This window comes from Rhea pennata, unplaced genomic scaffold, assembly GCF_028389875.1.
Source record: "Rhea pennata isolate bPtePen1 unplaced genomic scaffold, bPtePen1.pri scaffold_33, whole genome shotgun sequence".
Lineage (NCBI taxonomy): Eukaryota > Metazoa > Chordata > Aves > Rheiformes > Rheidae > Rhea > Rhea pennata.
Genome location: NW_026907680.1, coordinates 3652497 through 3794068, shown reverse-complemented (window position 1 = coordinate 3794068; position 141572 = coordinate 3652497). Strand labels below are relative to the sequence as shown.

Sequence of the window (141572 nt, the reverse complement as noted above, 5' to 3'; positions counted from 1 at the left end):
CTTCTCCTGGATGTAGTTGGAGACACCCTCCCAGATGGGCACGGCCACTGCAAAGCAAGGCAGACACGTCATGTCCCCTGCACCACAAGGCACCATCAGCGGAGGTCCCTTGGGGCACCCCCAGCCTGCCCAGGCCCCCCGCAGCCCCCGAGCATCTACAGCCCATCTTGGCGCTCAGCCTCTCGACAGCGATCCTGGGCAAGGAGGTCGCGAAGGCCTTACCCAGTGGGGGGATGGTGGGCACCCGCTGCTCACGCTGCATGGCGCGGCCAGCGTCCCGGAGCTCCATGTCCGTGCCGGGCGCTCAGGCTTCGCCGCACAGCGGGAGGGGCCTGGCAAAGGCCTCCTGGCCGCTCGGCTGCTCCTGCTGCGCCCTTCAGCGCAGCCCCGTGCTGCCCCGGGCTCCTGTCGCCGGCTCCCGCTGGGGCTCGTTGGCTCCTGGCAGCACAGCAGTGCCCAGAGCAGCCCCAGCGCCTGCGCTGCGGCGGGCTGTGCGAGACGAGTGGGGAGGGTTCGTGGGCGGGCGGGAGAGGGCAGCGGTGGCTGTGACCTGGCAGGGATGTCCCCTGTGACACCAGCCTGTGTCACAGAGCGGACTGGGACACCCGCAGCCCCTGGCCAGGGCTGGCACTGCAGTGGGGAGGGGCTGCACAGGGCACTTGTGGGGCTGTCCTGACCCCTGCGGTGTGAGGTCGTGGGGCAGGGATAACCCCACCGGGGACCGGCTCGTCTGGGCGCTGCAGCAGCAAAGACCCATCTCAGTGCCAAAGGAGAAGTTTCTTCCTGCCAGGCGTGGGCAGCTGGTGCATCCTGCACAGCCAGGGAATGTCCCCCAGAGCCCCCAGATGATGCCACACGTGGATCTGTGTCTCTGCGCATTTCCCAGGGAGAGCTCGCAGGCACTTGCGCATGCCCTGGATCACCTCTGGCACCTCCGGTGTCACCCAGTGTTTCCACCGCAGCAGCTGACTCCCACCTTCCACCACCTTGGACTGGAATGGGAGTGGGGACAAGGAGCTCGCACACTTCTGTGCACCTCTTTTAGGCACACGGCAGCTTAGGCAGGATGAATCCCACAACCGTCCTGGGGGTTAGTGGCGTGCATGGGATGGAGGTGTCTGTCCCGCCACCTGGAGGGCTTCTCCCCAAAGAAATGAGGGGCCCAGGCTGACTCAGCTCACTCACTGGCTGAAGCCTGGGGAAATGACTTCCCTGCTGGATGCAGGAGCAGCTCCTCTGCCAGGAGTCACAGTGCTGAGGGCACTGCCTGCCCATGCTGAGCTGAGCTGAGACAAAACGGAGGGAAGCTCCGGACGCTCAGGAGGGAGGCAGCAGCTGAGCGCTTCTTGCGGCAGAAATGGGCAGAGCCCTTCCAGTGGGAAGTCTCTGGCTGCAGGGCAGTGCTGCTGGGCTGCTCGCGGGATCCTGGAGACCTCGCGCAGGCGATGGTTGAGGCCATCTTCCCAGAGAGCTCTCTCGGTGGAGCAGCTGGTGCTTTAGGGCAGGGACTTGCTGCCACAGTGTCCGAGGGACAGGGCGGCACGGCTCCCTTCTGCCGGGGAGGGTGTAGGGCTGTGCGAGCAGGGCGTGCGTGCAGCCAGGTGTGCCCAGGGCTGTGCCTGAGAGCAGTGTCCTGGGAGGTCAGGGTGCCCAGGGCCATGCCTCTGCCACCTGCGATGGTCAGCACTCAGCCTGCCTGGGCAACTGCCTGCAGGGCTGCGGGGAGAAGTTGTCGAGGGAAGGAGCAGCCCACAGAAGGGCAGGATCTTGCTGTCCCAGATCAGAGGCTGTGTGGGGCAAGGCTGCTCAGAGCTGCTGCTCAGTCCCAGGAGCTTGCCCGGAGGAAAGTCAAGGCAGGGACCACTCCACAGGGAAGGAGGTTTCCTGAGTGTTGGCTTTCTGTTCCACGCTGTTGTTTTGGGGGAAGAGAAAAGGAGGTGCCAAGGCTGGAGAAGAGCTGGAGACTGGGAGGCTGCTGAGGGGTCAGCAGGTCTGTGGGGAAGCTCAGAAAGTGCTTTTGCCCCTGCTCTGCCCACGCACAGCAGTAGCAGCAGCTCTGCTGGCCCCAGGAGCCTTTGTGGCAGCTGCTCCTTGGCACCTGCCAAGAGGTGGGTGCCCCAAGGCAGTGCCCTGCTGCCGGGAGGGCTCTCTGGGGCACAGCCAAGTGCCCCAGAAGTGTGCTGGTGTGTGTTGGCTAAGGCAGGCAATAGACATGGGAGAGGGCATTTGGTGCTGGCAGGAAAAGCAGCAGGCGGTGGAGCCATGGTGCGAGAAGGGGAGGAAGGCAGAACAGAAGTGCGGTGGGAGGGAGAATTAGGGAATTTAGCTCTCTTCTCCTCCAGTGCAGATGTTTTCCTCCCAGAAAACCCCACATGGCCTCTGCCAGCCCGCAGAGCCTCTTCCCCACAGGCCCCTGGGCCAGGGCAGGCACTGCCTTCTCTGCAGACAGACCTCTGGCTTAGGAGAGAGTCCGATTCCAATGAGATGTTACTCCAGCCTAGGCCTCTCTTGCAAAGGCTGGAGCAGCAGCAAGTACACGGAGGTTCTGCTTGCAAACTGCAGCTCACTAAGTGCTTGAGGTCAGTGTTCCGAGAGCTGCTGGTGCTTCAGCACAGTCTTTCTAGCACAGGCTGGAACAGTAGCAAGTAGGTGCAGAACAGCCAAAAATGCAGTGATTGCCCCAACAGGGTTTTCTTCCAGCAGCCTGGGGCCTGGGAGCTTCCTCAGCCAGAGGCAGGAGCCACAAAGCCTTTGCCTGATTGGTCCTTCCAGAAGCGTACCCCCACCTTGGGCTGAAAGCACACCGTCAATGTGTGGCAGGGCCAGATGCGGCTCCTTGCTTGGCTTCTCTCTTCCTCTTCAAAGCACTTCTGCTGGGCTTCTTCTCACCTCTGCAAGGCAAGGAGATTCGGCTTTCAGCGACATTTACTCCCCAAGAGGCCTTACTCCTCCTGCAGCAAATACCCTCTGGCACTTTATTGCCCGGCCATTCCCTGTGCTTTGATCCTTCTGTAGCTCTTATTTGGGGAGCCTATAACATGGAGAGGAATGAGTGGTTCTGGTTTTGGTTTGTTTGAAAAGATTGATCCCTACCAGAAGCAAGCAAGGCAGGAAGACATCTTGGGCTGGCTTTTTCCTCCAGACCACGTTTGTCACAGCAGAGAGTCAGCTGCTTGTATGGGGCACATATGGAGCATTATTTGGATCGGAAAAGGGCGCGGGAACTCCTCATCACAAAGGCCTTAAGCCATACTGGGGAGCCAAAGCCCTCAGGGAAAGCCCACAATTTTCTCAGCCCGGTCTTCAAGTATGGCCTCAGAACACAAATGGGCCTCTTGGCATGCTGGGCTGCCACCTTCAGCAGGAGCTCTCCTTGGGGAGCAGAGTTCTTGCTTTTCTCTTTACTCATACAATTTCAAGAAGAAAACAAGAACTCCCCGGCAGTGTCCCCTGCCACACTGAGACGACTGTGGCTCCTAAGGGCACCATTTGCAGAAGGGCCCAGGAAGAGTCTGCATAGGTATTGTCAGAGAAGGAAAGCTCCTCAGATCCACTGGAGATGTGGGCCTTCCACTCGTGTATGCAGTGTGCTTCCCAGGCTCCGACAAAGGAAAGGTATGGGCGGAGGAGGAGGGCAAACTGGTTCCTCTGCAGTCCTGCTTTGTGACAGGACCTATTTCAAAGCACAGAGATCATCAGAGAGGTCTTTTTTGCTCCAGGATCTTTTCCTCACCCAGCACTGTGAGTTGTTTCTCTACAGCTTTCAACATTTGCTGGCGTGTCCACAAACCTATTGCCTAACACTAGCATTTTTGAATGTCATCCCATGCTGACTGGGAGCAATGTCATTTATTGGCTTTTGAGACTTTATCTGATTGTGCTCGATGCCGGAAGACAGTGAGGGTGTTCAGTCATCCCATGGTGACTGGGAGCAATGTCATTTATTGGCTTTTGAGACTTTATCTGATTGTGCTCGATGCAGGAAGACAGTGAGGGTCTTCTTGGTTGGTTTACATAGTCCTGTAGAGGAGCTTCCCTGGAAAAAAGGAAGTTTCGACAGGGCAAGTGGTACCCGTGTGTGTGTTTGTGTATGCATATACATCTCCATCGAGAAGGCTCAGCAGAAAGCAGCTAAAAGATTTGTCCTCCATAAAACTGCCTTTCTGAGCTGTGAAGGAAGATGGGACGCTTGGAGACAGAGAGACCTGCAGGGGTCCAGGTTGGCCAATGGTGTAAGTAGATATGGTCGGTGGGTTTTCTGAAAACGTGTGGTGCATATCACAGAATCACAGAATGGGTAAGGTTGGAAGGGACCTCAGGAGATCATCTAGTCCTACCTCCCTGCTCAGGCAGGGTCACCTAGATCATGTTAGACAGGGTTGCATCCGGGCAGAGTCTGAATCTCTCCAGAGAAGGAGACTCGACAATGTCTCTGGGAAACCTCTCCCAGTGCTTGGTCACTCTCACAGGAAAGAAATTCCTCCTCATATTGAGGCGGAGCTTCCGCTGGTTCAGTTTGTGCCCGTTGCCTCTTGTCCTGTTGCGTGGCACTAGTGAAAAGAGTTCGGCCCCATCCCTTTGACGGGGATATCCAGTGGAATTTCCTTCACTCTCTTTCAAGAGCCCGTTGAGTGATAATCAAACACAAAAAATCAAATGTCTTCCTCTGTGTGGGCCCCTTTCATTCTGATTTCCTCTGAGGGCTTTACATCTCTCTACATTTTTGCACCATCCAGTCCCATGTACTATTTATTTCCACAAACGCTTCGGGCTACGTGTGCTGAAAAAATAACACTGGATTTTTTTTCCCCCTGTCCCAGGTGCAGGTGAAGGTGGAAGAGCGTGTGTTGGCTTCCACGCATCTACTGAAGGATCTGCAGTAAATGTAGATGTACCCCGGGACTCCACTTTCCAGGGCAATACAGAGGCATTGTGATATTCTGAGCAAAAAGGATGTGACCGGCACAAAACACTATGCAAAGCTGGTGAAAAATATTTGCTTTACACAGCACGGTAATGGTTTCCCACTAAATGGTCTGGCTGTGAGAAATTCTTGCTGCAGGCTGAACCTAAACTCCAAGGGTATTCAAAAATTGCCAGGCACACTACACTTCCCTCTAACAAGCCTGCAGGGATACGGAGCTTGTGTGGCACCGTAAAGTCCATGTCCCTTCTCGTGCGAGTAACCAACTGGCTAACCTTTCTTCTGCAGCTTGATGGAGCTGCCTAAGTATTTTGTATGGAAGCACATGTGTGGTCTTGCTCAAGTCAGGCACTGCCTTTTAGCCAAAGCAGTCCCTCTGCTCCCTTCCATTCTCTTCCTGCTACAGACATGTAGCGTTTTCAACGTTCTCTTAGCACTGAGCACATTGCTCTTGGATCTGTTCTGTGTCCCCTACTTCAGTCCTCTTGCAGTGGAAAACCCTGTAGTGCAGCCCAGCATGGCCACTGGCAGGCACAAGGCTTTGATGCTGAGTGTGAGGGCACTTGTGCCTTGCACCTGGAAGCCTCGCGGCAGGAATAAGGTGTCAGTGCTGACAGGGAGGTGATTCCAGCCCCACGCACCTGGAAGCCAGGAGGAGGAACCTTGCTGCTGCTTCTGCTAGTGAGCTCACTTGGGCCTCAAGACCTGAGTCGCCACCAGTGGCCAAAAGGCTGCTGTTAGTGCCTGGGAGGGCACAACCAGCCTGAGGAAGCAGCAGGGGTGTTGGTGTTAGAGAAATACTGTGGGAAAAACCTTGCAAATAGTTAACAAGACTCAAGGACACGGGGGAGAGAAAAACAGTACTGCAAGGGATAACCAGCTCCGGCTAAATATGAAACCACAATGCTTTGAAGATTGCGGGGGGTAGGTAAGACAAAAACAGCAGAATAACCCAGAAGTGACCTTAGGTTCATTAGGGCTTATTAACATACTAAACTTCACACCCCTAAATGAATAATGAGATGGAAATGACATGATAATGATGTTACCGCCTCTTCTTCGCTTCCTACGCTAATTAACAAGAATGTGAAAGCGCAAGCGCAGAGCGATTACCTGAGGTAATGAAACTGTAACCAATAGGAAAACTTGCATGAAGTACTCTTTGAAAAGCGTGTATAAACAAAGAGTGAGAGGGGGAGGAGGTGTGCTAGCTCTGTGGATTTACCACCTAGCCCCCATCTCTGCGCAGAAATGAAATAAAAAAATTTCTCGACCCTGTGTGCCTATTGGTTGCTTGCACACCGGGTAACAGAACCCAGATTTTGGGACAACAGTTTGGCGACCCGGGTGGGATTTGCCAGAAGGCCTTGCCCGGATCATCTTGCCGTTCCCGACAGCGGACTGGATCGGATCAGGCTCCAGGATGCACCAACCTGTTGATCCTCCGACCTCCCTCCGAAGTTGGGACGACAACACCACCAGAGATAATTGTGCCAGGGTGAAAGGGGGGTGAATCTTTGGATTGGTGAGTATGAAATTTACTTACTTCCGCAGAAGACTATGTTGAATTATGTCTCACGTAGACGCTCGGCAAAGGTTGCCTTAAATTGACCAGAGGCGTCAGAGCAGAGTGTGCACAAAGGTACGGGAAAAAAGGTATTTCTAAGTAATAAGGTTGGTATTTCTAGGTAATTAACATGGGATCAAGCCAATCCATGATTCCTCCGTGTAGCCCTTTGGGTTATATTTGAAACACTGGAATATTTTTGGAGGAGATCGGATGACAAAAAAAAGAATGAAAAGATGTTGTAATCCGTGGTGGCCAATGTATAAGCTGGAATGTGATGAGCAATGGCCAAAAACTGGGACCTTGAACCATAATACTGTATTACAGTTACTGCTGTTTTGTTGCCGGAAGGGGAAGTGGGATGAGATACCCTATGTGGAGGCTTTTGTGTCACTATATAGGGAAGCAGAAATTCAGAGGGAATGTGAACTTATAAGTAAGGAGGAATCTGTAATGGTTGCAGTAGGAAAGAAGGAAGAGAGCGGGTATTGTGCTAACAGACAAATTCTGAATGGAGAGGAGCAGGAGGATGTACAAATACTGACAGTGCCCCCCTCTTGTGGAAACGATTCCACCGCAGTTGAAGCATCGGCCCCCCCCCCCGCTAGAAAGCCAAGAGTCCAGCCCTATTTCTGGCCGAACCAGGAGACGGAAACAACCTGTTCTACAGGCTCCTTTGAGACAAGCGGTGGGACCAGAAGGGCTGCCAGTATTTGTACATGTTCCTTTTACAACCTCGGATTTACTAAACTGGAAGCAGTCTGTTGGATCATATAGGGAAAATCATGAGAAGCTGAATCAGCTTTTGGAGACTATCATGATAACTCATAATCCTAACTGGGGTGATGTGCAGGTGCCGTTGAATACTTTCCTGACGGGAGAAGAAAGGAGGCTGGTAATTGCTAAGGCAAAAGAAGAGGGTGATGGAAGGGACAGAAAGGGGGATCCTGAGGTCTACTTACTGACCAGAAAGGATCCAGAGTGGGATCCAAATAGGAGTGGGGGTAGGGCGTTATTGAGGCAGTATCAACAGCTAATTTTATATGGGTTTCGGCACGGGGTTCTGAAACCAAAGAATGCATCCAAATTGTATGAAGTAAAGCAAGGGCCTGAAGAAAATCCCTCGGCCTTTTATGAAAGATTATGCGAAAGAGCCAGAAAATGGACAGCCCTGGATCCAAATGAGGAAGCGAATCAAAGGCTGTTTAATATGCTCTTCATATCCTGAGCCAGTCAGCTCAGGATATTAGAAAGAAGCTGCAGAAGGTAGATGGAGCTGGGGGAATGTCTATTTCACAGCTGATAGAAATAGCGTTTAAGGTATAGAATAATCGAGATGAAAAGAGAACACGAGAAACACAAAATCAAATGAAACTGCAGGCTTCTATCTTGGCAGCTGTCCAGAGCAATGAATTCCAAGGCAGGGGCAGGGGAAGCAGGAGAGGTAACAGAGGAGGAAGAGGTGGAAGGGGAGGGAGGCCAGGAGGAGGCCTCCCTAGACCCGCTTTGGGTCCAAATCAATGTGCAATTTGTAGGCAGGAAGGGCACTGGAAAGATGAATGTCCAAATCGAAGAAGGATAACAAAGCTACAGAGCCCAGCAAACACCGACCTATTTATGTTAGAGGAGTCACATATGGAGTGAAGGGGACCGGGGAAGAAAATTAGAATTTCCTCAGCTGATCCCCTGGTTCCAGTAAAGCTGGGGAATGAAACTATACATTTTTTATTAGATAGTGGAGCCACTCATTCAGTGATAACTGGTTGTAAAGGACACTTAAGTAAGACCGCTACCACCATTCTTGGGGCTACGGGAAGGAAAGCTTTGAGGCCATTTTTGCAACCAATGGAGTGTACGACTGGAGGTACTAAATTGACTCATGAATTTCTCTATATGCCAGAGTGTCCCCTCCCTTTATTAGGACGGGATTTACTATGCAAACTGAATGCGCAGGTGACCTTTTCTGAGAGTTCCGTGCAGCTCCACAGCCCTCCAGAATCGGCATGGAGAGCACAAATCTGCCTTTTGATGGGATCAGTTCCAGACGATAACAGTGCAAGTATCCCTTCAAGTGTATTGGATGCGGTGATTCCCTTGGTTTGGGCCTCAACAAAGCCAGGCAAAGCAAAAAACACGACTCCGGTCAAAATAGAGCTGCAACCAGGAGCGAAGCCAGTTAGGGTGCATCAGTACTCTATCAAGCTAGAAGCACGTAGAGGATTGGAACCCCTAATTAATGCCTTCTTGCAATATGGCTTGCTTAGAGAGTGTCAGTCTGAATTCAATACACCAATCCTGCTGGTAAGGAAACCGCGCTCCCAAGAATATCGACTGGTCCAGGACCTGAGGGCAGTGAACCAAATAACAAAAGATATCCATCCAAGCGTGCCAAACCCATATACTCTTTTAGCTTCGTTGCCTGAGACTAACAGTTGTTTTACAGTGCTAGATTTAAAAGATGCTTTTTTTTCTGTATTCCTATAGAAGAACAAAGCCAGACAATTTTCGCCTTTGAATGGGAAAGTCCCACTACGAGGAGGAAGGAGCAGTTATGCTGGACAGTCCTTCCTCAAGGATTCAAGAACAGCCCTACCCTGTTTGGTGAGACCTTGGCCAAAGAACTAGCCCAATGGCAGGAAGGTAACAAAAATGTCACTCTTTTACAGTATGTGGATGACATTTTGATTGGAGCGGATTCAGAGCAAATATGTTTAGAGGTGACAGTGAGTCTGTTCAGTTTTTTGGGACTTGCCTGGGATCGTGTTTCAAAGAAAAAGGCTCAGATTGCGAAGAAGGAAGTCCAATATCTTGTATCTGAAATGTCGAAAGGACAACATGCACTAGGAGCGGAAAGAAAAGAGGCTATATGCCGAATTGCAGGACCCCGCACAAAAAGACAGCTGAGGGGATTCTTGGGAATGGCAGGATTTTGCCGTATATGGATCCCTAATTTTGGGCTGATAACTAAACCTTAATATGCAGCCTAAAGGGTCCGGGAGAATGGTTAGAGTGGACCCCAGAATGCCGTGCTAGTTTCGATGAAATAAAAAAGAAATTGATGGAAGCTCCAGCACTGGGACTCCCAGATATGGCTAAACCCTTTCAATCGCATGTGTATGAGTGGCAGCAGGTGACCTCGGGAGTAATGACCCAAATGCTTGCGAGCTGGAAAAGACCGGTGGCATATCTTTCTAAACAATTAGACGAAGTAAGTAAAGGATGGCCGGCCTGCCTCCGGGCTATAGCAGCCACCGTCTTACTAATCCAAGAGGCCCGGAAATTGACTCTGGGACAGCCCTTAACTGTTTTTGTACCACATGCAGTATCAGCAATTTTAAATCAAAAGGGGCGTCATTAGATTTCCGCGAGCAGACTGGTAAAATATCATGCTGTGTTATTGGAACAAGGAGATATTACCTTAAAGGTGGTTTCGACCTTAAACCCCGCTAGTCTGCTACCTGGTGAAGAGCAAAAAGAGTTACAGCATGACTGTTTGGCCACTATAGAGCAAGTATATTCTAGCCGGCCTGATTTAAAGGATGAACCTTTGCAGAACCCAGATGTGGAGCTATATACAGATGGTAGCAGCTTTGCACAGAATGGAGAGAGAAAGGCTGGATATGCAGTAGTGACTCAATGGAAAGAGAAAGAAGCTAAACCATTGCCACAAAAAACCTCAGCACAAAAGGCTGAAATTATTGCCCTTATACGAGCCCTTGAAATCGGAAAGGGCCGAAGAGTAAATATAGATACTGACTCAAAGTATGCTTTTGGGGTAGTTCACACTCATGGAGCGATTTGGAAAGAACGAGGGCTCTTAAATTCTCAAGGAAGTAATATCAAGTATGGACAAGAGATATTAAGATTGTTAGAAGCAATAATGGAACCCAAAGAAGTAGCTATAATGCATTGCAAAGCCCACCAGAAGAGAAATAGTGAATATGGCAGCCAAAAAGGCAGCAATAGCAGGACAGGTGATTGGGGCTTTATTACCCAGTAGAAAAATACAAATGAGACCTCCTGAATATTCAGACAAAGAAAATCAATTGGCAGAAAGGCTAGAATGTACAAAAAATGCTGAAGGGTGGTGAGTCACCCCAAATGGACAAGTTTTAATTACACCAAAATGATGGAAGTGCTCCTCAAGAGACTGCATGAAGAAACTCACATGGGAGCAGATGCTATGATAAGCAGCGTAAAAAAGATACGCCGTGGGATCAAAGATGCTATCAAATGCTGACCTTATTGTAAGGAGATGCCCCACCTGTTGTGCAACTAACCCCAAAATTCAGAAGAAACCACCTATGGGAGAACTAAGAAGAGGATTAACCCCAGGGGAACACTGGCAGATCGATTTCTCTGAATTGCCTAAATGTGGTCGATTTAAATATTTACTTGTTTTGGTAGATACATTTTCTGGTTGGCCAGAAGCCTTCCCATGCTCCACCAATAGTGCAAAAGAGGTAATTAAAATTTTACTAAAAGAGATAATTCCTCGATTTGGGATTCCCGAAAGTATATCCTCAGATAATGGACCTCATTTTATTTCAGAGGTGGTTCAAGGAACATCCAGATTTTTACAGATGAAATGGGAATTACACACTCCATGGAGACCCCAGTCTAGCGGTAAGGTAGAAAGAATGAAGCAAACACTTAAAAGACATATTTCAAAACTGTGTCAGGAAACCCATCTTGAATGGGTAGATGTATTACCAATGGCCTTGATGAGAATAAGAATAACCCCAAGAATAAAAGAGGGAGTAAGCCCTTTTGCAACACTTTACGGGAAACCTTACCCAATTAATGAAATAGGGGGACGAAGTGATCAAATGCATGTAAGAGGGGAAGAAATGTTGAGAGAGTATTTATTGCCTTTGTCTCGGGTACTAACATCTTTACATAGGTACCTTAATCAACGTACCCCCCTTCCATTGGATTCCCCTGTGCATGACTTCAAGCCTGGGCATCTAGTTCATATTTGGACATGGAAAGAAGAACCACTAAGAGAAAAGTGGAAAGGACCTTACCTGGTGCTTCTGACAACTCATACTGCAGTAAAGGTGGAAGGAATAAGTTCCTGGACCCACTATTCCCGAATAAAGAAGGCACCTTTGAATGACTCGTGGACTGCCACACCCACAAGATAGCTCTCAAGAATACAGAAGTTACAAAAGTGATGAATTGCACTTGGAAAATTGAACTCTTTTACATGGAATTAGAGTGCTCTTAGTGTTATTAGGTGTTATTTTGCATTCTGATAGTATTGTTAATTATAGATAGAGCTGATTTACAAGAATATTGATTTGTTTAATTTAATCTGTTTGCTATAGAGTTAAGATGGAAAATGAGGACACTGTTAATTTTGTTATGCACGCTCATTGGTACAACTAACTTGATTTTGTAGCTTATACGGGCCTTCAGAAAAAGTGACTCAGATTACTGCTTCCTTCTCTGTTCCCCAAATCTCCTGGACTACCCATGCCACGGGAAATACTTAGAATTAACTTAACATCCATGTAAGAATAATTGAAGTTGTTTAAATGAGACTTGCTAGACAAGTGATAGTAACAATTCTCAGAGGGGGGAATTGTTAGAGAAATACTGTGAGAAAAAACTTTGCAAATAGTTAACAAGACTCAAGGACAAGGGGGAGAGAAAAACAGTACTGCAAAGGATAACCAGCTCCGGCTAAATAACCTTGATGAAACCACAGCGCTGTGAAGATTGTGAGGGGTAGGTAAGACAAAAACAGCAGAATAACCCAGAAGTGACCTTAGGTTCATTAAGGCTTATTAACATACTAAACTTCACACCCCTAAATGAATAATGAGATGGAAATGACATGATAATGAATAATGATGTTACCGCCTCTTCTTCGCTTCCTATGCTAATTTACAAGAATGTGAAAGCGCAAGCGCAGTTCGATTACCTGAGGTAATGAAACTGTAACTAATAGAAAGATTTGTATAAAATACTCCCTGAGAAGCGTTTATAAACAAAGAGTGAGAGGGGGAGAAGGTGTGCTAGCTTTGTGGATTTACCACCCAGCCCCCATCTCTACGCAGAAATGAAATAAACAAATATCTCGACCCTGTGTGTCTATTGGTTGCTTGCACACTGGGTAACAGAACCCAGATTTTGGGACAACAGTATCGCAGTTTTACCCCTCTGTTTAATAAAATAAACCGCATCAACTTCTAACCCCCTTTTTGATTTGCCTGAGTTTGTAATGGTTCCCCCCCTTTAAAAGCCGGGCCTGCTCTTTGAAACAAAGGCAAGTGTTTTCCCCCAAAAGCCAATTCCGCAGAAGGGGAACGGTGGCGCGTGCAGGCGCGGTGAGACGCTCGCGCAGGCGTCGTTCCACGGCGGGGACGTTCCACTGCTGCCCGAGCTTTGAGACCGCCACTGCAATGGGAACCGCAGCTTGGCCGGCGGCCCCAGAGCTTGACTCGTTCCCGAGAAGCCGGAGGCTCTGGCCAGGCGGCGGCCGCTCGCCCCCAGGGAAAAAAAAAGAGAAAAAAGCCATTTCTGGGCACGCTCTGGTGAGGCAGCAGGAACTTCGGGATGTTCCCCTAAGTTCCTGGGATGAGCCCACGCAGGTGTATTCACTCTGGTTTCATGCAGGGATGCTGAAGCCACAGGCCAGTCTGCAAGGCCCTAAAAGTAAGGAGCTGCTAGCAGAAAAGCTAACATGAGAAATAAAAGAATTTTTAAAAAATTAAAAAGCAAAAGCAGGGTAACGTTCTAGTCGTACTCAATCACCCACAACATCTTCTGTCTCGTAAGATGGTCACATTTGAATGGTATGGTTATTTTGTTTTGGTTTAAATCTATCTTATAAACACCTACTGAAAACCAGCAAGTCAAAAAGTTTTCTCTATCCCTTATATCTGCGGTGGAGACACCTGAAGCATCTAGAGAGGTCACAAAATCCAATTATTCCAATGAGCAGGGATAAAAGACAACGTCCTTTCAGATCGCATCTAATTAAATTAACCAAAAATCGGTGTAAGCGCTAACTTGGCGCCTGTTATGCCCACCTGGAATCTCTTGGATCTTGTGAATCCGGCAGTTGGCCGCATTGCAGTAACTGTCTTTTCAAGGGACTGCTCGCCAGTGAGCGGCTGGGTACAACTGCGGGAGACACGTCCCAGCTGTTGCATTCCACCCTCAAACGCGGCAAGCGCAGGTTCATTGCTGAGCCCTGCGGGCAGTTAAGCTCTTTAGAGTGCTTGAAAAGTAAATGCAACAGAAATAGCAAGGGGGGTTTAAATACAATTTGTTAAGGTGAGGAGCCAAATAAAAAAGACCTGCCTGGAGTTCCTGTTTAGATACATTTCATCAGTAAAAAACAATAAAACATTTTACAGAGTATCCTCCCCAAAATTGTACAGAAATTACAAACATTTCCCCTCTGTCCATAAAGCAGACTTTAAATTATCCCATTTCATAGTCCATATTCAAGGCAACAAGTGAAACGATGCTGCTCAGTTCGTCTTGTCGGAGAAGCAGGATCGTTCTTCTGAGCTGCAGTCCTGCTAGAGATGTTACTCTCCAAACACTCCTAGAACGTTGACTCCTGATGCACCAAAATTCACTCGCCTGCAAAAACAGCATTATAACGATAAGACACAAGTTAAAGCTCCTATTTAAAACAAATCTTCATTACAAGAAAAACTGCCAATCCCACACATCAGCATTTTAACAGTTATGTAGGTATCGTGTTTCACCTCGAATTAAATACAGCTCTTTCAGAACAAAAAAGTCCGGACATTGCTTTTATGTCAGTGCAGCTTTCACTGTGCACTCGAAACTCCTCTTGTTATGCCAAAACCAAGAGATTACAGCACTATGGCAGTGTCTGTCTCCTGTTTATAAATAGCACAGTACTTCTAGCAAGAAGGTAGCAACCTGGTTGTCTGGCCAAGGCCACTGTTCCGCAGCATGGACTCCACAGGATTTTTCAGCCAGCACAAGACCAAAGAAAAGCACAAAACATTTCCTGCACGCTCATGCACACAAAACTGAGATGATTTTGTAAAAAGGCTGCCATTACTTAAAATGAGAAGAGCATTTTAATTCCATCAGTATCGTCCTATGATAGCAACTTCAGTTACGGTATTTCAAAACAGAAAGCTCCTGCTCAGATCTCGTGCGCAGCGCAATGATACGGAATTTTTGACACTTACCCAAGCATCCCAGATTCTTTTGTCTTTATGATGTAGAGAAACATAAGCAATGTATGGAACATGTTGTTTCTGCCCTGAATACCACAGGAAGAGAAAAAAACTTGGAAATGAAATCACATGCAAACAACCATACCAATATCTTGGAATGTCCTATTTAAAACAACTGTCATCCCCTGTCCTGATCTTAGGTGGAGCAGCACAATTTTTCCTTCAAAACTTTTTGCAAGATACATATACTGCAGTGTGCGCCCTGTCGGCCTGTTATATCATCAGAGATGAGAAAAAACTATAACAGAGACCTCGCGAAATGGTATTACAGCTTAGACTGCTGGGGTTTTGCCTCAATTCTTATCTTTCAATTAGGCAAACACCAGAAAAAGACCAAGCTTGTTTTCTAGATGGATTATCACCCTCAAATATTTTTAAATGCTTTTTAAAAGAGCTTTTCTGAAATCAGAAAATCAAGTCACAATCGGGGCTCAATAATAAAATTAAAATGTACAGGAAAAGTCTAGTATTTTGATATTGAGATTAGATGTTTCTCTCCAAAAACTCTTACAGACAAGCATCAGTCTTGCTGGCACTGAGGAATAGCAACTCACCTCAGAGCTTACATAAATTAGGATTTTAGAATAAATCATCAGAAAATAAACAACAAGAGGAAGCTGCTGCCTGGGCACTGATGTACCTAAGTTAGGCACTGAAGCTATCATTCAGCAGCAGACTAAATACCACACGATGGTCAAAGATCGTGGTAACATTTGCTTTCTGCACTGAGCCAGCCTACATATTCAATAGATGTGGCTAGTTCCAAAGGAAAAGGAAGAACAAAAAAGAAACCAATGAGGTCTGCTCAAGGTTTCCTGACAGCAGAAAAAACTAACACGATCATACCTCGGGCAGATTGTAGACCTGGCGGTGGTAGATCAGCTCATAGTGGGGTGGATTGATGTTGCTTTGGTAGATGCAAAATACATTTTCATTTGTAATGTCTGTGAATTAAAGTTTTAAAATAAGATAGGGATTTTAAGAGCGCTGATGGGATCCAAGCAGGAAACAGCAGCTAAACAAGCGGTCCAAGAATGCCAATACCTGGTTTATCTGGTGTTTGAACAAAGTGTAGGGCAGTGAAGGTTTTGCCATCGGGGTATTTGGGGCTAGGGGGCAGTCTGGCATCGAGGTAAGTGCAGAATATGTGCATAAGGATCTGTGCAAACAAAAACAAATCTCATTTTAGCATCATTAAGAAGACTGACAGTACAGCAGCTTTCTTTCCATAATCTCAGACATTAGTTAGGGTATTTGAGAGTCTGTTGCTGCATCATGGACTTAATTAATCCCACTATGTTTAGAAGCCCAAGGCAGCTTAACACTTAGAGCACTGAATTCAATGGTCCAGGGCACGCCACAGACGTCAAGACAAGTTTATTCTTCCTGTAAATGAAACTCTTCCAGTCACAACACGTTAAAAAGGTGCTGCATGCGAACTGAACTCCTGACATACAAGTAACTATCTTCACATCTCACAGAATTTGCAAAGTCACAGATCTGAATAGCATATATAGGACAAACTACAAGATACCTGATTTCATGATGGTTTCTACGCTAGCTGCAAAGATTTGGCTTAGAGAGGCCAATCCGATCTAATGACAACTTTTCCAAACACTACACTTACCCAGCAAGTTGCTCCTCTCCTGTCAAAAATGGCAAAACAAAATCAATGGACAAACTTGAACTGCTCATGAATCTTACCAGCTCTCAACATTTTGGAAGAAAGTCCTAGAACAAGTATCTTCTTAGCTAACAGCGAGAAGATCGCAGTACTGCATATTGTGTTTTAACTCTTACAGTAGAGTTCTCAACATTCTTTGGGTGCAGCGTGACCAAATTACTCTGTAGTATGATACCTCCTGTGTTCAACATAGGATTTGTTTGGCAGATGAAAGAATTTCTATGGGCTAAATGCCCAAAGCCTCAAGAGGTCTAGTGGAAATTATTGCTTTAAGTTGCATGCAATGAGACTAACATTACCGTTAAAAACTCTTCATTTGGCACTTATTGTCTTAAGTTAATGCCAAAGCTTCGAGACAAGTGTTCAATATTAATTTCATCTGTTATATCAGAACTTCTTTCCCAGAATCTTTACAAGTTTAGTACATTGTCCAATACTACCTCTCTTAGCTGGTTTCATTAAAAGACAATGAATTCAGGGTGTGATGGTCTGTGTTACGGTCTTTAATACTTTCAAACTGCTCAGCTTGCTGTCTACCAAGATAGCCAGAGCTGCTTCCCAGCTTGTCAGTCCCAAATATTTAGTCATCTTCACAACTAGAAAATCAAATCTTATTTCAAGACAGATTTTGCTCAGCTTTAGCTTCCAGCAATTCAATCTTGTTGCATCTTTGTCAGCAAGGTTGTAAAACTTGCATATGAATCTTCTTTCTGCTTCTCTCCAGTAACTGAACATCTATAGAGGGAATCAAATCACCTGAACTCTCCATTCAAATACAGAGTTCAACTGAAGAGTCACACGTGAAGCTTGTTCTCCACTCCCTGGATTATCTTGTGGCCTTTCTTTTAACTATTTCAGTTGAATTTTCAAGTCACTGTATTCACTGAAGTGCTTTCTCCCGACCTTTCGCATTAATTGGCTAAGCATGACTACAAGTCTATTCTCAAGTAAGATAATGTAATGCCTGTGGATTTCTCAAGAAATATTACTGAATTAAATAAACATCAAGACACGCCACTTAATCCATTTGTTCTTCTAACCATTACGGCAAAGGAAAATTTTAAGGTTCATCTTGCATGAGAAATTATGAGGTTTGGTTAAAGCAGACTTTTTTTCTTTTTTTTCTTCTTTTTTTTTTTTTTTTTTTTTTTTTTTAATAAGGTAAGAATATTGCTCTAACAAATCCGCAACCTTCTGTCAGGTTGCTCCCAAAACAGTTACCTGACATCTGAGATGAGTCTAAATAAGAGGCTGGCTTAAGACTAAGACATGAAATCGCATTTTTGTGATCTGCACAATGTCCAATCCCATTTGCATTATTCCTTGCATAATTTCACTGACTACAATGGGATTATCAGGATAGGGAGGCAAACAGGATTTTGACCATGTTCCTCAAAAGACCTAATTGCTACCACACACAAAAATCTACCCTGAAAGACACACTTTAGGAAGTTATATTACGCCTTCTTTGAAAACTTACAGCACAGTCAGTGGGCAAGTCAGCATCTCACTTACGGCCCTTGAAATCTCCTCCTCTGTTCCATCGGAATGAGCTCATGTATCCTCCCTGAGAAAGCTCTGAAAAAACAAAATTTATTCAGCTACTGGAGGTTGAAGGTGCAAGAAGGACATATTTGACACTAGCTTCAAGAACACTGCATGTATTTTCAGTGCACAAAATAGGAAAAATTAAACTAAGGAAGATATAAAGTTAGGGGAGTGGAGTTTACAAGGTAATTTTTATTGGTAATTAATGAAGGAATTAAATAGGACACTTCATACCCCAAACTGAGAGAAGAAATAAAAACTTCCATGCCAAGTCCCACATCATTACATTGGTCTGAAAAGAGGAAGTTGGAAAAACTACCTCTGCTACTTGAAAAGCAGCTCTTCTCCCTGCTGTGACTGTAGTTCAAACCTCTTAATTGACGGGGTATCTGACACCACCGACGCTTGACCAAGCTAACGGAAACATTTTAAAGTCAGTATGGTAGACCACATACCTTTGATCCTTTCAACCAAATACTCTTGGTTCGCTGCAATATCCAAATACTGCATTATAGCGTACAGAGTTGGCATGACTGGAGCTTTAACAAGCGCTGCTTGTTTCAGATTGCTGATGCTGGCTTCTGCATGCGACAAGAGCCAGCATGACATCTGCATCCACGACAGAAATTTGAACATTCTCCCTTACAAGACGTTAACAAATGCACTGTCACAAGGAGGAACTGGTTTTTTGTCTCACTGTTTACTCAGGTAACTTACTAAGATAATTTACTAAGATTTATACAAAGTTAACAGCTTATCCAATACTCCAAATGTTTGTTTCCAATCCCAGTGAAGTACTAGCTGTCTCCCTTAAACCACAGAACATAAACGCTATGCAGCACTGTGTGGCTGCAAAAGACGACAGTCCCTTATCTGAAGGGCTTGCATTCCATAAGAAAACAGAAACATATGGTGTGAAAAAGGGAAGAAGTAACATCCATTTTAAAGAGCAGTAGGAGAGCAGCAAGGTGGAGATGAGGTCAGTAAGTGATCAGTTTTTCACAGGCACCACAACAGATGCAGATCTTGAGGACAGACTACAAACAGGCCAAAAAAAAGTAGGCTTTGTTTAAAAGAAGCATATCAAATCCTGCTCTTGATTGAGGGGGATATGCATGTGATAGGGCAATGGAAGGAGTTCCTTCAGAGTTGCACTATGAAATTTTAGCTAAAATTCTAGCTCATCAAAATGCTTAAAAGAGGGGGGACCCCAAAACAGCAAAAACCAAATGCCCCAACCAAAAGATCTTTTCTTCTAATGCCCATAGCTCTCCAAAATCCACCTGAGATTATCCTCCCCAACCCCACCTAGTGCTACACCTAGTACTTAAATAATCTTTAATGCATCTTAATCTTAAAATGATCTTAGATCTTAAATGCAAACGATTAATAGCCTATCTGATTATCACAGTCATAAGATGACTTCTCAGTTCTTAAACAATATTTGTATACAATGTATCACATCTAAGTTTTCATAAAACTTTTTGTGGCCTGTTTGCTTTCAGACAAGATAGTAGGTAACAATTTAAAGAAGTAACAGCAATAGGTTTTTCAGGAAGTAGCTGATTTTAATGAAGTTTGGAAAGACTAATGTAGACAGAGAGGGCTGACAGGCAACCATCCTTGCAACGTGTGATAGTTTTCTGACAGTTTAAGATACAAGGATGTTAATTTGAGCCTTTAACTCTCCAGCAATAAATTCAGAGGAAACAAGAGGCTTAAGAATTTTATGCTATTGGAGCATCAGCATGCCTTTATCAGTATTTCCAGAAATCCTATGAAGAATCCTTCCAGTTTAGTAAAATGCATTACATGAAGCAAAGATCACACCAATACAAACAGGAAACAGAACTGTAATTCTTAGCAGACTTGTTTTCTGTACTACCTATGCAGTGCCCTGCTATGGGGTGGCCTGCTACCAAACACCACAGGGAACCCCCCAGTTACTCTATCATCATACCTCCAGCCTGCATTTCTGGGTACCCCATTCTTCTCAGCTGACTGCTCACAGACTCAATCTCTTGTACAAGTGGCACTAAAATAGTCTCATTAATCCACTAGGAAAGAGAAATGCAAAAATTAAAAAGCTTAGAAGCAACAAGAATGTGACAAAAATGTTAGTTTACTCTCTAGTCAGCATCACTGTTACAATCACAAAGGAGTTTAACAACAGGAACTTTGAAGTCAACCATGAGGAAAAGTAATTAAGAGCATCAATTTAGATAGGGGTGATTGGCTCTAGAAAGACCCTCTAAAGTGCCAAAAATTCACTGTAGAGGACTTGGGAAAACAAATCTCCAGAAAGCAGTGATACTGATAAAGCTTTCCTGAACAATAAGAAAAGGGGTATTCTGAGGCACTGCACGTCACTCATAGTGGTAATTTAAAATTTCATGGGTCCACTCCCTCTCTAAACCCTTTCAGGAAATGAAGGGCCTGATAAACACAGTATGTGACACTTGTATGTGACACAGTTTGGGAACTGAAGCCAAGCTGCCTGTAGGTTTATGAACAGATGCTTAGGAATCTGGTACAGAACAGTCATAATCCCACATCTCATAGAAATCTTTTACTTTTCACTCGTCCCACTACTTAGAAGAACTACATACGTGATAGTTGCTGACTGAAGGGGTAATTCAAAGTTAGGCTTACAAATTATTTTGTCATAGTATGTGATTGTATTTCCTCTGCCAAAGCAATTGCCTAAGACCAAAATTTTCTTTTTGTTTTCTTATTACACTCCTCAAGGCTGTTGGAAAAAGTCAACGGGCTGGCATTTCCCATGCTTTATTTGAGTCCAGAAGGAGTTTGAAATACAGGAGAAAAAAAAACAATTCAGAAAATTGGGTCGTAGAAAGCAAAAACAAGTCTTTTCACATCCACTGTGTGTTAAGATGCATGTGTCTTCATTCAAAGGTGGGTGAACTTTACAACTGTAAAGTTTTCAGAACAGAAAACACCTAGGTCAGCAAGTGCCGAAGTTCAGGTTGAAAATGTGTCTTAATACTTCTTTGTTACAAGCAAGCTGTTCTAGTCTCCATGTCCAGGCCCACCCTAATCCTCAAACAGACTCAAATATGTAATTCTTCTCACTTCCTTAGGTATACATGGAGCACTGAGGTACTTTTTCATTCTGCTGTACCTATTCTAACAGCAAGAACAGGCAGTTCATAGGGACCGGACTTACACTTCTGAACCTAGCGGTCCAGGAATCCAGGTAATCAAGCTGTCGTCGATTCACGATCACCCTTGCCCAAACCTATGGAAAGAACATTATTACCTACATACAGCAACCTAACAGAATACTAAAGAGTTTTTAGGGCCTACGACGTTTTCTGACCGCAGCCACAGCACATAATGCAAATTGCATTTGTTCCAGAACTCTCATCTAATGGCTGTATCATGTGAATTCTACAGTAGCTTACCATACTACTCTCCTACTCTCTTTTCACAGTACACTAAATCTCCCGTGACTCCAAATGCACAGTTTTGAGTTCCCTGCTCTGTTAGGATAAAATTGGTCCAAGTTGCAGGGTAGACTAAGTTAATGTATGACATAAAGAAAACAGATCAAATTTAATTAAAAGTTACATTAATGACATTCTTTTGAATCAGACTTATTCCAGACACAAGGTAAAGGAGAACAATTTTACACACCTTCAACTATTTCACTACATTAGGTACAGGTCAGTTTCCAGTCAATTTTTATGTCACAAATTTATTTTATCCAGAGGGCAAAATGGTAAAAAAAAGTTCCACAACCACCATTCTTGAGTTGAACTCAAAGTCTGTCTGTTCTCAGATTACACAGGAATATTAAACAACTATAAATAAAATAATTCTGAACAGTTGGCCAAACCAACAGAAGTTTCCAGCTTTCCACCGTAGCCTACACGGTGAGTATTAGTTAATTACAAAGACCACAAAGCTTGAAACCTGAAATTCTCTCAGGAGTCAGTTTTCCACCTAAACACAGGTACCTTGTTCACCAAGGAAGAAATCATTTTACAATTTTACAATTTTACAGTCCAGAATTTGAAATGTATACCCCTTGTGGCAAAAAGTCTTACAAGCTGTATGAAGACGGTTAAATGCTATAGGATTTCTCCCTTTCTAGCACCGTTGACGGAGTTCACATTTGGATGGAGCCACATATTTTAGAGCCCTGTTTTTCTCTCTTGGCTCCTTTGGTGCTGAGCTTACTTCTGCAGTCAGTGGAGAGCTCAGACGAGCTTCGTCCTTGTGTGCTGATGGAGCTTGGCACATGCAAGCCACCTGATACTGGTACTTTCTCAGCACCTGTGCTTGCTCTACTAAGGAATGGCTGTAGTTCCAAAAGGTTGGGCTGCTGGAAGGAGAGCTGGAACATGAACTTGCTGAAATGACATTGAACAGTCATAAAATTATCACCAAGTAATCACAGAAGCAACACTACAGGCAATAGGTCACTATATTAAGGCTTTGAAAGGAGAGACGTGCTCGTGAATTATCATAAATACATACACCAAAATCTGTCTGCATAAACACTGATTTCATCTTTATGTTAATAAGGCACTGTCCCTATCCCAGACAAAAACTGCCTGCAGGTAATTCACCACCTTTAGCTCAACTGCGTTCTCCACAAAATATCCCTCTCATCGAGGTGATAAAGCCCTTCATCTCATTATAGTCCACTATAGACAACAAATGCTACAGAGATTATTAGTATATCTATAATATAGACTAGTACTTCAGCAGCTCTCTTTCTGTGCAGGAATCTTTTCCAACTTTTCTCACCAACTCCTCATCAATAAAACCAACATCCCCTCCTTGCCAAACTTTTCAGGTTACATAAAGTTATTTATGTACCCAATTGAAGTCTACGCTGTTTCTCTTCTTCGCTTCGAAGGTACTTTTGCAGTGACTTGCGGTCTGTGATTTCATCATCTTGACTCATACGGGAATTATACCGCATTGGTGAAAAGTGGCAACGAGACCTTAGCCCGGTGCTTTCCACTGGCCCAACACTTGAGGCAAATGGTGAACCAGTAGGAGAAGAGCTGAAGCTGGAAACCTTTGGGAAACAAAAGCAAACAGTTGTGTCACATGAGGAAAGTGAGAGTTCCATTTTGACTTTATAAACTAAATGAATAGATCAACTCAACATAAGAATTGATTACTCTGCTGATTGCTGCTATAAAATATGCTCTCGTTTTGGGGAAGTTTTTTGCTATTTTGTAGTTACATTCTAGTTTCTTATTTTTGCTTTGCTCTGAAACGAACTAGCTACTCTAAAACAAATAAATTAACACCAGGGAAAGAGGATGAATACTGACAAGACAAATTTCATCTGCTTTGCAAACAAAGCGAACACACACACAGGACCCTCCACTGCCGGCCGCACACCTCCAATGGCTTACAGCACAACACAAGGACACGATAAGCAAAGCCAAACCGTTCCCCTTGAAGCCACCTTGGTCATTACCTTACTGTAGCTGCTGCTTGGTGAATAGGTTAAAGCACTGCTATAAGAAGCACTATTGCTTGACAGAGCCTGCCGCTGAGGGCTGTACCCTGAGATACAACCAGAAGTAAACTTTGGACTGGCCCTGAAGGGCCGGGATGGGCTGTAACTCAGCACAGTTTGACCCTGGACTCTAGGAGAAGGCGTAGAAGAAGGGACTTTCTTCGCTGCCAGCTCATGTGCTGGAATTATTTGTACCGCTGCAATAAGCAAAAAAAACCACAATCAGCACTGTACATGCAGCAGCCCAGAACTCTCCTCCTCACTTTAAATACAAAACAAAACACACATACACAACTCTCTTACCTTAAGGAAATTCTATGACACTAAAAAGATTATTCTAGTCTGACCCCTACAGGATTCAGCAGTCAACCCCAAAGACATAAAAATCAGAAAACTGAGACACGTGATCATAATTCAATACAAATTCTACAATTTAAAATTTCAGTTAAATTCTACCAAGCACCTTTGCATAGCCCGAGGCAATTATTTAACTTATTTGGTCAGCTACTCTACCTGCCTGCTTCATGTGTCTTTAGCACATCTAATGTCTCATTTACCTGTGCAAATACAGATATTACACTCCTCAGCTGCGGTGATATAACCCTACTCCCGTATCTGCCACTCTTTCTCTGGAGGCAGCCTAGCAGTATGTAACACATTGTACTAGCACCTTGCTTTTGCTGTATTTTCAAACTCTGCCAAGTTTTTCTATATTTTACAACATCACTTAGACGTTCAGAACTTTTCAGAGCAACTGCTCTCTAGTCTGTCATTTTCAGACTGCACACTAAGGTCTCTTCTCTCTTTCTAATTTGGCGCTCTCCAGTCAGTACGATGATAGTAGGATATCAAATTTAAATATAATCCTATACACTCTGCCTTGTTCTCAATCCCATTTATAGGTTACAAATTCCTTGTCCAGCTTCATAAAGTTTAAGTCTCTCTCACTGCCCTTTTAACAGCCCACTCTCCTTTTGTATTGTTTGCTTCCTCTCCACTTCTCCCCTTAATTGCTCATCAATTTATCACTTTTATTTTGAATTTTTATAGGCTGCAGTTAGTTCATCTTACTGCTCTTGTCAGATGAGGTAACTGAGAACTCACTTCACTAAAGATTCATGGACTTGAGAAAGACATCATCTTTTAAAAAAGTATTTATAATTTATAACCCCTACCTGCATTCTGCATCCCTAGAAGGATCTGCTGTCTACGAGTCATGACCAAGGTAGTTGGTGCCATTGTGTACTTGAAGTACATCCAAAAATCAAATAAGGCATTCAGACTGAACAGGGACACAAGCGCAAGCTCTAGAACAAACACAAAGGTTTTTATCATGCTAGGCAGCATAAACAGGAGTAACAGTAAATGATCTGAGAAAACAAGTTTATACACAAATCAAGAATAGTTTATTATTAGGGCTACCAATAACTGCCAGTCTGAGCACGGACGTAAGACAACTTCTCCTTTTTATGCAAGAACCATTAGAGATAAATTTCCTTTCTATATTGAAATTCATTTGTGTTGCTACAATACGTATTTGTAAAAGCAAAAGGTATTTTCCAGACAGGATACAAAGCACTGCAATGAAGTTTCATGCTATTTATCAAGTGTCTTCTGCCAAACCTTCTGTCACTCATTACCTGACATTGCTCTCACTCTTCTTCCTTTTCATCCGCTAATAGTATTAGATACAATTACTTTTGAGCCTACTCATTTGAAACCAAATTTGATTATTTGGAAATGTCCTGCAGCCCTACAATACAACACAGCGCTATTATTTCAACTATTCCCCAAAGCCTTATTGCACACATTAAACACATTTAAGGTAGGAAACCTGTTCTTCACACTCTTTCTTTCTTGTCACTAAAATGATGAAATTCCAACAGCACCAAAAGGGATAAAGGAAAACAAAATGAAGCTTGGTTATTAAAAAACAACAACAAAAACCCCCAAACCTTAAAAATGCTTTCCCCAGCTGTGGTAGGCGAAACGGGGCGTTGCGGAAGATCACGCGATGTGACGTCACGACGAGGCAGGGCTAAGACAGGAAAAGCAGAGCGGGCGCATATATAAGGAATTGTAACGATGCAATAAACGCCATTTGCCGCATCCTCCTTAGGGAGTCATGGCCATGGCCATGGAAGCTGCGAAGTGTGGTGTGGCCCAGGGGCGGGCGGTGTTGCGGGCTCCTGACCTCACCCTAATTCTGGGTATTGTTGCAACAGCAACACCCAGCAAGAAAAATGAAGGCTGAAACCTTCCCTCCTCCCTAAAACTAATTCACATGCTGTGACAACTCACCAATATACCAGAGTGGCCAAAATGCGATGTTGTAATAGGAACTTATAAGTTTTCCAGTCCTAAAAAGAAAAGGAAGAAGCGATCAATTTAACAGTAATTGGGTTCTATGAAATATTTAAGCATATACGAAGTAGAATACTTTACTTAGTTGAGTCAGATATAACAAAAAACATACATGTCAGTATATATCATCCCCCCCAACAGACATATTAAGGAGGCCCCAGGCCCAGACCACTTTCCGCTCTTCAGCCTCCCTCCTAATCTTCACAGTCCTGTCAAGGAGCGAAGCTGCAGAAATCTGCTCTGCCGCCATTGTCTGCAACAGGAAGCACACAAAGAAAGTTAAAGATTGAAAATTTATATACAGTTAGATCCTCACTCTGTACAAGACCTTTAAAAAAGTAAAAAAGCAAAAAGAAATTACATAAAAGGACTTCACATTTAGGTACCGAATCGTGTGTGGTGTTAAGAATGAGCTTCAGTGGTTTAAAAACAAAACAAAAAAACAAACAAACAAAAAAAAAAAAAAAACCCAAAACAATATTCCTCTTATAAACTGCATAAGCACTGTCACCTCTTTACAGTGAAAGAGTTTCCATTTTCTCCACCGAGGTACAGAGGACAGAAAGGGGGGGGAGAGGGGGGCGGGGGAGACGACTCCGCTTTTGAAAAATAACGTTCGCCCGTGCACAGCCCGGCAGCTTTCCTACTGAAAAGCCCCGCCCGTGTCCGTCTCCAGACCCTCCGCACACCCCCTCGCCTTTACGCCACAAAATGCCGCACACAACAGCAGTAACACTGGCCACTTTCCCTGCTCCTCCCATCAGCGCAGGAAACTGCCACGCCTCCCCCGGCCACAGGCTTCAAAACCTCTCAGCTACTTCATCGCTGAATACAAACATACAATAGTTACCTCAGAAAACACGCAGTTTAACTGAAATGACAGGATTTCACACGCACAGCCCTCTCCCACCTCCACCACCCTAGACCCTTCCCCACACCCCCCCCACTCTGGCACACACCACAACACGCACGGACACTTGTCACCTGCCAGCGGCCCGCCGCGCTTCCAGGCCTCGCTGACAGGCCCTGAGCGCACACGCCCCGGCTCCCCCGCAGCCAAACCCCGCCGACCACAAGCAGACACGGCCCCGCAACGAGCAGGTGCCCCCACAGGGGTCGGCGACACCGCCACTCTGCTCTGCTCCAGAGGGCACTCAAGCACCGCCCCAGGCCCAGGCTCCGCCCGCCGCCCTCACCGCAGCCGCCCTCACCGCAGCCGCCTCCAACGATTGGTCGCGCAGACGTGACGTCACCGGAGGCAGTTCCGCGGGGGGAGGGGACGCCGTTGCCAGGGGGACGCCGTTGCCAGGGGGATGCTCGCGCAGCCGCCCCTGTGCCAGGTGCCATGGCAGCCCCGGCGCGGTGGCCGCGACGCCCCCCGCGCACTGCTGCCCGCCTTGGCCGCCACCGGCCGTGCCCACACCCGGCCGTACCCTTCCCCTGCTCGGCTCCCACTACGGCCGCGTGCGGGCACACCCCCCGGCTGCCCCACGCCAGAGCCTGGCCAAATGTGTTGTTCCTGCCTGCAAACCTCACCACGAGGAGCAGGGAGGAATAAAAGCACCGCTGGCTGCAGAAAGGGAGCACAACGAGTTACAGCAGACCGCTCTGTGAGCGCGGGCCAGCGGACAACCTCAGCTGCTCCAAAACCCTTCCTGCCTTTGCCTTAGTTCCCAAGCACCAACCTGAAAGCAAGAAAGCCTAAAAAAGGAGATTAACTACAAGCCTAGACCTCACAGTTATCGATAAACACAGTGTCTAACGCTTGGCCACTCTGTGCAGTGTGCTGTAGGTGACCCTGCTTGAGCAGGGGGGTTGGACGAGATGATCTCCAGAGGCGCCTTCCAACCTCCACCCTTCGATGATTCTGTGATGGGCGCTTTCTCTCGCAGCTCCTGCTGTGGGGGTAATGGAAAATGCGTGGAGGACAAAGAGGCTAGAAGCTGGTCTGAGGTGCGGATCCTTACCGAGGTTTGTCAGTCTGCAGAGAGAAGGGGACTCAATGCTCATGAAGTGCTGATGAAAGTCTTGCTGAGCAGGCTCTCAAGCAAAGCTCCTGCATTTGCAGATGCGCACATACCAGATGGAACAATGAAGCCTGGTCCTCCAGAATCGCCATTGCTAGTGAGGGGCCGTAGGCTTTGCCCTGACTTGGGCTTGCTGGAGTGTCAAGGTGGAGCAGTGTGGCACTTGGAGGAGGCTCTCCTTCAGCAGCTTAAAGGCCTGCCAGCTTTCTTGAGCTCCTTTGCCCTTCTGAGCTGCCTCCCCTGGCGTCCCCCTAGCAGGTCTCTGCAGAAGGGGAAGCCTGCTCACCTCAAGGTCAGCCTCTGGGCTCTGCTGCTCTCCTTCCTACCTGCCCTCAGGCTCTTCAACACCACTAGTTCCCGGGTGCTACAGCCCAGGTGGCCATGGACTCTGCTGGCACCAAGCCTCCAGGGTGGTCGCTTCCCCTTCTGGCCATGGGCACCCGCCTTCTTCCCCTCACGCCCGCAAAAGCCCAGCACTCAAGGGCACCCAAGACACACACAAGAGCTGGCAGTTCCCTGCCACCATGCAGCCAGCACTGGGCCCCAGGAAGGGGGGCCCAGGCTCAAGCACTTCCTCCCCTCAGAGGTGTACAGCAGCTTTTTCCTCCTCTCCCCACAGGCCCCCTGGCCCCAGGACATGCGTTGGCCATGGTAGGGCCCTCTCCACGCCTCTCTCCGGCACCAACAAGACGCAGCACACCCCTAGGCCACAGCCACCACAGCTGCAGCCAAAGAGCTACGGCACGACCGCGCCGGAGAGCTGCCCTGGCAGCAGCCCCTGAGACCTGACTCCTCAGCTCTCCTCTTCAGGCCTCCCCAAAGCTCTCACGCTGCAAACAGACGAGCGCACGGCACATCCAGCCAAGAGGCACCCGACCTGGGGCAGTTGGTTTAATTCAGCATCAGAGAACTTCCTGTGTGCTCGCGTGGCTCACAAGCAGTGCTGCTGCTGCTGCTGCTGCTGCTACTTGGCTGTGTCTCTGCACACAGCTCTTCTAACCCCTGGGAAGAAGGTAGAAATGAACAGGTTGTGTTCTGCCGCACTAGAAAGGCTGAGAAAGTCTGCAGAGCAGTGCAGGCTAGTGATCGCTGATGGTTTTGCTATATTGACTGTCATGGGACTTGAGACCTTGTTCAGACACTGCTAATTGTTGTGAACCAAGATTGGGGGGTACCTGTGTCCGGTATTCAGCAGTCAGGGAGAGCTTTGCAAAGGGGCACACCAACGCTGGAAGCATCCCTTTGCGCTCAGCTGCTCAGATCTTGCAGGTGCCACTGTTGGAGGCCATTCTCAGCACTCAACAGCTGCCCCTTGGCTGGAAGGCAAGGCTGAGCCCAGGCCAGCCCTGTGGCTTGCTCATGGGGCAATGGGGCTGCGGCCGCACTGACACCTTGTCTCTCTCACTCGGCCTCAGAGCCCTCCTGCTTCTCTCCTCCCCTACTCCCTCAACCCTGCTCCCATTTGCAGCCACAGCCCTTCAGCTCCACAGCAGTGCTGGGCATTTGCTGGGGGCTGCAGGGAGGGACTTAATGACAGGCTTTAAGCCATGTAAATCTCATGTCAGGAAAAGTCACAGCACGCTCTAGGCAGCACAGTGGCTCCGGGATTACAAGTGGCACCCCTTGCTGCCTCACTGCCCCTCAGTTCTGCCAGGCTTCTCCTGGAGCTGCCACATACCTGCCCTGTCTTGCAAGGCACCTCTTGATCAGCCTGCCTTCTCATCTCTTCCTCCATGCGGGAGAAGTATATATTCCGGATCAGTTCCTTATCTTCTTTCACATGGTATTTGATAAATTCCTGAATACTGGGCTTTTCTTCAGACAGATTCTCAGCACCCTGCTGCACCTGCAAGACAACTCCACACTGTGCAATGTGCCCCACTTCCAAGTCCACTCCGCTGCTCTCCACATGTTCCTCATCAGCATCCGGGGACTGCAGGACCTCGGCAATCACCAGGCCCCTGGCTCTGGCCTGGCCTGGGGCACTCCACCGGACAACGGCTGCTGCAGGCAGGGACTCTGCAGACCCAGCGGCAGAAGAGCAAGGGGCTCCACTACATTCCCCAACTACATCACAGCCTGAGCAGGGTTCCCTGCCTTTCCCATGGGATCAGTCTCCAATGTCTCCTGCTGCCAAATAAATTGTGGAGGGCATTGTCACTTCCAGGAGCAGCAAGTGCGGGCTTCAATATGGCAGTTTTCTTGAAGGGAAGGTTACTTACACTCTCCTCTGAACCTTGTTTTGAACCTTCCTGTCAGCATCCTTTTGCCCCAAAGGAAAGCTGAACAAGGCTGAACATCCCTTTCTTGTTTGCACCAAGCATCTCAATAATCACGCAGCTAAGCAGAAACTGCCCATCTTCTATCACAGAAAGAACCAGAAATTCCACTGCCACCAGAAAGAGGACCTCAGTGGCTCTACAGGTGTGTTCATGGAGAGTGCAGCACTGAGAGATGCATTGTAAAACTAGAGCACCGCCTTTGAAGTCAAAGCCCTGGACAAAGTCAGCCAGGGCTCAGAGAAGGGCACTGAAAGGGCTCTTGTACAACCAGCAACCACAGGACAATGCATTTGCAGAATGCCTGCTAGCACAAGAAGGACCCCAGTCAGGAACACTTACCACTCCTGTGTTCTGATGGCCTACAATCACAGGCAGTGTAGCACGTACTCTAGCTTCTGGACGTGGTTTCTTTCCACCTGCTGCTGCATTCTGTGCAGAGCACTGTGAGGAGACTGGGAATGGACTGCAAATATACACATGGGGAGGTGGTATGAGCACAGGGGGAGTAGGATCTCCACTCCCCCCTCACAAGCTGGGCACCTGCTTCTGCAGCAGAAGGCAATGCTGCAGCAGAAGCACAGGGGTTCCACTGACTGCAGGTACATCAACAGCTGTGAAGACTACCCCCAAATAAAACACTCAGGTCTGCACATCATGCCTGAAAGAGAGCTCTAAGCTCACCCACAGCATGACTTTCTCTCCATGCAGTGAGGATAGAAGCAGGGTCATCTACAGGACAGGCTCCAACTCATACCACTACCCCTGTCCTGCCACATGCATTAGCCACTGCTCCATGGCCCCAAAGACTCTGTGTTCAGGGATGGGCAATGGATGGTTGCTGGGCTCCCAGTGTCAAAGAAAGAGAAAGGCATCAAGGCAGTCAAGCACAAAGCCCTTGGCAGCTGGGAGCCAGCACAGAGCTCTGAAGAACCCTTCCCCACAGACAGAGCCCATATGAAGGCAGAGCATGCGTGCAGGTCACTGGGACTCAGCCACTGGGAAGCCTTGCTCCCAAAACACTTTCAGAGCAGCCTTCACCAGCCCTGGCACTGCAGCCCTAACCAACCTGTGCTGGGTGGCTGCTCCCTTCATCAGGCAGGGGGAAAGAAGCAAGGCAAAGTACTCACGTTGGATAGATACTAGGAAGAGGAGTAGAGGACAAAAAAGGAGCCGCTCTAGTGGCTGTGAACATTGATTCCCTCATCACCTTCATCTGCAAAGGTAAGAAAGAGAGGTCAGATGCTGTCAAGGAAAGGCTCTTGCTGCTGGCAAGGGCAGCCCATGTTTCCATGCTTCAGAGAAGAAGCTGACTCTCAGAATTGCAGAAACAACCCTTGCTCTTGCTCTGCAGCCCCTCCATTCTACACAACAACAGCTGTGGGGGAATAGGGGAGAACGGCTAAAAGCTCTGGCAGGCTTTTGTCAAGGGCAAGAGCCAAGAGTCTGAGTTAAGAGAGCAGTTCCTGCCTATAGAGAATTCAAGGGAGGGAAGCCCAGGGGAAGGCAGCTCACTAAACTCTAGGGAAATGTGTAGGTCAGCCTGCTAGGGAGGATAAGAGAGAGCAGTGGGGGCTGCAATACATCTGTTTTACCAGGAGGAAACATTTTTCTCAGTCCCTGCTCTCATCCTTTCCCTAAACCTTCCTGTCAGCACCCTTTTGCTCTGAAAGGCAGCTGAGCAAGGCTGAACATCCCTTTCTTGTTCAGACCAAGCATCTGAATAATCACACAGCTGAGCAAAAACTCTCCATCTCGTATTACAGAAAGGCTCAGTGCTTCCATGGCCACCAGAAAGAGCAGTGTGTTCATGGAGAGTGCGGGAGTTACAGATATATTGTAAAACTAGTGCACAAGTGGCATTTCTGAAAGCAAAGCCCCAGGGAAAGTCCGACAAGGCTAAGCAGAACCCATGGGAAGGGCCCTTCTACAGCCAGTGCCCAGAGCACAATGCTTTGGCAGAAAGCAAGCTGGCAAAAGAAGGACTTCGGTCAGGAGCACCTACCTCTGTTGACTTCTGATGGCCATGTACAGGCCACGCAGCTGCTGCTCGAGCTTCTGGCATTTGTGTCCTCCTATCCAGTAATTCCTTCTTCGCAGAATGTTGTTGTCCCAAAATCTGGGTGCTGTTACCCGGTGTGCAAGCAACCAATAGACACACAGGGTTGAGATATTTGTTGATTTCATTTCTGCGCAGAGATGGGGGCTAGGTGGTAAATCCACAAAGCTAGCACACCTTCTCCCCCTCTCATTCTTGATTTATACACGCTTTCCATGGAGTATTTTATACAAATCTATCTATTGGTTACAGTTTCATTACCTCAGGTAATCGCTCTGCGCTTGCGCTTTCACATTCTTGTTAATTAGCATAGGAAGCGAAGAAGAGGCGGTAACATCATTATCATTTCATTTCCATCTCATTATTCATTTAGGGGTGTGAAGTTTAATATGTTAATAAGCCTTAATGAACCTAAGGTCACTTCTGGGTTATTCTGCTGTTTTTGTCTTACCTACCCCTCTCATTCTTCAAAGCGCTGTGGTTTCATCAAGGTTATTTAGCCAGAGCTGGTTATCCTTTGCAGTACTGTTTTTCTCTCCCCCTTGTCCTTGAGTCTTGTTAACTATTTGCAAGGTTTTTCTCACAATATTTCTCTAACAATTCCCCCCTCTGAGACTTGTTAATATCACTTATCTAGCAAGTCTCATTTAAACAACTTCAATTATTCTTACATGGATGTTAAGTTAATTCTAAGTATTTCCCATGGCATGGGTAATCCGGGAGATTTGGGGAATAGAGAATCAAGCGGTAATATGAGTCACTTTTTCTGAAGGCCCAAATAAGCTACAAAATCAGGTTAGTTGTACCAATGAGCGTGCATAACAAAATTAACAATGTCCTCATTTTCCATCTTAACTCTATAGCAAACAAATTAAATTAAACAAATCAATATTCTTGTGAATCGGCTCTATCTATAATTAACAATACTATCAGAATGCAAAATAACACCTAATAACATTAGGAGCACTCTAATTCCATGTAAAAGAGTTCAATTTTCCAAGTGCAATTCATCACTTTTGTAACTTCTGTATTCTTCTTTTGAGAGCTATCTTGTGGGTGTGGCAGTCCACAAGTCATTCAAAGGTGCCTTCTTTATTCAGGAATAGTGGATCCAGGAACCTATTCCCTCCACCTTTACTGCAGTATGAGTTGTCAGAAGCACCAGGTAAGGTCCTTTCCACTTTTCTCTTAGTGGTTCTTCTTTCCATGTCCAAATATGAACTAGATGCCCAGGCTTGAAGTCATGCACAGGGGAATCCAATGGAAGGGGGGTACGTTGATTAAGGTACCTATGTAAAGATGTTAGTACCCGAGACAAAGGCAATAAATACTCTCTCAACATTTCTTCCCCTCTTACATGCATTTGATCACTTCGTCCCCCTATTTCATTAATTGGGTAAGGTTTCCCGTAAAGTGTTGCAAAAGGGCTTACTCCCTCTTTTATTCTTGGGGTTATTCTTATTCTCATCAAAGCCATTGGTAATACATCTACCCATTTAAGATGGGTTTCCTGACACAGTTTTGAAATACGTCTTTTAAGTGTTTGGTTCATTCTTTCTACCTTACCGCTAGACTGGGGTCTCCATGGAGTGTGTAATTCCCATTTCATCTGTAAAAATCTGGATGTTCCTTGAACCACCTCTGAAATAAAATGAGGTCCATTATCTGAGGATATACTTTCGGGAATCCCAAATCGAGGAACTATCTCTTTTAGTAAAATTTTAATTACCTCTTTTGCACTATTGGTGGAGCATGGGAAGGCTTCTGGCCAACCAGAAAATGTATCTACCAAAACAAGTAAATATTTAAACCGACCACATTTAGGCAATTCAGAGAAATCGATCTGCCAGTGTTCCCCTGGGGTTAATCCTCTTCTTAGTTCTCCCATAGGTGGTTTCTTCTGAATTTTGGGGTTTGTTGCACAACAGGTGGGGCATCTCCTTACAATAAGGTCAGCATTTGATAGCATCTTTGATCCCACGGCGTATCTTTTTTACGCTGCTTATCATAGCATCTGCTCCCATGTGAGTTTCTTCATGCAGTCTCTTGAGGAGCACTTCCATCATTTTGGAATGATGGCTATAGCCCGGAGGCAGGCCGGCCATCCTTTACTTACTTCGTCTAATTGTTTAGAAAGATATGCCACCGGTCTTTTCCAGCTCCCAAGCATTTGGGTCATTTACTCCCGAGGCCACCTGCTGCCGCTCATGCACATACAATTGAAAGGGTTTAGCCATATCTGGGAGTCCCAGTGCTGGAGCTTCCATCAATTTCTTTTTTATTTCATCGAAACTAGCACGGCATTCTGGGGTCCACTCTAACCATTCTCCCGGACCCTTTAGGCTGCATATTAAGGTTTAGTTATCAGCCCAAAATTAGGGATCCATATACGGCAAAATCCTGCCATTCCCAAGAATCCCCTCAGCTGTCTTTTTGTGCGGGGTCCTGCAATTCGGCATATAGCCTCTTTTCTTTCCGCTCCTAGTGCATGTTGTCCTTTCGACATTTCAGATACAAGATATTGGACTTCCTTCTTCGCAATCTGAGCCTTTTTCTTTGAAACACGATCCCAGGCAAGTCCCAAAAAACTGAACAGACTCACTGTCACCTCTAAACATATTTGCTCTGAATCCGCTCCAATCAAAATGTCATCCACATACTGTAAAAGAGTGACATTTTTGTTACCTTCCTGCCATTGGGCTAGTTCTTTGGCCAAGGTCTCACCAAACAGGGTAGGGCTGTTCTTGAATCCTTGAGGAAGGACTGTCCAGCATAACTGCTCCTTCCTCCTCGTAGTGGGACTTTCCCATTCAAAGGCGAAAATTGTCTGGCTTTGTTCTTCTATAGGAATACAGAAAAAAGCATCTTTTAAATCTAGCACTGTAAAACAACTGTTAGTCTTAGGCACCGAGGCTAAAAGAGTATATGGGTATGGCACGCTTGGATGGATATCTTTTGTTATTTAGTTCACTGCCCTCAGGTCCTGGACCAGTCGATATTCTTGGGAGCGCGGTTTCCTTATCGGCAGGATTGGTGTATTGAATTCAGACTGACACTCTCTAAGCAAGCCATATTGCAAGAAGGCATTAATTAGGGGTTCCAATCCTCTACGTGCTTCTAGCTTGATAGGGTACTGATGCACCCTAACTGGCTTCGCTCCTGGTTGCAGCTCTATTTTGACCGGAGTCGTGTTTTTTGCTTTGCCTGGCTTTGTTGAGGCCCAAACCAAGGGAATCACCGCATCCAATACACTTGAAGGGATACTTGCACTGTTATCGTCTGGAGCTGATCCCATCAAAAGGCAGATTTGTGCTCTCCATGCCGATTCTGGAGGGCTGTTGAGCTGCACGGAACTCTCAGAAAAGGTCACCTGCATTCAGTTTGCATAGTAAATCCCGTCCTAATAAAGGGAGGGGACACTCTGGCATATAGAGAAATTCATGAGTCAATTTAGTACCTCCAGTCGTACACTCCATTGGTTGCAAAAATGGCCTCAAAGCTTTCCTTCCCGTAGCCCCAAGAATGGTGGTAGCGGTCTTACTTAAGTGTCCTTTACAACCAGTTATCACTGAATGAGTGGCTCCACTATCTAATAAAAAATGTATAGTTTCATTCCCCAGCTTTACTGGAACCAGGGGATCAGCTGAGGAAATTCTAATTTTCTTCCCCGGTCCCCTTCACTCCATATGTGACTCCTCTAACATAAATAGGTCGGTGTTTGCTGGGCTCTGTAGCTTTGTTATCCTTCTTCGATTTGGACATTCATCTTTCCAGTGCCCTTCCTGCCTACAAATTGCACATTGATTTGGACCCAAAGCGGGTCTAGGGAGGCCTCCTCCTGGCCTCCCTCCCCTTCCACCTCTTCCTCCTCTGTTACCTCTCCTGCTTCCCCTGCCCCTGCCTTGGAATTCATTGCTCTGGACAGCTGCCAGGAGAGAAGCCTGCAGTTTCATTTGATTTTGTGTTTCTCGTGTTCTCTTTTCATCTCGATTATTCTATACCTTAAACGCTATTTCTATCAGCTGTGAAATAGACATTCCCCCAGCTCCATCTACCTTCTGCAGCTTCTTTCTAATATCCTGAGCTGACTGGCCAATGAATAGCGTATTAAACAGCCTTTAATTTGCTTCCTCATTTGGATCCAGGGCTGTCCTTTTTCTGGCTGTTTCACATAATCTTTCACAAAAGGCCGAGGGATTTTCTTCAGGCCCTTGCTTTACTTCATACAATTTTGATGCATTCTTTGGTTTCGGAACCCTGTGCCGAACCCCATATAAAATTAGCTGTTGATACTGCCTCAATAGCTCCCTACTCCCACTCCTATTTGGATCCCACTCTGGATCCTTTCTGGTCAGTAAATAGACCTCAGGATCCCCCTTTCTGTCCCTTCTCTCACCCTCTTCTTTTGCCTTAGCAATTACCAGCCTCCTTTCTTCTCCTGTCAGGAAAGTATTCAACGGCGCCTGCACATCTCCCCAGTTAGGATTATGAGTTATCATGATAGTCTCCAAAAGCTGATTCAGCTTCTCATGATTTTCCCTATATGATCCAACAGACTGCTTCCAGTTTAGTAAATCCGAGGCTGTAAAAGGAACATGTACAAATACTGGCAGCCCTTCTGGTCCCACTGCTTGTCTCAAAGGAGCCTGTAGAACAGGTTGTTTCCGTCTCCTAGTTTGGCCAGAAATAGGGCTGGACTCTTGGCTTTCTAGCGGGGGGGGCGATGCTTCAACTGCGGTGGAATCGTTTCCACAAGAGGGGGGCACTGTCAGTAGTTGTACATCCTCCTGCTCCTCTCCATTCGGAATTTGTCTCTTAGCACAATACCCGCTCTCTTCCTTCTTTCCTACTGCAACCATTACAGATTCCTCCTTACTTATAAGTTCACATTCCCTCTGAATTTCTGCTTCCCTATATAGTGACACAAAAGCCTCCACATAGGGTATCTCATCCCACTTCCCCTTCCGGCAACAAAACAGCAGTAACTGTAATACAGTATTATGGTTCAAGGTCCTATTTTTTGGCCATTGCTCATCACATTCCAGCTTATACATTGGCCACCACGGATTACAACATCTTTTCATTCTTTTTTTTGTCATCCGATCTCCCCCAAAAATATTCCAGTGTTTCAAAATACAACCCAAAGGGCTAGAGGGAGGAATCATGGATTGGCTTGATCCCATGTTAATTACCTAGAAATACCAACCTTATTACTTAGAAATACGTTTTTTCCTGTACCTTTGTGCGCACTCCGCTCTGACCCCTCTGGTCAATTTAAGGCAACCTTTGCCGAGCGTCTACATGCGACATAATTCAACATAGTCTTCCGCGGAAGTAAGTAAATTTCATACTCACCAATCCAAAGATTCACCCCCCTTTCGCCCTGGCACAATTATCTCTGGTCGGCGGTGCACCTTTGAGTCTCTTGTCATCCTGAATTCCGAGGAGGTCGGAGGACTCCCCGATCAACAGGTCGGTGCATCCTGGAGCTCGATCCGATCCAGTCCGCTGTCGGGAACGGCAAGATGATCTGGGCAAGGCCTTCTGGCAAGTCCCACCTGGGTCGCCAAACTGTTGTCCCAAAATCTGGGTTCTGTTACCCAGTGTGCAAGCAACCAATAGACACACAGGGTCGAGATATTTGTTGATTTCATTTCTGCGCAGAGATGGGGGCTAGGTGGTAAATCCACAAAGCTAGCACACCTCCTCCCCTTCTCGTTCTTTGTTTATACATGCTTTTCAAAGAGTACTTCATGCAAATTTTCCTATTGGTTACAGTTTCATTACCTCAGGTAATCGCTCTGCGCTTGCGCTTTCACATTCTTGTTAATTAGCATAGGAAGCGAAGAAGAGGCGGTAACATCATTATCATGTCATTTCCATCTCATTATTCATTTAGGGGTGTGAAGTTTAGTATGTTAATAAGCTTTAATGAACCTAAGGTCACTTCTGGGTTATTCTGCTGTTTTTGTCTTATCTACCCCCCGCAATCTTCAAAGCGCTGTGGTTTCATCAAGGTTACTTAGCCGGAGCTGGTTATCCCTTGCAGTACTGTTTTTCTCTCCCCCATGTCCTTGAGTCTTCTTAACTATTTGCAAGTTTTTTCCCACAGTATTTCTCTAACACCAACACCCCTGCTGCTTCCTCAGGCTGCTTGTGCCCTCCTAGGCACTAACAGCAAGACTAACAAGGTCTTGAGGCCCAAGTGAGCTCACTAGCAGAAGCAGCAGCAAGGTTCCTCCTCCTGGCTTCCAGGTGCGTGGGGCTGGAATCACCTCCCTGTCAGCACTGACACCTTATTCCTGCCGCGAGGCTTCCAGGTGCAAGGCACAAGTGCCCTCACACTCAGCATCAAAGCCTTGTGCCTGCCAGTGGCCATTCTGGGCTGCACTACAGGGTTTTCCACTGCAGGAGGACTGAAGTAGGGGACACAGAACAGATCCAAGAGCAATGTGCTCAGTGCTAAGAGAATGCTGAAAACGCTACATGTCTGTAGCAGGAAGAGAATGGAAGGGAGCAGAGGGACTGCTTTGGCTAAAAGGCAGTGCCTGACTTGAGCAAGACCACACATGTGCTTCCATACAAAATACTTAGGCAGCTCCATCAAGCTGCAGAAGAAAGGTTAGCCAGTTGGTCACTCGCACTAGAAGGGATATGGACTTTACGGTGCCAGACAAGCTCCGTATCCCTGCAGGCGTGTTAAAGGGAAGTGCAGTGTGCCTGGCAATTTTTGAATACCCTTGGAGTTTAGGTTCAGCCTGCAGCAAGGATTTCTCACAGCCAGACCATTTAGTGGGAAACCATTACCGTGCTGTGTAAAGCAAATATTTTTCACCAGCTTTGCATAGTATTTTGTGCTGGTCACATCCTTTTTGTTCAGAAAATCACAATGCCTCTGTATTGCCCTGGAAAGTGGCATTTGCTGAAGATCCTTCAGTAGATGCGTGGAGGCCAACACAAGCACTTCCACCTTCACCTGCACCTGGGAGAGGGGAAAAAAAAATCCAGTGTTAATTTTTCAGCACACGTAGCCCAAAGTGTTTGTGGAAATAAATAGTACATGGGAGTGGATGGTGCAAAAATGTAGAGAGATGTAAAGCCCTCAGAGGAAATCAGAATGAAAGGGGCCCACACAGAGGAAGACATTTGATTTTTTGTGTTTGATTATCACTCAACGGGCTCTTGAAAGAGAGTGAAGGAAATTCCACTGGATATCCTCGTCAAAGGGATGGGGCCGAACTCTTTTCACTAGTGCCACGCAACAGGACAAGAGGCAACGGGCACAAACTGAACCAGCGGAAGCTCCGCCTCAATATGAGGAGGAATTTCTTTCCTGTGAGAGTGACCAAGCACTGGCAGAGGTTTCCCAGAGACATTGTGGAGTCTCCTCCTCTGGAGAGATTCAAACCCTGCCCGGATGCAACCCTGTCTAACATGGTCTAGGTGACCCTGCCTGAGCAGGGAGGTAGGACTAGTTGATCCCCTGAGGTCCCTTCCAACCTTACCCATTCTGTGATTCTGTGATATGCACCACACGTTTTCAGAAAACCCACCGACCATATCTACTTACACCATTGGCCAACCTGGACCCCTGCAGGTCTCTCGGTCTCCAAGCGTCCCATCTTCCTTCACAGCTCAGAAAGGCAGTTTTATGGAGGACAAATCTTTTAGCCGCTTTCTGCTGAGCCTTCTCGATGGAGATGTATATGCATACACAAACACACACACGGGTACCACTTGCCCTGTCGAAACTTCCTTTTTTCCAGGGAAGCTCCTCTGCAGGACTATGTAAACCAACCAAGAAGACCCTCACTGTCTTCCTGCATCGAGCACAATCAGATAAAGTCTCAGAAGCCAATAAATGACATTGCTCCCAGTCAGCATGGGATGACATTCAAAAATGCTAGTGTTAGGCAATAGGTTTGTGGACACGCCAGCAAATGTTGAAAGCTGTAGAGAAACAACTCACAGTGCTGGGTGAGGAAAAGATTCTGGAGCAAAAAAGACCTCTCTGATGATCTCTGTGCTTTGAAATAGGTCCTGTCACAAAGCAGGACTGCAGAGGAACCAGTTTGCCCTCCTCCTCCGCCCATACCTTTCCTTTGTCGGAGCCTGGGAAGCACACTGCATACACGAGTGGAAGGCCCACATCTCCAGTGGATCTGAGGAGCTTTCCTTCTCTGACAATACCTATGCAGACTCTTCCTGGGCCCTTCTGCAAATGGTGCCCTTAGGAGCCACAGTCGTCTCAGTGTGGCAGGGGACACTGCCGGGGAGTTCTTGTTTTCTTCTTGAAATTGTATGAGTAAAGAGAAAAGCAAGAACTCAGCCCGTCCAGGAGAGTTCCTGCTGAAGGTGGCAGCCCAGCATGCCAAGAGGCCCACTTGCGTTCTGAGGCCATACTTGAAGACCAGGCTGAGAAAATTGTGGGCTTTCCCTGAGGGCTTTGGCTCCCCAGTATGGCTTAAGGCCTTTGTGATGAGGAGTTCCCGTGCCCTTTTCAAATCCAAATCATGCTCCCATATAGGCAGCTGACTCTCTGCTGTGACAAACGTGGTCTGGAGGAAAAAGCCAGCCCAAGATGTCTTTCTGCCTTGCTTGCTTCCAAAACCACTTCCAAAACCAAAACCTCTCATTCCTCTCCATGTTTTAGGCCCTCCAAATAAGAGCTACAGAAGGATCAAAGGACAGGGAATGGCTGGGCATAAAGTGCCAGAGGGTATTTGCTGCAGGAGGAGTGAGGCCTGTTGGGGAAAAAATGACCACATCTGAACTTTGCATACGCCGCGACAGGCTGTGAGCTAACAGCTCTTGGTCAGGAAGGAGAGGCAAGAGAGAGGTCGCTGAAAGCCGCATCTCCTTGCCGTGCAGAGGTGAGAAGAAGCCCAGCAGAAGTGCTTTGAAGAGGAAGAGAGAAGCCAAGCAAAGAGCCACATCTGGCCCTGCCACATATTGACGGTGTGCTTTCAGCCCAAGGTGGGGGTGCGCTTCTGGAAGGACAAAGCGGGCCAAGTCTTTGTGGCTCCTGCCTCTGGCTGAGGAAGCTCCCAGGCCCCAGGCTGCTGGAAGAAGACCCTGTTGGGGCAATCAGTGCATTCTTTGCTGTTCTGCGCCTACTTGCCTGTGCAAGAAAGACTGTGCTGAAGCACCAGCAGCTCTCGGAACGCTGGCCTCAAGCACTTAGTGAGCTGCAGTCTGCAAGCAGAACCTCCATGTACTTGCTGCTGCTCCAGCCTTTGCAAGAAATGCCTAGGCTGAAGTAACATCTCATTGGAGTCAGACTCTCTCCTCAGCCAGAGGTCTGTCTGCAGAGAAGGTAGTGCCTGCCCTGGCCCTGGGGCCTGTGGGGCAGAGGCTCTGTGGGCTGGCAGAGGCCATGTGGGGTTTTCTGGGAGGAAAACGTCTGCACTGGAGGGGAAGAGGGCTGCATTCTCGAATTCCCCCTCCCACCGCACTTCTGTTCTGCCTTCCTCCCCTTCTCGCACCATGGCTCCACCGCCTGCAGCTTTTCCTGCTGGCACCAAATGCCCTCTCCTGCGTCTATTGCCTGCCTTAGCCAACAGACACTAGCCCACTTCAGGGGCACTTGGCTCTGCCCCAGAGATTCCTCCCAGCAGCAGGGCACTGCCTCGGGGCACCCACCTCTTGGCAGGTGCCAAGGAGCAGCTGCCACAAAGCCTCCTGGGGCTAGCAAACCTGCTGCTACTGCTGGGCATGGGCAGAGCAGGGGCAAAAGCACTTTCTGAGCTTCCTCGCAGGCCTGCTGACCCCTCAGCAGCCTCCCCAGTCTCCAGCTCTTCTCCAGCCTTGGCACCTCCTTTTCCCTTCCCCCAAAACAACAGCGTGGAACAGAAAGCCAACACTCGGGAAACCTCCTTCCCTGTGGAGTCGTCCCTGCCTTGACTTTCCTCCGGGCAAGCTCCTGGGGCTGAGCAGCAGCTCTGAGCAGCCTTGCCCCACGCAGCCCCCGCTCTGGGGCACTGTGATCCTGCCCTTCCACAGGCTGCTCCTTCCCTCGACAACTTCTCCCCGCAGCCCTGCAGGCAGTTGCCCAGGCAGGCTGAGTGCTGATCATCACAGGTGGCAGAGGCATGGCCCTGGGCACCCTGACCTCCCAGGACACTGCTCTCAGGCACAGCCCTGGGCACACCTGGCTGCACGCATGCCCTGCTCGCACAGCCCTCCCGCCCTGCCCGGCAGAAGGGAGCCGTGCCGTCCTGTCCCTCGGACACTGTGGCAGCAAGTCCCTGCCCTAAAGCACCAGCTGCTCCACCGAGAGAGCTCTCCGGAAAGATGGCCTCAACCATCGCCTGCACGAGGTCTCCAGGATCCCGCGAGCAGCTCAGCAGCACTGCCCTGCAGCCAGAGACTTCCCACTGGAAGGGCTCTGCCCATTTCTGCCGCAAGGAGCTCTCAGCTGCTGCCTCCCTCCTGAGCGTCCGGAGCTTCCCTCCGTTCTGTCTCAGCTCAGCTCAGCATGGGCAGGCAGTGCCCTCAGCACTGCGGCTCCTGGCAGAGGAGCTGCTCCTGCATCCAGCAGGGAAGTCATTTCCCCAGGCTTCAGCCAGTGAGTGAGCTGAGTCAGCCTGGGCCCCTCATTTCTTTGGGGAGAAGCCCTCCAGGTGGCGGGACAGACACCTCCATCCCATGCACGCCACTAACCCCCAGGACGGTTGTGGGATTCATCCTGCCTAAGCTGCCGTGTGCCTAAAAGAGGTGCACAGAAGTGTGCGAGCTCCTTGTCCCCACTCCCATTCCAGTCCAAGGTGGTGGAAGGTGGGAGTCAGCTGCTGCGGTGGAAACACTGGGTGACACCGGAGGTGCCAGAGGTGATCCAGCTCATGCGCAAGCACCTGTGAGCTCTCCCTGGGCAATGTGGAGAGACACAGACCCGCGTGTGGCATCATCTGGGGGCTCTGGGGGACATTCCCTGGCTGTGCAGGATGCACCAGCCGCCCATGCCTGGAGGAAGAAACTTTTCCTTCGGCACTGAGCCAGGGCTTTGCTGCCTGCGAAGGCCTTGCTGGAGGTTTCCCTGCCGTCGGTCCGTTCTCAGCACTTCCTTGCACTGGGGACAACACAGTAGCAGCCTGTGCTGTGTCGCCATGGGGGGAGGTTGTTGTAGTGCCCCACTGCCCTCCTCCCCTCGCAGCCAGGTTTCCCACATGGGGCCATGGCCCGGCTGAGCACAGCCTCAGCGCCCAGCCCAGCCGGTCCCCCAGTGGGGTTATCCCTGCCCCAGGACCTCCCACTGCAGGGGTCAGGGCAGTCCCACAAGTGCCCCGTGCAGCCCCTCCCCACTGCAGGGCCAGCCCTGGCCTGGGGCCCACGGGGGTCCCGTTCCCCTCTGTGACACGGGCTGGCCTCACAGGGGACATCCCCGCCGGGTCACAGCCACCGCTGCCCTCTCCTGCCCGCCCACGCACCCTCCCCACTCGTCTCCCACAGCCCGCCGCAGCGCAGGCGCTGGGGCTGCTCTGGGCACCGCTGTGCTGCCAGGAGCCAACGAGCCCCAGCAGGAGCCGGCGACGGGAGCCCGGGGCAGCACGGGGCTGCGCTGAAGGGCGCAGCAGGAGCAGCCGAGCGGCCAGGAGGCCTTTGCCAGGCCCCTCCTGCTGCGCGGCGAAGCCAGAGCACCCGGCACGGACATGGAGCTCCGGGACGCTGGCCGCACCACGCAGCGTGAGCAGCGGGTGCCCATCGTCCCCCCGCGGAGTAAGGCCTTCGCAACCTCCTTGCCCAGGATCGCTGTTGAGAGGCTGAGCACCAAGATGGGCTGTAGATGCCCAGGGGCTTTGGGGGGCCTGGGCAGGCTAAGGGTGCCCCAAGGGACCTCCGCTGATGGTGCCTTGTGGTGCAGGGGGCATGATGTGTCTTTGCCTTGCTCTGCAGTGGCCATGCCCATCTGGGAGGGTGTCTCCAACTACATCCTGGAGAAGCTGGTGCTGAACAAGGTGGGTGTGCCATCCTCTCCCTCCCCTCCCACACCCATGCTGGCAGCAGCACTGACCCCTTGGGGCCATGGGCCGCAATAGTCCTGCCTCTCCTCTCCAAGCAAAAGCAACCCCCCTGCAGAAGCATGCTGCAAATGACAACTGTGCCCCAGAACAACTTCTCCCAAAAGGGAGATGCCAAATGTGCAGTGCAGCTGCGGTTGCTGGAAGGGTGGGAGGCTTTCTGGGCCCTCTCTGGAGATCCTGGCAGAGTGCAAGGCCAAAACGGGAGCCATTCTGGGAAAGCCTTTTCTTTGTGTGCTGGAGGGGAGGCAACATTGCCTTTGGAGGCTGAGGAAGAGGGGGAGGAAACTATGGGGAATGGCCTTCTTAGGGAGTTCTCCAGGGCTTCCGCCAAGCTTTCCAGAAGGCTCCGTCTTGCCCCTTTGCATGCCAGCCATGAGCAGGGCACCTAGTACCGTGGCCATGCCTGGAGAACAACTCTCTCTTTGTCTGTCTACCATGCTTCTGAGGCTTTTCTACACTTCTCTGCCTGCAGGACATGCGAATTATTCCCCTTGCCACCTTCAGTGTTGTTACAAAACAAGTCGTTGCTGGCAAGAATGGTCCTCTGACTGTTCGGAGACCCGCATTTCGCCTCTCAAGCAACCTTATGGATCTTCAGGGCCTCAGCCATGAGGAGGCCTCTGTTGCTGGTAAGAAGGCAGACTGAAACCTCGGCTTCCCATGGGGACATCGCGGGGCTGTGGCTCTCTGCTGTTTCCCAGGGGCTGTTAGAAATCGAAACTTGCTGCCCCAGGTGCTGAGCAGAGCTTCAGGGTGTTTTGATTGTCACAACATTATAATGCAGAATCCAACGAGAGTCTCTCGGTGTGTCTCTCTTGGAATGGTTTGAACGGGTGGCTCCATAGTGGGGCTTTTGTGGCTGCTGCTTCCAGTGCCGTGTAGTTGCCACTGTTGTTCCCCGTTGATGCCACAGCAGCCGTCTGCTCAAAAGGACAAGTCCTTCCTATTGCTTCCTAACACCGATGGATTAAGAGGCAGCGTGGAAGGCTGTTGTGCAGCCCATGTGTTTTCCTCCTCCTTTGGAGCCAGCGTGACATGGCACAGCTAAGGCTCGTCAAAGCTGGCATGGCCTGAGTGCCGGCACCATTCCTCTGTGCACTGCCTTCTGCTGGCAGCTGGCCCCCTTGCTGCTCTGCTTGGCCTGCCCTCCTGCCTCCCGCTCCCAGGAGGTGGCCAGGGCTTGCTCTTGGTGTCTGTGCAGGGAAGGAAGCCCTGCGGTAGCCTTGTCCCAGGAGGCTGCAGAGTGCTTTGAATTTGGGCCAGGGAGGGCTGACAGGAGCCTCCTGTGGGGGCTTTTGTGGGGGTTAAAGCAGAGAGCTCTGCAGCTCTGTGCTGCCGCAAGACCTTCAGGCTCCCTGCACTGTGTGGGAGCCTGCTGAAGGGCTCCGTCCGTGACTGGGCTGCTCTTTGCTTGTTGCCTAGGGCGCAGGAAAGCTGAGACCCTGAAGTATCCTCACGTAGCCGTGGCCATCTCCGTGCCTTGGAAAACAGTGGTGGCCTGTGTGGAGGAGACCGTGTACCTTCTGTCTTGCTGCCTGGCCAATGGGAAGAACGTGGCCCTTCTTTTCAAGGACACTGGCGTGCTTCTCATTGAAGGCAAAGAGGTGACAATGCGGTTTTACAGAGGCTTTCTGCGCAGGCTGAATGACTCTCCACAGCTGCTCAAAGCTCTTCTGGACGTAAGTCTGCCTTTTCCACAGCTCTTCTTCTCGCTCCTTTGCAAGCCTGGCCAAGTCCAAAGCAACCGCTTTCCCCCCACTGCCAGGTCCTGGGAGTTCTTTCCTGCTAGGCTTCCTCCAGAAGTCTTCCAGAAAGTCAGCCTTCGCTTGAGGTCTTTGTGTTAGGATCCCATTTGTCTCCAGGCCTCCTCTGGCCATGTTTGGGATTGTGGGGCAGTGAATCCAACAGCTGCTCCTCAAGTTGCGGAAGACTCTCGGGGTGTGTCACAGACAAAGTCATTGCAAGCCAGGGCCTTTGCCCAGGTCTCCAGTGCAGCCGTGTCATTCAGCCTTGGCTTTCTGGTGCAGAAGGCCTCTGCTTGCCTCCCTTGACTTCTCCACTAGGCAACAACTGCTCTCCCACATCAGCCTCTTGGCTCTTGCCCTTGACAGAAGCCTGCCAGTGTTTCTGGCCATCTGCCTGTATTATTCCATACCTGCTGGTCTGTAGAATGGAGACAGGGTTGTGAGGAAGAGCGAGGGGTGTTTTCCTGTTTGAAAGGCAGCTTCTTCTCTGATTAGTGGAAACACGGTCTGCCCTTGTGGGCAGCAAGGTCCTTTTCTTCGTAGCATCTCACCCATGTCTCTGCCCTTTGCAGATGCCAGAGATGAGGCATTCAGTTCTCGCAAGCACCCAAACAGCGGCTTCCCTGATCCATTCTGGCTCTCTCATTGTCTTTCCAACGTGAGTACTTTGGTTTGCTCCTTTCCACCTGAGCCCCTGGCTCACCCAAGGAGCAGCTCCTCATGCAGGTTTGGTCGAGGTGTGTTGCCAGAGCTAGTGAAGGCTGCTCAGGAGGTGCTTGCAGAGCAAGTCTTCCGAGGCTTTCGTTCCCCATGTCCTTCAGCCATGCCCTGGCTTTGGGCTCTGTGTGGGGGTTCTGCTGAGCTGTGTGCTGGCTCCCACCTTGGGAAGGCCTTTGTTCCATTAGTGGCCCAGGAATGGAGGCTGTTCTTTGCAGATGCTCTGCCCTGAGCTTGGGAGGGATTGCAAGGGCTGTGGAGGTCTAGATTAGAATTTCCTAAGAGGGTGGAAAGCTGGAGGAAAGGGGTCTTGTCTGATCTGCCTGCACAGGAGCCTGCTCAGGAGCTGTCAGGCAGGCTGCAGTGTTGACCTGGAGGGTTTGCTTTGGAAAGCTGAGAAGGAGCTCTTTCCCCAGGGGTAGAGGGAAGGCCTGGAGCAGTGTGAGGAGGAAGCTTGTGGCCCTGCAGGCAGGCATGCTGGGTCCCTGCACTTCCTGAGGGAGTCCTGCAGGAGATGACCTGTCCTGCATATTCCCCCTTTGGGAAAGGCTGCTCTTCCTAGCAGCTGGGCCACGTGTCTGTGCGCCCAGAATTCACAGAAGCAGCAAAGGACATGCGGGGCCCTTCCTTGCGAGCAATGTCTTTTTCTGGTTTACAGGTATGTGCTTGAGCGTGCCCCTCGAAGACCATCTGTGGGAGCTGTGAAGCCCAGATGGGAAGAGAAAAAGGGACTAGATGTTGCCAGCAGCAAGGAAGGTAATGGAGTGGCTGATGCCTGGCTGGGCTTTGCACCTTCTCCTTTGTTGGTCCTTGGCAGGGCGTTGGAGCCAAGGCTGCAGCACCGTGACTCGCCTAGCATGAGGCACTAGAGGCAAGGCAGCTCAGCCCTGATGGGGAGTCGACAATCTGCTCACTTGTGCGAAGACTTCCTTCCATCTTCAAAGCAGGCCGTTCTGTGTTTCTCCTACACATTGCCAAAGCACGGCCTTTGGCTTGACTGTGTAGGCCTGTGATGTTTGTTGAAGGATCTACACGCCACTCCGGTTTTAACGGCCACCGTGATGCTGCTCTGAAGTGTTTTCTTCCCTTCTGATTACAGAAAATGTGTCTGGCCAGCGCCTCCTCCAACGAGAGAGGCAGCCTGAATCAAAAATTGTGGCTACCACTGTGGAGGAAGGCATGGTGGAGGAAGAGCCTCGAGACAGGTGAGACACTTGGGGTAATGGCAGAGGGTGATGGAGGGAATGCAAGGGATGGAGCAGTTATTCCTGGTTCCATTTCTGAAGCTTCCAAGAAAGCTTGTCCTTGGGGGCCACACAGCAGAGGCAACTGGAGTGCTCAGGACAGTGGGTAATGGTGTGTCCTGTAGCCTGTCCTTGGAGCTGACACTGCTGCTCTCCTTGGTGCCTGGAGAAAAAGTCTTGCTGTGGGACCCAGAGCTTTCCTTCAGGCACGCTGTGTAGCCCTGGGTGTTTGGGTGGCGGGGAGTCTCTGTGTCACACTTCCCCATGGTGTGTATTTGCAGCATGCTGCCAGCAATTCAGTCAAGCTCTGCAAAGGAGGACTTAGTGGGCTGGAGGAAGCAGCTGCCAGAAGCCAGAGCGGGAGCTGGCTGGCCCTTGATTGGCTATCAGAGCAGGTAGGTGCTCCTGATGGAGGTCCTTCTTTTGCCAGCTTGCTTTCTGCCAAAGCATCGTAATGTAGGCGCTGGCTGGACAAGAGCCCTTCCCATGGGTTCCGCTGGGCCCTGCGTGACTGTCCCCGGGGTTTGCTGTCAAAGGCGCTGCTTGTGCTCTACTTCTGCAATGCATCTCTCACGACTCCTTCACTCTCCATTAACCTCTCCCAGCAGAGCCTCTGGGGCCCTCGCTCTAGTGGCCGTGGAACTGCTGGGCCTGTCAGCTATAGCAGATGGAGAGTTATACAGCGGTGTGATTATTCAGACGCTTGGTTCAAACAGGAAAGGGATGTTCAGCCTTGCTGAGCTTCCCTTCAGGGTAAAAGAGCACTGACAGGGAAGGGTCAGAGCAGAGGCTGAGAAGGAACCTTCCCTTCTGGGAAAACAGAGCTGCCGTAACCCCCGCTGCCCTCTCTCATCCTCCCTAGCAGGACACTGCCCTGCACATTGCCCTAGAGTTTAGTGAGCTGCCTTCCCCTGTACTTGCCTGCCTTGACTCCCCAATGCTCTGCTGCATCAGCCTCTTCGTGCTTGCCCTTGACATAATCCTGCCAGAGATTTATTTTTTTAAATACATTTGCCTATATTCCCCTGCAGCTGCTCTTGTGTGGCTGCTGTGAGCAAGAATGATGGGTGTTTCTGAGTTTCTGAGAGGCACCTTCTTCTCTGAGCAGTGCAAACATTGGCTGCCTTTGCCAGCAGCAAGATTCTTTCCTTGGCAGCATCTCACCAGTGTTCTTCACCTTTGCAGATGCTGGAGATGAGGGACTCAGTTCTCGCAGCCAGCCAGAGGAGTGAGACTGAGGCCCCTTGTACTCTTCCAAGTATTTTTCCAACGTGAGTACTTTGCCTTGCTTCTTTTCCCCTGCTTGATGAAGGCAGCAGCCTCTCCACACACGTTTGTTAGGGCTGCATTGCCAGGGCTGGTGGAGGCTGCTCTGAAAGTGCTTTGGGAGCAAGACTTCCCAGCAGCTGCATCCCAGTGGCCTGCACACATGCTCTGCCTTCATACAGGCTCTGTTGGAAGGCTTTGGCCAAGCTCTGTGGTGGCTCCCACCACACAAGAGCTTTATTCTGGGCTGCCTTCATGCCTTTCTCTGTCTTTGTCACTGGGTGCTCAGCAGCAATCCATTGCCCATCCCGGATCACAGATCCTTGGGGCCACGGGGCAGTGGCTAATGTAGCTGGCAGCACACCACGTAATGCTGTGCCTTGGAGCCTGTCCTGGCAGATGACTTTGCTGCTCACCTTCCTGCATGGAGAGAAATTTTCACTGTGGTTGTGCCCAGAGCTCTCCAGCGGGCACGTGGTGCAGCTGTGGGTGTTTTGGCGGGAGGTGATTTCCGTGTCTGTGGATGTGATCCCCGTCAGTGGAACCCCCGTGCTGCTGCTGCAGAACTGCCTTCTGCGGCAGAAGCAGGTGCCCAACTTGTCAGGCTGAAATGGAGACCCTACTCCCCCTGTGCTCATGCCACCACCCCGTGGTGTGTATTTGCAGTCCACCCCTAGGCACCCCAGTGTGCTCTGCCCAGAAGGCAGTGCCAGGTGGGAGGAAGCCATCTTCAGAAGCTGGAGCACCTACTGAGTGGCCTGGGAATGAAGTGGACGAGAATGCCAGAGCGGTAAGTGTCACTGCTGGGGGCCCTTCTTTTCCAGCGTGCTTCCTGCAAAATCCTTGTGCTATGGGCGCTGGCTTGCAAGAGCCCTTCCCATGGGTTCACTGAGCCTGCCCGACATCACCCAGTCCTGCCTTCAGAGGCAACAGTGGTGAATGTAGTTTTGGAATGCACACGCTGTTGCACCTTGCTCTCCGTGAACACACCAGCAGAGCCTCTGGGGCCCTCCTGCTGGTGGCACTGGAAGTGCTGGGCCTTTCTGTGACAGAAAGTGAAGAGCTTCTGCTCAGCTCTATGATAATTCAGATGCTTGTTTCAAGCAGGAAAGGGATGTTCAGCCTTGCTGGGCTTCCCTTCAGGGTAAAAGGGTGCTGACAGGAAGGCTCCCGGGAAGGCTCAGAGCAGAGGCTGGGGAAGAACCTTCCCTTCTGGCAAAACAGAGCTGCCATAGCCCCCATTGAGCCCTCCTGTCCTCCCTAGCAGGACTGCCCTGCACATTGCCCTAGAGTTTAGTGAGCTGCCTTCCCCTGTGCTTGCCTCCCTCTCGTCTCCATTCTGTCCTGGATCAGCCTTTTGGCTCATCCCTTGACAAAAGCCTGCCAGATCATTTAGCTCTTTGCCCATATTCCCCTGCAGATGCTCTTGTGTGGAATGGAGGGGCTGCTGTGAGCAAGAGCAATGGGTGTTTCTGCAGTTCTGAGAGGCAGCTTCTTCTCTGAAGCATGGAAACATAGGCTGCCCTTGCCAGCAGCAAGATCCTTTCCTTGGCAGCATCTCACCTCTCTTTCTCACCTTTGCAGATGAAAATACACAGGGATTCAATCCCGACAGCTCCTAAAGCAGCTCCGATTGTGTCCCCTGCACCTCTTCCAAACATGTTCCTAAGGTGAGTACTTTGCCTTACTTCTTTTCCCCCTGCCTGACGAAGGCAGCAGCCTCTCCGCATGGGTTTGTTAGGGCTGCATTGCCAGGGCTGGTGAAGGCTGCTCTGAAAGTGCTTTGGGAGCAAAAATTCCAAGCAGCTGGGTCCCAGTGACCTGCATGCATGCTCTGCCTTCATCTGGGCTCTGTGGGTGGGGAGAGGGTTCTGCAGAGCTGCCTCCCACTATGCAAGAGCTTTATGCTTGACTGCCTTGATACCTTTCTTGTTGACACTGAGAGCCCAGCAACAACCTATTGCCCATCCCTGAACCCAGAGTGTTCAGGTCTTATGTAGTTGGCAGGACAGCAGGTAATGCTGTGCCTTGGAGCCTGTCCTTGCAGATGACCCTGCTGCTCTCCTCACTGCCTGGAGAGAATCTCCCTTGGGCTCCTGGAGCTCTCCTTCAGGCATGACGTGCAGCCCCTGGTGTTTTGGTGGGAGGTGATGCTCTGATGTGGCCCCAGTCAGTGGAACCCCTGTGCTTCTGCTGCAGAATTGCCTTCTGCTGCAGGAGCAGGTGTGAACCTGGTGAGGGCCAGCTGGGGACCCTACTCCCCCTGTGCTCATATCACCTCTCCACGGTGTGTATTTGCAGGCCAGTGCCCGTCACCTCAGAGTGCTCTGCACAGAGTGCAGCAGCGGGCAGGAAGAAGGAACGAAGAGAAGCCCGAGCACTAGCTGCATGTCCTCTGAGCGAGGGCCGTCAGAGGTCTGGAGTGGTAAGTGCTCCTCATTGAGGCCCTTCATGTGCCAGCCTGCTTTCTGCCCAGGCCTTGTGCTATGGGCGCTGTCTGTACAATAGCCCTTCCCATGGGCTCTGCTGAGCCTTGCAAGACTTGGCCCAGGGCTTGCCTTCACAGGCACCGCTTTTGCTCCAGGTTTGCAATATAGCTCTTGCTGCTGCGCCCTCCTTGAACACACCAGCAGAGGCACCGGGGTCCCATTTTTGATTGCCTCTGAACTGCAGAGCCTTTCTGTGATAGAAAATTCAGTTTCTGCTCAGTTGTGTGATTAATGAGAATGGGATGTTCAGTGTGGCTGGTCTTTCCTTCAGGACAATAGGGTGTTTGCAGGAAGGCACATGGGAAGGGTCAGAGCAGAGGCTGAGAAATAATTTTCCCTTCTGAGAAAAGAGACCTGCTGTAGCCCCCACTGCCCCCTCCTGTCCTCCCTAGCAGGACTGCCGTGCACATTGCCCTTGATCTTAGTCAGCAGCCCTCCCCTGCGCTGCCCTTCCTCAGTCTCTCCCTTAGGCAAGAACTGCTCTCCTGGATCAGCCTCTTGGCTCTTGCCCTTGACAAAAGCCTGCCAGAGCTTTTTCCCATTTGCCTGTATGTCCAGGGAGCAGCTATTGTGTAGAATGGAGGGGTTGCAGTGAGCAAGAGAGAAGGTTGTTTCTGCTGTTCTGAGAGGCAGCTTCTTCTCTGAACAGTGCAAACATTGGCTGCCCTTGTGAGCAGCAAGATCCTCTTCTTTGCAGCATCTCACCTGTGTTTCTCCCCTGTGCAGATGCTGGAGATGAGAGACTCGATCCTTGCAGCCACCAAAGCCCTCGATGTCCAGGCCCGTACTCCCCGTCGCCATATGTTTCCAACGTGAGTATATTTGTTGGCTCCCTAGCCTCCAGTTTAGCAAGGGAGCATCTTCTCGGCACGGGTTTGTTAGGGCTGCAGTGCCAGGGCTGGCGAAGGCTGCTCTGAAAGTGCTTTGGGGGCAAGACTTCCCAGCGACATAGTCCCTGTGACCTCCGGGCACGCTCTGCCTTCATGTGGGCTCTGTGGGGGGCTTTGGCCAACTCTGTGCTGGCTCCCACCACACAAGGGCTTTATTCTGGGCTGCCTTGATGCCTTTCTCCTTCTCTGTTGCTGGGTACCCAGCAGCAATCCATTGCCCATCCCGGAACACCGAGTCCTTGGGGCCACGGAGCAGTGGCTAATGCATGTGGCAGGACACAGGTAATGGTGTGAGTTGGAGGCTGTCCTTGTAGGGGACCCTGCTGCTCTCCTTGCTGCCTGGAGAGAAAGTCTCGCTGTGGGCACCCGGAGCTCTCCAGCGGGCACGTGGTGCAGCTGTGGGTGTTTTGGCGGGAGGTGATTTCCGTGTCTGTGGATGTGATCCCCGTCAGTGGAACCCCCGTGCTGCTGCTGCAGAACTGCCTTCTGCTGCAGAAGCAGGTGCCCCCCTTGGGAGCGCTGCGTGGAGTCCAAACTCCCTAGCTTCCCCGGGCTCATGCCACCTCCCTGGTGCCTATTCGCAGGATGTTTTCCACCACCCCAGAGTGTTTTGCCAGACGACCGGCCCCAGGCGCCTGGGAACAACCGCCACGCGCTAGAGTGCGAGCTGTGTGGGCTGTGAATGAAAGCGCTCCGAAGGCAAGACAGGTAGGTGCTCCTCCCTGAGCTCCTTTGTCTGCAGAAGCATTCTTCTCTGGGACAAGAGCCCTTCCCATGGGCTCTGCTGAGCCCTGGCTGACTTGGCCCAGGGCTTGCCTTCAAAGGCACTGCTTGGGCTCTAGTTTTGCAATATAGCTCTTGCTGCTGTGCCCTCCTTGAACACTCCAGCAGAGCCCCTGGGGGCCTCTCTTTTTTTCTGGCCATGGTAGTGCTGGGGTTTTCAGTGAGAGACCATGGAGAGTTTCTGCTCAGCTGTCTGATTATTGAGATGCTTGGTGCAAATGAGAAGGGGATGTTCAGCGTGGCTGGTCTTCAGGGCAATAGGGTGCTGGCAGGAAGGCTCAGGAGAAAGATCACAAAGCCTGGGACATGTTGCAGTGCCCCTTGCTCTTCTGCCGCTGGGGCTGCGGAGCCCCTGCCTGCAGCAGCCGTTGTCCGGTGGGGTGCCCCAGGCCAGGCCAGAGCCAGGGGCCTGGTGATTGCCACGGTCCTGCAGTCCCCAGATGCTGGCGAGGAGCATGTGGAGAGCAGCGGAGTGGACTTTGAAGTGGGGCACATTGCACAGTGTGGAGTTGTCTTGCAGGTGCAGGAGGGTGCTGAGAATCTGGTTGAAGAAAAGCCCAGTATTCAGAAGATTGTCCAATACCAGCTGGGAGAAGAGAAGCAAGTGACCCTGAAGGTCTACTTCTCCTGCCTAGAGGAAGAGGAGGAAGGGCTGGACAGTCAAGAGGGGCCTTGCAAGACAGGGCAGGTATGTGGCAGCTCCAGGAGAAGCCTGGCAGAACTGAGGGGCAGTGAGGCAGCAAGGGGTGCCACTTGTAATCCCGGAGCCACTGTGCTGCCTAGAGTGTGCTGTGACTTTTTCTGACATGAGATTTACGTGGCTTAAAGCCTGTCACTAAGTCCCTCCCTGCAGCCCCCAGCAAATGCCCAGCATTGCTGTGGAGCTGAAGGGCTGTGGCTGCAAAAGGGAGCGGGGTTGAGGGAGTAGGGGAGGAGAGAAGCAGGAGGGCTCTGAGGCCGAGCGAGAGAGACAAGGTGTCAGTACGGCCGCAGCCCCATTGCCCCATGAGCAAGCCACAGGGCTGGCCTGGGCTCAGCCTTGCCTTCCAGCCAAGGGGCAGCTGTTGAGTGCTGAGAATGGCCTCCAACAGTGGCACCTGCAAGATCTGAGCAGCTGAGTGCAAAGGGATGCTTCCAGCATTGGTGTGCCCCTTTGCAAAGCTCTCCCTGACTGCTGAAGCCAAGACGACACAGGTATCCGCCTGTCCTGGCACCAGCAGCCTCCGCCACGGGCTGATGAGCTGTGTCCAAACAAGCTCCCATGTCCCATGATGGTGAGCCTGGCAACACCCTCAGAAGCTCCCGCAAACATCCCTGGCCCTCACGAGTCTGCAGTCTTCCTGGGCTTTCTGCCAGGGCAGAACACAGCCTGTTCTTTCTGCCTCCTTGTGCTGGGGGAAGAAGAGCCATGTGCGGAGACACAGGCAAGCAGAAGAAAGAGCAGCAGCAGTGGCAAAGAGACCAGCAGAGCCAGTTTTAGCAGAAGACGCAGCAGCAGTGGCAGGGGCAGTATCAGCGGCAGTGTCAGCGGGAGACCCAGAGGCAGCGGCAGTGGAAGCCCCACTGCAAAAGAGAACGGCAGCCCCAGTGTCAGTAGCAGGCAGCGTGGCAGTGGCAGCGGGAGCCCCAGTGGCAGACAGAGCGGCAGCCCCAGTGTCAGCGGCAGGGGCAGTGGAAGCCCCACTGTCGGACCAAACGGCAGCCCCAGTGCCAGTGCTGGACAGAGTGGCAGTGGCACTGGAAGCCCCACTGTCAGACACAGTGGCAGCCCCAGTGGCAGCGGCAGTGGCACTGGAAGCCCCACTGTCAGACCAAGTGGCAGCGGCAGTGGCAGTGCTGGACACAGCGGCAGAAGCAGTGGAAGCCCCAGTGGCAGACGCAGCAGCAGATCTACTGGCGGTGGCAGCGTCACTGGAAGCCCCAGTGGTGGGCACAGCGGCAGCCCAAGTGCCAGTGGCAAACACAGTGGCACTGACAGTGGAAGCTCCAATGTTGGACACAGCGGGAAACCCGCTCGTAGCAGCAGTGGCAGTGGAAGCTCCAATGCTAGACTCAACAGCAGCCCCACTGGCAGTGGCAGCGGCAAACGAAGACCCAGTGTCAGACAGAGCATCAGCGGCAGTGGGAGCCCCATGGGGAGCGGCAGTGGCCACAGCAGCAGCCACAACGGCAGCAGCAGCAGCACTGCTTGTGAGCCACGCGAGCACACAGGAAGTTCTCTGAAGCTGAATTAAACCAACTGCCCCAAGTCAGGTGGCTCTTGGCTGGGTGTCTGGTGAGCTCGTCCGTTTGCAGCGTGGGAACTTTGGAGAGGCCTGAAGAGCAGAGCTGAGGAGTCAGGGCTTGGGGGCTGCTGCCAGGGAAGCTCTCCGCCACAGTCGTGCTGTAGCTCTTTGGCTGCAGCTGTGGTGGCTGTGGCCTAGGGGTGTGCTGCGTCTTGTTGGTGCTGGGGAGAGGCATGGAGAGGGCCCTGCCATGGCCAACACATGTCCTGGGGCCGGGGGGCCTGTGGGGAGAGGAGGAAAAAGCTGCTGTACGCCTCTGAGGGGAGGAAGTGCTTGAGCCTGGGCCCCCCTTGCTGGGGCCCAGTGCTGGCTGCATGGTGGCAGGGAACTGCCAGCTCTTGTGTGTGTCTTGGGTGCCCTTGAGTGCTGGGCTTTTGTGGGCGTGAGGGGAAGAAGGTGGGTGCCCATGGCCAGAAGGGGAAGCAGCCACCCCGGAGGCTTGGTGCCAGCAGAGTCCATGGCCACCTGGGCTGTAGCACCCGGGAACTAGTGGAGTTGCAGAGCCTGAGGGCAGGTAGGAAGGAGAGCAGCAGAGCCCAGAGGCTGACCTTGAGGCGAGCAGGCTTCCCCTTCTGCAGAGACCTGCTAGGGGGACGCCAGGGGAGGCAGCTCAGAAGGGCAAAGGAGCTCAAGAAAGCTGGCAGGCCTTTAAGCTGCTGAAGGAGAGCCTCCTCCAAGTGCCACACTGCTCCACCTTGACACTCCAGCAAGCCCAAGTCAGGGCAAAGCCTACGGCCCCTCACTAGCAATGGCGATTCTGGAGGACCAGGCTTCATCGTTCCATCTGGTACGTGCGCATCTGCAAATGCAGGAGCTTTGCTTGAGAGCCTGCTCAGCGAGACTTTCATCAGCACTTCATGAGCATTGAGTCCCCTTCTCTCTGCAGACTGACAAACCTCGGTAAGGATCTGCACCTCAGACCAGCTTCTAGCCTCTTTGTCCTCCACACATTTTCCATTACCCCCACAGCAGGAGCTGCGAGAGAAAGCGCCCATCACAGAATCATCGAAGGGTGGAGGTTGGAAGGGGCCTCTGGAGATCATCTCGTCCAACCCCCCCTGCTCAAGCAGGGTCACCTACAGCACACTGGACAGAGTGGCCAAGCGTTAGATGCTGTGTTTATCGATAACTGTGCGGTCTAGGCTTGTAGTTAATCTCCTTTTTTAGGCTTTCTTGCTTTCAGGTTGGTGCTTGGGAACTGAGGCAAAGGCAGGAAGGGTTTTGGAGCAGCTGAGGTTGTCCATTGGCCCGCGCTCACAGAGCGGTCTGCTGTAACTCGTTGTGCTCCCTTTCAGCGGCCAGCGGTGCTTTTATTCCTCCCTGCTCCTCATGGTGAGGTTTTCAGGCATAGCAACACGTTTGGCCAGGCTCTGGCATGGGGCAGCCGGGGGGTGTGCCCGCACGCGGCCGTAGTGGGAGCCGAGCAGGGGAAGGGTACGGCCGGGTGTGGGCACAGCCGGTGGCGGCCAAGGCGGGCGGCAGGGCGCGGGGGGCGTCACGGCCGCCGCGCCGGGGCCGCCATGGCGCCTGGCGCCGCTTGCGGCCGGGTCGGGCAGGCGCCATCGGCCGGGGCGTCCGGGGCGGCTGCGCGAGCGTCACCCTGCAACGGCGTTCCTGGCCCCGCGGAACTGCCTCCGGTGACGTCACGTCCACGTGACCAATCGTTGGAGGCGGCTGCGGTGAGGGCGGTGGGCGGGGCCTGGGCCTGGGCCTGGGCCGCGGCGCCCTCGGGGGCGGAGCGGAGCGGAGCGGCGGTGTCGCTGCCGACTCAGGGCCTGGCAGCGAGGCCTGGGAGTGCGGCGGGCTGCCGGCGGGTGACAAGCGCGCCCGCGTGTGTGTGTGTGTGTGGCGTGGTGTGTGCTAGAGTGTGGTGTGTGTGGGGAGGGTTGTGCATGGTGGTAGGGTGTGGGCGGTGTAATTTTTCTTGGTAGGGAATAGCCTTATTTCAGTTAAAGTCTTTGTACTAGGAGGCTCGTGGTTTGTGTTTGTCGTCAGCGATGAAGTACCTGAGAAGTTTTAAAGCAGGTGGCTAGGGGAGGGGCATGATAGTTTCTTGTGATGAGAAGAGTAGAATATGTAGGAAGCGTTATTTCTGTTACATAGGGCATTTTGTGGTGTAAAGGGGGGAGGGTGTGGGGAGGGTATAGAGCTGTCCTGAGCTGACAGAAGGAGATAGGTGGGAGTTTTCAGTAGGAAAACTGCCAGGTTGTGCAAGATGTTTTCTTGGTCTGTTTTCCTTGCTTGGAGAAGGCAGTGCTGCCTCAGCATTCCGAAAAATGCTGTTTCTCAAAAACGCTGTTGGAATCTGGCTCTCTTTTCTGTCCTCTGTACCTCAGTGGAGAAAATGGAAACTGTTTCACTGTGAAGAGGTGACAGTGCTTATGCAGTTTATAAGAGGAATATTGTTTTGGGTTTTTTTTTTTTTTGTTTGTTTGTTTTTTTGTTTTGTTTTTAAACCACTGAAGCTCATTCTTAACACCACACACGATTCGGTACCTCAGTGTGAAGTCCTTTTATGTAATTTCTTTTTGCTTTTTTACTTTTTTAAAGGTCTTGTACAGAGTGAGGATCTAACTGTATATAAATTTTCAATCTTTAACTTTCTTTGTGTGCTTCCTGTTGCAGACAATGGCGGCAGAACAGATTCCTGCAGCTTCGCTCCTTGACAGGACTGTGAAGATTAGGAGGGAGGCTGAAGAGCGGAAAGTGGTCTGGGCCTGGGGCCTCCTTAATATGTCTGTTGGGGGGATGATATATACTGACATGTATGTTGATTGTTATATCTGACTCAACTAAGTAAAGCATTCTACTTTGTATATGCTTAAATATTTCATAGAACCCAATTACTGTTAAATTGATCACTTCTTCCTTTTCTTTTTAGGACTGGAAAACTTATAAGTTCCTATTACAACATCGCATTTTGGCCACTCTGGTATATTGGTGAGTTGTCACAGCATGTGAATTAGTTTTAGGGAGGAGGGAAGGTTTCAGCCTTCATTTTTCTTGCTGGGGAAAGCATTTTTAAGGTTTGGGGTTTTTTGTTGTTGTTGTTGTTGTTTTTTAATAACCAAGCTTCATTTTGTTTTCCTTTATCCCTTTTGGTGCTGTTGGAATTTCATCGTTTTAGTGACAAGAAAGAAAGAGTGTGAAGAACAGGTTTCCTACCTTAAATGTGTTTAATGTGTGCAATAAGGCTTTGGGGAATAGTTGAAATAATAGCGCTGTGTTGTATTGTAGGGCTGCAGGACATTTCCAAATAATCAAATTTGGTTTCAAATGAGTAGGCTCAAAAGTAATTGTATCTAATACTATTAGCGGATGAAAAGGAAGAAGAATGAGAGCAATGTCAGGTAATGAGTGACAGAAGGTTTGGCAGAAGACACTTGATAAATAGCATGAAACTTCATTGCAGTGCTTTGTATCCTGTCTGGAAAATACCTTTTGCTTTTGCAAATACGTATTGTAGCAACACAAATGAATTTCAATATAGAAAGGAAATTTATCTCTAATGGTTCTTGCATAAAAAGGAGAAGTTGTCTTACGTCCGTGCTCAGACTGGCAGTTATTGGTAGCCCTAATAATAAACTATTCTTGATTTGTGTATAAACTTGTTTTCTCAGATCATTTACTGTTACTCCTGTTTATGCTGCCTAGCATGATAAAAACCTTTGTGTTTGTTCTAGAGCTTGCGCTTGTGTCCCTGTTCAGTCTGAATGCCTTATTTGATTTTTGGATGTACTTCAAGTACACAATGGCACCAACTACCTTGGTCATGACTCGTAGACAGCAGATCCTTCTAGGGATGCAGAATGCAGGTAGGGGTTATAAATTATAAATACTTTTTTAAAAGATGATGTCTTTCTCAAGTCCATGAATCTTTAGTGAAGTGAGTTCTCAGCTACCTCATCTGACAAGAGCAGTAAGATGAACTAACTGCAGCCTATAAAAATTCAAAATAAAAGTGATAAATTGATGAGCAATTAAGGGGAGAAGTGGAGAGGAAACAACCAGTACAAAAGGAGAGTGGGCTGTTAAAAGGGCAGTGAGAGAGACTTAAACTTTATGAAGCTGGACAAGGAATTTGTAACCTATAAATGGGATTGAGAACAAGGCAGAGTGTATAGGATTATATTTAAATTTGATATCCTACTATCATCGTACTGACTGGAGAGAGCCAAATTAGAAAGAGAGAAGAGACCTTAGTGTGCAGTCTGAAAATGACAGACTAGAGAGCAGTTGCTCTGAAAAGTTCTGAACGTCTAAGTGATGTTGTAAAATATAGAAAAACTTGGCAGAGTTTGAAAATACAGCAAAAGCAAGGTGCTAGTACAATGTGTTACATACTGCTAGGCTGCCTCCAGAGAAAGAGCGGCAGATACGGGAGTAGGGTTATATCACCGCAGCTGAGGAGTGTAATATCTGGGTTTGCACAGGTAAATGAGACATTAGATGTGCTAAAGACACATGAAGCAGGCAGGTAGAGCAGCTGACCAAATAAGTTAAATAATTGCCTCAGGTTATGCAAAGGTGCTTGGTAGAATTTAACTGAAATTTTAAATTGTAGAATTTGTATTGCATTATGATCACGTGTCCCAGTTTTCTGATTTTTATGTCTTTGGGGTTGACTGCTGAATCCTGTAGGGGTCAGACTAGAATAATCTTTTTAGTGTCATAGAATTTCCTTAAGGGAAGAGAGTTGTGTATGTGTGTTTTGTTTTGTATTTAAAGTGAGGAGGAGAGTTCTGGGCTGCTGCATGTACAGTGCTGATTGTGGGTTTTTTTGCTTATTGCAGCGGTACAAATAATTCCAGCACATGAGCTGGCAGCGAAGAAAGTCCCTTCTTCTACGCCTTCTCCTAGAGTCCAGGGTCAAACTGTGCTGAGTTACAGCCCATCCCGGCCCTTCAGGGCCAGTCCAAAGTTTACTTCTGGTTGTATCTCAGGGTACAGCCCTCAGCGGCAGGCTCTGTCAAGCAATAGTGCTTCTTATAGCAGTGCTTTAACCTATTCACCAAGCAGCAGCTACAGTAAGGTAATGACCAAGGTGGCTTCAAGGGGAACGGTTTGGCTTTGCTTATCGTGTCCTTGTGTTGTGCTGTAAGCCATTGGAGGTGTGCGGCCGGCAGTGGAGGGTCCTGTGTGTGTGTTCGCTTTGTTTGCAAAGCAGATGAAATTTGTCTTGTCAGTATTCATCCTCTTTCCCTGGTGTTAATTTATTTGTTTTAGAGTAGCTAGCTTGTTTCAGAGCAAAGCAAAAATAAGAAACTAGAATGTAACTACAAAATAGCAAAAAACTTCCCCAAAACGAGAGCATATTTTATAGCAGCAATCAGCAGAGTAATCAATTCTTATGTTGAGTTGATCTATTCATTTAGTTTATAAAGTCAAAATGGAACTCTCACTTTCCTCATGTGACACAACTGTTTGCTTTTGTTTCCCAAAGGTTTCCAGCTTCAGCTCTTCTCCTACTGGTTCACCATTTGCCTCAAGTGTTGGGCCAGTGGAAAGCACCGGGCTAAGGTCTCGTTGCCACTTTTCACCAATGCGGTATAATTCCCGTATGAGTCAAGATGATGAAATCACAGACCGCAAGTCACTGCAAAAGTACCTTCGAAGCGAAGAAGAGAAACAGCGTAGACTTCAATTGGGTACATAAATAACTTTATGTAACCTGAAAAGTTTGGCAAGGAGGGGATGTTGGTTTTATTGATGAGGAGTTGGTGAGAAAAGTTGGAAAAGATTCCTGCACAGAAAGAGAGCTGCTGAAGTACTAGTCTATATTATAGATATACTAATAATCTCTGTAGCATTTGTTGTGTATAGTGGACTATAATGAGATGAAGGGCTTTATCACCTCGATGAGAGGGATATTTTGTGGAGAACGCAGTTTAGCTAAAGGTGGTGAATTACCTGCAGGCAGTTTTTGTCTGGGATAGGGACAGTGCCTTATTAATATAAAGATGAAATCAGTGTTTATGCAGACAGATTTTGGTGTATGTATTTATGATAATTCATGAGCACATCTCTCCTGTCAAAGCCTTAATATAGTGACCTATTGCCTGCAGTGTTGCTTCTGTGGTTACTTGGTGATAATTTTATGGCTGTTCAATGTCATTTCAGCAAGTTCATGTTCCAGCTCTCCTTCCAGCAGCCCAACCTTTTGGAACTACAGCCATTCCTTAGTAGAGCAAGCACAGGTGCTGAGAAAGTACCAGTATCAGGTGGCTTGCATGCCCCAAGCTCCATCAGCACACAAGGACGAAGCTCGTCTGAGCTCTCCACTGACTGCAGAAGAAGTAAGCTCAGCACCAAAGGAGCCAAGAGAGAAAAACAGGGCTCTAAAATATGTGGCTCCATCCAAATGTGAACTCCGTCAACGGTGCTAGAAAGGGAGAAATCCTATAGCATTTAACCGTCTTCATACAGCTTGTAAGACTTTTTGCCACAAGGGGTATACATTTCAAATTCTGGACTGTAAAATTTTACAATTGTAAAATTGTAAAATTGTAAAATGATTTCTTCCTTGGTGAACAAGGTACCTGTGTTTAGGTGGAAAACTGACTCCTGAGAGAATTTCAGGTTTCAAGCTTTGTGGTCTTTGTAATTAACTAATACTCACCGTGTAGGCCACGGTGGAAAGCTGGAAACTTCTGTTGGTTTGGCCAACTGTTCAGAATTATTTTATTTGAAATTGTTTAATATTACTGTGTGTCTGAGAACAGACAGACTTTGAGTTCAACTCAAGAATGGTGGTTGTGGAACTTTTTTTTTACCATTTTGTCCTCTGGATAAAATAAACTTGTGACATAAAAATTGACTGGAAACTGACCTGTACCTAATGTAGTGAAATAGTTGAAGGTGTGTAAAACTGTTCTCCTTTACACTTGTGTCTGGAATAAGTCTGATTCAAAAGAATGTCATTAACGTAGCTTTTAATTAAATTTGATCTGTTTTCTTTATGTCGTACATTAACTTAGTCTATCCTGCAACTTGGACCAATTTTATCCTAACAGAGCAGGGAACTCAAAACTGTGCATTTGGAGTCACGGGAGATTTAGTGTACTGTGAAAAGAGAGTAGGAGAGTAGTATGGTAAGCTACTGTAGAATTCACATGATACAGCCATTAGATGAGAGTTCTGGAACAAATGCAATTTGAATTATGTGCTGTGGCTGCGGTCAGAAAACATCTTAGGCCCTAAAAACTCTTTGGTATTCTGTTAGGTTGCTGTATGTAGGTAATAATGTTCTTTCCATAGGTTTGGGCAAGGGTGATTGTGAATCGACGACAGCTTGATTACCTAGATTCCTGGACCGCTAGGTTCAGAAGTGTAAGTCCGGTCCCTATGAACTGCCTGTTCTTGCTGTTAGAATAGGTACAGCAGAATGAAAAAGTACCTCAGTGCTCCATGTATACCTAAGGAAGTGAGAAGAATTACATAATTGAGTCTATTTGAGGATTACGGTGGGCCTGGACATGGAGACTAAAACAGCATGCTTGTAACAAAGAAGTATTAGGACACATTTCCAACCTGAACTTCGGCACTTGCTGACCTAGGTGTTTTCTGTTCTGAAAACTTTACAGTTGTAAAGTTCACCCACCTTTGAATGAAGACACATGCATCTTAACACACAGTGGATGTGAAAAGACTTGTTTTTGCTTTCTACAACCCAATTTTCTGAATTGTTTTTTCTCCTGTATTTCAAACTCCTTCTGGACTCAAATAAAGCATGGGAAATGCCAGCCCATTGACTTTTTCCAACAGCCTTGAGGAGTGTAATAAGAAAACAAAAAGAAAATTTTGGTCTTAGGCAATTGCTTTGGCAAAGGAAATACAATCACATACTATGACAAAATAATTTGTAAGCCTAACTTTGAATTACCCCTTCAGTCAGCAACTATCACATATGTAGTTCTTCTAAGTAGTGGGACGAGTGAAAAGTAAAAGATTTCTATGAGATGTGGGATTATGACTGTTCTGTACCAGATTCCTAAGCATCTGTTCATAAACCTACAGGCAGCTTGGCTTCAGTTCCCAAATCGTGTCACATACAAGTGTCACATATTGTGTTTATCAGGCCCTTCATTTCCTGAAAGGGTTTTGAGAGGGAGTGGACCCATGAAAGTTTAAATTACCACTATGAGTGACGTGCAGAGCCTCAGAATACCCCTTTTCTCATTGTACAGGAAAGCTTTATCAGTATCACTGCTGTCTGGAGATTTGTTTTCCCAAGTCCTCTATAGTGAATTTTTGGCATTTTAGAGGGTCTTTCTAGAGCCAATCACCCCTATCTAAATTGATGCTCTTAATTACTTTTCCTCCTTGGTTGACTTCAAAGTTCCTGTTGTTAAACTCCTTTGTGATTGTAACAGTGATGCTGACTAGAGAGTAAACTAACATTTTTGTCACATTCTTGTTGCTTCTAAGCTTTTTAATTTTTGCATTTCTCTTTCCTAGTGGATTAATGAGACTATTTTAGTGCCACTTGTACAAGAGATTGAGTCTGTGAGCAGTCAGCTGAGAAGAATGGGGTACCCAGAAATGCAGGTTGGAGGTATGATGATAGAGTAACTGGGGGGTTCCCTGTGGTGGTTGGTAGCAGGCCACCCCATAGCAGGGCACTGCATAGGTAGTACAGAAAACAAGTCTGCTAAGAATTACAGTTCCGTTTCCTGTTTGTATTGGTGTGATCTTTGCTTCATGTAATGCATTTTACTAAACTGGAAGGATTCTTCATAGGATTTCTGGAAATACTGATAAAGGCATGCTGATGCTGCAATAGCATAAAAATCTTAAGCCTCTTCTTTCCTCTGAATTTATTCCTGGAGAGTTAAAGGCTCAAATTAACATCCTTGTATCTTAAACTGTCAGAAAACTATCACACGTTGCAAGGATGGTTGCCTGTCACCCCTCTCTGTCTACAGTAGTATGTGTCTTTCCAAACTTCCTTAAAATCAGCTACTTCCTGAAAAACCTATTGCTGTTACTTCCTTAAATTGTTACCTGCTGTCTTGTCTGAAAGCAAACAGGCCACAAAAAGTTTTATGAAAATTTAGATGTGATACATTGTATCCAAATATTGTTTAAGAACTGAGAAGTCATCTTATGACTGTGATAATAATAAATCTATAGACCTAGGAAGTATTTATTTATTTATTCATTTTAACTTAAATTAATTCTGTTATCACAGGCAATTAATCATTTGCATTTAAGATCTAAGATCATTTTACGGTTAAGATATATTAAAGTTTATTTATTTATTTATTTTAACTTAGAATAGTTCTGTTATCACAGATAGGCTATTAATAACTTGCATTTAAGATCTAAGATCATTTTAAGATTAAGATGCATTAAAGATTATTTAAGTGCTAGGTGTAGCACTAAGTGGGGTTGGGGAGGATAATCTCAGGTGGATTTTGGAGAGCTATGGGCATTAGAAGAAAAGATGGTTGGGGCAGTTGGATTTTGCTGTTTTGCGCCCCCCCCCCCCCCGTCCTTTTTAAGCATTTTGATGAGCTAGAATTCTAGCTAAAATTTCATAGTGCAACTCTGAAGGAACTCCTTCCATTGCCCTATCACATGCATATCCCCCTCAATCAAGAGCAGGATTTGATATGCTTCTTTTAAACAAAGCCTACTTTTTTTTGGCCTGTTTGTAGTCTGTCCTCAAGATCTGCATCTGTTGTGGTGCCTGTGAAAAACTGATCACTTACTGACCTCATCTCCACCTTGCTGCTCTCCTACTGCTCTTTAAAATGGATGTTACTTCTTCCCTTTTTCACACCATATGTTTCTGTTTTCTTATGGAATGCAAGCCCTTCAGATAAGGGACTGTCGTCTTTTGCAACCACACAGTGCTGCATAGCGTTTATGTTCTGTGGTTTAAGGGAGACAGCTAGTACTTCACTGGGATTGGAAACAAACATTTGGAGTATTGGATAAGCTGTTAACTTTGTATAAGTCTTAGTAAATTATCTTAGTAAGTTACCTTAGTAAACAGTGAGACAAAAAACCAGTTCCTCCTTGTGACAGTGCATTTGTTAACGTCTTGTAAGGGAGAATGTTCAAATTTCTGTCGTGGATGCAGATGTCGTGCTGGCTCTTGTCGCATGCAGAAGCCAGCATCAGCAATCTGAAACAAGCAGCGCTTGTTAAAGCTCCAGTCATGCCAACTCTGTACGCTATAATGCAGTATTTGGATATTGCAGCGAATCAAGAGTATTTGGTTGAAAGGATCAAAGGTATGTGGTCTACCATACTGACTTTAAAATGTTTCCGTTAGCTTGGTCAAGCGTCGGTGGTGTCAGATACCCCGTCAATTAAGAGGTTTGAACTACAGTCACAGCAGGGAGAAGAGCTGCTTTTCAAGTAGCAGAGGTAGTTTTTCCAACTTCCTCTTTTCAGACCAATGTAATGATGTGGGACTTGGCATGGAAGTTTTTATTTCTTCTCTCAGTTTGGGGTATGAAGTGTCCTATTTAATTCCTTCATTAATTACCAATAAAAATTACCTTGTAAACTCCACTCCCCTAACTTTATATCTTTATAAGCACTTCCTTAGTTTAATTTTTCCTATTTTGTGCACTGAAAATACATGCAGTGTTCTTGAAGCTAGTGTCAAATATATCCTTGCACCTTCAACCTCCAGTAGCTGAATAAATTTTGTTTTTTCAGAGCTTTCTCAGGGAGGATACATGAGCTCATTCCGATGGAACAGAGGAGGAGATTTCAAGGGCCGTAAGTGAGATGCTGACTTGCCCACTGACTGTGCTGTAAGTTTTCAAAGAAGGCTTAATATAACTTCCTAAAGTGTGTCTTTCAGGGTAGATTTTTGTGTGTGGTAGCAATTAGGTCTTTTGAGGAACATGGTCAAAATCCTGTTTGCCTCCCTATCCTGATAATCCCATTGTAGTCAGTGAAATTATGCAAGGAAGAATGCAAATGGGATTGGACATTGTGCAGATCACAAAAATGCGATTTCATGTCTTAGTCTTAAGCCAGCCTCTTATTTAGACTCATCTCAGATGTCAGGTAACTGTTTTGGGAGCAACCTGACAGAAGGTTGCGGATTTGTTAGAGCAATATTCTTACCTTATTAAAAAAAAAAAAAAGAAGAAAAAAAAGAAAAAAAGTCTGCTTTAACCAAACTTCATAATTTCTCATGCAAGATAAACCTTAAAATTTTCCTTTGCCGTAATGGTTAGAAGAACAAATGGATTAAGTGGCGTGTCTTGATGTTTATTTAATTCAGTAATATTTCTTGAGAAATCCACAGGCATTACATTATCTTACTTGAGAACAGACTTGTAGTCATGCTTAGCCAATTAATGCAAAAGGTCAGGAGAAAGCACTTCAGTGAATACAGTGACTTGAAAATTCAACTGAAATAGTTAAAAGAAAGGCCTCAAGATAATCCAGGGAGTGGAGAACAAGCTTCACATGTGACTCTTCAGTTGAACTCTGTATTTGAAAGGAGAGTTCAGGTGATTTGATTCCCTCTATAGATGTTCAGTTCCTGGGGAGAAGCAGAAAGAAGATTCATATGCAAGTTTTACAACCTTGCTGACAAAGATGCAACAAGATTGAATTGCTGGAAGCTAAAGCTGAGCAAAATCTGTCTTGAAATAAGATTTGATTTTCTAGTTGTGAAGATGACTAAATATTTGGGACTGACAAGCTGGGAAGCAGCTCTGGCTATCTTGGTAGACAGCAAGCTGAGCAGTTTGAAAGTATTAAAGACCGTAACACAGACCATCACACCCTGAATTCATTGTCTTTTAATGAAACCAGCTAAGAGAGGTAGTATTGGACAATGTACTAAACTTGTAAAGATTCTGGGAAAGAAGTTCTGATATAACAGATGAAATTAATATTGAACACTTGTCTCGAAGCTTTGGCATTAACTCACGACAATAAGTGCCAAATCAAGAGTTTTTAACGGTAATGTTAGTCTCATTGCATGCAACTTAAAGCAATAATTTCTGCTAGACCTCTTGAGGCTTTGGGCATTTAGCCCATAGAAATTCTTTCATCTGCCAAACAAATCCTATGTTGAACACAGGAGGTATCATACTACAGAGTAATTTGGTCACGTTGCACCCAAAGAATGTTGAGAACTCTACTGTAAGAGTTAAAACACAACATGCAGTACTGCGATTTTTCTCGCTGTTAGCTAAGAAGATACTTGTTCTAGGACTGTCTTCCAAAATGTTGAAAGCTGGTAAGGTTCATGAGCAGTTCAAGTTTGTCCATTGATTTTTTTTTTGCCATTTTTGACAGGAGAGGAGCAACTTGCTGGGTAAGTGTAGCGTTTGGAAAAGTTGTCATTAGATTGGATCGGCCTCTCTAAGCCAAATCTTTGCAGCTAGCGTAGAAACCATCATGAAATCAGGTATCTTGTAGTTTGTCCTATACATGCTATTCAGATCTGTGACTTTGCAAATTCTGTGAGATGTGAAGATAGTTACTTGTATGTCAGGAGTTCAGTTCGCATGCAGCACCTTTTTAACGTGTTGTGACTGGAAGAGTTTCATTTACAGGAAGAATAAACTTGTCTTGACGTCTGTGGCGTGCCCTGGACCATTGAATTCAGTGCTCTAAGTGTTAAGCTGCCTTGGGCTTCTAAACATAGTGGGATTAATTAAGTCCATGATGCAGCAACAGACTCTCAAATACCCTAACTAATATCTGAGATTATGGAAAGAAAGCTGCTGTACTGTCAGTCTTCTTAATGATGCTAAAATGAGATTTGTTTTTGTTTGCACAGATCCTTATGCACATATTCTGCACTTACCTCGATGCCAGACTGCCCCCTAGCCCCAAATACCCCGATGGCAAAACCTTCACTGCCCTACACTTTGTTCAAACACCAGATAAACCAGGTATTGGCATTCTTGGACCGCTTGTTTAGCTGCTGTTTCCTGCTTGGATCCCATCAGCGCTCTTAAAATCCCTATCTTATTTTAAAACTTTAATTCACAGACATTACAAATGAAAATGTATTTTGCATCTACCAAAGCAACATCAATCCACCCCACTATGAGCTGATCTACCACCGCCAGGTCTACAATCTGCCCGAGGTATGATCGTGTTAGTTTTTTCTGCTGTCAGGAAACCTTGAGCAGACCTCATTGGTTTCTTTTTTGTTCTTCCTTTTCCTTTGGAACTAGCCACATCTATTGAATATGTAGGCTGGCTCAGTGCAGAAAGCAAATGTTACCACGATCTTTGACCATCGTGTGGTATTTAGTCTGCTGCTGAATGATAGCTTCAGTGCCTAACTTAGGTACATCAGTGCCCAGGCAGCAGCTTCCTCTTGTTGTTTATTTTCTGATGATTTATTCTAAAATCCTAATTTATGTAAGCTCTGAGGTGTGTTGCTATTCCTCAGTGCCAACAAGACTGATGCTTGTCTGTAAGAGTTTTTGGAGGGAAACATCTAATCTCAATATCAAGATACTAGACTTTTCCTGTACATCTTGATTTTATTATTGAGCCCCGATTGTGACTTGATTTTCTGATTTCAGAAAAGCTCTTTTAAAAAGCATTTAAAAATATTTGAGGGTGATAATCCATCTAGAAAACAAGCTTGGTCTTTTTCTGGTGTTTGCCTAATTGAAAGATAAAAATTGAGGTAAAACCCCAGCAGTCTAAGCTGTAATACCATTTCGCAAGGTCTCTGTTATAGTTTTTTCTCATCTCAGATGATATAACAGGCCGACAGGGCGCACACTGCAGTATATGTATCTTGCAAAAAATTTTGAAGGAAAAATTGTGCTGCTCCACCTAAGATCAGGACAGGGGATGACAGTTGTTTTAAATAGGACATTCCAAGATATTGGTATGGTTGTTTGCACGTGATTTCATTTCCAAGTTTTTTTCTCTTCCTGTGGTATTCAGGGCAGAAACAACATGTTCCATACATTGCTTATGTTTCTGTACATCATAAAGACAAAAGAATCTGGGATGCTTGGGTAAGTGTCAAAAATTCCGTATCATTGCGCTGCACACGAGATCTGAGCAGGAGCTTTCTGTTTTGAAATACCGTAACTGAAGTTGCTATCATAGGACGATACTGATGGAATTAAAATGCTCTTCTCATTTTAAGTAATGGCAGCCTTTTTACAAAATCATGTCAGTTTTGTGTGCATGAGCGTGCAGGAAATGTTTTGTGCTTTTCTTTGGTCTTGTGCTGGCTGAAAAATCCTGTGGAGTCCATGCTGCGGAATAGTGGCCTTGGCCAGACAACCAGGTTGCTACCTTCTTGCTAGAAGTACTGTGCTATTTATAAACAGGAGACAGACACTGCCATAGTGCTGTAATCTCTTGTTTTTGGCATAAGAAGAGGAGTTTTGAGTGCACAGTGAAAGCTGCACTGACATAAAAGCAATGTCCGGACTTTTTTGTTCTGAAAGAGCTGTCTTTAATTCGAGGTGAAACACGATACCTACATAACTGTTAAAATGCTGATGTGCGGGATTGGCAGTTTTTCTTGTAATGAAGATTTGTTTTAAATAGGAGCTTTAACTTACTTGTGTCTTATCATTATAATGCTGTTTTTGCAGGCGAGTGAATTTTGGTGCATCAGGAGTCAACGTTCTAGGGGTGTTTGGAGAGTAACATCTCTAGCAGGACTGCAGCTCAGAAGAACGATCCTGCTTCTCCGACAAGACGAACTGAGCAACATCGTTTCACTTGTTGCCTTGAATATGGACTATGAAATGGGATAATTTAAAGTCTGCTTTATGGACAGAGGGGAAATGTTTGTAATTTCTGTACAGTTTTGGGGAGGATACTCTGTAAAACGTTGTATTGTTTTTTACTGATGAAATGTGTGTAAACAGGAACTCCAGGCGGGTCTTTTCTATTTGGCTCCTCACCTTAACAAATCGTATTTAAACCCCCCTTGCTATTTCTGTTGCATTTACTTTTCAAGCACTCTAAAGAGCTTAACTGACCGCAGGGCTCAGCAATGAACCTGCGCTTGCCGTGTTTGAGGGTGGAATGCAACAGCGCAGCTGGGACGTGTCTCCCGCAGTTGTACCCAGCCGCTCGCTGGCGAGCAGTCCCTTGAAAAGACAGTTACTGCAATGCGGCCAACTGCCGGATTCACAAGATCCAAGAGATTCCAGACGGGCATAACAGGCGCCAAGTTAGCGCTTACACCGATTTTTGGTTAATTTAATTAGATGCGATCTGAAAGGACGTTGTCTTTTATCCCTGCTCATTGGAATAATTGGATTTTGTGACCTCTCTGGATGCTTCAGGTGTCTCCACCGCAGATATAAGGGAAAGAGAAAATTTTTTGACTTGCTGGTTTCAGCAGGTATTTTTAAAATAGATGTAAAACAAAACAAAATAACCATACCATTCAAATGTGACCATCTTACGAGACAGAAGATGTTGTGGGTGATTGAGTACGACTAGAACGTTACCCTGCCTTTGCTTTTTAATTTTTTAAAAATTCTTTTATTTCTCACGTTAGCTTTTCTGCTAGCAGCTCCTTACTTTTAGGGCCTTGCAGACTGGCATGTGGCTTCAGCATCCCTGCATGAAACCAGAGTGGATACACCTGCGTGGGCTCATCCCAGGAACTTAGGGGAACATCCTGAAGTTCCTGCTGCCTCACCAGAGCGTGCCCAGAAATGGCTTTTTTCTCTTTTTTTGCCCTGGGGGGCGAGTGGCCGCCACCTGGCCAGAGCCTCCGGCTTCTCGGGAACGAGTCAAGCTCTGGGGCCGCCGGCCAAGCTGCGGTTCCCGTTGCAGTGACAGTCTCAAAGCTCGGGCAGCAGTGGAACGTCCCCGCTGTGGAACGACGCCTGCGTGAGCGTCTCATCATGCCTGCGCCTGCCGCCGTTCCCCTTCTGCGGAATTGGCTTTTGGGGGAAAATACTTGCCTTTGTTTCAAAGAGCGGGCCCCGCTTTTTAAGGGGGGGGGATCCATTGCAAATTCAGGCAAATCAAAAAGGGCGTTAGAAGTTGATGTGGTTTATTTTTTTAAACAGAGGGGTAAAACTGCGATACTGTTGTCCCAAAATCTGGGTTCTGTTACCCAGTGTGCAAGCAACCAATGACACACAGGGTCGAGATATTTGTTGATTTCATTTCTGCGCAGAGATGGGGGCTAGGTGGTAAATCCACAAAGCTAACACACCTTCTCCCCCTCTCATTCTCGATTTACACACGCTTTCCAAGGAGTATTTTATACAAATCTTTCTATTGGTTACAGTTTCATTACCTCAGGTAATCGCTCTGCGCTTGCGCTTTCACATTCTTGTTAATTAGCACAGGAAGCGAAGAAGAGGCGGTAACATCATTATCATGTCATTTCCATCTCATTATTCATTTAGGGGTGTGAAGTTTAGTATGTTAATAAGCCTTAATGAACCTAAGGTCACTTCTGGCTTATTCTGCTGTTTTTGTCTTACCTACCCCTCACAATCTTCACAGCGCTGTGGTTTCATCAAGGTTATTTAGCCGGAGCTGGTTATCCTTTGCAGTACTGTTTTTCTCTCTCCCTTGTCCTTGAGTCTTGTTAACTATTTGCAAGGTTTTTCTCACAGTATTTCTCTAAGAATTCCCCCCCTCTGAGACTTGTTAATATCACTTATCTAGCAAGTCTCATTTAAACAACTTCAATTATTCTTACATGGATGTTAAGTTAATTCTAAGTATTTCCCATGGCATGGGTAATCCAGGAGATTTGGGGAATAGAGAAGCAAGCAGTAATCTGAGTCACTTTTTCTGAAGGCCCGTATAAGCTACAAAATCAGGTTAGCTGTACCAATGAGCGTGCATAACAAAGTTAACAATGTCCTCATTTTCCATCTTAACTCTATAGCAAACAAATTAAATTAAACAAATCAATATTCTTGTGAATCAGCTCTATCTATAATTAACAATACTATCAGAATGCAAAATAACACCTAATAACACTAAGAGCACTCTATTTCCATATAAAAGAGTTCAATTTTCCAAGTGCAGTTCATCACTTTTGTAACTTCTGTGTTCTTCTCTTGAGAGCTATCTTGTGGGTGTGGCAGTCCACGAGTCATTCAAAGGTGCCTTCTGTATTCGGGAATAGTGGGTCCAGGAACTTATTCCCTCCACCTTTACTGCAGTAGGAGTTTTCAGAAGCACCAGGTAAGGTCCTTTCCACTTTTCTCTTAGTGGTTCTTCTTTCCATGTCCGAATATAAACTAGATGCCCAGGCTTGAATTCATGCACAGGGGAGTCCAATGGAAGGGGGGTACGTTGATTAAGGTACCTATGTAAAGATGTTAGTACCCGAGACAAAGACAATAAATACTCTCTCAACATTTCTTCCCCTCTTACATGCATTTGATCACTTCGTCCCCCTATTTCATTAATTGGGTAAGGTTTCCCATAAAGTGTTGCAAAAGGGCTTACTCCCTCTTTTATTCTTGGGGTTATTCTTATTCTCATCAAGGCCATTGGTAATACATCTACCCATTTAAGATGGGTTTCCTGACACAGTTTTGAAATATGTCTTTTAAGTGTTTGCTTCATTCTTTCTACCTTACCGCTAGACTGGGGTCTCCACGGAGTGTGTAATTCCCATTTCATCTGTAAAAATCTGGATGTTCCTTGAACCACCTCTGAAATAAAATGAGGTCCATTATCTGAGGATATGCCTTCAGGAATCCCAAATCGAGGAATTATCTCTTTTAGTAAAATTTTAATTACCTCTTTTGCACTATTGGTGGAGCATGGGAAGGCTTCTGGCCAACCAGAAAATGTATCTACCAAAACAAGTAAATATTTAAACCGACCACATTTAGGCAATTCAGAGAAATCGATCTGCCAGTGTTCCCCTGGGGTTAATCCTCTTCTTAGTTCTCCCATAGGTGGTTTCTTCTGAATTTTGGGGTTAGTTGCACAACAGGTGGGGCATCTCCTTACAATAAGGTCAGCATTTGATAGCATCTTTGATCCCACGGCGTATCTTTTTTACGCTGCTTGTCATAGCATCTGCTCCCATGTGAGTTTCTTCATGCAGTCTCTTGAGGAGCACTTCCATCATTTTGGCTGTAGTTAAAACTTGTCCATTTGGGGTGACCCACCACCCTTCAGCATTTTTTGTACATTTTAGCCTTTATGCCAACTGATTTTCTTTGTCTGAATATTCAGGAGGTCTCACCTGTATTTTTCTACTGGGTAATAAAGGCCCAATCACCTGTCCTGCTAGTGCTGCCTTTTTGGCTGCCATATCTGCTCTCCTGTTTCCTTGTGCCCCTTCGCTATTTCCCTTCTGGTGGGCTTTGCAATGCATTATAGCTACTTCTTTGGGTTCCATTATTGCTTTGAACAATCTTAATATCTCTTGTCCATACTTGATATTACTTCCTTGAGAATTTAAGAGCCCTCGTTCTTTCCAAATCGCTCCATGAGTGTGAACTACCCCAAAAGCACACTTTGAGTCAGTATCTATATTTACTCTTTGGCCCTTTACGATTTCAAGGGCTCGTATAAGGGCAATGATTTCAGCCTTTTGTGCTGAGGTGTTTTGTGGCAATGGTTTAGCTTCTACTTCTTTCCACTGAGTCACTACTGCATATCCAGCCTTTCTCTCTCCATTCTGTGCAAAGCTGCTACCATCTGTATATAGCTCCACATCTGGGTTCTGCAAAGGTTCATCCTTTAAATCAGGCCGGCTAGAATATACTTGCTCTATAGTGGCCAAACAGTCATGCTGTAACTCTTTTTGCTCTTCACCAGGTAGCAGACTAGCATGGTTAAAGGTTGAAACCACCTTTAAGGTAATATCTCCTTGTTCCAATAACACAGCATGATATTTTACCAGTCTGCTCGGGGAAATCCAATGATGCCCCCTTTGATTTAAAATTGCTGATACTGCATGTGGTACAAAAACAGTTAAGGGCTGTCCCAGAGTCAATTTCCGGGCCTCTTGTATTAGTAAGACGGTGGCTGCTATAGCCCGGAGGCAGGCCGGCCATCCTTTACTTACTTCGTCTAATTGTTTAGAAAGATATGCCACCTGTCTTTTCCAGCTCCCAAGCATTTGGGTCATTACTCCCGAGGCCACCTGCTGCCACTCATGCACATACAATTGAAAGGGTTTAGCCATATCTGGGAGTCCCAGTACTGGAGCTTCTATCAATTTCTTTTTTATTTCATTGAAACTAGCACGGCATTTTAGGGTCCACTCTAACCATTCTCCCGGACCCTTTAGGCTGCATATTAAGGTTTAGTTATCAGCACAAAATTAGGGATCCATATACAGCAAAATCCTGCCATTCCCAAGAATCCCCTCAGCTGTCTTTTTGTGCGGGGTCCTGCAATTCGGCATATAGCCTCTTTTCTTTCCGCTCCTAGTACACGTTGTCCTTTTGATATTTTAAATACAAGATATTGGACTTCCTTAATCGCAATCTGAGCCTTTTTCTTTGAAACACGATACCCAGCAAGTCCCAAAAATTTTAACAGACTCACTGTTGCCTCTAAACATATTTGCTCTGAATTCGCTCCAATCAAAATGTCTTCCACATACTGTAAAAGAGTGACATTTTTGTTATCTTCCTGCCATTGGGCTAGTTCTTTGGCCAAGATCTCACCAAACAGGGTAGGGCTGTCCTTGAATCCTTGAGGAAGGACCGTCCAGCATAACTGCTCCTTCCTCCTCGTAGTGGGACTTTCCCATTCAAAGGCGAAAATTGTCTGGCTTTGTTCTTTTATAGGAATACAGAAAAAAGCATCTTTTAAATCTCGCACTGTAAATTAATTGTTAGTCTTAGGCACCGAGGCTAAAAAGAGTATATGGGTTTGGCACGCTTGGATGGATATCTTCTGTTATTTGGTTCACTGCCCTCAGGTCCTGGACCAGTCGATATTCTTGGGAGCGCGGTTTCCTTACCGGCAGGATTGGTGTATTGAATTCAGACTGACACTCTCTAAGCAAGCCATATTGCAAGAAGGCATTAATTAGGGGTTCCAATCCTCTACGTGCTTCTAGCTTGATACGGTACTGATGCACCCTAACTGGCTTTGCTCCTGGTTGCAGCTCTATTTTGACCAGAGTCGTGTTTTTTGCTTTGCCTGGCTTTGTTGAGGCCCAAACCAAGGGAATCACCACATCCAATACACTTGAAGGGATACTTGCACTGTTATCGTCTGGAGCCGATCCCATCAAAAGGCAGATTTGTGCTCTCCATGCCGATTCTGGAGGGCTGTGGAGATGCACGGAACTCTCAGAAAAGATCACCTGCGCATTCAGTTTGCATAGTAAATCCCGTCCTAATAAAGGGAGGGGACACTCTGGCATATAGAGAAATTCATGAGTCAATTTAGTACCTCCAGTCGTACACTCCATTGGTTGCAAAAATGGCCTCAAAGCTTTCCTTCCTATAGCCCCAAGAATGGTGGTAGCAGTCTTACTTAAGTGTCCTTTACAACCAGTTATCACTGAATGAGTGGCTCCACTATCTAATAAAAAATGTATAGTTTCATTCCCCAGCTTTACTGGAACCAGGGGATCAGCTGAGGAAATTCTGATTTTCTGCCCCGGTCCCCTTCACTCCATATCTGACTCCTCTAACATAAATAGGTCGGTGTTTGCTGGGCTCTGTAGCTTTGCTATCCTTCTTCGATTTGGACATTCATCTTTCCAGTGCCCTTCCTGCCTACAAATTGCACATTGATTTGGACCCAAAGCGGGTCTAAGGAGGCCTCCTCCTGGCCTCCCTCCCCTTCCACCTCTTCCTCCTCTGTTACCTCTCCTGCTTCCCCTGCCCCTGCCTTGGAATTCATTGCTCTGGACAGCTGCCAGGAGAGAAGCCTGCAGTTTCATTTGATTTTGTGTTTCTCGTGTTCTCTTTTCATCTCGATTATTCTATACCTTACACGCTATTTCTATCAGCTGTGAAATAGACATTCCCCAGCTTCATCTACCTTCTGCAGCTTCTTTCTAATATCCTGAACTGACTGGCCAATGAAGAGCATATTAAACAGCCTTTGATTCGCTTCCTCATTTGGATCCAGGTCTGTCCATTTTCTGGCTGTTTCGCATAATCTTTCATAAAAGGCCGAGGGATTTGCTTCAGGCCCTTGCTTTACTTCATACAATTTTGATGCATTCTTTGGTTTCGGAACCCCGTGCCGAAACCCATATAAAATTAGCTGTTGATACTGCCTCAATAGCTCCCTACCCCCGCTCCTATTTGGATCCCACTCTGGATCCCTTCTGGTGCATAAATAGACCTCAGGATCCCCCTTTCTGTCCCTTCTCTCACCCTCTTCTTTTGCCTTAGCAATTACCAGCCTCCTTTCTTCTCCCGTCAGGAAAGTATTCCACAGCGCCTGCACATCTCCCCAGTTAGGATTATGAGTTATCATAATAGTCTCCAAAAGCTGATGCAGCTTCTCAGGATTTTCCCTATATGATCCAATAGGCTGCTTCCAGTTTAGTAAATCCGAGGCTGTAAAAGGAACATGTACAAATACTGGCAGCCCTTCTGGTCCCACTGCTTGTCTCAAAGGAGCCTGTAGAACAGGTTGTTTCCGTCTCCTAGTTCGGCCAGAAATAGGGCTGGACTCTTGGCTTTCTAGCGGGGGAGGCCGATGCTTCAACTGAGGTGGAATCGTTTCCACAAGAGGGGGGCACTGTCAGTAGTTGTACATCCTCCTGCTCCTCTCCATTCAGAATTTGTCTCTTAGCACAATACCCGCTCTCTTCCTTCTTTCCTACTGCAACCATTACAGATTCCTCCTTACTTATAAGTTCACATTCCCTCTGAATTTCTGCTTCCCTATATAGTGACACAAAAGCCTCCACATAGGGTATTTCATCCCACTTCCCCTTCCGGCAACAAAACAGCAGTAACTGTAATATAGTGTTATAGTTCAAGGTCCCATTTTTTGGCCATTGCTCATCACATTCCAGCTTATGCATTGGCCACCGTTGATTACAACATCTTTTCATTCTTTTTTTTTGGCATCCGAACTCCTCCAAAAATATTCCAGTGTTTCAAAATACAACCCAAAGGGCTACAGGGAGGAATCATGGATTGGCTTGATCCCATGTTAATTACCTAGAAATACCAATCTTATTACCTAGAAATACCTTTTTTCCCGTACCTTTGTGCGCACTCTGCTCTGAACCCTCTGGTCAATTTAAGGCAACCTTTGCCAAGCGTCTACATGCGACTTTATTCCTTTATGCACACTCAGCTCCGACCCCTCTGCTCAATTTAAGGCAACCTTTGCCGAGCGTCTATGTGTGACATAATCCAACATAATCTTCCGTGGAAGTAGGTAAAGTTTATACTCACCAATCCAAAGATTCACACCACACTTTCGCCCTGGCACAAATATCTCTGGTCGGCGTTGCACCTTTTAGCCTCTTGTCGTCCCGAATTCGGTGGGAGGTCAGAGGACTCCCCGATCAACAGGTCTGTGCCCGCTGGAGCTCGATCCGATCCAGTCCGCTGTTGGGAACGGCAAGATGATCCGGGCAAGGCCTTCTGGCAAGTCCCACCTGCGTCGCCAAACTGTTGTCCCAAAATCTGGGTTCTGTTACCCGGTATGCAAGCAACCAATGACACACAGGGTCGAGATATTTGTTGATTTCATTTCTGCGCAGAGATGGGGGCTAGGTGGTAAATCCACAGAGCTAGCACACTTTCTCCCCTTCTCGTTCTTTGTTTATACACGCTTTTCAAAGAGTACTTCATGCAAGTTTTCCTGTTGGTTACAGTTTCATTACCTCAGGCATTCGCTCTGTGCTTGCACTTTTACATTCTTGTTAATTAGCATAGGAAGTGAAGAAGAGGCGGTAACATCATTGTCATGTCATTTCCATCTCATTATTCATTTAGGGGTGTGAAGTTTAATATGTTAATAAGCCTTAATGAACCTAAGGTCACTTCTGGCTTATTCTGCTGTTTTTGTCTTACCTTCCCCTCACAATCTTCACAGCGCTGTGGTTTCATGAAGGTCATTTAGCCGGAGCTGGTTATCCTTTGCAGTACTGTTTTTCTCTCCCCCTTGTCCTTGAGTCTTGTTAACTATTTGCAAGTTTTTTCTCACAGTATTTCTCTAACACCAACACCCCTGCTGATTCCTCAGCCTGGTTGTGCCCTGCCAGGCACTAACAGCAGCCTTTTGGCCACTGGTGGCCTCTCAGGTCTTGAGGCCCAAGTGAGCTCACTAGCAGAAGCAGCAGCAAGGTTCCTCCTCCTGGCTTCCAGGTGCGTGGGGCTGGAATCACCTCCCTGTCAGCACTGACACCATTTTCCTGCTGCGAGGCTTCCAGGTGCAAGGCTCAAGTGCCCTCACACTCAGCATCAAAGCCTTGTGCCTGCCAGTGGCCATGCTGGGCTGCACTACAGGGTTTTCCATTGCAGGAGGACTGAAGTAGGGGACACAGAACAGATCCAAGAGCAATGTGCTCAGTGCTAAGAGAACGTTGAAAACGCTACATGTCTGTAGCCAGAAGAGAATGGAAGGGAGCAGAGGGACTGCTTTGGCTAAAAGGCAGTGCCTGACTTGAGCAAGACCACACATGTGCTTCCATACAAAATACTTAGGCAGCTCCATCAAGCTGCAGAAGAAAGGTTAGCCAGTTGATTACTCGCACGAGAAGGGACATGGACTTTACGGTGCCAGGCAAGCTCCATATCCCTGCAGGCTTGTTAGAGGGAAGTGCAGTGTGCCTGGCAACTTTTGAAACCCCTTGGAGTTTAGGTTCAGCCTGCAGCAAGGATTTCTCACAGCCAGACCATTTAGTGGGAAACCATTACCGTGCTGTGTAAAGCAAATATTTTTCACCAGCTTGTGTTGAGTTCTTGTGTTGAGTCACCAGTTCTTGTTTTCTTCTTGAAATTGTATGAGTAAAGAGAAAAGCAAGAACCCAGCCCCTCCAGGAGAGCTCCTGCTGAAGGTGGCAGCCCAGCATGCCAAGAGGCCCACTTGCGTTCTGAGGCCATACTTGAAGACCAGGCTGAGAAAATTGTGGGCTTTCCCTGAGGGCTTTGGCTCCCCAGTATGGCTTAAGGCCTTTGTGATGAGGAGTTCCCGCACCCTTTTCCGATCCAAATCATGCTCCCATACAGGCAGCTGACTCTCTGCTGTGACAAACGTGGTCTGGAGGAAAACGCCAGCCCAAGATGTCTTTCTGCCTTGCTTTCTTCTGGTAGAGATCAATCTTTTCAAACAAACCAAAACCAGAACCAGTCATTCCTCTCCATGTTATAGGCTCCCCAAATAAGAGCTACAGAAGGACCAAAGCACAGGGAATGGCCGGGCAATAAAGTGCCAGAGGGTATTTGCTGCAGGAGGAGTGAGGGCTGTTGGGGAGAAAATGACCACATCTGAACTTTGCATAGACCGGGGCAGGCTGTGAGTGAACAGCTCTTGGTCAGGAAGGAGAGGCAAGAGAGAGGTCGCTGAAAGCCACATCTTGTCATGCAGAGGTGAGAAGAAGCCCAGCAGAAGTGCTTTGAAGAGGAAGAGAGAAGCCAAACAAGGAGCCGCATTTGGCCCTGCCACATATTCACGGTGTGCTTTCAGCCCAAGGTGGGGGTGCGCTTCTGGAAGGACCAAGCGGGCAAAGGCTTTGTGGCTCTTGCCTCTGGCTGAGGAAGCTCCCAGGCCCCAGGCTGCTGGAAGAAGACTCTGTTGGGGCAATCAGTGCATTCTTGGCTGTTCTGTGTCTACTTGCTGCTGTTCCAGCCTGTGCAAGAGAGGCCTAGGCTGGAGTAACATGTCATTGGAGTCAGACCCTCTCCTCGGCCAGAGGTCTGGCTGTAGAGCCAGGAGGCAGAGGCTCTGCGGGCTGGCAGAGGCCACGCGGGGGACTTCTGGGAGGAAAACGTCTGCACTGGAGGGGAAGAGAGCTGCATTCCCGAATTCCCCCTCCGACAGCATTTCTACTCTAGCTTCCTCCCCTTCTCGCACCATGGTCCACTGCCTGCAGCTTTTCCTACCAGCACCTCAGGCCCTCTCCCATGTCTATTGCCTGCCTTAGCCAACAGACCCCAGCCCACTTCTGGGGCACTTCGCTCTGCCCCAGAGATCCCTCCCGGCAGCAGGGCACTGCCTCGGGGCACCAACCTCTTGGCAGGTGCCAAGGAGCAGCTGGCACAAAGCCTCCTTGGGCCAGCAGAGCTGCTGCTGCTGCTGCTGCTGGGGGTGGGCAGAGCAGGGGCAAAAGCACTTTCTGAGCTTCCTCACAGACCTGCTGACCCCTCAGCAGCCTCCCCAGTCTCCAGCTCTTCTCCAGCCTTGGCACCTCCTTTTCCCTTCCCCCAAAACAACAGCATGGAACAGAAAGACGAGACTCGGGAAAGCTCCTTCCCTGTGGAGTCATCCCTGCCTTGACTTCCCTCCGGGCAAGCTCCTGGGGCTTAGCAGCAGCTCTGAGCAGCCTTGCCCCACGCAGCACCCGATCTGGGACAGCAAGATCCTGCCGTTCTGTGGGCTGCTCCTTTCCCCCCATGGCTTCTCCACGCAGCCCTGTGGGCAATTGCCCAGGCAGGCTGAGTGCTGACCATCACAGGTGGCAGAGGCATGGCCCTGGGCACCCTGACCTCCCAGGACACTGCTCTCAGGCACAGCCCTGGGCACACCTGGCTGCACGCAAGCCCTGCTCGCACAGCCCTGCCGCCCTCCCCGGCAGAAGGGAGCTGTGCCGCCCTGTCCCTCGGACACTGTGGCAGCAAGTCCCTGCCCTAAAGCACTAGCTGCTCCACCGAGAGAGCTCTCCGGAAAGATGGCCTCAACCATTGCCTGCGTGAGGTCTCCAGGACCCCGCGAGCAGCCCAGCAGCACTGCCCTGCAGCCAGAGACTTCCCACTGGAAGGGCTCTGCCCATTTCTGCCGCAAGGAGCTCTCAGCTGCTGCCTCCCTCCCGAGCGTCCGGAGCTTCCCTCCGTTTTGTCTCAGCTCAGCTCAGCGCGGGCAGGCAGTGCCCTCAGCACTGCGGCTCCTGGCAGAGGAGCTGCTCCTGCACCCAGCAGGGAAGTCATTTCCCCAGGCTTCGGGCAGTGAGTGAGCTGAGTCAGCCTGGGCCCCTCATTTCTTTGGGGAGAAGCCCTCCAGGTGGTGGGGCAGACACCTCCATCCCATGCACGCCACTAACCCCCAGGATGGTTGTGCGATTCATCCTGCCTAAGCTGCCGTGTGCCCAAAAGAGGTGCACAGAAGTGTGCGAGCTCCTTGTCCCCCCTCCCATTCCAGTCCAAGGCAGTGGAAGGTGGGAGTCAGCTGCTGCCGTGGAAACACTGGGTGACACCGGAGGTGATCCAGGGCATGCGCAAGCACCTGCGAGCTCTCCCTGGGCAATGTGGAGAGACACAGACCCACGTGTGGCATCATCTGGGGGCTCTGGGGGACATTCCTAGAGGCAGGATGCACCAGCTGCCCACACCTGGAAGGAAGAAACTTCTGCTTCGGCACTGAGCCAGGGCTTTGCTGCCTGCCAAGGCCTTGCTGGAGGTTTCCCTGCCGTCGGTCCGTTCTCAGCACTTCCTTGCACTGGGGACAACACAGTAGCAGCCTGTGCTGTGTTGTCATGGGTGGAGGCTGGTGCAGTGCCCCACTGCCCCCCTCCCCTCGCAGCCAGGTTTCCCGCATGGGGCCATGGCCTGGCTGAGTGCAGCCGCAGCACCCAGCCCAACCGGTCCCCCAGTGGGGTTATCCCTGCCCCAGGACCTCCCCAGTGCGGGGGTCACGGCAGCCCCACAAGTGCCCCATGCAGCCCCTCCCCACTGCAGGGCCAGCCCTGGCCGGGGGCCCGCGGGGGTCCCGTTCCCCTCTGTGACACGGGCTGGCGTCACAGGGGACATCCCTGCCGGGTCACAGCCACCGCTGCCCTCTCCCGCCCGCCCTGGCACCCTCCCCACTCGTCCCGCACAGCCCGTCGCAGTGCAGGCGCTGGGGCTGCTCTGGGCACCGCTGTGCTGCCAGGAGCCAACGAGCCCCAGCAGGAGCCGGCGACGGGAGCCCGGGGTAGCACGGGGCTGCGCTGAAGGGCGCAGCAGGAGCAGCCAAGCGGCCAGGAGGCCTTTGCCAGGCCCCTCCCGCTGCGCAGCGAAGCCTGAGCGCCCGGCACGGACATGGAGCTCCGGGATGCTGGCCGCGCCACGCAGCGTGAGCAGCGGGTGCCCATCATCTTCCCGCGGGGTAAGGCCTTCGCAACCTCCTTGCCCAGGATCGCTGTCGAGAGTCTGAGCGCCAAGATGGGCTGTAGATGCCCGGGGGCTGCTGGGGGCCTGGGCAGGCTGGGGGTGCCCCAAGGGTCCTCCGCTGATGGTGCCTTGTGGTGCAGGGGGCATGACGTGTCTTTGCCTTGCTTTGCAGTGGCCATGCCCATCTGGGAGGGTGTCTCTAACTACATCCTGGAGAAGCTGGCGCTGAACAAGGTGGGTGTGCCATCCTCTCCCTCCCCTCCCACACCCATGCTGGCAGCAGCACTGACCCCTCGGGGCCATGGGCCGCAATAGTCCTGCCCCTCCTCTCCAAGCAAAAGCAACCCCCCTGCAGAAGCATGCTGCAAATGACAGCTGTGCCCCAGACCGACTTCTCCCAAAAGGGAGATGCCCAATGTGCAGTGCAGCTGCGGTTGCTGGAAGGGTGGGAGGCTTTCTGGGCCCTCTCTGGAGATCCTGGCAGAGTGCAAGGCCAGAAAGGGAGCTGTTCTGGGAAAGCCTTTTCTTCACGTGCTGGAGGGGAGGCAACATTGCCTTTGGAGGCTGAGGAAGAGGGGGAGGAAACTATGGGGAATGGCCTTCTCAGGGAGTTCTCCAGGGCTTCAGCCAAGCTTTCCACAAGTCCCTGTCTTGCCCCTTTGCATGCCAGCCATGGGCAGGGCACCTAGCCCCGTGGCCATGCTTGGAGAAGTCCTGTCTCTCTTTGTCTGTCTCCCATGCTTCTGAGGCTTCTCCCCACTTCTCTGGCTGCAGGATGTGAGAATTATTCCCCTTGGCACCTTCAGTGTTGTTTCAAAACAAGTCGTTGCTGGCAAGAATGGTCCTCTGACTGTTCGGAGACCCGCATTTCGCCTCTCAAGCAACCTTGTGGATCTTCAGGGCCTCAGCCATGAGGAGGCCTCTGTTGCTGGTAAGAAGGCAGGCTGAAACCTCGGCTTCCCCTGGGGACATCGCGGGGCTGTGGCTCCCTGCTGTTTCCCAGGGGCTGTTAGAAACTGAGGCTTGCTGTCCCAGGTGCTGAGCAGAGCTTCAGGGTGTTTTGATTATCACAACATTATAATGCAGAATCCAACGAGAGTCTCTCGGTGTGTCTCTCTTGGACTGGCTCGAACGGATGGGACCGTACTGGGGCTTCTGTGGCTGCTGCTTCCAGTGCCGTATAGTTGCCACTGTTGTTCCCTGTTGATGCAACAGCAGCCCTCTGCTCAAAAGGACAAGTCCCTCCTATTGCTTCCTAACACCGATGCATTAAGAGGCAGCATGGAAGGCTGTTGTGCAGCCCATGTGTTTTCCTCCTCCTTTGGAGCCAGCGTGGCATGGCACAGCTAAGGCTCGTCAAAGCTGGCATGGCCTGAGTGCCGGCACCATTCCTCTGTGCACTGCCTTCTGCTGGCAACTGCCCCCCTTGCTGCTCTGCTTGGCCTGCCCTCCTGTCTCCCGCTCCCAGGAGGTGGCCAGGGCTCGCTCTTGGTGTCTGTGCAGGGAAGGAAGCCCTGCGGTAGCCTTGTCCCAGGAGGCTGCAGAGTGCTTTGAATTTGGGCCAGGGAGGGCTGACAGGAGCCTCCTGTGGGGGCTTTTGTGGGGGTTAAAGCAGAGAGCTCTGCAGCTCTGTGCTGCCGCAAGACCTTCAGGCGCCCAGCACTGTGTGGGCGCCTGCTGAAGGGCTCCGTCCGTGACTGTGCTGCTCTTTGCTCGTTGCCTAGGGCGCAGGAAAGCTGAGACCCTGAAGTATCCTCACTTAGCCGTGGCCATCTCTATGCCTTGGAAAACAGCGGCGGCCTGCGTGGAGGAGACCGTGTACCTTCTGTCTTGCTGTCTGGCCAATGGGAAGAACGTGGCCCTTCTTTTCAAGGGCATTGGCGTGCTTCTCATTGAAGGCAAAGAGGTGACAATGCGGTTTTACAGAGGCTTTCTGCGCAGGCTGAATGCCTCCCCACAGCTGCTCAAAGCTCTTCTGGATGTAAGTCTGCCTTTTCCACAGCTCTCCTTCTCACTCCTTTGCAAGCCTTGCCAAGTCCAAAGCAACCGCTTTCCCCCCACTGCCAGGTCCTGGGAGTTCTTTCCTGCTAGGCTTCCTCCAGAAGTCTTCCAGAAAGTCAGCCTTCATTTGAGGTCTTTGTGTTAGGATCCCATTTGTCTCCAGGCCTCCTCTGGCCATGTTTGGGATTGTGGGGCAGTGAATCCAACAGCTGCTCCTCAAGTTGCGGAAGACTCTCGGGGTGTGTCACAGACAAAGTCATTGCAAGCCAGGGCCTTTGCCCAGGTCTCCAGTGCAGCCGTGTCATTCAGCCTGGGCTTTCTGGTGCAGAAAGCCTCTGCTTGCCTCCCTTGACTTCTCCACTAGGCAACAACTGCTCTCCTGCATCAGCTTCTGGCTCTTACCCTTGACAGAAGCCTGCCAGTGTTTCTGGCCATCTGCCTGTATTATTCCGCACCTGCTGTTCTGTAGAATGGAGGTGGGATTGTGAGGAAGAGTGAGGGGTGTTTCCCTGTTTGAGAGGCAGCTTCTTCTCTGATTAGTGGAAACACGGTCTGCCCTTGTGGGTAGCAAGGTCCTTTTCTTCGTAGCATCTCACCCATGTCTCTGCCCTTTGCAGATGCCAGAGATGAGGCATTCAGTTCTCGCAAGCACCCAAACAGCGGCTTCCCTGATCCATTCTGGCTCTCTCATTGTCTTTCCAACGTGAGTACTTTGGTTTGCTCTTTTCCACCTGAGCCCCTGGCTCACCCAAGGAGCAGCTCCTCATGCAGGTTTGGTCGAGGTGTGTTGCCAGAGCTAGTGAAGGCTGCTCAGGAGGTGCTTGCAGAGCAAGTCTTCCGAAGAGTTGGATCCCCATGTCCTTCAGCCATGCCCTGGCTTTGTTTGGGCTCTGTGTGGGGGTTCTGCTGAGCTCTGTGCTGGCTCCCACCTTGGGAAGGCCTTTGTTCCACTAGTGGCCCAGGAATGGAGGCTGTTCTTTGCAGATGCTCTGCCCTGAGCTTGGGAGGGATTGCAAGGGCTGTGGAGGTCTAGATTAGAATTTCCTAAGAGGGTGGAAAGCTGGAGGAAAGAGATCTTGTCTGATGTGCCTGCACAGGAGCCTGCTCAGGATCTGTCAGACAGGCTGCAGTGTTGACCTGGAGGGTTTGCTTTGGAAGGTTAAGAAGCAGCTCTTTCCCCAGGGGTAGAGGGAAGGCCTGGAGCAGTGTGAGGAGGAAGCTTGTGGCCCTGCAGGCAGGCATGCTGGGTCCCTGCACTTCCTGAGGGAGTCCTGCAGGAGATGACCTGTCCTGCATATTCCCCCTTTGGGAAAGGCTGCTCTTCCTAGCAGCTGGGCCATGTGTCTGTGCGTCCAGAATTCACAGAAGCAGCAAAGGAAATGCGGGGCCCTTCCTTGCGAGCGGTGTCTTTTTCTGGTTTACAGGTATGTGCTTGAGAGTGCCCCTCCAAGACCATCTGTGGGAGCTGTGAAGCCCAGATGGGAAGAGGAGAAGGGACTAGATGTTGCCAGCAGCAAGGAAGGTAATGGAGTGGCTGATGCCTGGCTGGGCTTTGCACCTTCTCCTTTGTTGGTCCTTGGCAGGGCGTTGGAGCCAAGGCTGCAGCACCGTAGCTCGCGTAGCATGAGGCACTAGAGGCAAGGCAGCTCAGCCCTGATGGGGAGTCAAATATCTGATCGCTTGTGCCAAGACTTCCTTCCATCTTCAAAGCAGGCCGTTCTGTGTTTCTCCTACACATTGCCTAAGCACGGCCTTTGGCTTGACTCTGTAGGCCTGTGATGTTTGTTGAAGGATCTACATGCCACTCTGGTTTTAATGGCCACCGTGATGCTGCTCTGAAGTGTTTTCTTCCCTTCTGATTACAGAGAATGTGTCTGGCCAGCGCCTCCTCCAGCGAGAGAGGCAACCTGAATCAAAAATGGTGGCTACCACTGTGGAGGAAGGCATGGTGGAGGAAGAGCCTCGAGGCAGGTGAGACACTTGGGGGAATGGCGGAGGGTGACCCTGTAGCCTTGTGTGTCTTGGAGGGTGATGTTTCCCTTGGATACAAGGTCCCAACAAGCTCTGAATGCCATTAACGCTTTGCCACGAGGACTAGGCCTCCGCTGCTGGCTGGGCAGCCCAGAGCAAGTGCCTGGCAGAGCCTGCTCTTGGCTTTCTGCCCCCGCTGCCTCTGCTTCCAGCTTCCAGACCTTTGGGCAACTCAATGTAATTGGTCCTTTGGGAAGAGGAGGGCCTTTTCCCCTAGCCCATAGATGAAAGTAATGCGGATGCTGCTCATTTGTGGAGAGCAGGGCTGGGTGTCTCAGGAAAATTTTGGAGGCTGAGGAAGAGTCTGCATGCTCTTGTCAAGCCTTGTGAGCAGCTTAGTGGAAAAACTCAAGCGGCGTGAGGTGCAAGAGGAATGTTGGAAGGAATGCTGCTGGAGGGGAGAATGCCTTGGGTGAATATCTCCCCAAAGCTGTGGTGTTTCCCCTTGGGCAATGCCCTTCCTTTGACTGCCAGCAGCAAGGAGGAAGGAAGGTCATTTCCAGGCAGCAGTCAGGGGTGTTGATCAGCAGACTCGAGATGTTGTGTCCTTGGTCAGGCAGCCCTTAGAGGCAGGGGCAAGATTTTTGGGCACTTTGAAGAGGTAGGAAGGAGGGACATGAGTGCCTGAAGACGGAAGGAATGCAAGGGACAGAGCAGTTATTCCTGGTTTTATTTCTGAAGCTTCCAAGAAAGCTTGTCCTTGGGGGCCACACAGCAGTGGCTACTGGAGTGCTCAGGACAGCGTGTAATGGTGTGTGCTGGAGCCTGTCCTTGGAGCTGACCCTGCTGCTCTCCTTGGTGCCTGGAGAAAAAGTCTTGCTGTGGGCACCCAGAGCTTTCCCTCGGCACGCTGTACAGCCCTGGGTGTTTGGGTGGTGGGGAGTCTCTGTGTCACACTTCCCCATGGTGTGTATTTGCAGCATGCTGCCAGCAATTCAGTCAAGCTCTGCAAAGGAGGATTTAGTGGGCTGGAGGAAGCAGCTGCCAGAAGCCAGAGCGGGAGCTGGCTGGCCCGAGATTGGCTATCAGAAGTCAAGAGAGGTAGGTGCTCCTGATGGAGGTCCTTCTTTTGCCAGCTTCTTTCTGCCAGAGCATCGTGGTGTGGGCGCTGGCTGGACAAGAGCCTTTCCCGTGGGTTCTGCTGGGCCCTGCGTGACTGTCCCCGGGGTTTGCTGTCAAAGGCGCTGCTTGTGCTCCACTTCTGCAATGCATCTCTCATGACTCCTTCACTCTCCATTAACCTCTCCCAGCAGAGCCTCTGGGACCCTCGCTCTAGTGGCCGTGGAACAACTGGGCCTGTCAGCTATAGCAGATGGAGAGTTATACAGCGGTGTGATTATTCAGACGCTTGGTTCAAACTGGAGAGGGATGTTCAGCCTTGCTGGGCTTCCCTTCAGGGTAAAAGAGCACTGCCAGGGAAGGGTCAGAGCAGAGGCTGGGGAAGAATCTTCCCTTCTGGGAAAACAGAGCTGCCGTAGCCCCCACTGCCCCCTCCTGTCCTCCCTAGCAGGACTGCCCTGCACATTGCCCTAGAGTTCAGTGAGCTGCCTTCCCCTGCACTCGCCTGCCTTGACTCCCCAATGCTCTGCTGGATTAGCCTCTTTGTGCTTGCCCTGGACATAATCCTGCCAGAGCTTTTAGGCTTTTGCCTATATTCTCCTACAGCTGGTCTTGTGTGGAATGGAGGGGCTGCTGTGAGCAAGAACGATGGGTGTTTCTGAGTTTCTGAGAGGCACCTTCTTCTCTGAGCAGTGGAAACATTGGCTGCCTTTGCCAGCAGCAAGATTCTTTCCTCAGCAGCATCTCACCGGTGTTTTTCACCTTTGCAGATGCTGAAGATGAGGGACTCAGTCCTCGCAGACAGCCAGAGGAGTGAGACTGAGGCCCCTTGTGCTCTTCCAAGCATTTTTCCAACGTGAGTACTTTGCCTTGCTTCTTTCCCCCGCCTTACAAAGGCAGCAGCCTCTCAGCACAGGTTTGTTAGGGCTGCAGTGCCAGGGCTGGGGGAGGCTGCTCTCAAAGTGCTTTTTGAGCAAGACTTCCCAGCAGCTGCATCCCAGTGGCCTGTACGCATGCTCTGCCTTCATACAGGCTCTGTTGGAAGGCTTTGGCCAGGAATTATGCTGGCTCCCACCAAGCAAGAGCTTTATTCTGGGCTGCCTTCGCACCTTTCTCTGTCTTTGTCATGGGTGACAGCAACAATCCATTGCCCATCCTGGATCACAGAGTCCTTGGGGCCACGGGGCAGTGGCTAATGTAGCTGGCAGCACAGCGCGTAATGCTGTGCCTCGGAGCCTGTCCAGGCAGATGACCCTGCTGCTCGCCTTCCTGCATGGAGAGAAATTTTCACTGTGGTTGTATCCAGAGCTCTCCTTCAGGCATGACGTGCAGCCCTGGGTGTTTTGTTAGGGGGTGATCCCCGTTCCTGTTGATGTGACCCCAGTGAGTGGGACCCATGTGCTTCTGCTACAGAACTGCCTTCTGCGGCAGAAGCAGGTGCCCAACTTGTCAGGCTGAAATGGAGACCCTACTCCCCCTGTGCTCATGCCACCTCCCCGCGGTGTGTATTTGCAGTCCACCCCTAGGCACCCCAGTGTGCTCTGCCCAGAAGGCAGTGCCAGGTGGGAGGAAGCCGTCTTCAGAAGCTGGAGCACCTACTGAGTGGCCTGGGAATGAAGTGGACAAGAATGCCAGAGCGGTAAGTGTCACTGTTGGAGGCCCTTCTTTTCCAGCGTGCTTCCTGCAAAAGCCTTGTGCTATGGGCGCTGGCTCACAAGAGCCCTTCCCATGGGTTCACTGAGCCCTGCCTGACATCGCCCAGTCCTGCCTTCAAAGGCGCCGGTGGTGAATGTTGTTTTGGAATGCATCCACTGTTGCACCTTGCTCTCCGTGAACACACCAGCAGAGCCTCTGGGGCCCTCCTGCTGGTGGCACTGGAAGTGCTGGGCCTTTCTGTGACAGAAAGTGAAGAGCTTCTGCTCAGCTCTATGATAATTCAGATGCTTGTTTCAAGCAGGAAAGGGATGTTCAGCCTTGCTGGGCTTCCCTTCAGGGTAAAAGGGTGCTGACAGGAAGGCTCCCGGGAAGGCTCAGAGCAGAGGCTGGGGAAGAACCTTCCCTTCTGGCAAAACGGAGCTGCCGTAGCCCCCACTGCCCCCTCCTGTCCTCCCTAGCAGGACTGCCCTGAACATTGCCCTAGAGTTTAGTGAGCTGCCTTCCCCTGTGCTTGCCTGCCTTGACTCCTTCATGCTCTTCTGGATCAGCCTTTTGGCTCATCCCTTGACAAAAGCCTGCCAGAACATTTAGCTCTTTGCCCATATACCCCTGCAGCTGCTCTTGTGTGGAATGGAGGGGCTGCTTTTGAGCAAAAGCAACGGGTGTTTCTGCAGTTCTGAGAGGCAGCTTCTTCTCTGAAGCATGGAAACACAGGCTGCCCATGCCAGCAGCAAGAGCCTTTCCTTGGCAGCATCTCACCTCTCTTTCTCACCTTTGCAGATGAAAATACGCAGGGATTCAATCCTGACAGCCACTAAAGCAGCTTCGATTGTGTCCCTTGAACCTCTTCCAAGTATTTTTCCAACGTGAGTACTTTGCCTTCCTTCTTCCCCTCTCCCTGACAAAGGCAGCAGCCTCTCCGCACAGGTTTGTTAGGGCTGCATTGCCAGGGCTGGGGCAGGCTGCTCTGAAAGTGCTTTGGGAACAAGTCTTCCCAGCGGCTGGGTCCCTCTTCTAGTTAGATTCCCGGGGGCCAAATGCATGGGTTGGCAAGCCGGCACAAACTCACTCACACACACACATACACAAACACTCTTTAGGAGCAAGCAGTTTATTAGTAGATACTTACAAACAGACCGACCCAATGTTAATCTCGAGAAGGACCACCTCAATGCTTGTCCCAATCATCTGCATGATGAGAGAGAGAGAGAGTCGGCAGGCACAATCTTTTCGGACGTCCCCGAGGAGGCAACGTGGTCCTCTGTTGTGTAGCAGCCTCTCTCTCCTTCAGAAAAACTCCGGTATTTATGATTACTTGCGGTAGGCGGGAGTCCCGGCACCTGGGGCCAGCAAGTGCAGGGAGTCTAGCCCAACTCTGCCCCGGTTGCATAACCGGGCTATGATACTGCGCATGCGTGCAGACTTATTTCGGGGGCCACATTTGGCTTTGGAGGTCGCTATTTCACTACTCTTCAGCTTCTGACCTTCATGTTGACTGCTTTTCATGGTGATTCTGTGGCTGGAAGCCACTGAATCTACATGTAACCAACCACTGTTCTTTCTCACAGATTTCCAAGACCTTGTCAGTTACTTATTTGTATCCCGCTTAACACAGCGGTATTGTTTAGGCACTGAAAAGTTACAACACTAGACTATTCCCACCAAGTATCAGGTAGTACAGATACAAAAAGTTACAACATGGACCATTCCCATCAAGTGTCAGGTAGCAGGGATACAGTCGCAGTGACCTGCATGCATGCTCTGCCTTCACCTGGGCTCTGAGGGTGGGGAGAGGGTTCTGCCACTCTGCCACATCATCTCTGTGATGTCTTCACCTGCTAAGGGCTTTGTGTGTAAATGCTTGATGCCTTTCTCCTTCTTTGACACTGGGTGCCCAGCAACAACCTATTGCCCACCCCTGAACACAGAGTCTTTGGGGCCACGGAGCAGTCTTGTGTAGTTGGCAGGACAGCAGGTAATGCTGTGCCTTGGAGCCTGTCCTTGCAGATGACCCTGCTGCTCTCCTCACTGCCTGGAGAGAGTCTCCCCTGGGCTCCTGGAGCTCTCCTTCAGGCATGACGTGCAGCCTCAGGTGTTTTGGTGGGGGGTGATGCTCTGATGTGGCTGAAGTCAGTGGAAGCCCTGTGCTTCTGCTGCAGAATTACCTTCTGCTGCAGGAGCAGGTGTGAAGCTGGTGAGGGCCAGGTGGGGACCCTACTCCCCCTGTGCTCATATCACCTCTCCGCGGTGTGTATTTGCAGGCCAGTGCCCGTCACCTCAGAGTGCTCTGCACAGAGTGCAGCAGCAGGCAGGAAGAAGGAACGGAGAGAAGCCCGAGCACTAGCTGCATGTCCTCTGAGCGAGGGCCGTCAGAGGTCTGGAGTGGTAAGTGCTCCTCATTGAGGCCCTTCATGTGCCTGCCTGCTCTCTGCCCAGGCCTTGTGCTATGGGTGCTGGTTGTACAAGAGCCCTGCTGGGCCCTGGAAGGCTTTGCGCAGGGCTTTGTTTTCAGAGTATCCAGCTGTGCTCTACTTCTGCAATGTATCTGCCTCTCCAGCGCTCTCTGTGAGCAACCCAACAAAGCCTCTGGGGCTCTCTGCTTGGTGGCTGTTGAACTGCAGGGCGTTTCCACGCTAGAAGATGGAGAGTTTCTCTTCAGCTGTGTGATGAGTTAGATCTTTGGTGTGAACAAGCAAGGGATGTTCAGCCTTGCTGGGCTTCCCTTCAGGGCAGAAGGGTGCTGACAGGAAGGCTCACGGGAAGAGTTAGGGAACAGCCTTTCCCTTGCAGGAGACGAGACCGGCTCTGGCCCCCACTGCGCACCCCTGTCCTCCCTAGCAGGACGGCCTTGGCCTTTCTGCCGCAGGAGGGCACAGCCTGTTCCTTTCTGCCTCCTTCTCCAGGGGGAAGAAGAGCCATGGGCGGAGACAGGGACAAGCAGGAGAAAGAGCAGCAGCAGTGGCAGTGTCAGCGGCAGACCCGGTGGCAACAGAAGACAGAGCAGCAGTGGCAGGGGCAGTGGCAGCATCAGTGGCAGCCACAGTGCCGGCAGCAGCCCCACTGGCAGTGGCAGTGGGAGCCCCAGTGGCAGACAGAGCGGCAGCCCCACCGGGAGCCCCAGTGGCACTGGGAAACCCACTGTCAGACAGAGCGACAGCCCCAGTGTCAGCAGCAGCCTCACTGGCAGTGGCAGTGGAAGCTCCAGCTGCAGGCACAGCAGCAGCTCCAGTGCCAGTGTCAGACAGAGCGGCAGCAGCAGTGGAAGCTCCAGTGGCGGGGACAGCAGCAGATCCACTGGCGGTGGCAGCAGCAGTGGAAGCCCCGGTGGCGGGCACAGCGGCAGCTCCAGGGGCAGGCGCAGTCGAAGACCACATGTCAGACAGAGGGGAAGCGGCAGTGGGAGCCCCGGGGGCAGCAGCGGTGGCCACAGCAGCAGCCACAACGGCGGCAGCAGCAGCAGCTCTGCTTGTGAGCCGCGCGAGCACCCAGGAAGTTCTTGTGTGCTGAATTAAACCAGCTGCCCCAGGCCGGGTGGCTCTTGGCGGGGTGTGCGGCGCGCTCGCCCGCCTGCAGCGCGGCAGCTCTGGGGAGGCCTGAGGAGCGGAGCGGAGCAGCCGGGGCTCGGGGCCAGGAAGGCTCCTCCTCACAGCGGCTGCTCCCGCGAGGCGCCAGGGAGGGGGCGGGGCTCGGCGGCCGCGCTGCCTGCTGGGATTGCAGTTCCCCGCACGGGCGGCAGCGGCATCGCTGGGCCTGGGGGAGGGAAGGGGGCGCGGCGAGGGGCCCAGGCGTCCGAGCCGGCGCTCGGGTGACGGGGGGAGGGTGCTCGGACGCCTGGGCCCCTGGTGGGGGAAGGGATGGGGATTTCCTGGGCACGTAGAAGGAGGGGCCCGGACGCCTGGACCCCTCGTGTGGGGGGGCAGAGGGGTGTCGGGAGGCCTGGACGCCTGGTGTGGGGGGAGGCAGTGGGGTGTCTGGATGCTGGGTCCCTGGGGTGGTGGGGCCCAGGGGGTTGCTTGGATGCCCCCCAGGATGGAGGGCTGAGGGGTGCCTGGACGCCTGGGTCCCCGGGGTGGGGGGGAGCAGGGGGGATGTTGTCCCACTGGTCCCAATTGCCCTGCACATGGGTGTGCGTGGGGCTGCCGTGTGCGTGGGGCTACCATGTCCATGTCTTTGCCTGGGAAAGGGGCGGCTATGTACTTGGCGTGTGTGTGTCTCACTGGCATGTGTGTGGGACAGCCGTGTCGTTAGCATGTGCGTGTTGTTGGCGTTTTATTGGGGCGGCCATGTTGGCGTGTGTGTGATTGATGCAGAGCAAACCAAGGGTGATGAGCTCGATTAGGTGTGTTTGCCATGACTATGTCTGAAATTAGCTTAAAACTCCAATGCAGTGAGTTCCCAGCAAGACATACGGGTTGAACCAGGTGATGGGATGTCTCCTCCCTGTCAGAGGTGCTCATCGAACATCATCCGTAGCTCCAGCATTTCTCATGGCCAGTTCACACCGCACAGCTGTGGTGGTCTCTGATAGGGCTGCAGTTAGCTGTGCTGTCACTTGATGGCACTGGCTCGCTGGGGATGGGAGCAGCCGTGAGAGAGGGTTACCCGCAAGGCTGGGAGGTGGCCTGGGAGTCCTAGTCCCCTAAGGGAAGGAGACTCCTTTGGAAAGGTGTCTGCTCTGTCCCTCCCTTCTGCAGCGCCCCATCGACCGTGCAAGATTGGAGCTCCCTCCCATTGCTTCCCCTCTCATTTCTTTTCTGTTTTGCTGTCCCACAGGCTTTAGGGGCAGAGAACAAATCCCCAAAGAATCTGCTCAAATATTGGCAGTGACAGGTGAGACTTTTGGGGGGCGAAACGCCTCAACACCAGGGGCAGGGGCTGAAACACCCACTCTAAAACACAGCATTGGCCCCGGCACAGCCCCAGCTTGAATTAGACATTCACACGAGCCTCTGCTTTCAGCTACACACTGCCATCACCCACTAATAGCAGGGAGGACTGGGTGCTCCGTGGTGCCGTTCATTTCCTCCTTGGGTCGTGCTAGCTCAGGCAAACCCTGCTGTGAAGTGGCTGCTGCTCCATGACCTGTGAAGCAGCTGAAAGAGCACCAGTGAGTCCACAGATGACTAACCCTTTGCTTCTGTCCTCCCCAGGGGAACACTTTGTCGATAGGCACCGAGTGGAGCTGATTGAACGCGTTGTTGAAGTGAAAGGTGTCCTGGACCTCCTGCTCAGGGACGTTCTGGACTTTGAGCAATACCGAAGAATTCTGGCGGAGAAAACATCCCACACCATGATGCGTGAGCTGTTCAGGCTGATGCCGAGCTGGACTCCCTGGTGCAAGGATCGCCTGTACGAGGCCCTGAAGAAAAAGCCCCCACCCCTCGTTGAAGCCCTTGAGAAGTAATTTGCAGAGGCACTGACTGCTCTGTGATACAGAGGAGTTCTTCCATGGAGAAGCAAAGTTCCTCTAGGCAGCTCACAAGTGACTTCACAAATGGCAGCATCACCAAATCACTGAATCAACGCATTGCTGAAGTTGGAAAGCACCCCTGGAGAACATCTGCCTCCACCCTCTTTTCTTTTATACCTGGAGGTATACCTGGAGCACGCTGCCCGAGACTGTGTCCAGTTGGATTTTGAGCAGCAGCAAGGATGGAGACTCACAGTCCTGCTGAGCAACTTGGTCCAGTGTTCCATCGCTCTTGCAGTGGAAAATCTTTTCTTACATTTCAATGGGATTTCCAGTAGGTCCATGTTTCTCTTGTGCTGGTGGACCAAGCTCTCCAGGTGTGGCCTCACCTGTGTTGAGGAGGAGGGAAGCATTGCCTCCCTCCACCTGCTGGCAATGCTCTTCCTGATGCAGCCCAGGATACCATGGCTGCTCTTTGCCACCAGAGCACGTTGCTGGTTCATGGTCAGTTTGGTGCCCACCACAACCCGCAGGTCCTTCTCTGAAAAGCTCCTTTCCAGCACAGCCAAGTATCAGCACCCCTCCTTGGTTACTCACCAAGTCCCTGCTTCATCAGGACATTGATGAAGAAGCAATGGGAGACAGTGTGGAGCCCTCCTGGAGGCAGTTGCACAACACCTGCTGCTCTCCCCTCCTGTACTGAGCTTGCCAACACCTCTGCTGCTTCCTCAGGCTGGTTGTGCCCTCCTAGGCACTAACAGCAGCCTTGTGGCCACTGGTGGCCTCTCAGGTCTTGAGGCCCAAGTGAGCTCACTAGCAGAAGCAGCAGCAAGGTTCCTCCTCCTGGCTTCCAAGTGGGTGGGGCTGGAATCACCTCCCTATCAGCACTGACACCATTTTCCTGCTGCGAGGCTTCCAGGTGCAAGGCACAAGTGCCCTCACACTCAGCATCAAAGCCTTGTGCGTGCCATTGGCCTCTCCGGACCTGAGGGAGTAGTGGCGTCGCAGTCAGCACTGCCATCCTGGGCCTGCCACTGTCCTGTCAGGTCCTGAGGCAGAAGTGACCTCCTGAAGTGGAGCAGCAGCAGTGGGCCTGCTCCTGGCCTACCAGAAGTGACCTTGCAAGTTCCCAAAGTGGCAATGGGCCTGGTGTTGGTGGTTCTTTGGGAGAAGTGGCATCAGAACCAGGAGGAAATCCACGTGCCTGCTGCTGGCCTAGGAGCTGATGAGGTGCAAGTCACCTCCCAGGCACCACTGAAGCCATGTGACGGCTCCTGCCTATCAGGGACTGAGAAATCCTAGGTAGAAGAGAATTTCCGAGCTCTTTCTCCCCCTAAGTACAGCCGTTCTTCCTCAGCAACCCTTGGAAGGAACTTCCCCTGTCCCAGCCGCCTGGGATCACTGCCCTCCAAGGGGCACGCGTGCAGCTGTGGGATGACAAATGCAGGTGTTCGATGACGGCAGAGAACTCGCTGAGAAACTCGTGTTACTGAGACACCCTTTACTCTGCCCTTCAGCAGGGCTACAGCTCTGGCGTGATCAGCAAGTCACAGTAACCGAAAGCTTGGCTCGTCTGTCAGGCCAGCTTCTAGAAAGGATTGAGGAATGAGGAGGCGGGGACAGACACGCCTGTATCTTAACATCCCTGGACTTCTTCTCAGAGGAAGTGTCCCCGGAGTGGCAGCATGGTTAGTCTAGTGCCTGAAAGCCTCTGCAACATTAAGGTATCTCCAAACCAACGTGGCGTAGTGAAACTCGTATAACAAAACCACACCGTAGTTGTCTTGGCACATCTCTCACTTGACCGTGCTTTTACAGCCACCTCCAGAGGCGCACAGAAGCAGCAGCAATCTGTAGTGCCCAGCGCTCCTGGCTGAGCCCTCGGAAAGCATTCGGCTTCACTACAGGGTTTTCCAGTGCATGAGGACTGAAGTATGGGACACAGAACAGATCCGAGAGCAATGTGCTCAGTGCTAAGAGAACGCTGAAAACGCTACATGTCTGTAGCCCGAAGAGAATGGAAGGGAGCAGAGGGACTGCTTTGGCTAAAAGGCAGCACCTGACTTGAGCAAGACCACACATGTGCTTCCATACAAAATACTTAGGCAGCTCCACCAAGCTGCAGAAGAAAGGTTAGCCAGTTGGTTACTCGCACGAGAAGGGACATGGACTTTACGGTGCCAGACAAGCTCCATATCCCTGCAGGCTTGTTAGAGGGAAGTGCAGTGTGCCTGGCAATTTTTGAATACCTTTGGAGTTTAGGTTCAGCCTGCGGCAAGGATTTCTCACAGCCAGACCATTTAGTGGGAAACCATTACCATGCTGTGTAAAGCAAATATTTTTCACCACCTCTGCATAGTGTTTTGTGCCGGTCACATCCTTTCTGCTCAGAATATCACAATGCCTCTGTATTGCCCTGGAAAGTGGAGTCCTGGGGTACATCTGCATTTGCTGCAGATCCTTCAGTAGATGTGTGGAGGCCAACACATGCACTTCCAACTTCACCTGCACCTGGGAGAGGGGAAAAAGATCCAATGTTAGTTTTTCAGCACACATAGCTGAAAGCGTTTGTGGAAATAAATAGTACCTGGGAGTGGATGGTGCAAAAATGTAGAGAGATGTAAAGCCCTCAGAGGAACTCAAAATGAAAGGGGCCCATACAGAGGAAGACATTTGATTTTTTTGTGTTTGATTATCACTCAATGGGCTCTTGAGTGAAGGAAATTCCACTGGATATGCACCACACATTTTGTTTAAACCCAGAGACAACATCTTCTTACGCCGTTGGTCACCTTAGAACACACACACATAACTTGCCCTGTCGAAACAGCCTTGCTTCCAGGAAAGCTCATCTACAGGAGTATTTAAGCCAACCACAAAGACCCTCACTGTCTTCCTCCATCCCACATGATCCGATAAATTCTCAGAGGCCAATAAATGGCACTGCATGGGATGACATTCAAAAATGCCAGCGTTAGGCAATAGGTTTGTGGACATTCCAGCAACCTGCAAAAGCTGTGGAGGAACAGCTCAGTGCTGGGCAAGCAAAAGATCCTGGAGCAAAAAGCACTGCTCTGATGAGCTCGCTGCTTTGAAATAGTCTTGTCCCAAAGCAGGGACTGCATAGGAGCAGTTGTTGTGAAAGAGGTTGAATTAGTCTCTGGAGAAACGACCTTTGAATGATGAATTTCCACCTACAAGAGCCTGCAGTATCTGAAGATGTCCAAGGGGGCTGGCGGTGCTTAAAGGCTGCTTGGCTTTTCTTCAAGAAAGCACACCTTCTGGCCCGGTCAGTACTGCTCGTGCTTAGCAATGGATAAGAGCTGTGGCAAACATCAAGCACTATCATATTCACAGAACGTGCCTATGCTATGCTTTCCTGCTGACTACGCCCTACGGGTAGGCAGGAAGAGCCAAAGCCCCTGTGGCTGAGACCGCCGCTGCTGGCAGCTCCTGCCCCGGGCTGGGATGCAGCTGTGCCAGGCGCAGCACTGGAGCCAGCTGCAGCTGGGCTTCCTGCCGCGGGAAGCAGCCTGACCTGCTGCAGCACCTCGGGAACAGACATCTCTGGCCGGAGCCCCAGGAGACTAAAGCCCCGCGAGCTCTGCAAACGCAGCCACGTCTTTCCCCAGCTGGAGCGTGCGGAGCCCCGGGGGCTGGGAGAGCGGCTGCTGCCGGCGCTGCTGCCAGGCCAGGAGCTGCCGTGTGACCGTGCTGAGGGGAAGGCGGCCGAGCTGCAGCCCCGGTGCCTGGGGTGAGATCCCTGCCCCGAGGTAGGGCAGGGACAGCTGGGTTGATGGTGAACATGAAGGTGTCAGGTGCACGCTGGCCTGGCACTGCCCGCTTGTGGGTGCTGTGCGTGGGCCTCGCCGGGGAGGGCTGCATGCCAGAGACAAGGGTCCACACCTGGCCCCAGTGGCAGGACAGCACCTGAGCAGCCTGCAATGACCCAGGCTGCAGCCCTGCTCCACCTGGGCTGAGCCTGGGCTGAAGTCTCACCTCAACCTCATCTACAGGTGGACACAGCGACCTGACCAGGCCATCAAGCAGCCCAAACACCTGCACAGAGCCTCCGCAAAGGCTCTCTCTGCCTTGCATCCCACATAGCATGTCAGCATGTGAGCAGAAGCTGCAGTGATGCCGGGGCCGTGGCAAGACTCAGCCAGCCCTGGCATGACAGGAGCTCTCCGTGCACGGTGCTGTGCAGGACCTGGCCTCAGCTCTCAGAACCACAGAATCACAGAGCGCTTGAGGTTGAAAGGGACCTGGAGAGCCTCTAGTGTACCTGCCCTGCTCATGCAGGGTCACCTAGGGCAGCTTGCCTAGGACCCTGTCCAGACGGCTTCTGACTGTCTCCGGGCATGGAGACTCCACAGCCTCTCTGGGCAACCTGTTCCAGTGCTCTGTCACTCCTCCCAGGGAAAAGGCTTATTCCTTTGTCTTCAGATGGACCTTCCTGGGTTTCAGTCTGGCCTGTTGCCTCTCATCCTATCGCTGGGCTCCACTGAACAGAGTCTGGCCCCATCCTCTCGACACCCACCTTGCAGCTATTTATACACATTGCTGAGATTCCCCTCCCTCAGCCTTCTCTGCCCCAGGCTGAACAGGCCCAGCTCTCTCCATCGTTCCCTGTGGGAGAGACGCTCCACTCCCTTCCTGATCTTAGCAGCCCTTCTGGGGCAGGACTCCACCTGGTATCTCCACGTCTCTCTTGTGTTGTGGAGCCCAGAAGTGGACACAGCCTGGAGGAGGAACTCTGGGACTCAAACCAAAGAAGCTTTCTTTGATTTCCCTCTTACTTCTGGGAGCCTCTGGCATGGGGTTCTTCTAGACAGCTGCCTGTAGAGGCCAAAGTCTGCTCTGCTGCAGTCTAGTGTTGGCATCCCACATTTTGTGCTCTTCCATCCTCTCAGGATCCTCAGCTCCACACTCTCACGGCCACTGCAGCCAAGGTTGCTGCCAGTCTTGATATCCGCATGCAGCCTTCCCTTCTTTTTAAGGCAGAGGTCCAGCAGAGCCCGTCTGCTTGCTGGCCCTGCTGTGTTGTCTCTCCAGGAGCTCTCAGGGTGCATGAAGTCTGCCTTTCCTTTGTCGGAGCCTGGGAAGCACACTGCATACACAAGTGGAAGGCCCACATCTCCAGTGGATCTGAGGAGCTTTCCTTCTCTTACAATACCTATGCAGACTCTTCCTGGGCGGTTGTGCAAATGGAGCCTGTAGGAGCCACAGTTGTCTCAGTGTGGCAGGGGACACTGTCGGGGAGTTCTTGTTTTCTTCTCAAAAGTGTGTGAGTAAAGAGAAAAGCAAGAATTCAACCCCTTCAGGAGTGCTCCTGCTGAAGGTGGCAGCCCAGCATGCCAAGAGGCCCGCTTGCCTTCTGAGGCCATACTTGAAGACCAGGCTGAGAAAATTGTGGGCTTTCCCTGAGGGCTTTGGCTCCCCAGTATGGCTTAAGGCCTTTGTGATGAGGAGATTCCGTGCCCTTTTCCGATCCAAATCATGCTCCCATACAGGCAGCTGACTCTCTGCTGTGACAAACGTGGTCTGGAGGAAAACGCCAGCCCAAGATGTCTTTCTGCCTTGCTTGCTTCTGGTAGGGATCAATCTTTTCAAACAAACCAAAACCAGAACCACTCATTCCTCTCCATGTTTTAGGCTCCCCAAATAAGAGCTACAGAAGGATCAAAGCACAGGGAATGGCCGGGCAATAAAGTGCCAGAGGGTATTTGCTGCAGGAGGAGTGAGGGCTGTTGGGGAGAAAATGACCACATCTGAACTTTGCATAGACCGGGGCAGGCTGTGAGTGAACAGCTCTTGGTCAGGAAGGAGAGGCAAGAGAGAGGTCGCTGAAAGCCGCATCTCCTTCTCGTGCAGAGGTGAGAAGAAGCCCAGCAGAAGTGCTTTGAAGAGGAAGAGAGAAGCCAAGCAAGGAGGCGCATGTGACCCTGCCACAGGTTGACGGTGTGCTTTCAGCCCAAGGTGAGGGTGCGCTTCTGGAAGGACCAAGCGGGCAAAGTCTTTGTGGCTCCTGCCTCTGGCTGAGGAAGCTCCCAGTCCCCAGGCTGCTGGAAGAAGACCCTGTTGGGGCAATCACTGCATTCTTTGCGGTTCTGCATTTACTTGCTGCTGTTCCAGCCTGTGTTAGAAAGACTGTGCTGAAGCACCAGCATCTCTCGGAACGCTGGCCTCAAGCACTTAGTGAGCTGCACTCTGCAAGCAGAATCTCCGTGTACTTGCTGCTGCTCCAGCCTTTGCAAGAGAGGCCTAGGCTGGAGTAACATCTCGTTGGAGTCAGACCCTCTCCTCGGTCACAGGTCTGTCTGCAGAGAAGGTAGTGCCTGCCCTGGCCCTGGGGCCTGTGGGGCAGAGGCTCTGCGGGCTGGCAGAGGCCATGTGGGGTTTTCTGGGAAGAAAACGTCTGCACTGAGGGGAAGAGAGCTAAATTCCCTAACTCTCCCTCCCACCGCACTTCTGCTCTACCTTCTTCCCCTTCTCGCACCATGGCTCCACCGCCTGCAGCTTTTCCTGCTGGCACCAAATGCCCTCTCCTGCGTCTATTGCCTGCCTTAGCCAACAGACCCCAGCCCACTTCTGGGGCACTTGTCTGTGCCCCAGAGATCCCTCCCGGCAGCAGGGCACTGCTTCGGGGCACCCACCTCTTGGCAGGTGCCAAGGAGCAGCTCCAAAAAGGCTCCTGGGGCCAGCAGAGCTGCTGCTGCTGCTGCTGCTGGGGGTGGGCAGAGCAGGGGCAAAAGCACTTTCTGAGCTTCCTCACAGACCTGCTGACCCTTCAGCAGCCTCCCCAGTCTTCAGCTCTTCTCCAGCCTTGGCACCTCCTTTTCCCTTCCCCCCAAAAAACAGCATGGAACAGAAAGCCAACACTCATGAAAGCTCTTTCCCTGTGGAGTCGTCCCTGCCTTGACTTTCCTCCGGGCAAGCTCCTGGGGCTTAGCATCAGCTCTGAGCAGCCTTGCCCCACGCAGCCCCCGCTCTGGGGCACTGTGATCCTGCCCTTTTGTGGGCTGCTCCTTCCCCCCACGGCTTCTCCCTGCAGCCCTGCGGGCAGTTGCCCAGGCAGGCTGAGTGCTGACCATCGCAGGTGGCAGAGGCATGGCCCTGGGCACCCTGACCTCCCAGGACACTGCTCTCAGGCACAGCCCTGGGCACACCTGGCTGCACGCACACCCTGCTCACACAGCCCTGCCGCCCTCCCCGGCAGAAGGGAGCCGTGCCGCCTGAATGCCTTTTAAACTCTGCCATGAGGACTAGGCCTCATGCTGCAGACTTGCTGGCTGGGCAGCCCGGAGCAAGTGCCTGTCAGAGCCTGCTCTTGGCTTCTTTCCGCTGCTGCTTCTGCTTTCAGCTTCCAGACCTTTGGGAAAGTCAATGTAAGTGGTCCTTTGGGAAGAGGAGGGCCTTTTCTCCTAGCGCGTAGGTGAAATAAATGTGGATGCTGCTCATTTGCGGAGAGCAGTGCTGGGTGTCTCAGGGCAATTTTGGAGGCTGAGGAAAAGTCTGCATGCTCTTGTCAAGCCTTGTGAAGAGGGAGGTGTTGGTGTGAGCTTTGCCGCAGGGTGTGCGTTGTTTGCTCAGACCTGTGAGTATGCAGTTAGGCAGGAGGAAAGGCGGAGGATGTCTTTTGTGGCCAGGACAGGATCGAGCTTTGTATGTCAAAGTGAAATCGGAGCCCTGCTGGCAGCAAGGCCAAGGAGCAGAGGCTGTTTGAAGAGTTGTGGATGAATTTTGGGAGCTAGGAGCCCTTTTCTTCCTTTGAAGTCCCCTCTGGTGGCTGGCACCAACAGAGTGTGACTACACCCCACTGGCTGGCATCTCTGTGTGTCACTGAAGCATGACACACACTTGTGCAGAGTTAGTGGATGTGAATGCAAAGGGGAGTCTATGTGTGTGCACATACATGCAGGGCCTGGAAGAGGCAGGAGGGCCCTGTTTCAGGTGAGAGAGAGCCTCTACCTGCTGCCACAGAATCCTTTGCCAACAATGTCTCCAGGCATGTAGAGCTGTGGTGAGCAGCCTAGTAGAGAGGAGTGAGGTGGAAGAGAGGGCTGCAGGGAATGCTGCTGGAGGGGAGGAGTGCCTTAGGTGAATATCTCCCCAAAGCTGTGGTGTTTCCCCTTGGGCAATGCCCTTCCTTTGACTGCCAGCAGCAAGGAGGAAGGAAGGTCATTTCCAGGCAGCAGTCAGGGGTGGCGAGCAGCAGGCTTGAAAGGATGTGCCCTTGGCTCAGGCAGCCCTTAGAGGCAAGGACAGGTTGTTTGGGCTCTTTGAAGAGGATGGGAAGGAGGGACATAAGTGCCTGAAGAGAGAAGGACTGCAAGGGACGGAGCAGTTATTCCCGGTTCCATTTCTGAAGCTTCCAAGAAAGCTTGTCCTTGGGGGCCACACAGCAGTGGCTACTGGAGTGCTCAGGACAGCACGTAATGGTGTGTGCTGGAGCCTGTCCTTGGAGCTGACGCTGCTGCTCTCCTTGGTGCCTGGAGAAAAAGTCTCAACTGTGGGCTCCTCGAGTTTTCTTTTGGGCATGTTGTGCAGTCCTGAGTGTCCTGTGGCACACATCCCCGCGGTGTGTATTTGCAGCATGCTGCCAGGAATTCACTCACATTCTGCGAAGAAGGAATTACTGGGCAGGAGGACGCAAATGCCAGAAGCTCGAGCAGCAGCTGCGTGGCCTGTACATGGCCATCAGAAGTCAAGAGAGGTAGGTGCTCCTGATGGAGGTCCTTCTTTTGCCAGCTTGCTTTCTGCCAAAGCATCGTGGTGTGGGCACTGGCTGTAGAAGGGCCCTTCCCATGGGTTCTGCTTAGCCTTGTCGGACTTTCCCTGGGGCTTTGCTTTCAGAAATGCCACTTGTGCACTAGTTTTACAATATATCTGTAACTCCTGCACTCTCCATGAACACACTGCTCTTTCTGGTGGCCATGGAAGCACTGAGCCTTTCTGTAATACGAGATGGAGAGTTTTTGCTCAGCTGTGTGATTATTCAGATGCTTGGTCTGAACAAGAAAGGGATGTTCAGCCTTGCTCAGCTGCCTTTCAGAGCAAAAGGGTGCTGACAGGAAGGTTTAGGGAAAGGATGAGCGCAGGGACTGAGAAAAACGTTTCCTCCTGGTAAAACAGATGTATTGCAGCCCCCACTGCTCTCTCTCATCCTCCCTAGCAGGCTGACCGACACATTTCCCTTGAGTTTAGAGAGCTGCCTTCCCCTGGGCTCCCTTGAATTCTCTATAGGCAGGAACTGCTCTCTTAACTCAGACTCTTGGCTCTTGCCCTTGACAAAAGCCTACCAGAGCTTTTAGCCATTCTCCCCTGTTCCCCCACAGCTGTTGTTGTGTAGAATGGAGGGGCTGCAGAGCAAGAGCAAGGGTTGTTTCTGCAATTCTGAGAGTCAGCTTCTTCTCTGAAGCATGGAAACATGGGCTGCCCTTGTGAGCAGCAAGAGCCTTTCCTTGGCAGCATCTCACCTCTCTTTCTCACCTTTGCAGATGAAGGTGATGAGGGAATCAATGTTCACAGCCACTAGAGCGGCTCCTTTTTTGTCCTCTACTCCTCTTCCAAGTATTTTTCCAACGTGAGTACTTTGCCTTGCTTCTTTCCCCCTGCCTGATGAAGGGAGCAGCCACCCAGCACAGGTTGGTTAGGGCTGCAGTGCCAGAGCTGGGGCAGGCTGCTCTGAAAGTGCTTTGGGAGCAAGGCTTCCCAGCGACTGAGTCCCAGTGACCTGCACGCATGCTCTGCCTTCATATGGGCTCTGTCTGTGGGGAAGGGTTCTTCAGAGCTCTGTGCTGGCTCCCACCTGCTCAGAGCTTTGTGCTTGACTGCCTTGATGCCTTTCTCCTTCGTTGACACTGGGAGCCCAGCAACCATCCATTGCCCATCCCTGAACACAGTCTTTGGGGCCATGGAGCAGTGGCTAATGCATGTGGCAGGACAGGGGTAGTGGTATGATTTGGAGCCTGTCCTGTAGATGACCCTGCTTGTATCCTCACTGCATGGAGAGAAAGTCATGCTGTGGGTGAGCTTAGAGCTCTCTTTCGGGCATGATGTGCAGCCCTGAGTGTTTTATTTGGGGGTAGTCTTCACGGCTGTTGATGTACCTGCAGTCAGTGGAACCCCTGTGCTTCTGCTGCAGCATTGCCTTCTGCTGCAGAAGCAGGTGCCCAGCTTGTGAGGGGGGAGTGGAGATCCTACTCCCCCTCTGCTCATACCACCTCCCCGTGTGTATATTTGTAGTCCATTCCCAGTCTCCTCACAGTGCTCTGCACAGAATGCAGCAGCAGGTGGAAAGAAACCACATCCAGAAGCTAGGGTACGTGCTACACAGCCTGTGAATGTAGGCCATCAGAACACAGGAGTGGTAAGTGTTCCTGACTGGGGTCCTTCTTGTGCTAGCCTGCATTCTGCAAATGCATTGTCCTGTGGTTGCTGGTTGTACAAGAGCCCTTCCAGTGCCCTTCTCTGAGCCCTGGCTGACTTTGTCCAGGGCTTTGAGTTCAAAGGCGGTGCTCTAGTTTTACAATGCATCTCTCAGTGCTGCACTCTCCATGAACACGCCTGTAGAGCCACTGGGGTCCTCTTTCTGGTGGCAGTGGAATTTCTGGTTCTTTCTGTGATAGAAGATGGGCAGTTTCTGCTTAGCTGCGTGATTATTGAGATGCTTGGTGCAAACAAGAAAGGGATATTCAGCCTTGTTCAGCTTTCCTTTGGGGCAAAAGGATGCTGACAGGAAGGTTCAAAACAAGGTTCAAAGGAGAGTGTAAGTAACCTTCCCTTCAAGAAAACCGCCATGTTGAAGCCCGCACTTGCTGCTCCTGGAAGTGGCAATGCCCTCCACAATTTACTTGGCAGCAGGAGACATCGGAGACTGATCCCATGGGAAAGGCAGGGAACCCTGCTCAGGCTGTGATGTAGCTGGGGAATGTTGTGGAGCCCCTTGCTCTTCTGCAGCTGGGGCTGCAGAGTCCCTGCCTGCAGCAGCCGTTGTCCGGCGGGGGGCCCAGGCCAAGCCAGAGCCAGGGGCCTGGTGATTGCCGAGGTCCTGCAGTCTCCAGATGCTGATGAGGAACATGTGGAGAGCAGCGGAGTGGACTTGGAAGTGGGGCACATTGCACAGTGTGGAGTTGTCTTGCAGGTGCAGCAGGGTGCTGAGAATCTGGTTGAAGAAAAGCCCAGTATTCAGGAATTTATCAAATACCATGTGAAAGAAGATAAGGAACTGATCCTGAATATTTACTTCTCCCGCATGGAGGAAGAGATGAGAAGGCAGGCTGATCAAGAGGGGCCTTGCAAGACAGGGCAGGTATGTGGCAGCTCCAGGAGAAGCCTGGCAGAACTGAGGGGCAGTGAGGCAGCAAGGGGTGCCACTTGTAATCCCGGAGCCACTGTGCTGCCTAGAGCGTGCTGTGACTTTTCCTGACATGGGCTTGATATGGGTTAAAGCCTGTCACTAAGTCCCTCTCCTCAGCCCCCAGCAAATGCCCAGCACTGCTGTGGAGCTGAAGGGCTGTTTCTGCAAATGGGAGCAGGGTTGAGGGAGTAGGGGAGGAGAGAAGCAGGAGGGGTCTGAGGCCGAGCGAGAGAGACAAGGTGTCAGTGTGGCTGCAGCCCCATTGCCCCATGAGCAAGCCACAGGGCTGGCCTGGGCTCAGCCTTGCCTTCCAGCCAAGGGGCAGCTGTTGAGTGCTGAGAATGGCCTTCAACAGTGGCACCTGCAAAATCTGAGTAGCTGAGCGCAAAGGGATGCTTCCAGTGTTGGTGTGCCCCTTTGCAAAGCTCTCCATGACTGCTGAATACTGGACACAGGTACCCCCCAGTCTTGGTTCACAACAGATTAGCAGTGTCCAAACAAGGTCTCAAGTCCCATGACAGTCAATATAGCAAAACCATCAGCGAACACTAGCCTGCACTACTCTGCAGACTTTCTCAGCCTTTCTAGTGGGGCAGAACACAGCCTGTTCATTTCTACCTTCTTCCCAGGGGTTAGAAGAGCTGTGTGCAGAGACACAGCCAAGTAGCAGCAGGAGCAGCAGCAGCAGCACCAGCACTACTTGTGAGCCACGCGAGCACCCAGGAAGTTCTCTGAAGCTGAATTAAACCAACTGCCCCAAGTCAGGTGGCTCTTGGATGGGTGTGTGGTGAGCTTGTCCGTTTGCAGCGTGGGAGCTTTGGAGAGGCCTGAAGAGCAGAGCTGAGGAGTCAGGGCTCAGGGGCTGCTGCCAGGGCAGCTCTCCGCCGCGGTCGTGCTCTAGCTCTTTGGCTGCAGCTGTGGTGGCTGTGGCCTAGGGGTGTGCTGCGTCTTGTTGGTGCTGGGGAGAGGCATGGAGAGGGCCCTGCCATGGCCAACGCATGTCCTGGGGCCGGGGGGCCTGTGGGGAGAGGAGGAAAAAGCTGCTGTACGCCTCTGAGGGGAGGAAGTGCTTGAGCCTGGGCCCCCCTTGCTGGGGCCCAGTGCTGGCTGCATGGTGGCAGGGAACTGCCAGCTCTTGTGTGTGTCTTGGGTGCCCTTGAGTGCTGGGCTTTTGTGGGTGTGAGGGGAAGAAGGCAGGTGCCCAGGGCCAGAAGGGGAAGCGGCCGCCCCGGAGGCTTGGTGCCAGCAGCGTCCATGGCCACCTGGGCTGTAGCACCTGGGAACTAGTGGAGTTGCAGAGACCGAGGGCAGGTAGGAAGGAGGGCAGCAGAGCCCAGAGGCTGGCCTTGAGGCGAGCAGGCTTCCCCTTCTGCAGAGACCTGCTAGGGGGACGCCAGGGGAGGCAGCTCAGAAGGGCAAAGGAGCTCAGGAAAGCTGGCAGGCCTTTAAGCTGCTGAAGGAGAGCCTCCTCCAAGTGCCACACTGCTCCACCTTGACACTCTAGCAAGCCCAAGTCAGGGCAAAGCCTACGGCCCCTCACTAGCAATGGCGATTCTGGAGGACCAGGCTTCATCGTTCCATCTGGTACGTGCGCATCTGCAAATGCAGGAGCTTTGCTTGAGCGCCTGCTCAGGGAGACTTTCATCAGCACTTCATGAGCATTGAGTCCCCTTCTCTCTGCAGACTGACAAGCCTCGGTAAGGATCCGCACCTCAGACCAGCTTCTAGCCTCTTTGTCCTCCACACATTTTCCATTACCCCCACAGCAGGAGCTGCGAGAGAAAACGCCCATCACAGAATCATCGAAGGGTGAAGGTTGGAAGGGGCCTCTGGAGATCATCTCGTCCAACCCCCCCTGCTCAAGCAGGGTCACCTACAGCACACTGCACAGAGTGGCGAAGCGTTAGACACTGTGTTTATCGATAACTGTGCGGTCTAGGCTTGTAGTTAATCTCCTTTTTTAGGCTTTTTTACTTTCAGGTTGGTGCTTGGGATCTGAGGCAAAGGCAGGAAGGGTTTTGGAGCAGCTGAGGTTGTCCGTTGGCCCGCGCTCACAGAGCGGTCTGCTGTAACTCGTTGTGCTCCCTTTCTGCAGCCAGCGGTGCTTTTATTCCTCCCTGCTCCTCGTGGTGAGGTTTGCAGGCAGGAGCAACACATTTGGCCAGGCTCTGGCATGGGGCAGCCGGGTGGTGTGCCCGCACGCGGCCGTAGTGGGAGCCGAGCAGGGGAAGAGTACGGCCGGGTGTGGGCACGGCTGGTGGCGGCCAAGGCGGGCAGCAGGGTGCGGGGGGCATCGTGGCCGCCGCGCCGGGGCCACCATGGCGCCTGGTGCCACTTGCGGCCGGGTCGGGTGGGCGCCATCGGCCGGGGCGCCCGGGGCGGCTGCGCGAGCGTCACCCTGGCAACAGCGTCCCCCTGGCAACGGCGTCCGGCTGGGATCGGCGTTCCCCTGGCAACGGCATCCGGCTGGGATCGGCGTCCCCCTGGCAACGGCGTCCCCGCCCCCGCAGAACTGCCTCTAGTGATGTCACGGGTCTGCGCGACGAATCGTTGGAGGTGGCTGCGGTGAGGGCGGCTGCGGTGAGGGCGGTGGGCAGAGCCTGGGCCTGGGGCGGGGCCTGGGCACCCTCGGGGGCGGAGCGGAGCGGAGCGGCGGTGTCGCCGCCCTCCCGGGGCGCCTGCTCGTTGCGGGGCCGAGTCTGCTTGTGGTCGGCGGGGTTTGGCTGCGGGGGAGCCGGGGCGTGCGTGCTCAGGGCCTGTCAGCGAGGCCTGGAAGCGCGGCGGTCCGCTGGCAGGTGACAAGTGTCCGTGTGTGTCATGGTGTGTGCCAAAGTGGGGGGTGTGTGGGGAAAGGTCTAGGGTGGTGGGAGGTGGGAGAGGGCTGTGCGTGTGAAATCCTGTCATTTCAGTTAAACCGCGTGTTTTCTGAGGTAACTCTTGTATGTTTGTGTTCAGCGACGAAGTAGCTGAGAGGTTTTGAAGCCTGTGGCCGGGGGAGGCGTGGCAGTTTCCTGCGCTGATGGGAGGAGCAGGGAAAGTGGCCAGTGTTACTGCTGTTGTGTGCGGCATTTTGTGGCGTAAAGGCGGGGGGGTGTGCGGAGGGTCTGGAGACGGACACGGGCGGGGGTTTTCAGTAGGAAAGCTGCCGGGCTGTGCACGGGCGAACGTTGTTTTTCAAAAGCGGAGTCGTCTCCCCCGCCCCCCGCCCCCCAGCCGTTAACGGCATCTCCCCGGCAACGGCGTTCCCCCCCGCACCGCCCCCCCCCCCCCGCAGAACTGCTTCGGTGACGTCACGTCCGCGCGACCAATCGTTGGAGGCGGCTGCGGTGGGGGCGGCGGGCGGGGCCTGGGCCTGGGCCTGGGCCGCGGCGCCCTCGGGGGTGGAGCGGAGCGGAGCGGCGGTGTCGCTGGCAACTCAGGGCCTGGCAGCGAGGCCTGGGAGTGCGGCGGGCTGCCGGCGGGTGACAAGCGCGCCCGCGTATGTGTGTGTGTGTGTGTGTGTGTGGCATGGTGTGTGCTAGAGTGTGGTGTGTGTGGGAAGAGTTGTGCATGGTGGTAGGGTGTGGGCGGTGTAATTTTTCTTGGTAGGGAATAGCCTTATTTCAGTTAAAGTCTTTGTACTAGGAGGCTCGTGGTTTGTGTTTGTCGTCAGCGATGAAGTACCTGAGAAGTTTTAAAGCAGGTGGCTAGGGGAGGGGCATGATAGTTTCTTGTGATGAGAGGAGTAGAATATGTAGGAAGCGTTATTTCTGTTACATAGGGCATTTTATGGTGTAAAGGGGGGAGGGTGTGGGGAGGGTATAGAGCTGTCCTGAGCTGACAGAAGGAGATAGGTGGGTGTTTTCAGTAGGAAAACTGCCAGGTTGTGCAAGATGTTTTCTTGGTCTGTTTTCCTTGCTTGGAGAAGGCAGTGTTGCCTCAGCATTCCGAAAAATGCTGTTTCTCAAAAACGCTGTTGGAATCTGGCTCTCTTTTCTGTCCTCTGTACCTCAGTGGAGAAAATGGAAACTGTTTCACTGTGAAGAGGTGACAGTGCTTATGCAGTTTATAAGAGGAATATTGTTTTGCGATTTTTTTTTGTTTTTGTTTTTTGTTTTTTGTTTTTAAACCACTGAAGCTCATTCTTAACACTACACACGATTTGGTACCTCAATGTGAAGTCCTTTTATGTAATTTCTTTTTGCTTTTTTACTTTTTTAAAGGTCTTGTACAGAGTGAGAATCTAACTGTATATAAATTTTCAATCTTTAACTTTCTTTGTGTGCTTCCTGTTGCAGACAATGGCGGCAGAACAGATTTCTGCAGCTTCGCTCCTTGACAGGACTGTGAAGATTAGGAGGGAGGCTGAAGAGCGGAAAGTGGTCTGGGCCTGGGGCCTCCTTAATATGTCTGTTGGGGGGATGATATATACTGACATGTATGTTGATTGTTATATCTGACTCAACTAAGTAAAGCATTCTACTTTGTGTATGCTTAAATATTTCATAGAACCCAGTTACTGTTAAATTGATCACTTCTTCCTTTTCTTTTTAGGACTGGAAAACTTATAAGTTCCTATTACAACATCGCATCTTGGCCGCTCTGGTATATTGGTGAGTTGTCACAGCATGTGAATTAGTTTTAGGGAGGAGGGAAGGTTTCAGCCTTCATATTTCTTGCTGGGGAGAGCATTTTTAAGGTTTGGGGTTTGTTGTTGTTGTTTTTTAATAACCAAGCTTCATTTTGTTTTCCTTTATCCCTTTTGGTGCTGTTGGAATTTCATCATTTTAGTGACAAGTAAGAAAGAGTGTGAAGAACAGGTTTCCTACCTTAAATGTGTTTAATGTGTGCAATAAGGCTTTGGGGAATAGTTGAAATAGTAGCGCTGTGTTGTATTGTAGGGCTGCAGGACATTACCAAATAATCAAATTTGGTTTCAAATGAGTAGGCTCAAAAGTAATTGTATCTAATACTATTAGCGGATGAAAAGGAAGAAGAGTGAGAGCAATGTCAGGTAATGAGTGACAGAAGGTTTGGCAGAAGACAAACACAACTGAATTTCAGTATAGAAAGGAAATTTATCTCTAATGGTTCTTGCATAAAAAGAAGTTGTCTTACGTCCGTGCTCAGACTGGCAGTTATTGGTAGCCCTAACAATAAACTATTCTTGATTTGTGTATAAACTTGTTTTCTCAGATCATTTACTGTTACTCCTGTTTATGCTGTCTGGCATGATAAAAACCTTTGTGTTTGTTCTAGAGCTTGCGCTTGTGTCCCTGTTCAGTCTGAATGCCTTATTTGATTTTTGGATGTACTTCAAGTACACAATGGCACCAACTACCTTGGTCATGACTCGCAGACAGCAGATCCTTCTAGGGATGCAGAATGCAGGTAGGGGTTATAAATTATAAATACTTTTTTTAAAGATGGTGTCTTTCTCAAGCCCACGAATCTTTAGTGAAGTGAGTTCTCAGTTACCTCATCTGACAAGAGCATTAAAATGAACTAACTGCAGCCTATAAAAATTCAAAATAAAAGTGATAAATTGATGAGCAATTAAGGGGAGAAGTGGAGAGGAAACAACCAGTACAAAAGGAGAAAAGGAGAGTGGGCTGTTAAAGGGCAGTGAGAGAGACTTAAACTTTATGAAGCTGGACAAGGAATTTGTAACCTATAAATGGGATTGAGAACAAGGCAGAGTGTATAGGTTTGTATTTAAATTTGATATCCTACTGTCATCATACTGACTGAAGAGAGCCAAATTAGAAAGAGAGAAGAGACCTTAGTGTGCAGTCTGAAAATGACAGACTAGAGAGCAGTTGCTCTGAGGAGTGTAATATCTGGGTTTGCACAGGTAAATGAGACATTAGATGTGCTAAAGACACATGAAGCAGGCAGGTAGAGTAGCTGACCAAATAAGTTACATAATTGCCTCGGGCTATGCAAAGGTGCTTGGTAGAATTTAACTGAAATTTTAAATTGTAGAATTTGTATTGCATTATGATCACGTGTCTCAGTTTTCTGATTTTTATGTCTTTGGGGTTGACTGCTGAATCCTGTAGGGGTCAGACTAGAATAATCTTTTTAGTGTCATAGAATTTCCTTAAGGGAAGAGAGTTGTGTATGTGTGTTTTGCTGTGTATTTAAAGTGAGGAGGAGAGTTCTGGGCTGCTGCATGTACAGTGCTGATTGTGGTTTTTTTTGCTTATTGCAGCGGTACAAATAATTCCAGCACATGAGCTGGCAGCGAAGAAAGTCCCTTCTTCTACGCCTTCTCCTAGAGTCCAGGGTCAAACTGTGCTGAGTTACAGCCCATCCTGGCCCTTCAGGGCCAGTCCAAAATTTACTTCTGGTTGTATCTCAGGGTACAGCCCTCAGCGGCAGGCTCTGTCAAGCAACAGCGCTTCTTATAGCAGTGCTTTAACCTATTCACCAAGCAGCAGCTACAGTAAGGTAATGACCAAGGTGGCTTCAAGGGGAACGGTTTGGCTTTGCTTATCGTGTCCTTGTGTTGTGCTGTAAGCCATTGGAGGTGTGCGGCCGGCAGTGGAGGGTCCTGTGTGTGTGTTCGCTTTGTTTGCAAAGCAGATGAAATTTGTCTTGTCAGTATTCATCCTCTTTCCCTGGTGTTAATTTATTTGTTTTAGAGTAGCTAGTTCGTTTCAGAGCAAAGCAAAAATAAGAAACTAGAATGTAACTACAAAATAGCAAAAACCTTCCCCCAAACGAGAGCATATTTTATAGCAGCAATCAGCAGAGTAATCAATTCTTATGTTGAGTCGATCTATTCATTTAGTTTATAAAGTCAAAATGGAACTCTCACTTTCCTCGTGTGACGCAACTGTTCACTTTTGTTTCCCAAAGCTTTCCAGCTTCAGCTCTTCTACTGGTTCACCATATGCCTCAAGTGTTGGGCCAGTGGAAAGCACCGGGCTAAGGTCTCGTTGCCACTTTTCACCAATGCGGTATAATTCCCGTATGAGTCAAGATGATGAAATCACAGACCGCAAGTCACTGCAAAAGTACCTTCGAAGCGAAGAAGAGAAACAGCGTAGACTTCAATTGGGTACATAAATAACTTCATGTAGCCTGAAAAGCTTGGCAAGGGGGGGATGTTGGTTTTATTGATGAGGAGTGGATGAGAAAAGTTGGAAAAGATTCCTGCACAGAAAGAGAGCTGCTGAAGTACTAGTCTATATTATAGATATACTAATAATCTCTGTAGCATTTGTTGTGTATAGTAGACTATAATGAGTTGAAGGGCTTTATCACCTCGATGAGAGGGATATTTTGTGGAGAAGACAGTTTAGCTAAAGGTGGTGAATTACCGGCAGGCAGTTTTTGTCTGGGATAGGGACAGTGCCTTATTAATATAAAGATGAAATCAGTGTTTATGCAGACAGATTTTGGTGTATGTATTTATGATAATTCATGAGCACGTCTCTCCTGTCGAAGCCTTAATATAGTGACCTGTTGCCTGTAGTGTTGCTTCTGTGGTTACTTGGTGATAATTTTATGACTGTTCAATGTCATTTCAGCAAGTTCATGTTCCAGCTCTCCTTCCAGCAGCCCAACCTTTTGGAACTACAGCCGTTCCTTAGTAGAGCAAGCACAGGTGCTGAGAAAGTACCAGTATCAGGTGGCTTGCATGCCCCAAGCTCCATCAGCACACAAGGACGAAGCTCGTCTGAGCTCTCCACTGACTGCAGAAGAAGTAAGCTCAGCACCAAAGGAGCCAAGAGAGAAAAACAGGGCTCTAAAATATGTGGCTCCATCCAAATGTGAACTCCGTCAACGGTGCTAGAAAGGGAGAAATCCTATAGCATTTAACCATCTTCATACAGCTTGTAAGACTTTTTGCCACAAGGGGTATACATTTCAAATTCCGGACTGTAAAATTTTACAATTGTAAAATTGTAAAATGATTTCTACCTTGGTGAGCAAGGTACCTGTGTTTAGGTGGAAAAGTGACTCCTGAGAGAATTTCAGGTTTCATGCTTTGTGGTCTTTGTAATTAACTAATACTCACCGTGTGGGCCATGGTGGAAAGCTGGAAACTTCTGTTGGTTTGGCCAACTGTTCAGAATTATTTTATCTGAAGTTGTTTAATATTACTGTGTAATCTGAGAACAGACAGACTTTGAGTTCAACTCAAGAATGGTGGTTGTGGAACTTTTTTTTTACCATTTTGTCCTCTGGATAAAATAAACTTGTGACATAAAAATTGACTGGAAACTGACCTGTACCTAATGTAGTGAAATAGTTGAAGGTGTGTAAAACTGTTCTCCTTTACACTTGTGTCTGGAATAAGTCTGATTCAAAAGAATGTCATTAATGTAGCTTTTAATTAAATTTGATCTGTTTTCTTTATGTCGTACATTAACTTAGTCTACCCTGCAACTTGGACCAATTTTACCCTAACAGAGCAGGGAACGCAAAACTGTGTGTTTGGACTCACGGGAGATTTAGTGTACTGTGAAAAGAGAGTAGGAGAGTAGTATGGTAAGCTACTGTAGAATTCACATGATACAGCCATTAGATGAGAGTTCTGGAACAAATGCAATTTGCATTATGTGCTGTGGCTGCGGTCAGAAAACGTCGTAGGCCCTAAAAACTCTTTAGTATTCTGTTAGGTTGCTGTATGTAGGTAATAATGTTCTTTCCATAGGTTTGGGCAAGGGTGATTGTGAATCGACGACAGCTTGATTACCTGGATTCCTGGACCGCTAGGTTCAGAAGTGTAAGTCCGGTCCCTGTGAACTGCCTGTTCTTTCTATTAGAATAGGTACAGCAGAATGAAAAAGTACCTCAGTGCTCCATGTATACCTAAGGAAGTGAGAAGAATTACATATTTGAGTCTATTTGAGGATTAGGGTGGGCTTGGACATGGAGACTAAAACAGCATGCTTGTAACAAAGAAGTATTAAGACACATTTTCAACCTGAACTTTTGCACTTGCTGACCTAGGTGTTTTCTGTTCTGAAAACTTCACAGTTGTAAAGTTCACCCACCTTTGAATGAAGACACGTGCATCTTAACACACAGTGGATGTGAGAAGACTTGTTTTTTCTTTCTACAACCCAATTTTCTGAATTTTTTCTGTTTTTTTTTTTCTCCTGTATTTCAAACTCCTTCTGGACTCAAATAAAGCATGGGAAATGCCAGCCCATTGACTTTTTCCAACAGCCTTGAGGAGTGTAATAAGAAAACAAAAAGAAAATTTTGGTCTTAGGCAATTGCTTTAGCAGAGGAAATACAATCACATACTATGACAAAATAATTTGTAAGCCTAACTTTGAATTACCCCTTCAGTCAGCAACTATCACATATGTAGTTCTTCTAAGTAGTGGGACGAGTGAAAAGTAAAAGATTTCTATGAGATGTGGGATTATGACTGTTCTGTACCAGATTCCTAAGCATCTGTTCATAAACCTACAGGCAGCTTGGCTTCAGTTCCCAAATCGTGTCACATACAAGTGTCACATATTGTGTTTATCAGGCCCTTCATTTCCTGAAAGGGTTTTGAGAGGGAGTGGACCCATGAAAGTTTAAATTACCACTATGAGTGACGTGCAGTGCCTCCGAATACCCCTTTTCTCATTGTTCAGGAAAGCTTTATCAGTATCACTGCTGTCTGGAGATTTGTTTTCCCAAGTCCTCTATAGTGAATTTTTGGCATTTTAGAGGGTCTTTCTAGAGCCAATCACCCCTATCTAAATTGATGCTCTTAATTACTTTTCCTCATGGTTGACTTCAAAGTTCCTGTTGTTAAACTCCTTTGTGATTGTAACAGTGATGCTGACTAGAGAGTAAACTAACATTTTTGTCACATTCTTGTTGCTTCTAAGCTTTTTAATTTTTGCATTTCTCTTTCCTAGTGGATTAATGAGACTATTTTAGTGCCACTTGTACAAGAGATTGAGTCTGTGAGCAGTCAGCTGAGAAGAATGGGGTACCCAGAAATGCAGGTTGGAGGTATGATGATAGAGTAACTGGGGGGTTCCCTGTGGTGGTTGGTAGCAGGCCACCCCATAGCAGGGCACTGCATAGGTAGTATAGAAAACAAGTCTGCTAAGAATTACAGTTCCGTTTCCTGTTTGTATTGGTGTGATCTTTGCTTCATGTAATGCATTTTACTAAACTGGAAGGATTCTTCATAGGATTTCTGGAAATACTGATAAAGGCATGCTGATGCTGCAATAGCATAAAATTCTTAAGCCTCTTGTTTCCTCTGAATTCATTCCTGGAGAGTTAAAGGCTCAGATTAACATCCTTGTATCTTAAACTGTCAGAAAACTATCACACGTTGCAAGGATGGTTGCCTGTCAGCCCTCTCTGTCTACGTTAGTATGTGTCTTTCCAAACTTCCTTAAAATCAGCTACTTCCTGAAAAACCTATTGCTGTTACTTCCTTAAATTGTTACCTGCTATCTTGTCTGAAAGCAAACAGGCCACAAAAAGTTTTATGAAAACTTAGATGTGATACATTGTATCCAAATATTGTTTAAGAACTGAGAAGTCATCTTATGACTGTGATAATAATAAATCTATAGACCTAGGAAGTATTTATTTATTTATTTATTTTTACTTAAATTAATTCTGTTATCACGGGCGATTAATCGTTTGCATTTAAGATCTAAGATCATTTTAAGGTTAAGATACATTAAAGATTATTTAAGTACTAGGTGTAGCACTAAGTGGGGTTGGGGAGGATAATCTCAGGTGGATTTTGGAGAGCTATGGGCATTAGAAGAAAAGATCTTTTGGTTGGGGCAGTTTTTTTTTTTTTTTTTGGCCTGTTTGTAGTCTGTCCTCAAGATCTGCATCTGTTGTGGTGCCTGTGAAAAACTGATCACTTACTGACCTCATCTCTACCTTGCTGCTCTGCTGCTGCTCTTTAAAATGGATGTTACTTCTTCCCTTTTTCACACCATATGTTTCTGTTTTCTTATGGAATGCAAGCCCTTCAGATAAGGGTCTGTCGTCTTTTGCGACCGCACAGTGCTGCATAGCGTTTACGTTCTGTGGTTTAAGGGAGACAGCTAGTACTTCACTGGGATTGGAAACAAACATTTGGAGTATTGGATAAGCTGTTAACTTTGTATAAATCTTAGTAAATTATCTTAGTAAGTTACCTTAGTAAATAGTGAGACAAAAAAGCCAGTTCCTCCTTGTAACAGTGCATTTGTTAACGCCTTGTAAGGGAGGATGTTCAAATTTCTGTCGTGGATGCAGATGTCGTGCTGGCTCTTGTCGCATGCAGAAGCCAGCATCAGCAATCTGAAACAAGCAGCGCTTGTTAAAGCTCCAGTCATGCCAACTCTGTACGCTATAATGCAGTATTTGGATATTGCAGCGAACCAAGAGTATTTGGTTGAAAGGATCAAAGGTATGTGGTCTACCATACTGACTTTAAAACGTTTCCGTTAGCTGGGTCAAGCGTCGGTGGTGTCAGATACCCCGTCAATTAAGAGGTTTGAACTACAGTCACAGCAGGGAGAAGAGCTGCTTTTCAAGTAGCAGAGGTAGTTTTTGCAACTTCCTCTTTTCAGACCAATGTAATGATGTGGGACTTGGCATGGAAGTTTTTATTTCTTCTCTCAGTTTGGGGTGTGAAGTGTCCTATTTAATCCCTTCATTAATTACCAATAAAAATTACCTTGTAAACTCCACTCCCCTAACTTTATATCTTTATAAGCACTTCCTTAGTTTAATTTTTCCTATTTTGTGCACTGAAAATACATGCAGTGTTCTTGAAGCTAGTGTCAAATATATCCTTGCACCTTCAACCTCCAGTAGCTGAATAAATTTTGTTTTTTCAGAGCTTTCTCAGGGAGGATACATGAGCTCATTCCGATGGAACAGAGGAGGAGATTTCAAGGGCCGTAAGTGGGATGCTGACTTGCCCACTGACTGTGCTGTAAGTTTTCAAAGAAGGCTTAATATAACTTCCTAAAGTGTGTCTTTCAGGGTAGATTTTTGTGTGTGGTAGCAATTAAGTCTTTTGAGGAACATGGTCAAAATCCTGTTTGCCTCACGATCCTGATAATCCCATTGTAGTCAGTGAAATTATGCAAGGAAGAATGCAAATGGGATTGGACATTGTGCAGATCACAAAAATGCGATTTCATGTCTTAGTCTTAAGCCGGCCTCTTATTTAGACTCATCTGAGATGTCAGTCAGGTAACTGTTTTGGGAGCGACGTGACAAAAGGTTGCGGATTTGTTAGAGCAATATTCTTACCTTATTAAAAAAAAAATAAAAAATAAAAAAAGAAAAAAAGTCTGCTTTAACCAAACCTCATAATTTCTCATGCAAGATGAACCTTAAAATTTTCCTTTGCTGTAATGGTTAGAAGAACAAACGGATTAAGTGGCGTGTCTTGATGTTTATTTAATTCAGTAATATTTCTTGAGAGATCCACAGGGATTACATTATCTTACTTGAGAACAGACTTGTAGTCATGCTTAGCCAATTAATGCAAAAGGTCAGGAGAAAGCACTTCAGTGAATACAGTGACTTGAAAATTCAACTGAAATAGTTAAAAGAAAGGCCACAAGATAATCCAGGGAGTGGAGAACAAGCTTCACGTGTGACTCTTCAGTTGAACTCTGTATTTGAAAGGAGAGTTCAGGTGATTTGATTCCCTCTATAGATGTTCAGTTCCTGGGGAGAAGCAGAAAGAAGATTCATATGCAAGTTTTACAACCTTGCTGACAAAGATGGAACGAGATTGAACTGCTGGAAGCTAAAGCTGAGCAAAATCTGTCTTGAAATAAGATTTAATTTTCTAGTTGTGAAGATGACTAAATATTTGGGACTGACAAGCTGGGAAGCAGCTCTGGCTATCTTGGTAGACAGCAAGCTGAGCAGTTTGAAAGTATTAAAGACCGTAACACAGACCATCACACCCTGAATTCATTGTCTTTTAATGAAACCAGCTAAGAGAGATAGTACTGCACAATGTACTAAACTTGTAAAGATTCTGGGAAACAAGTTCTGATATAACAGATGAAATCAATATTGAACAGTTGTCTCGAAGCTTTGGCATTAACTTAAGACAATAAGTGCCAAATCAAGAGTTTTTAACGGTAATGTTAGTCTCATTGCATGCAACTTAAAGCAATAATTTCCGCTCGACCTCTTGAGGCTTTGGGCATTTAGCCCATAGAAATTCTTTCATCTGCCAAACAAATCCTATGTTGAACACAGGAGGTATCATACTACAGAGTAATTTGGTCACGTTGCACCCAAAGAATGTTGAGAACTCTACTGTAAGAGTTAAAACACAACATGCAGTACTGCGATTTTTCTCGCTGTTAGCTAAGAAGATACTTGTTCTAGGACTTTCTTCCAAAATGTTGAGAGCTGGTAAGATTCATGAGCAGTTCAAGTTTTTCCATCGATTTTGTTTTGCCATTTTTGACAAGAGAGGAGCAACTTGCTGGGTAAGTGTAGTGTTTGGAAAAGTTGTCATTAGATCGGATCGGCCTCTCTAAGCCAAATCTTTGCAGCTAGCGTAGAAACCATCATGAAATCAGATATCTTGTAGTTTGTCCTATACATGCTATTCAGATCTGTGACTTTGCAAATTCTGTGAGATGTGAAGATAGTTACTTGTATGTCAGGAGTTCAGTTCACATGCAGCACCTTTTTAACGTGTTGTGACTGAAAGGGTTTCATTTACAGGAAGAATAAACTTGTCTTGATGTCTGTGGCGTGCCCTGGACCATTGAATTCAGTGCTCTAAGTGTTAAGCTGCCTTGGGCTTCTAAACATGGTGGGATTAATTAAGTCCATGATGCAGCAACAGACTCTCAAATACCCTAACTAATATCTGAGATTATGGAAAGAAAGCTGCTGTACTGTCAGTCTTCTTAATGATGCTAAAATGAGATTTGTTTTTGTTTGCACAGATCCTTATGCACATATTCTGCACTTACCTCGATGCCAGACTGCCCCCTAGCCCCAAATACCCCGATGGCAAAACCTTCACTGCCCTACACTTTGTTCAAACACCAGATAAACCAGGTATTGGCATTCTTGGACTGCTTGTTTAGCTGCTGTTTCCTGCTTGGATCCCATCAGCGCTCTTAAAATCCCTATCTTATTTTAAAACTTTAATTCACAGACATTACAAATGAAAATGTATTTTGCATCTACCAAAGCAACATCAATCCACCCCACTATGAGCTGATCTACCACCGCCAGGTCTACAGTCTGCCCGAGGTATGATCGCGTTAGTTTTTTCTGCTGTCAGGAAACCTTGAGCAGACCTGATTGGTTTCTTTTTTGTTCTTCCTTTTCCTTTGGAACTAGCCACATCTATTGAATATGTAGGCTGGCTCAGTGCAGAAAGCAAATGTTACCACGATCTTTGACCATCGTGTGGTATTTAGTCTGCTGCTGAATGATAGCTTCAGTGCCTAACTTAGGTACATCAGTGCCCAGGCAGCAGCTTCCTCTTGTTGTTTATTTTCTGATGATTTATTCTAAAATCCTAATTTATGTAAGCTCTGAGGTGTGTTGCTATTCCTCATTGCCAACAAGACTGATGCTTGTCTGTAAGAGTTTTTGGAGGGAAACATCTAATCTCAATATCAAAATACTAGACTTTTCCTGTACATCTTGATTTTATTATTGAGCCCTGATTGTGACTTGATTTTCTGATTTCAGAGAAGTTCTCTTAAAAAGCATTTAAAAATATTTGAGGGTGATAATCCATCTAGAAAACAAGCTTGGTCTTTTTCTGGTGTTTGCCTAATTGAAAGATAAGAATTGAGGCAAAACCCCAGCAGTCTAAGCTATAATACCATTTCACGAGGTCTCTGTTATAGTTTCTTCTCATCTCAGATGATATAACAGGCCGACAGGGCGCGCACTGCAGTATATGTATCTTGCAAAAAGTTTTGAAGGAAAAATTGTGCTGCTCCACCTAAGATCAGGACAGGGGATGACAGTTGTTTTAAATAAGACATTCTAAGATATTAGTATGGTTGTTTGCATGTGATTTCATTTCCAAGTTTTTTTCTCTTCCTGTGGTATTCAGGGCAGAAACAACATGTTCCATACATTGCTTATGTTTCTGTACATCATAAAGACAAAAGAATCTGGGATGCTTGGGTAAGTGTCAAACGTTCTGTATCATTGCGCTGCGCACGAGATCTGAGCAGGAGCTTTCTGTTTTGAAATACCATAACTGAAGTTGCTATCATAGGACGATACTGATGGAATTAAAATGCTCTTCTCATTTTAAGTAATGGCAGCCTTTTTACAAAATCATGTCGGTTTTGTGTCCATGAGCGTGCAGGAAATGTTTTCTGCTTTTCTTTGGTCTTGTGCTGACTGAAAAATCCTGTGGAGTCCATGCTGCGGAACAGTGGCCTTGGCCAGACAACCAGGTTGCTACCTTCTTGCTAGAAGTACTGTGCTATTTATAAACAGGAGACAGACACTGCCATAGTGCTGTAATCTCTTGTTTTTGGCATAAGAAGAGGAGTTTCGAGTGCACAGTGAAAGCTGCACTGACATAAAAGCAATGTCCGGACTTTTTTGTTCTGAAAGAGCTGTCTTTAATTCGAGGTGAAACACGATACCTACATAAATGTTAAAATGCTGATGAGTGGGATTGGCAGTTTTTCTTGTAATGAAGATTTGTTTTAAATAGGAGCTTTAACTTACTTGTGTCTTATCGTTATAATGCTGTTTTTGCAGGCAAGTGAATTTTGGTGCATCAGGAGTCAACGTTCTAGGGGTGTTTGGAGAGTAACATCTCTAGCAGGACTGCAGCTCAGAAGAACGATCCTGCTTCTCCGACAAGACGAACTGAGCAACATCGTTTCACTTGTTGCCTTGAATATGGACTATGAAATGGGATAATTTAAACTCTGCTTTATGGACAGAGGGGAAATGTTTGTAATTTCTGTACAGTTTTGGGGAGGATACTCTGTAAAACGTTGTATTGTTTTTTACTGATGAAATGTATCTAAACAGGAACTCCAGGCAGGTCTTTTCTATTTGGCTCCTCACCTTAACAAATCGTATTTAAACCCCCCTTGCTATTTCTGTTGCATTTACTCTTCAAGCACTCTAAAGAGCTTAACTGCCCGCAGGGCTCAGCAATGAACCTGCGCTTGCCGCGTTTGAGGGTGGAATGCAGCAGCGCAGCTGGGACGTGTCTCCCACAGTTGTACCCAGCCGCTCGCTGGCGAGCAGTCCCTTGAAAAGACAGTTACTGCAACGCGGCCAACTGCCGGATTCACAAGATCCAAGAGATTCCAGGTGGGCATAACAGGTGCCAAGTTAGCGCTTACACTGATTTTTGGTTAATTTAATTAGATGCGATCTGAAAGGACGTTGTCTTTTATCCCTGCTCATTGGAATAATTGGATTTTGTGACCTCTCTGGATGCTTCAGGTGTCTCCACTGCAGATATAAGGGAAAGAGAAAACTTTTTGACTTGCTGGTTTCAGTAGGTGTTTATAAGATAGATTTAAACCAAAACAAAATAAGCATACCATTCAAATGTGACCATCTTACGAGACAGAAGATGTTGTGGGTGATTGAGTACGACTAGAACGTTACCCTGCTTTTGCTTTTTAATTTTTTAAAAATTCTTTTATTTCTCATGTTAGCTTTTCTGCTAGCAGCTCCTTACTTTTAGGGCCTTGCAGACTGGCCTGTGGCTTCAGCATCCCCACATGAAACCAGAGTGGATACACCTGCGTGGGCTCATCCCAGGAACTTCGGGGAACATCCTGAAGTTCCTGCTGCCTCACCAGAGCGTGCCCAGAAATGGCTTTTTTCTCTTTTTTTGCCCTGGGGGGCGAGCGGCCGCCACCTGGCCAGAGCCTCCGGTTTCTCGGGAACGAGTCAAGCTCTGGGGCCGCCGGCCAAGCTGCGGTTCCCGTTGCAGTGACGGTCTCAAAGCTCGGGCAGCAGTGGAACGTCCCCGCTGTGGAACGACGCCTGCGCGAGCGTCTCACCACGGCTGCACGAGCCGCCGTTCCCCTTCTGCGGAATTGGCTTTTGGGGGAAAACACTTGCCTTTGTTTCAAAGAGCGGGCCCCGCTTTTTAAGGGGGGGATCCATTGCAAATTCAGGCAAATCAAAAAGGGGGTTAGAAGTTGATGTGGTTTATTTTTTTAAACGGAGGGGTAAAACTGCGATACTGTTGTCCCAAAATCTGGGTTCTGTTAACCGGTGTGCAAGCAACCAATAGACACACAGGGTCGAGATATTTGTTCATTTCATTTCTGTGCAGAGATGGGGGCTAGGTGGTAGATCCACAAAGCTAACACACCTCCTCCCCCTCTCATTCTTGATTTACACACGCTTTCCAGGGAGTATTTTATACAAATCTTTCTATTGGTTACAGTTTCATTACCTCAGGTAATCGCTCTGCGCTTGCGCTTTCACATTCTTGTTAATTAGCACAGGAAGCGAAGAAGAGGCGGTAACATCATTATCATGTCATTTCCATCTCATTATTCATTTAGGAGTGTGAAGTTTAATATGTTAATAAGCCTTAATGAACCTAAGGTCGCTTCTGGGTTATTCTGCTGTTTTTGTCTTACCTTCCCCTCACAATCTTCACAGCGCTGTGGTTTCATCAAGGTTATTTAGCCGGAGCTGGTTATCCTTTGCAGTACTGTTTTTCTCTCTCCCTTGTCCTTGAGTCGTGTTAACTATTTGCAATTTTTTTTTCTCACAGTATTTCTCTAACAATTCCCCCCTTTGAGACTTGTTAATATCACTTATCTAGCAAGTCTCATTTAAACAACTTCAATTATTCTTACATGGATGTTAAGTTAATTCTAAGTATTTCCTATGGCATGGGTAATCCGGGAGATTTGGGGAATAGGGAAGCAAGCGGTAATCTGAGTCACTTTTTCTGAAGGTCCGTATAAGCTACAAAATCAGGTTAGTTGTACCAATGAGCGTGCATAACAAAGTTAACAATGTCCTCATTTTCCATCTTAACTCTATAGCAAACAAATTAAATTAAACAAATCAATATTCTTGTAAATCAGCTCTATCTATAATTAACAATACTATCAGAATGCAAAATAACACCTAATAACACTTAAGAGCACTCTATTTCCATGTAAAAGAGTTCAATTTTCCAAGTGCAGTTCATCACTTTTGTAACTTCTGTATTATCTTGGGAGCTATCTTGTGGGTGTGGCAGTCCACGAGTCATTCAAAGGTACCTTCTTTATTCGGGAATAGTGGGTCCAGGAACTTATTCCCTCCACCTTTACTGCAGTAGGAGTTGTCAGAAGCACCAGGTAAGGTCCTTTCCACTTTTCTCTTAGTGGTTCTTCTTTCCATGTCCGAATATGAACTAGATGCCCAGGCTTGAAGTCATGCACAGGGGAATCCAAATGAAGGGGGGGTACGTTGATTAAAGTACCTATGTAAAGATGTTAGTACCCGAGACAAAGACAATAAATACTCTCTCAACATTTCTTCCCCTCTTACATGCATTTGATCACTTCGTCCCCCTATTTCATTAATTGGGTAAGGTTTCCCATAAAGTGTTGCAAAAGGGCTTACTCCCTCTTTTATTCTTGGGGTTATTCTTATTCTCATCAGGGCCATTGGTAATACATCTACCCATTTAAGATGGGTTTCCTGACACAGTTTTGAAATACGTCTTTTAAGTGTTTGCTTCATTCTTTCTACCTTACCGCTAGACTGGGGTCTCCACGGAGTGTGTAATTCCCATTTCATCTGTAAAAATCTGGATGTTCCTTGAACCACCTCTGAAATAAAATGAGGTCCATTATCTGAGGATATGCCTTCAGGAATCCCAAATCGAGGAATTCTCTTTTAGTAAAATTTTAATTACCTCTTTTGCACTATTGGTGGAGCATGGGAAGGCTTCTGGCCAACCAGAAAATGTATCTACCAAAACAAATAAATATTTAAACCAACCACATTTAGGCAATTCAGAGAAATCGATCTGCCAGTGTTCCCCTGGGGTTAACCCTCTTCTTAGTTCTCCCATAGGTGGTTTCTTCTGAATTTTGGGGTTAGTTGCACAACAGGTGGGGCATCTCCTTACAATAAGGTCAGCATTTGATAGCATCTTTGATCCCACGGCATATCTTTTTTACGCTGCTTATCATAGCATCTGCTCCCATGTGAGTTTCTTCATGCAGTCTCTTGAGGAGCACTTCCATCATTTTGGCTGTAGTTAAAGCTTGTCCATTTGGGGTGACCCACCACCCTTCAGCATTTTTTGTACATTTTAGCCTTTCTGCCAATTGATTGTCTGAATATTCAGGAGGTCTCATTTGCATTTTTCTACTGGGTAATAAAGGCCCAATCACCTGTCCTGCTAGTGCTGCCTTTTTGGCTGCCATATCTGCTCTCCTGTTTCCTTGTGCCCCTTCACTATTTCCCTTCTGGTGGGCTTTGCAATGCATTATAGCTACTTCTTTGGGTTCCACTATTGCTTTGAACAATCTTAATATCTCTTGTCCATACTTGATATTACTTCCTCGAGAATTTAAGAGCCCTCGTTCTTTCCAAATCGCTCCATGAGCGTGAACTACCCCAAAAGCATACTTTGAGTCAATATCTATATTTTCTCTTTGGCCCTTTCCGATTTCAAGGGCTCGTATAAGGGCAATGATTTCAGCCTTTTGTGCTGAGGTGTTTTGTGGCAATGGTTTAGCTTCTACTTCTTTCCATTGAGTCACTACTGCATATCCAGCCTTTCTCTCTCCATTCTGTACAAAGCTGCTACCATCTGTATATAGCTCCACATCTGGGTTCTGCAAAGGTTCATCCTTTAAATCAGGCCAGCTAGAATATACTTGCTCCAGAGTGGCCAAACAGTCATGCTGTAACTCTTTTTGCTCTTCACCAGGTAGCAGAGTAGCAGGGTTTAAGGTCGAAACCACCTTTAAGGTAATATCTCCTTGTTCCAATAACACAGCATGATATTTTACCAGTCTGCTCGCGGAAATCCAGTGATGCCCCTTTTGATTTAAAATTGCTGATACTGCATGTGGTACAAAAACAGTTAAGGGTTGTCCCAGAGTCAGTGTGCGGGCCTCTTGTATTAGTAAGACGGTGGCTGCTATAGCCCGGAGGCAGGCCGGCCATCCTTTACTTACTTCGTCTAATTGTTTAGAAAGATATGCCACCGGTCTTTTCCAGCTCCCAAGCATTTGGGTCATTACTCCCGAGGCCACCTGCTGCCACTCATGCACATGCGATTGAAAGGGTTTAGCCATATCTGGGAGTCCCAGTGCTGGAGCTTCCATCAATTTCTTTTTTATTTCATCGAAACTAGCACGGCATTCTGGGGTCCACTCTAACCATTCCTCCGGACCCTTTAGGGCTGCATATAAAGGTTTAGTTATCAGCACAAAATTAGGGATCCATATACGGCAAAATCCTGCCATTCCCAAGAATCCCCTCAGCTGTCTTTTTGTGCGGGGTCCTGCAATTCGGCATATAGCCTCTTTTCTTTCCACTCCTAGTGCACGTTGTCCTTTTGATATTTTAAATCCAAGATATTGGAATTCCTTCTTCGCAATCTGAGCCTTTTTCTTTGAAACACGATACCCGGCAAGTCCCAAAAAATTTAACAGACTCACTGTCGCCTCTAAACATATTTGCTCTGAATTCGCTCCAATCAAAATGTCATCCACATACTGTAAAAGAGTGACATTTTTGTTACCTTCCTGCCATTGGGCTAGTTCTTTGGCCAAGATCTCACCAAACACGGTAGGGCTGTCCTTGAATCCTTGAGGAAGGACCGTCCAGCATAACTGCTCCATCCTCCTCGTAGTGGGACTTTCCCATTCAAAGGTGAAAATTGTCTGGCTTTGTTCTTCTATAGGAATACAGAAAAAAAGGCATCTTTTAAATCTCGCACTGTAAAACAATTGTTAGTCTCAGGCAACGAGGCTAAAAGAGTATATGGGTTTGGCACGCTTGGATGGATATCTTTTGTTATTTGATTCACTGCCCTCAGGTCCTGGACCAGTCGATATTCTTGGGAGCGCGGTTTCCTTACCGGCAGGATTGGTGTATTGAATTCAGACTGACACTCTCTAAGCAAGCCATATTGCAAGAAGGCATTAATTAGGGGTTCCAATCCTCTACGTGCTTCTAGCTTGATACGGTACTGATGCACCCTAACTGGCTTCGCTCCTGGTTGCAGCTCTATTTTGACCGGAGTTGCGTTTTTTGCTTTGCCTGGCTTTGTTGAGGCCCAAACCAAGGGAATCACCGCATCCAATACACTTGAAGGGATACTTGCACTGTTATCGTCTGGAGCCGATCCCATCAAAAGGCAGATTTGTGAGTGAGGTGGAACTGCATGGAACTCTCAGAAAAGGTCACCTGCGCATTCAGTTTGCATAGTAAATCCCGTCCTAATAAAGGGAGGGGACACTCTGGCATATAGAGAAATTCATGAGTCAATTTAGTACCTCTAGTCATGCACTCCATTGGTTGCAAAAATGGCCTCAAAGCTTTCCTTCCCGTAGCCCCAAGAATGGTGGTAGCAGTCTTACTTAAGGGTCCTTTACAAATAGTTATCACTGAATGAGTGGCTCCACTATCTAATAAAAAATCTATAGTTTCTTTCCCCAGCTTTACTGGAACCAGGGGATCAGCTGAGGAAATTCTGATTTTCTGCCCCGGTCCCCTTCATTCCATATCTGACTCCTCTACATAATTAGGTTGGTGTTTGCTGGGCTCTGTAGCTTTGTTATCCTTCTTTGATTTGGACATTCATCTTTCCAGTGCCCTTCCTGCCTACAAATTGCACATTGATTTGGACCCAAAGCGGGTCTAGGGAGGCCTCCTCCTGGCCTCCCTCCCCTTCCACCTCTTCCTCCTCTGTTACCTCTCCTGCTTCCCCTGCCCCTGCCTTGGAATTCATTGCTCTGGACAGCTGCCAGGAGAGAAGCCTGCAGTTTCATTTGATTTCTCTTGTTCTCTTTTCATCTCGATTATTCTATACCTTATACGCTATTTCTATCAGCTGTGGAATAGACATTCCCCCAGCTCCATCTGCCTTCTGCAGCTTCTTTCTAATATCCTGAGCTGACTAGCCAATAAAGAGCATATTAAACAGCCTTTGATTCGCTTCCTCATTTGGATCCAGGTCTGTCCATTTTCTGGCTCTTTCGCATAATCTTTCATAAAAGGCCGAGGGATTTTCTTCAGGCCCTTGCTTTACTTCATACAGTTTTGATGCGTTCTTTGGTTTCGGAACTCTGTACCGAAACCCGTATAAGATTAGCTGTTGATACTGCCTCAATAGCTCCCTACCCCCACTCCTATTTGGATCCCACTCTGGATCCTTTCTGGTGCGTAAATAGACCTCAGGTTCCCCCTTTCTGTCCCTTCTCTCACCCTCTTCTTTTGCCTTAGCAATTACCAGCCTCCTTTCTTCTCCCGTCAGGAAAGCATTCAACAGCGCCTGCACATCTCCCAAGTTAGGATTATGAGTTATCATAATAGTCTCCAAAAGCTGATGCAGCTTCTCAGGATTTTCCCTATATGATCCAACAGACTGCTTCCAGTTTAGTAAATCCGAGGTTGTAAAAGGAACATGTACAAATACTGGCAGCCCTTCTGGTCCCACCGCTTGTCTCAAAGGAGCCTGTAGAACAGGTTGTTTCGGTCTCCTAGTTCGGCCAGAAATAGGGCTGGACTCTTGGCTTTCTAGCGGGGGGGGCGATGCTTCAACTGAGGTGGAATCGTTTCCACAAGAGGGGGGCACTGTCAGTAGCTGTACATCCTCCTGCTCCTCTCCATTCAGAATTTGTCTGTTAGCACAATACCCGCTCTCTTCCTTCTTTCCTACTGCAACCATTGCAGATTCCTCCTTACTTATAAGTTCACATTCCCTCTGCATTTCTGCTTCCCTATATAGTGACACAAAAGCCTCCACACAGGGTATTTCATCCCACTTCCCCTTCCAGCAACAAAACAGCAGTAACTGTAATATAGTGTTATAGTTCATTTTTTGGCCATTGCTCATCACATTCCAGCTTATGCATTGGCCACCGTTGATTACAACATCTTTTCATTCTTTTTTTTTGGCATCCGAACTCCTCCAAAAATATTCCAGTGTTTCAAAATACAACCCAAAGGGCTACAGGGAGGAATCGTGGATTGGCTTGATCCCATGTTAATTACCGAGAAATACCAACCTTATTACCTAGAAATAACTTTTTTCCCGTACCTTTGTGCACACTCAGCTCTGACCCCTCTGGTCAATTTAAGGCAACCTTTGCCAAGCGTCTACATGCGACTTGATTCCTTTATGCACACTCAGCTCTGACCCCTCTGGCCAATTTAAGGCAACATTTGCCGGGTGTCTATGTGTGACATAATCCAACATAATCTTCCGTGGAAGTAGGTACAGTTTATACTCACCAATCCAAAGATTCACCCCCCTTTCACCCTGGCACAAATATCTCTGGTCGACGTTGCACCTTTGCGGCTCTTGTCGCCCCGACTACGGAGGGAGGTCGGAGGACTCTCCCATCAACAGGTCAGTGCATCCTGGAGCTCGATCCGATCCAGTCCGCTGTCGGGAATGGCAAGATGATCCGGGCAAGGCCTTCTGGCAAGTCCCACCTGCGTCGCCAAACTGTTGTCCCAAAATCTGGGTTCTGCTACCCGCTGTGCAAGCAACCAACAGACACACAGGGTCGAGATATTTGTTGATTTCATTTCTGCGCAGAGATGGGGGCTAGGTGGTAAATCCACAAAGCTAGCACATCTCCTCCCCTTCTCGTTCTTTGTTTATACACGCTTTTCAAAGAGTACTCCATGCAAGTTTTCCTGTTGGTTACAGTTTCATTACCTCAGGTAATCGCTCTGCGCTTGCGCTTTCACATTCTTGTTAATTAGCACAGGAAGAGAAGAAGAGGCGGTAACATCATTATCATGTCATTTCCATCTCATTATTCATTTAGGGGTGTGAAGTTCAATATGTTAATAAGCCTTAATGAACCTAAGGTCACTTCTGGGTTATTCTGATCTTTTTGTCTTACCTACTCCTCGCAATCTTTACAGCGCTGTGGTTTCATGAAGGTCATTTAGCCGGAGCTGGTTATCCTTTGCAGTACTGTTTTTCTATCTCCCTTGTCCTTGAGTCTTGTTAACTATTTGCAAGGTTTTTCCCACAGTATTTCTCTAACACCAACACCCCTGCTGCTTCCTCGGGCTGTTTGTGCCCTCCTAGGCACTAACAGCAGCCTTGTGGCCACTGGTGGCCTCTCAGGTCTTGAGGCCCAAGTGAGCTCACTAGCAGAAGCAGCAGCAAGGTTCTTCCTCCTGGCTTCCAGGTGGGTGGGGCTGGAATCACCTCCATGTCAGCACTGACACCTTATTCCTGCCTCGAGGCTTCCAGGTGCAAGGCACAAGTGCCCTCACACTCAGCATCAAAGCCTTGTGCCTGCCAGTGGCCATTCTGGGCTGCACTACAGGGTTTTCCACTGCAGGAGGACTGAAGTAGGGGACACAGAACAGATCCAAGAGTAATGTGCTCAGTGCTAAGAGAACGCTGAAAACGCTACATGTCTGTAGCAGGAAGAGAATGGAAGGGAGCAGAGGGACTGCTTTGGCTAAAAGGCAGCACCTGACTTGAGCAAGACCACACATGTGCTTCCATACAAAATACTTCGGCAGCTCCATCAAGCTGCAGAAGAAAAATTAGCCAGTTGGTTACTCGCACGAGAAGGGACATGGACTTTACGGTGCCAGACAAGCTCCGTATCCCTGCAGGCTTGTTAGAGGGAAGTGCAGTGTGCCTGGCAGTTTTTGAATACCCTTGGAGTTTAGGTTCAGCTTGCAGCAAGGATTTCTCACAGCCAGACCATTTAGTGGGAAACCATTACCGTGCTGTGTAAAGCAAATATTTTTCACCAGCATTGCATAGTATTTTGTGCCGGCCACATCTTTTCTGCTCAGAATATCACAATGGCTCTGTATTGCCCTAGAAAGTGGCATTTGCTGAAGATCCTTCAGAAGACCCCTCATTCTGGAGGCCAACACAAGCACTTCCACCTTCACCTGCACCTGGGAGAGGGGAAAAAAAAAATCCAGTGTTAGTATTTCAGCACACGTAGCCCAAAGCGTTTGTGGAAATAAATAGTACCTGGGAGTGGACGGTGCAAAAATGTAGAGAGATGTAAAGCCCTCAGAGGAAATCAGAATGAAAGGGGCCCACACAGAGGAAGACATTTGATTTTTTGTGTTTGATTATCACTCAACGGGCTCTTGAAAGAGAGTGAAGGAAATTCCACTGGATATCCTCGTCAAAGGGATGGGGCCGAACTCTTTTCACTAGTGCCACGCAACAGGACAAGAGGCAACGGGCACAAACTGAACCAGCGGAAGCTCCACCTCAATATGAGGAGGAATTTCTTTCCTGTGAGAGTGACCGAGCACTGGCAGAGGTTTCCCAGAGACATTGTGGAGTCTCCTCCTCTGGGGAGATTCAGACCCTGCCCGGATGCAACCCTGTCTAACATGGTCTAGGTGACCCTGCCTGAGCAGGGAGGTTGGACTAGATGATCCCCTGAGGTCCCTTCCAACCTTTCCATTCTGTGATTCTGTGATATGCCCCACACGTTTTCAGAAAACCCACCGACCATATCTACTTACACCATTGGCCAACCTGGACCCCTGCAGGTCTCTCGGTCTCCAAGCGTCCCATCTTCCTTCACAGCTCAGAAAGGCAGTTTTATGGAGGACAAATCTTTTAGCCGCTTTCTGCTGAGCCTTCTCGATGGAGATGTATATGCATACACAAACACACACACACGGGTACCACTTGCCCTGTTGAAACTTCCTTTTTTCCAGGGAAGCTCCTCTACAGGACTATGTAAACCAACCAAGACGACCCTCACTGTCTTTCTGCATTGAGCACAATCAGATAAAGTCTCAGAAGCCAATAAATGACACTGCTCCCAGTCAGCACAGGATGACATTCAAAAATGCTAGTGTTAGGCAATAGGTTTGTGGACACGCCAGCAAGTGTTAAAAGCTGTAGAGAAAGAAATCACAGTGCTGGGTGAGGAAAAGATCCTGGAGCAAAAAGGACTTCTCTGATGATCTCCGTACTTTGAAATAGGTCCTGTCACAAAGCAGGGACTGCAGAGGAACCAGTTTGCCCTCCTCCTCCGCCCATACCTTTCCTGTGTCAGAGCCTGGGAAGCACACTGCATACACGAGTGGAAGGCCCACATCTCCAGTGGATCTGAGGAGCTTTCCTTCTCTGACAATACCTATGCAGACTCTTCCTGGGCGGTTGTGCAAATGGTGCCCGTAGGAGCCACAGTTGTCTCAGTGTGGCAGGGGACACTGCCGGGGAGTTCTTGTTTTCTTCTTGAAATTGTATGAATAAAGAGAAAAGCAAGAACTCAGCCCGTCCAGGAGAGCTCCTGCTGAAGGTGGCAGCCCAGCATGCCAAGAGGCCCGCTTGCCTTCTGAGGCCATACTTGAAGACCAGGCTGAGAAAACTGTGGGCTTTCCCTGAGGGCTTTGGCTCCCCAGTATGGCTTAAGGCCTTTGTGATGAGGAGTTCCCGTGCCCTTTTCCCATCTAAATCATGCTCCATACGTGCCCCATACAGGCAGCTGACTCTCTGCAGTGACAAACAAGGTCTGGAGGAAAAAGCCAGCCCAAGATGTCTTTCTGCCTTGCTTGCTTCTGGTAGGGATCAATCTTTTCAAACAAACCAAAACCAGAACCACTCATTCCTCTCCATGTTATAGGCTCCCCAAATAAGAGCTACAGAAGGACCAAAGCACAGGGAATGGCTGGGCAATAAAGTGCCAGAGGGTATTTGCTGCAGGAGGAGTGAGGCCTGTTGGGGAGAAAATGACCACATCTGAACTTTGCATGCACCGGGGCAGGCTGTGAGCTAACAGCTCTTGGTCAGGAAGGAGAGGCAAGAGAGAGGTCGCTGAAAGCCGCATCTCCTTGCCGTGCAGAGGTGAGAAGAAGCCCAGCAGAAGTGCTTTGAAGAGGAAGAGAGAAGCCAAGCAAGGAGCCGCATCTGGCCCTGCCACAGGTTGACGGTGTGCTTTCAGCCCAAGGTGGGGGTGCGCTTCTAAAAGGACCAAGCAGGCAAAGGCTTTGTGGCTCCTGCCTCTGGCTGAGGAAGCTCCCAGGCCCCAGGCTGCTGGAAGAAGACTCTGTTGGGGCAATCAGTGCATTCTTGGCTGTTCTGCACCTACATGCTGCTGCTGCAGCCTGTGCTGAAACACCATGTGATTGGAGCCAGTGCTCTCTGCTCCTGCTCTGCAAAGCTGTTGGCCTAAGCCTCTTCACTCCCTCGGCATCCATGGCAAAGCCATCAAAGGACGCCAGCTTCGGATGAGATCAGTCTAATGCCTCGTCTTTCCCAGCACTGGAGCTCTGGCTCCCTCCGCTTGCTGCTTAGTTTGCAAGAGCAACTTCTTTTTGTCTCTCAGAGTCCTACCTTTGAAGGGCAGGCTTGTTCCATTTGTCTTCCCCTCAAGGATGAGAGGTGCAAGAGCAGAATCTGGCAGAAAATAGGACGCAAGCACAGAGCTGAGGAATGAGCCCAAAGACAGCAAAGGCCTCTTCTCCCACTGCGGGCTGCAGCTCTCGGAACCCTGGCCTCAAGTACTGCGTGAGCTGCAGTCTGCAAGCAGAACCTCCGTGTTTGTGGAGAAAATGGGCACAGGCATCTTGGATGTCTGCAGTCTTCTCCACGGGACTTGCCAGAGTTGATGTACTGCTATGAAGATGGTTAGAAGGCTGGGTCATCTCTCTCAGGAGGAAAGGCTATAAGGGCTGCGCTTGTTTAGCCTCCAGAAGAGAAGCCTGAGAGGGGATCTTACCCATGTCTACAAATACCTCAAGGGAGGGTGTCAAGAGGATGGGAGCGGGCTCTTTTCTGTGGTGCCAAGTGCTAGGAGAAGAGGCAGTGGGCATGAACAAGAACACAGGGAGCTCCACCTGACTCTGAGGAAAAACTTCTTTCTGGTGAGAGTGACCGAGCATTGGGGCAGGTTGTCCAGAGAGGTAGTGGAGTTTCCTTCTCTGGAGACATTCAGAGGCTGCCTGGTGTGATCCTGTGCAGTGTGCTGTAGGTGACCCTGCTTGAGCAGGGGAGCTGGACGAGATGATCTCCAGAGGCCCCTTCCAACCTCCACCCTTCGATGATTCTGTGATGGGCGCTTTCTCTCGCAGCTCCTGCTGTGGGGGTAATGGAAAATGTGTGGAGGACAAAGAGGCTAGAAGCTGGTCTGAGGTGCGGATCCTTACCGAGGCTTGTCAGCCTGCAGAGAGAAGGGGACTGCGTGCTCATGAAGTGCTGAGGAATGTCTCCCTGAGCAGGCGCTCAAGCAAACTCCTGCATTTGCAGATGCGCGCGTACCAGATGGACCGATGAAGCCTGGTCCTCCAGAATCGCCATTGCTAGTGAGGGGCCGTAAGCTTTGCCCTGACTTGGGTTTGCTAGAGTGTCAAGGTGGAGCAGAGTGGCACTTGGAGGAGGCTCTCCTTCAGCAGCTTAAAGGCCTGCCAGCTTTCCTGAGCTCCTTTGCCCTTCTGAGCTGCCTCCCCTGGCATCCCCCTAGCAGGTCTCTGCAGAAGGGGAAGCCTGCTCGCCTCAAGGCCAGCCTCTGGGCTCTGCTGCCCTCCTTCCTACCTGCCCTCCGGCTCTGCAACTCCACTAGTTCCTGGATGCTACAGCCCAGGTGGCCATGGACTCTGCTGGCACCAAGCCTCCGCGGTGGCCGCTTCCCCTTCTGGCCTGGGGCACCTGCCTTCTTCCCCTCACACCCGCAAAAGCCCAGCACTCAAGGGCACCCAAGACACACACAAGAGCTGGCAGTTCCCTCCCACCACGCAGCCAGCACTGGGCTCCAGCAAGGGGGGCCCAGGCTCAAGCACTTCCTCCCCTCAGAGGCGTACAGCAGCTTTTTCCTCCTCTCCCCACAGGCCCCTTGGCCCCAGGACATGCGTTGGCCATGGCACGGCCCTCTCCACGCCTCTCCCCAGCACCAACAAGACGCAGCACACCCCTAGGCCACAGCCACCGCAGCTGCAGCTGCAGCCAAAGAGCCACAGCACGACCGCGGCGGCGAGCTGCCCTGGCAGCAGCCCCCAAGCCCTGACTCCTCAGCTCTGCTCTTCAGGCCTCCCCAAAGCTCCCACACTGCAAACGCACGAGCTCACCACACACCCAGCCAAGAGCCACCCGACTTGGGGCAGTTGGTTTAATTCAGCTTCAGAGAACTTCCTGGGTGCTCGCGTGGCTCACAAGCAGTGCTGCTGCTGCTGCTGCCGTTGTGGCTGCTGCTGTGGCCACTGCCGCTGCCCCTGGGGCTCCAACTGCTGCTGTTGGTCTTTCTGACACTGGGTCTTCATGTGCCGCTGCCACTGCCAGTGGGGCTGCCGTTGTGTCCAGCATTGGATCTTCCGCTGCCACTGCTGCTATGAGCGGGTTTCCCGCTGTGTCCAACATTGCAGCTCCCACTGTCACTGCCGCTGTGTTTGCCGCTGGCACTTGGGCTGCCGCTGTGCCCGCCACTGGGGCTCCCAGTGACGCTGCCACCGCCAGTGGATCTGCTGCTGCGTCTGCCACTGGGGCTTCCACTGCCGCTGCTGCTGTGTCCGGCACTGCCACTGCCACTGCCACTTGGTCTGACAGTGGGGCTTCCAGTGCCACTGCCACTCTGTCCGGCACTGCCACTGGGGCTGCCGCTTGGTCTGACAGTGGGGCTTCCACTGCCCCTGCCGCTGACACTGGGGCTGCCGCTCTGTCTGCCACTGGGGCTCCCGCTGCCACTGCCACGCTGCCTGCTATTGACACTGGGGCTGCCGTTCTCTTTTGCAGTGGGGCTTCCACTGCCGCTGCCTCTGGGTCTCCCGCTGACACTGCCGCTGATACTGCCCCTGCCACTGCTGCTGCGTCTTCTGCTGAAACTGGCTCTGCTGGACTCTTTGTCACTGCTGCTGCGTCTTCTGCTAAAACTGGCTCTGCTGGTCTCTTTGCCACTGCTGCTGCTCTTTCTTCTGCTTGCCTGTGTCTCTGCACACGGCTCTTCTTCCCCCTGCACAAGGAGGCAGAAAGAACAGGCTGTGTTCTGCCCCGGCAGAAAGCCCAGGAAGACTGCAGACTCGTGAGGGCCAGGGATGTTTGCGGGAGCTTCTGAGGGTGTTGCCAGCCTCACCGTCATGGGACAGGGGAGCTTGTTTGGACACAGCTCATCAGCCCGTGGCGGAGGCTGCTGGTACCAGGACTGGCAGGTACCTGTGTCGTCTTGGCTTCAGCAGTCAGGGAGAGCTTTGCAAAGGGGCACACCAATGCTGGAAGCATCCCTTTGTGCTCAGCTGCTCAGATCTTGCAGGTGCCACTGTTGGAGGCCATTCTCAGCACTCAACAGCTGCCCCTTGGCTGGAAGGCAAGGCTGAGCCCGGGCCAGCCCTGTGGCTTGCTCATGGGGCAATGGGGCTGCAGCCACACTGACACCTTGTCTCTCTCACTCGGCCTCAGAGCCCTCCTGCTTATCTCCTCCCCTACTCCCTCAACCCCGCTCCCATTTGCAGCCACAGCCCTTCAGCTCCACAGCAGTGCTGGGCATTTGCTGAGTGCTGCAGGGAGGTACTTAGTGACAAGCTTTAAGCCACATACATCTCCTGTCAGAAAAAGTCACAGCACGCTCTAGGCAGCACAGTGGCTCCGGGATTACAAGTGGCACCCCTTGCTGCCTCACTGCCCCTCAGTTCTGCCAGGCTTCTCCTGGAACTGCCACATACCTGCCCTGTCTTGCAAGGCCCCTCTTGACTGTCCAGCCCTTCCTCCTCTTCCTTTAGGCAGGAGAAGTAGACCTTCAGGGTCACTTGCTTGTCTTCTCCCAGCTGGTATTGGACGATCTTCTGAATACTGGGCTTTTCTTCAACCAGATTCTCAGCACCCTGCTGCACCTGCAAGACAACTCCACACTGTGCAATGTGCCCCACTTCCAAGTCCACTCCGCTGCTCTCCACATGCTCCTTGCCAGCATCCAGGGACTGCAGGACCTTGGCAATCACCAGGCCCCTAGCTCTGACCTGGCCTGGGGCCCCCTACCAGACAACGGCTGCTGCAGGCAGGGGCTCCGCAGCCCCAGCGGCAGAAGAGCAAGGGGCACCGCAACATTTCCCAGGCTTTGTGACCTTCTCCTGAGCCTTCCTGCCAGCACCCTATTGCCCTGAAGGGAAGACCAGCTATGCTGAACATCCCATTCTCATTCACACCAAGCATCTCAATAATCACACAGCTGAGCAGAAACTCTCCATGGTCTCTCACTGAAAACCCCAGCACTACCATGGCCAGAAAAAAAGAGAGGCCCCCAGGGGCTCTGCTGGAGTGTTCAAGGAGGGCACAGCAGCAAGAGCTATATTGCAAAACTAGAGCCCAAGCAGTGCCTTTGAAGGCAAGCCCTGGGCCAAGTCAGCCAGGGCTCAGCAGAGCCCATGGGAAGGGCTCTTGTCCCAGAGAAGAATGCTTCTGCAGACAAAGGAGCTCAGGGAATAGCACCTACCTGTCTTGCCTTCGGAGCGCTTTCATTCACAGCCCACACAGCTCGCACTCTAGCGCGTGGCGGTTGTTCCCAGGCGCCTGGGGCCGGCCGTTTGGCAAAACACTCTGGGGTGGTGGAAAACATCCTGCGAATAGGCACCAGGGAGGTGGCATGAGCCCGGGGAGCTGGGGAGTTTAGACTCCACGCAGTGCTCCCAAGGGGGGCACCTGCCTCTGCAGCAGAAGGCAGTTCTGCAGCAGCAGCACGGGGGTTCCACTGACGGGGATCACATCCACAGACACGGAAATCACCTCCCGCCACCCACAGCTACACAACGTGCCCGCTGGAGAGCTCCGGGTGCCTACAGCGAGACTTTCTCTCCAGGCAGCAAGGAGAGCAGCAGGGTCCCCTACAAGGACAGCCTCCAACTCACACCATTACCTGTGTCCTGCCACATGCATTAGCCACTGCTCCGTGGCCCCAAGGACTCGGTGTTCCGGGATGGGCAATGGATTGCTGCTGGGCACCCAGCAACAGAGAAGGAGAAAGGCATGAAGGCAGCCCAGAATAAAGCCCTTGCATGGTGGGAGCCAGCACAGAGTTGGCCAAAGCCCCCCACAGAGCCCACATGAAGGCAGAGCATGCCCGTAGGTCACAGGGATGCTGTCGCTGGGAAGTCTTGCTCCCAAAGCACTTTCAGAGCAGCCTCCACCAGCCCTGGCACTGCAGCCCTAACAAACCCGTGCCGAGAAGATGCTCCCTTGCTAAACTGGAGGCTAGGGAGCCAACAAATATACTCACATTGGAAACATATGGCGGCGGGGAGTACGGGCCTGGACATCGAGGGCTTTGGTGGCTGCAAGGATCGAGTCTCTCATCTCCAGCATCTGCACAGGGGAGAAACACAGGTGAGATGCTGCCAAGAAGAGGATCTTGCTGCTCACAAGGGCAGCCAATGTTTGCACTGTTCAGAGAAGAAGCTGCCTCTCAGAACAGCAGAAACAACCTTCTCTCTTGCTCACTGCAACCCCTCCATTCTACACAATAGCTGCTCCCTGGACATACAGGCAAATGGGAAAAAGCTCTGGCAGGCTTTTGTCAAGGGCAAGAGCCAAGAGGCTGATCCAGGAGAGCAGTTCTTGCCTAAGGGAGAGACTGAGGGAGGGCAGCGCAGGGGAAGGCCGCTGAGTAAGATCAAGGGCAATGTACAGAGCAGTCCTGCTAGGGAGGACAGGAGGGGGCAGTGGGGGCTACAGCAGGTCTCTTTTCCCAGAAGGGAAATTTATTTCAAAGCCTCTGCTCTGACCCTTCCCATGCGCCTTCCTGCCAGCACCCTATTGCCCTGAAGGAAAGACCAGCCACACTGAACATCCCTTGTTTGTTTGCACCCAGCACCTCAATAATCACATAACTGAGCAGAAACTGAATTTTCTATCGCAGAAAGGCTCTGCAGTTCAAAGGCAATCAAAAACGGGGCCCCGGTGCCTCTGCTGGTGTGTTCAAGGAGGGCGCAGCAGCAAGAGCTATATTGCAAACCTGGAGCACAAGCGGTGCCTGTGAAGGCAAGCCCTGGGCCAAGTCTTGCAAGGCTCAGCAGAGCCCATGGGAAGGGCTCTTGTACAGCCAGCGCCCATAGCACAAGGCCTGGGCAGAAAGCAGGCTGGCACATGAAGGGCCTCAATGAGGAGCACTTACCACTCCAGACCTCTGACGGCCCTCGCTCAGAGGACATGCAGCTAGTGCTCGGGCTTCTCTCCGTTTCTTCTTCCTGCCTGCTGCTGCACTCTGTGCAGAGCACTCTGAGGTGACTGGCACCGGCCTGCAAATACACACCGCGGAGAAGTGATATGAGCACAGGGGGAGTAGAGTCCCCACTTGGCCCTCACCAGCTTCACACCTGCTCCTGCAGCAGAAGGCAATTCTGCAGCAGAAGCACAGGGGTTCCACTGACTGCGGCCACATCAGAGCATCACCCCCCACCAAAACACCTGGGGCTGCACGTCATGCCTGAAGGAGAGCTCCAGGAGCCCAAGGGAGACTCTCTCCAGGCAGTGAGGAGAGCAGCAGGGTCATCTGCAAGGACAGGCTCCAAGGCACAGCATTACCTGCTGTCCTGTCAGCTACATAAGACCTGAACACTCTGTGTTCAGGGATGGGCAATAGGTTGTTGCTGGGCTCCCAGTGTCGAAGAAGGAGAAAGATATCAAGGCAGTCAAGCATAAAGCTCTTGCATAGTGGGAGGCAGCTCTGCAGAACCCTCTCCCCACCCACAGAGCCCAGATGAAGGCAGAGCATGCATGCAGGTCACTGGGACCCAGCCGCTTGGAATTTTTGCTCCCAAAGCACTTTCAGAGCAGCCTGCCCCAGCCCTGGCAATGCAGCCCTAACAAACCCGTGCTGAGAGGCTGCTGCCTTTGTCAGGCAGGGGGAAAAGAAGTAAGGGAAAGTACTCACCTTAGGAACATGTTTGGAAGAGGTGCAGGGGACACAATCGGAGCTGCTTTAGGAGCTGTCGGGATTGAATCCCTGTGTATTTTCATCTGCAAAGGTGAGAAAGAGAGGTGAGATGCTGCCAAGGAAAGGCTCTTGCTGCTGGCAAGGGCAGCCCATGTTTCCATGCTTCAGAGAAGAAGCTGCCTCTCAGAACTGCAGAAACACCCGTTGCTCTTGCTCACAGCAGCCCCTCCATTCCACACAAGAGCATCTGCAGGGGAATATGGGCAAAGAGCTAAATGTTCTGGCAGGCTTTTGTCCAGGGATGAGCCAAAAGGCTGATCCAGGACAGAATGGAGACGAGAGGGAGGCAAACACAGGGGAAGGCAGCTCACTGAACTCTAGGGCAATGTGCAGGGCAGTCCTGCTAGGGAGGACAGGAGGGGGCAGTGGGGGCTACGGCAGCTCCGTTTTGCCAGAAGGGAAGGTTCTTCCCCAGCCTCTGCTCTGAGCCTTCCCGGGAGCCTTCCTGTCAGCACCCTTTTACCCTGAAGGGAAGCCCAGCAAGGCTGAACATCCCTTTCTTCTTTGAACCAAGCATCTGAATTATCACAGAGCTGAGCAGAAACTCTTCACTTTCTATCACAGAAAGGCCCAGCACTTCCAGTGCTACCAGCAGGAGGGCCCCAGAGGCTCTGCTGGTGTGTTCACGGAGAGCAAGGTACAACAGCGTGTGCATTCCAAAACTACATTCACCACCGGCGCCTTTGAAGGCCGGACTGGGCCATGTCAGGCAGGGCTCAGTGAACCCATGGGAAGGACTCTTGTAAACCAGCGCCCATAACACAAGGCTTTCCCAGGAAGCACGCTGGAAAAGAAGGGCCCCCAGCAGTGACACTTACCGCTCTGGCATTCTCGTCCACCTCATTCCCAGGCCACTCAGTAGGTGCTCCAGCTTCTGAAGATGGCTTCCTCCCGCCTGGCTCTGCCTTCTGGGCAGAGCACTCTGGGGTGCCTAGGGGTGGACTGCAAATACACACCGCGGGGAGGTGGCATGAGCACAGGGGGAGTAGGGTCTCCATTTCAGCCGGACAAGTTGGGCACCTGCTTCTGCCGCAGAAGGCAGTTCTGTAGCAGAAGCACGTGGGGCCCACTGACTGGGGTCACATCCACAGAAATGGGGATCACCCCCTAACAAAACACCCAGGGCTGCACGTCATGCCTGAAGGAGAGCTCTGGACACAACCACAGTGAGAATTTCTCTCCATGCAGGAAGGCAAGCAGCAGGGTCATCTGCCAGGACAGGCTCCC

General features: G+C 49.5%; 2 protein-coding genes across 2 annotated transcripts; both read left to right on the top strand.

Annotated features, from left to right (window-relative positions):
• The first annotated feature begins 43843 nt into the window (after positions 1-43843).
• Positions 43844-70253, top strand: LOC134154729 (transmembrane protein 209-like). The gene is given in 20 exon segments (XM_062601407.1): positions 43844-43910; positions 44088-44149; positions 44688-44844; positions 45638-45894; positions 52403-52488; positions 56930-56966; positions 58260-58399; positions 58516-58574; positions 59318-59449; positions 60428-60666; positions 61078-61282; positions 61755-61930; positions 62892-62963; positions 64092-64188; positions 65750-65875; positions 66309-66406; positions 68401-68515; positions 68616-68713; positions 69534-69607; positions 70199-70253. Coding segments are annotated over 20 exon segments (2352 nt in total).
• Positions 70254-82726: 12473 nt separating this feature from the next.
• On the top strand, positions 82727-122065 carry LOC134154728 (transmembrane protein 209-like). The gene is made up of 21 exons (XM_062601406.1): positions 82727-82793; positions 82971-83032; positions 83573-83729; positions 84523-84696; positions 86665-86770; positions 108828-108882; positions 109592-109643; positions 110608-110734; positions 110851-110909; positions 111556-111687; positions 112511-112749; positions 113161-113362; positions 113835-114010; positions 114965-115036; positions 116175-116271; positions 117560-117685; positions 118119-118216; positions 120213-120327; positions 120428-120525; positions 121346-121419; positions 122011-122065. The coding sequence occupies exons 1-21, from the start codon at positions 82727-82729 to the stop codon at positions 122063-122065; spliced, it is 2343 nt and encodes a 780-aa protein (XP_062457390.1).
• The last annotated feature ends 19507 nt before the right edge of the window (positions 122066-141572 follow it).

Excerpts from the sequence above, each read along its gene's own strand:
- LOC134154728 (XM_062601406.1), top strand. The coding sequence starts at position 82,727 with ATGGAGCTCCGGGATGCTGGCCGCGCCACGCAGCGTGAGCAGCGGGTG. Across the intron at positions 86,771-108,827 it reads GAGGAAGAGCCTCGAGGCAG|AACTGCCTCTAGTGATGTCA; the intron begins GTGAGACACTTG and ends CCGCCCCCGCAG. Across the intron at positions 115,037-116,174 it reads GGACCGCTAGGTTCAGAAGT|TGGATTAATGAGACTATTTT; the intron begins GTAAGTCCGGTC and ends TCTCTTTCCTAG.